At 40.9% G+C, this 125,350-nt stretch overlaps 8 protein-coding genes across 9 annotated transcripts in view; 3 read left to right on the top strand and 5 right to left on the bottom strand.

Annotated features, from left to right (window-relative positions):
* Positions 1–5,447: 5,447 nt before the first annotated feature.
* On the bottom strand, positions 5,448–24,662 carry LOC117538621 (DNA ligase 1-like). The gene is made up of 6 exons (XM_034204488.1): positions 24,506–24,662; positions 23,369–23,431; positions 21,331–21,508; positions 11,034–11,238; positions 7,802–7,921; positions 5,448–5,736 (listed from the first exon to the last, which is right to left on the bottom strand). Exons 1-6 carry the CDS (start codon positions 24,520–24,522, stop codon positions 5,675–5,677), a joined length of 645 nt encoding a protein of 214 aa, XP_034060379.1. The 5' UTR covers positions 24,523–24,662; the 3' UTR covers positions 5,448–5,674.
* Positions 24,663–25,631: 969 nt separating this feature from the next.
* LOC117538603 (ETS domain-containing transcription factor ERF-like) lies at positions 25,632–38,060 on the bottom strand. Its single transcript, XM_034204459.1, has 5 exons — positions 38,000–38,060; positions 32,705–32,936; positions 31,072–31,207; positions 29,877–29,976; positions 25,632–26,195 (listed from the first exon to the last, which is right to left on the bottom strand). The coding sequence occupies exons 1-5, from the start codon at positions 38,058–38,060 to the stop codon at positions 25,954–25,956; spliced, it is 771 nt and encodes a 256-aa protein (XP_034060350.1). The 3' UTR covers positions 25,632–25,953.
* An 18,043-nt stretch (positions 38,061–56,103) lies between these two features.
* Positions 56,104–78,796, bottom strand: pip4p1a (phosphatidylinositol-4,5-bisphosphate 4-phosphatase 1a). 2 transcript variants are annotated; one of them, XM_034204480.1, is made up of 7 exons: positions 78,573–78,791; positions 77,216–77,409; positions 71,782–71,888; positions 69,821–69,926; positions 67,614–67,666; positions 64,057–64,147; positions 56,104–58,822 (listed from the first exon to the last, which is right to left on the bottom strand). In XM_034204480.1, the coding sequence occupies exons 1-7, from the start codon at positions 78,688–78,690 to the stop codon at positions 58,679–58,681; spliced, it is 813 nt and encodes a 270-aa protein (XP_034060371.1). In that variant the 5' UTR covers positions 78,691–78,791; the 3' UTR covers positions 56,104–58,678. The 2 variants fall into 2 exon arrangements, with proteins under 2 accessions (XP_034060371.1, XP_034060372.1); XM_034204481.1 differs by lacking the exon at positions 56,104–58,822 and adding an exon at positions 63,278–63,582 and having other exon boundaries at positions 78,573–78,796.
* Positions 78,797–79,915: 1,119 nt separating this feature from the next.
* dnaaf6 (dynein axonemal assembly factor 6) lies at positions 79,916–84,308 on the bottom strand. The gene is given in 10 exon segments (XM_034204468.1): positions 79,916–80,160; positions 80,823–80,875; positions 80,877–80,909; positions 81,398–81,451; positions 81,453–81,495; positions 82,583–82,688; positions 82,819–82,843; positions 82,845–82,874; positions 82,876–82,887; positions 83,346–84,308. Coding segments are annotated over 10 exon segments (582 nt in total). The 5' UTR covers positions 83,442–84,308; the 3' UTR covers positions 79,916–80,030.
* On the top strand, positions 84,289–85,296 carry LOC117538610 (MICOS complex subunit MIC26-like). The gene is made up of 2 exons (XM_034204467.1): positions 84,289–84,914; positions 84,964–85,296. Exon 1 carries the CDS (start codon positions 84,312–84,314, stop codon positions 84,909–84,911), a length of 600 nt encoding a protein of 199 aa, XP_034060358.1. The 5' UTR covers positions 84,289–84,311; the 3' UTR covers positions 84,912–84,914; positions 84,964–85,296.
* Positions 85,297–86,079: 783 nt separating this feature from the next.
* eif3f (eukaryotic translation initiation factor 3, subunit F) lies at positions 86,080–90,692 on the bottom strand. The gene is made up of 8 exons (XM_034204466.1): positions 90,525–90,692; positions 90,050–90,120; positions 89,413–89,492; positions 89,193–89,330; positions 88,966–89,057; positions 88,596–88,732; positions 86,943–87,056; positions 86,080–86,469 (listed from the first exon to the last, which is right to left on the bottom strand). Exons 1-8 carry the CDS (start codon positions 90,676–90,678, stop codon positions 86,392–86,394), a joined length of 864 nt encoding a protein of 287 aa, XP_034060357.1. The 5' UTR covers positions 90,679–90,692; the 3' UTR covers positions 86,080–86,391.
* An 845-nt stretch (positions 90,693–91,537) lies between these two features.
* kcnj9 (potassium inwardly rectifying channel subfamily J member 9) lies at positions 91,538–108,569 on the top strand. The gene is made up of 8 exons (XM_034204465.1): positions 91,538–92,000; positions 93,034–93,474; positions 95,074–95,287; positions 96,639–96,840; positions 97,959–98,151; positions 99,243–99,440; positions 104,408–104,538; positions 106,648–108,569. The coding sequence occupies exons 2-8, from the start codon at positions 93,189–93,191 to the stop codon at positions 106,912–106,914; spliced, it is 1,491 nt and encodes a 496-aa protein (XP_034060356.1). The 5' UTR covers positions 91,538–92,000; positions 93,034–93,188; the 3' UTR covers positions 106,915–108,569.
* Positions 108,570–120,731: 12,162 nt separating this feature from the next.
* LOC117538604 (junctional protein associated with coronary artery disease) overlaps positions 120,732–125,350 on the top strand; it is an 18,291-nt gene continuing 13,672 nt past the window's right edge. Inside the window, exon 1 of the mRNA XM_034204460.1 lies at positions 120,732–120,856. The gene's annotated coding sequence lies outside the window, so the exon portion shown is untranslated. The remainder of the gene's footprint in view (positions 120,857–125,350) is intronic.

Below are 125,350 nucleotides of genomic sequence, written 5' to 3'. Positions count from 1 at the left end.
TTTCTCTATCCTCTGAGGATGAAGTTACTCTGTTCCTACATTTGGGATCGATTTTACTTGTATATTGACTTTCTTTATTAAATATAACAAAAGCCAAACTTTGTCCATGAATCATTTATCAGTTTCTCTTAAGAATTTCCTCCACAGGCTGTTCACTTGAGAGCTGAGTAGAAGTCTAAGTAATCGTAAAAAGACGTACTTCTGGCCTTGCTTCCAGCAGGCGTGCTCCACAGGATGGTAGTTCGGTCGGGCCGGATTGTAGTCCGTTTGTCCTGAGGTTGACTCCCTGAGGGAAAAAACAACGACAAACAAATAAAGAGTCTGAAAGAACGATCGGGACATCTGTTGAAGTGAGATCAAATCAACATTTATCAAAGCCCCAAATCACAAGAAATGCCTCAAAGGGCGGTACAAAGCAAAGACAAAAACTAACGTCATAGCATAACAATTATAACAACATTATACATCAACATAAGTATTGCCATGGGATAAAAGCACAGTGTTCCCCACAGAATTCTTGATTCTTAACCTATTCGGGTGGCCCAAGCATCCACCCCCCCTCAAATATAGAACAGCTGTACAAGAGAGCTATCAAGGGGTTTGACAGAAAGCCTTATTCATACCACCACTGTACCATCCTTGAAGAACACAATTTCTTGAGTTTTGACAATTTAAAGTCTTCTAAAAGTATGTGTTTTTTTTATAAATGTCTTCATGGACGCCCCCCCCCCCCCCTAGGGGAATTCATCCACAGAAAACACACTGGTCGCTGCACTGGGTCAGAAACCAGAGGAGACTGTGAAGTCCACCACAGATGGACCACTTTAGGACAAAATGTCCTCTCCGTTAAAGGCAGCTCGTTGTGGAACAGCCTCCCAACTGAGATACGGGATTGTCCCTCTCTCAATAGTTTTGAAGGTCAACTCAAAGAATGGTTGAGAAACAAACAGAAGTGCAATCACCGCTCAATGCACTTAAACACAGGGGTATCTCCTCTTGTATCTTCTCCTGCACTTAATATGTCGTAGCTGCTACATTGTACTGCCATGTGGTAAATACTTGTATATGCTGCTCATGCTCTTTCTGCATATCATGTATTTATTTTTGCTATTTATATACATGTCATGTTCTTAAATGTTGTATGTGAGGGACTACGGATGGAAATTAGCGCAAAGCTAAAATCCGGCATGTTTTCGTTTTAAAGCATTATTTGTTTTAAATGTTTATTGTCTCTTCAAATAAACGATTAAATGAAAATAAATGAAAATAAGAAAATACATGCGAGTTCATGGCTACTGAAGACAACGTTCTTGTTGCTCTGCGTTGTTAATGAGTGAGACACCGGAGCTGAGGATCTGTGGGGTTTATTCTCCCAAAAATATAATTTACAATTCAGGCATTTAGCAGACGCCTTATTCCAGAGCGACTTACAACGACCAATCACAGGGACGTTCTCCCTGGAGTAACTGAGGGCTAAGTGCCTTACTCAAGGGCACACTAGTGGTGGTGTTCCAGGCGGGATTTGAACTCGCAACCTTCTGATCATCAGCCCACCTCACTATCCATTAGACCACCAAAATAAAAAAATAAAAATGTTTAAAAAGGAATACAAACGCGAAGAGATGGGTTTTGAGTTTGCTTTTTAAAGTTACTTTGAAATGTGATGCATGTTCAGGGAAAAAGTCACTGTCGCACATCACTCACTACTGTTGCACATAAGGCAGTGAAACAAAATGCATTTCCTCTCTTTAAGAGCTAAAAATAGTCAGTGACTGGAATGATAACATGACCTCAAAATGACAGGCAGTTATTCACTGCTTCTGCTTAAATACACGAATGATTAAAAGCACTGCTTTTTAAAAACGCAGATACTGTGAAGGTGTTAGTTATAATAAGGATAGATTGGCTTAAAGCACTAGAGAGCACTCCTTAACTGCGGCGGCAAAACTTTTTAATAACTTTATCAATTGATAGAGAAGCATTTGATACGAGAAAAAGTCTCTGTCTTAAAGGAAAAGCAGACAACGGACATCCTGACCATGGCTCTGATTTTCCATACTGTAAATGTATATTTTGCACATTGCTAATAGGGCCGGGACTCGATTAAAAAAATTAATCTAATTAATTAGAGGCTTTGTAATTAATTAATCGAAATTAATCGCATTTTTAATCGCATATACATATTTGACCTAAGAACAGTGAGAAGCAATTTTTTTTCACATGGATTTTAGTATACCATTAGGCGCATTCACACCGCAGTACTTTTCCCACAAAGGTTCATGAGAATTTAGTTCATGAGAACTCTTTGAACCTGGGGGAGGATTAGGCAAATGAAGCCACTGACGTCACTTCTTCTTCTTCTGCTTTGGGTATACTGGCAGGCCGCAAACCACTTCACGCCGTATACTGCCGCCCAAAGTCCCCGGCCGGAAGTCCCCGGAGTTGGGGACTGGCTTCAGTAGAAGCTGCTGGGAGTCCCAGCAGCTTCTACTGAAGCCTTCCGAGTAAATCGCCAGAACGCCGACACCTCCTCATCTCCACCGCTCCCATGTTTTATTTTGTGTTGCCATAAGTTAGTCTCTCTGCGTTTCTGCGCTGGGCTAATGCTAATAATGCTAATGCTTATAATGCTAATGCGAGGATAATAAAATGGCGGCTTCACAAAACTTTTTGCGAGTTTTACGGGGCGTGGTTTGCAATCCTTCCAGCCAATCTGAAATATAGCTCTTTTCTCACAAGAGAGTCGTACGAAAGTCCCTGCTCTCTAGCAGCTCTCTGCTCTCTAGCAGGGACTTTCGTGGGGGTAAAAAGGTTCTCATTAACTAATTTTAGTACCGGCTCTTTTTGGTGTGAACGCGATAAAAGAGGCTAATGTCCACGCTAGCTTCCACGCTAGCTGCTATATGTTTTGCATTGAGGTGATACTTGAGGCTTGATGTGCTGCGGTGATATGCGAATTCCTTTTTGCATAATTTGCACACAACCGTGCTCTTATCGACGCTTCCATCCGTCCGTTTTTTTAAAACAACATTTCCCACTGTTGTTCACTGTGGTTTGTTGTTGTCTGAAGTCATGAACGTTAGTTGGTGCTCCAGTATAATCGGTACGCCTGAAACTCATCCAGTGAGAAACGTTCCGCGGTGCAAAAATAAGTGCGATTAAAATGCGTTAATTTTTTTAACGCGTTAATTTTTGTGTAATTAATTAATCTTAATTAACGCGTTAAAGTCCCGGCCCTACTAATAATACATTTCTACCTCATGTATAACTCCACAGCACTGCCACTTTAAATTCTGACACACTGCACATGTTCAAGTTAATGGTCATTCTCTTTATACTTACTTTTCTGTACATTAACATTTCCTGCAAACGTGTATTTTCTTATTTGTTAAAATAGCTTTTTATTACCATTATACATTTGTTCTTTTTTCCTTTATTTAATTCCTCTTACCGTGTACTAAATACGCACAAAAACAAATTCCTTGAATGCGTGTAACCACCTTGGCAACCAACCTGATTCTGAAATAAATAAATACAAATAACTTCACTTTGGTTTCATGTTCTAACTCATTTAGCTTCACGCTGAATATCCGCACGATTAGCTGTTGAGCCGTTTAACATTCATCAAGAGAAGGGGGGCACACCGCCTAATTGACAAGTTCAGTGTGTCTGACAGGTAACAACAGACGTGAATACAAACAGGCAGGCGAGGCATCTAAATACTGAGCTGTGTGTAACTTCCTGATGATTTAAAAATACTTGTATTGGTTTCGTACGCTCTTAATGGTCTCAGTATTTATTAGTTTTGCTTTAATTAATGAACCCTCAGGTCTTGTGGTACCTGCCTTTTAATTCTCATTTAATGATATAATAATGTTTTAATCAGATGCAAAGTGAAAACAAAGTGGTGAGGGGTCTTTAAGGAATTACAGAACACCTTGGGGCGGCACAGGGCATTCACTATTTTAAGAGCAAAATCAAGACCCACCTTTTTATAATGGATTTAATTGATAGGTATTTTTAAATAACTGTATTCATTTTTATTCTTCCTCATTTATTTGGATTTCTGTTCTTATTTTATTTAGATGTATTTTTATTTCATCCTTGTTTTATTGAGTCCTGTGCTTATTGACTTCTTTTGGTTCCAACTGTCTTATCATTACCAGATGCACTCTTTACAACATCAGGAAGATACGTCCCCAGCTGACTCAGAAAGCGACTCAGGTTCTGGTCCAGGCTCTCGTCATCTCACGCCTAGACTACTGCAACTCCCTCCTGGCTGGTCTACCTGCATGTGCCATCCGACCTCTGCAGCTCACCCAGAATGCAGCGGCTCGTCTGGTCTTCAACCTTCCTAAATGTTCCCACACCCACGCCGCTCCTCCGCTCCCCTTCACTGGCTTCCGGTAACTGCTAGAATCCACTTAAGACACCTGGTACTTGCGTACCATGCTGCGAATGGATATAGGCCCTTCCTACATCCAGGACATGGTTTAAATCCGTACACCCCCAGCACGTGCACTCCCGCTCTGCATCAACCACAACGGCTCGCTGCACCCGCACTGCGAGGGGGGACCCAAGTTCCCATCGGCAAAAACCACGTGGGTTTGCTATCCTGGCTCCAAGATGGTGGAATGAGCTCACCCATTGACATCAGGACAGCAGATAGCTTGCAACCTCTTCCGGGAGGAGACTGAAAACTCATCTCTTTCGACTCACTTCGAGCGATAGAACTATTAACAAAGCACTTATATACTAATAAAGGACTGGCTTATCTAAAGCCAGTTGAGTAGCACTTGAAATGTTTTAGGCTCCTATCAAAACTGATGTACTTTATGATTCTGTTTTCTTCTATGTGTATCTTCTTGGTCGAATGCACTTTGGAATAAAAGCGTCAGCTAAATGCAATGTAATGAATACCAAGTCATGTGTTACTTGGTATTCATTACCTTGTTTATTCATCTATTTCTTTGTGAACCACTTTATATTACCTTTTGTGTATGGAAAAGCGCCATATAAATAAAGTTTGATTTGATTCACCCCTTTGACGTCTTTGCTCTCCTCCGCCTGAAACCTTCCTCTCTGGACTCGTCTGTTTCTCTCCCTTCGCCCTTCTCCTCTTTCCGATTTCTCCGTCCTTTACTGCGAGCTTTTCTATGGGAGCTATAGGAACAAAACAGAATACACAAAAAGGAAGGTGAGAGGTGGAGCAGGAGGGTCGGAGCAGGGAAATATTGTTAAGCTCCTCTCATCCTGATAGAAGCGCATTCACGGACACCTTTTTGTTTGCAAGCAAGGAGCTATGCAAATGTCTCCTCACCAAAGAAACTGCTGATGGGGATTTTTTGGGCGGCTCCTTATCTTTCATGCTCCTTTTGTTTCTCTTCGGCTTTCTCTGTGTTTGACTTTTCCGGGCTCCTTTCTGCCTCTTGCTGTGTCCTTTTTCAAACCCACCTTCTCCTTCTTCTTCTTCTTCTTCTTCTTGGAAACTTTCTTCATCATCCCTTCTTCTCCTTTGCTTCAGTTTTTCGTTTCCGCCCGCCTCAGCTTTCCCTTCTTTCTCCTCCTCCTCCTCCACGGCCTTTTCTACTTCCTCTTTTCTTCTCCTCCACGGCCTTTTTCTACTTCCTCTTTCTTCTCCACCTTCCTCCCTCATCTGGGCTCGTAGCCTCGGTCAGCGCCCCTTTTCAACTCGTTCTTCCTTTGCTTCCTCCCTCCATGGTTCATCGGTGTTCCCTGGGTGAGACAGAAAGGCAGAGGAGTCATTGAAGAGAGAAATGCCAGCAGGGGTGACCCAGTTTATTTTATTTTGTATTTGTGCGACCATGCTTTGAAGATGGTTTTCAACAAAGCTAGCCTTCTTCAGTAAATGCCGCAGGTTATGTTTTTTAAGATTTGCTTTCCACCTGAGAGTCGGTAAGCCAGAGACTATTGACAGAGCATAGAGCCGGGGTCATGATACCAGCAGGGTGAGGAGGAGAGACTTCAAACTTTATTTTCTCTTGTGAATCTAACTTTTAGTAAAGACAATTTGGGAAAAACAGAGGGTCCATTTCCCCCTCTGCTGTGCATCTGAAACACACATGCTGCGAACAAAAAACTACATTTAAAAAAGGGGAAACCACCACAAAACACTTTGTTATTATGTCCCAGATAAGACCTCATGTAGACTCACAAATTGGACAAGTATGTTTGATAGATGGATGGATAATATTTCCAATTTTGCTTATACATGATGTTAGGGATGTAACGATACCAAAAACTCACAGTACGATATTTATCGCGATATTGAAAAATAAAAAAAATGTTTACTTGACTTTTTTTTCTTGATTAAATAATAAATCTGATTTGTACAGCATTTTAGTAGATAGTAGTATTTTAAAGCGTCAACAATATAATAATCAGACCCTGCAATAGAATAAATCAAGTTTCACTTTAGTTGTTCAAGTAACTCAACTCTAACTCACTCACTCAGCATCATCAAGGTTATCTTTGAGGAATATGAGCATGTCCACATTTCCAGGTAGAAGCTGGGATGTTTGGGCGTTTACAAAATCCCCTGCTGTGGAGAAAACTCTCTTGCTTGGTACAGATGTTGCTGGGACAGAGATATGCTTTGGCCATGGGTAACAGCAGTGGGTCAAACTGTGCATTGTCTCTCCACCACTTCAAAAACAATACAGCTGTTGCCAAGAAGGTGAGGCTTATTGACAGAGATATAAATATACTGTTGGTACTTGTCAATGTCTCTAGGTGTGTACATGTAGCCCTGTACATACGATGTCCTTTTGTGTTATCTGTTGTTTTATGTTCATGTTGTAACCTACTTGCTGCCATGTTGGACAGGTCTCCCTTGAAAAAGAGATTGATGATCTCAATGGGACCGTCTGGTTGAATAAAGGTTTAAAAAAAATTAAAATAATAATAATTATATATAAAAGAAAATCGCGGTATATTTTGTCAGTCTCACGACGATATTGAGACATTTATTTACCGCGATATTCGATATATCGTTACATCCCTAACTGATGTTGAAACGCTACTCTGAGTTGTTAAGGACACAAATCTGAAGCAAATGGCAGAGAGAGAATATGAAAATGTATTTTTGTGAGTTTTATAGTTTGCTTAGAAATTCAACGTTGTTCCTTCACAGCTCCATCTTTAAAACAAAAAAAGGTGAAGTTTTTGGCACTTTAAGTTGCATCTTGTCGAGAAATTCTACTATAACCATTCCACAGCAAACATTATAATTGAATAACAGATGAGAAACTGACTGTCTTTCATTCACCGTTTAACCTTCTTTGGTCTCCGTTTATCCGTCACATGTCTTAGGCTGACGCACAGGCTTGTTATGTTAGGGCTGCAAATCACTTGATAGATGACATCATTAAACATGATTACTTTTCCATATATTGAATCAGGAGAATCCAGAGCCAAAACTGATGTCTTAATATCGCTTTTTTTTGTCCGACCAAAAGGTCAAATTCTTGCTCATTAAGAATCCAACAACCTTGCAAATCCTCACATTGTCGACGCTGGAACTAACGACTGTTTGCCGTTTGGTAATCCACTCTAACGATATTATCAAATGAGTTGCAGAGACAGATTCTGTTGAGTAACTAAGCGATTAGTTGACTGGTATTCCAGCTCTGTTCAAGCAACTACTGATGGACCATAGGGACATTTGGGATGTTACAGACGTACTTTCTTTAAGATCTTTGAAAGTATCTGATGATGTGTCCATTCTCCCCAGGACTCTCCTGTGCTTTGTTAGCAGGCTCCTATCAGAGGTGAAGTGTACCTGGGCTCTCCACACGGGGTCGCTTGTGTTTCTGACCCGGCTCCTCCTTGGCCTCCGACTCGTCTTTCGGGCTCTCACTGCCGCTCTCATCCAGCTTCCTCTTGGGGAACATCTTCCTCGCTGAACACACCAGGACAGGCGTTACATTAAAACAAAGGAGAGGGGAAGACAAAGAAAATCTCTTGAAATGTTTAAAGTAAGGGATACTGTGCAGCGCGGCGGTCATTATGGGGAAAGAACATTATCCCGCTTATCACACGGCCACATTCTCAACAAAGTAACGACACGACTCCCAATATTCATTTAAATGCTGTTATGGATTTAGAAAATGTTTTTATTGATTTAAAAAATAGTTGTATGTATTGATTTAAATGGACATGCATCCGCTAAGAGAAATAGTCCGTTGTTACCGTTTGAACTAACGTAGCAACGGAGGAACTGCTTCGAGAGTGTTTTTGAGGAGCTTTTTTATTACAGATTTGAAAGCATCGTTGCTTGCTTTAAAAGTAGCACAATTCATGATGTCAAACCTTGGGAAGTATCTAGATATCCCTGCCCTAATGCCAGAGTAACTGACAACTGAATATGTGTCGCCGTTTGATGTCTAACAATCAATCAATGTTTATTTATATCGCCCAATATCACACATGTTACATTTGTCTCAGTGGACTTCAGTGTGTACAGAATATCAGTGTGACAATACGACACCCTCTGTCCTTAGACCCTCACATCGTACAAGGAAACACTTCCGGAGAAAACCCACAGTTTAAAGGGAGAAATCTATCTAAAAAGTCTATGTCTGGACCGCTGCGTAAAAAGGAGGGTTTCTGCCCCGTTACTTCTCCGCTGTTTCCTTGTTCCAGTTTGAAACTGTAAACTGTAGACAGTTCAATCGACCGGACTTCTTTCTGCAGATGTGAGCGTCCTTAACAACGGTCAATAAGTCCTTGACAGCGGTCTGTCTGTTCTGGATTAACAACGTGTCACGTGTTCTGAATTGACCAATCAGAATCGAGTATTCAACTAAGCCATGTAATAAAGCAAATTAAAGACCTATCTTTTTAATATAGCTTTTAATTTGGGTTAACTTTCAGTTCTCACTCGTATCATTGTCCATTTTTCTGTATTTTATTTCTGTTTTGCTTTTATTTTACATTTGTCAATTGTTTTATTTGAACATATTATCACTAGATGTTTTATCTTGTTCTGTAATCATTTGAATATTGTTGTTGTGTTTTCTGAAAGGCACTTTGGGTTGCTTTGTGCATGAAAGCTGCTCTCCAAATCAAGTTTATTATTATTATACACCGTCTACTCTGTTCCTGCAGATGTAGGGCACCATAAAACAAAAGCACAGATACTTTGCTAATGAAAACATTTGCTCCTGAAAGATATGATGCAGCGAAGCAGCTTCTCTGTCCTTTCCTGTAATGTGATGCAGCAGCGTTGCTCGAGGGTCATTTTAGTTTCGGTGCCACATACGCCTTGCTTTCAGTCCTTGTTAGTCCTAGTGCTGCTGATGTGTTCCTTCTAGATATCATCATGAAATCATTAACCCAGGACATTAAGAACGCAATTCCTGGTGAAATGAAGGAGTTGCATTAATGTGGTGTTTTCCCCAGTGGAGATGGTGGCTCTAGCGCTGCGGAGAGTAAACACTGCAGTCATCAGAACACAAAGAGAATGGCAAGATGAGAAGAGAGTGAGCCGCTCTCCTGCTGCAAAAGGAGGACGAAGGAAACGGTGAGAAAAGGAGGAGCTTCCCAAACGGAAACAAAGCTGCAATGCTAGACATCTGTGTCGCTTATATTCCACATTTAAATGCCTACATTCCTGATGTGACATGAAAACGGTACAGTGAGTACAAAGCATAACTTAAAATGACTATTTTATGTTTAAAGGGGAATATTCTGCTCATTTTCAGGTTCATATGTTGCGTCTACTGTCTCCACGCTTTGATGTCTCGTACTGCCTGTATGAGACATATGAAACGTCTCTTTTCCCCCTCTGTCTGTTGGTGGGAGAGAAACTTTGAGATGTAAGCCTTTGCACACAAACCTTTATAACAAACTACATGAAAGGGACAACTCAGAAAAAGCATATTAAGGCTCCACTCATTCATAATTCACAGATAATGAGCATGCACTGCAGGAAGCGTGTGAGATGTTCAAGCTGCATCATGATAATTACTTTATACGGTATGTTCGTGCTTTTTTCCCCTTCATGAAATCACCAAAGCAGAAAGGAAGCGACTACAGATCAACAATCAGCTACAATCACTGAGAGTTGCTCTGCTGCTTCCATTAGAGCCCAGTCAGCAGGATGAAACATCACAAGACAACGCAGCAAGAATAATAATAATACCATCACGATGCAAACACACGCAGAAAACTAATGGTCTGGGCTTTCTAGAGTGTGTTTTCGTGGTTCAGCAGATGAGATAAATGGCACATAGTGCAACACAATCTACATGTTGTCAGTGTAGAGGTGGAGACCCTGCCAAACGGATCGGGAGATAAATGAAACAGGGGGGGGGGGGGGGGGGGACTTAGTCGTTTCTCATGCGTTCAGTTTGTGATAAATGTCTTGTTTTGCCTCGTTTTGATATAATGAGTTTCGGGAGCCATTAGGCCCCTGCTAATAAGTAATCAAGTAAAAATAGCTCGAGGCGGGAAAGCGATCAATCCTCAGCTGGTGTCAAAGTTCAGAATTGCTGCAATTTTTAAGGAAAAAGTTGAGAACTGCAGATTTAGAGTAAGCCTGGAACTCTTGGACTTAATCTTTAATAAAATATGGAGCCCTTTCATAGACACTCTGGATCTTATGCCCCACAGATCAGATGAGTCCTTTGGGTTCATATTATTCTTATTGTAAGAATATCTTTGCTCACAGCTTTCCCTCATTATTATTTAAACTTTTTTTGTGTGCATAATTGTGTTTCTTACCTGGGGTCAAGGCGGGGTGGGGGGTGGGGGGTGGGGTGTATACAATAGAAAACCAAAAGTGAACATTATGTTTCTGTCCCTCTATTATTCTGTAATTGTATATTTTGTACTTTTAATGCTCAATAAAATATATATAAAAGGAAATAAGAGATCATATAATAATAATAATAGATTACATTTGTATAGCGCCTTCAAGGGACCCAAACAAAAGGGGCAAATAATAAAGTAAAAAAATAAACACAAATGTAATAAATGGCAGTAGGGGTGGAAGCAGGGGGAATACTGACCAGTTGTGCGTTTAACGAGCCCAGAAGGGGAGATGGAGTTCGGGGTGCTGGGGGTCCCAGGTGAAGTAGAAGTAGCCGGGGTCATTGGGGTCATGGCCGGGGTCACAGGGGTCACAGGGGTCGTGGGGGTGGCTGGTGTCTTAGAGGTGGCCGGGGCAGGTGGAGGAGACATGGGGGTGGGAACGGCCTTGAAGACGTCGTCCTTCTGAAAAAGAAAAGCAGCGTTGGACTGGTAAGCTTTGTGATTATTCTATAACTCATTGCATTCCATTTAGCTGTAAATTACTGCTTTATTTTATTGCTATTTAACTAGATTCGATTACAGAGTCCTTAAAGATTCTTTGTTTTATATTTTATGCATGCACCATGACATCAAGTCAAGTTCCTGGTATGTGTGAACCTACCTGGCAATAAACCCGTTTCTGATTCTGATTGTGAGAAGAGGCCGCTCTGAGGCTAAACTTCGCTCATTGTTGTGACGCGTATAAATAATAAAGTCTGCACTGAACTCGACGTTTTAAGGATATTTAATATTGTAAATCAAAACAATAAACAAACAGAATCATACGGTCAACAAAACATATCAGAGCTAAGCTCACCCTCATGCTACCAAACCTCCGCATACACCCAGTGCCCTAAATACCATTAACCACACCATGTGACCATCCCGGAAACAACCCATTACAAGTGTGTGTGGTGTTGACAAATAATGAAGATAATATAGCTACAAACACAGGCTCCTACAGCAGTGTTTCCGCTGAGAGGGCATCCACCACGAGAGCGGGGGTGATGTCGTGTCACGTGACTTGAATTTTGAATTGAGCCGTCCCTTATGGCGCATTTCCACTGCAGCGGGTAGCCCCGTTTAAGCGTCCTTAAATCGTCCTCAAGCGGCCAGGCCAGTTTTTGGTGGCTTTTCCATATAGCGTAGCACCGGCTAGCGGGTACTTTTTCTCTCTCCGGCCCCATAAAATCGTGGTTCTATCAGACCAGGCCAGGGCTGAACTAGTGACGTCAACACTCGACTGCTGATTGGTCAGAGAGAATCGTCACAAGATCATCCCTTGCGTCGCATATATATCTAGAAGCAAGCTTGAAGCATTTTTATACACAGCATTTTTGTAAACGGAGGAGCTACAAAAATGGCAACGTCAAAGAAAAGCACACCGTGGTCGACCGAGGAGGTGACGACGTTCCTACATCTTATTGGGGATGATAAAATCCAGCGGGAGCTCGACGGGAGCCCCGCCTACATTGCGTTGCTACCCCAGGTCCTAAACTGTAATGGAAATGCGCCACGGCCTCGGACGGCCAGCGAGGCAGCCCGAGGCCTGAGCGAGGACGCTTAAGGACGCTTAAACGGGGCTACCCCGCTGCAGTGGAAATGTGCCATTAGATAGGCATGCTATCTCTTTACGTATTTTTTTTTGTACGTAATTGCGCCGTCCCTAATGCCATCTCTTTACGTCTCTAGGGACACCCATCCTGGCATGGTCCTTGGAAGATGCGGCGGCGTTTGTTTTTTCCGTCACAGTAACGCGCTTTGCTGGTGGCGAAAAGAATCCCACCAGATTCCTTTGCCCCTCCAACAGAGGGATGTCCTTTTTCCTTTTCGTAATTTCAAGCGATAAAAACTCTCGATCTTCTCTCAAATTATAATTATTTTTGGACGCCCTCGTCAAATGACGGCAAGACGCCTCCTTGGCGGAAACGCTGTCTTACAGGTAGTCAAATCAAAGTGTATTTATATATGGAGCGTCAGCTTCAGCGTCAGACAGCCGAAGACTGACAAAGACATTGGAGTCCTACGGGAGTCACGAGGGAGGCAAAGAGGAGGCAAATCCTACTCTGATTGAGCTGGTGTCTTATTTCTCTTTTCTTTAGTTTTCTAGCCCCTCATGCTATAATCATGTGTATTTTCTCCATTCCTGTTCATGTGTCTTCTCGCAATTATCACTGGCCCCGTGTATCTCCTAATCGATATAACCGGCCTGCTCTCGTCTATCCCACATGCTCCACTGAGATCCAACATCTAGTTTCTGGTGGCCTGTGGAATTGCCAGTCAGCTGTTCCTAAGGCTGACTTCATCTCTGGCTACGCCTCCCTGCAGTCTCTGGATTTCCTTGCTCTCACTGAGACCTGGATTACTCCATCCAACACATCCACCCCAGCAGCTCTCTCCACTGCATATTCCTTCTCCCATACACCCAGACCCACTGGCAGAGGAGGTGGCACTGGTCTCCTGCTCTCTCCCAAATTGAGCTTTTCCCTCTTCAAGCTACCTAACTTCACTCCTTCCACCTTTGAGTTCCATGCCGTCACAGTAACCCATCCTATACAGTTAACCATTGTTGTTCTCTACCGTCCACCAGGCGCCTTGGGGGACTTCTTGGAGGAATTAGATCATCTCCTCTCACACATCCCTGAAACTGGCCCTCCCGCTGTACTTCTCGGAGACTTCAACCTCCAGATGGGGAAGATAGACGAACTAACATCTCTGTTAACCGCCTTTGCTTTCTCACTGTCTCCGTCCCCACCGACTCATAAAGCTGGCAATGTCCTTGATCTCATATTCTCAAGGAACTGCGCTACTTCTAACCTCTCTGTAAACCCGCTCCACACAACCGATCACTTCTTCATTTCATTCTCTCTACCCCTTTCCAAACATATCAAACTAATCTCTTCTCATCCTGCACTTGTCCGCCGTAACCTTCGCTCCCTCTCCCCCTCTACCTTTGCCTCGTCGGTGCTCTCAGCCCTCCCTTCCTCTGACTCGTTCCAACTCCTGCCTCCAAACTCTGCTGCAGAAACTCTCTCCTCTACTCTCTCATCCACTCTGGACTCTCTCTGTCCTCTCACATCTCGGCAGGCTCGTCAGTCCCCTCCTGCTCCCTGGCTAAATGATGCACTGCGTGCTAATAGAACCGTCCTTCGGGCAGCAGAGCGGAAACGGTGGAAATCCAAACACCGTGATGACCTCCTAACCTATCAGGCTCTCCTCTCCTCTTTCTCTGCTTCGATCTCTCAGGCAAAAAGCACTTTCTTTCAAGATAAGATCCAATCTTCCTATTCCAATCCTAAAAAACTATTTTCCATCTTCTCCACCCTCTTGGACCCTCCAAAAGCTCCTCCCCCCTCCTCACTTCTGTCAAGCGACTTTGTTACCCACTTTGAAAAAAAGTTGATGATATTCGCTCTTCTTTTTCTGACTCACCTCTACTCACCGCTGGGTCACCAGACCCTCCTTCCACCAACACACTAACCTCCTTTTCCCCTCTCTCTCCAAGTGAGGTTCTTACCCTCATTACCTCTGCCCGCCCTACCACCTGTCCTCTGGACCCTATCCCCTCAAACCTCCTTCAGACTATCGCTCCTGATATTCTACCGTTTCTCACTCATTTCATCAACACTTCTCTAACTTCTGGTCACTTTCCAAACAGTCTCAAGGAGGCAAGAGTAAACCCTCTCCTAAAGAAACCCACTCTCAACCCGTCTGATGTTATAAACTACAGGCCTGTCTCTCTCCTCCCGTTCCTGTCTAAATCACTTGAACGCGCTGTCTTTAAACAACTCTCCTGTTATCTCCATCAGAACAACCTTCTGGATCCGCACCAGTCTGGTTTCAAGGCAGGTCACTCCACAGAAACTGCTCTCATTGCTGTCACGGAGGAACTGCACACTGCCAAAACTGCATCCCTCTCCTCTGTCATCATCCTGTTGGACCTGTCTGCTGCATTCGACACGGTGAACCATCAGATCCTCCTTCGCACTCTCCAAGAACTTGGAGTTTCAGGCTCTGCTCTTTCCCTCCTCACCTCATACCTGAAAGACCGTACCTACAGGGTGACTTGGAGAGGGTCTGAGTCCGACCCTTGTCAATTAACTACAGGGGTCCCTCAGGGCTCTGTTCTTGGTCCCCTCCTCTTCTCCCTGTACACAAACTCACTCGGATCAGTCATTAGCCCGCATGGTTTTTCTTACCACTGCTACGCCTACGACACCCAATTAATTCTGTCCTTTCCCCGCTCAGAGACCCAGGTCGTCGCACGCATCTCTGCTTGTCTAGCTGACATCTCTCAGTGGATGTCTGCTCACCACCTCAAGCTCAACCTTGACAAAACTGAGCTGCTCTTCCTCCCGGGAAAAGATTGTCCCACTCTTGACCTAACAATCAACATCGGCACCTCAGTTGTTTCCCCGACTCAGACTGCAAGTAATCTGGGTGTGACCCTAGATAACAACCTGTCCTTCACTGCAAACATCGCTGCTACAACCCGTTGCTGCAGATACACGCTTTACAACATCAGGAAGATACGTCCCCAGCTGACACAGAAAGCGACTCAGGTTCTGGTCCAGGCTCTCGTCATCTCACGCCTAGACTACTGCAACTCCCTCCTGGCTGGTCTACCTGCATGTGCCATCCGACCTCTGCAGCTCATCCAGAATGCAGCGGCTCGTCTGGTCTTCAACCTTCCTAAATTTTCCCACACCACTCCGCTCCTCCGCTCCCTTCACTGGCTTCCGGTAACTGCTAGAATCCACTTCAAGACACTGGTACTTGCTTACCATGCTGCGAATGGATCTGGCCCTTCCTACATCCAGGACATGGTTAAACCGTACACCCCAGCGCGTGCACTCCGCTCTGCATCAGCCAAACGACTCGCTGCACCCTCGCTGCGAGGGGGACCCAAGTTCCCATCGGCGAAAACACGTGGGTTTGCTGTCCTGGCTCCAAGATGGTGGAATGAGCTCCCCATTGACATCAGGACGGCAGATAGCTTGCACATCTTCCGGCGCAAACTGAAAACTCATCTCTTTCGACTCCACTTCGAGCGTTAGAACTATTAACGAAGCACTTTTATACTAATAAAGGACTGGCTTACCTAAAGCCAGTTGAGTAGCACTTGAAATGTTTGGCTCTATGAAACCTGATATACTTATATGATTCAGTTTTCTTCAAGGTTGTGTCTTCCTGGTCGAATGTACTTATTGTAAGTCGCTTTGGATAAAAGCGTCAGCTAAATGTAATGTAATGTAATAGCCCAATATCAGAAAACACGATGGTCTCAGTGGGCTTCACAGATTTACAAACATAGATGTCACACGTCAACGTTTCTTCTGTGCAGTGTTAACAGATAAATAAGGTAACAATACAATTATAAAAACACAAGACAGACTGTGAAATATAAAAAAATCAATATGAATAAAACAAGATCAAATACAACAAAATACTATACAAAGAATAGAAGAAATACCATAAAATGTAGGACTTGGAAGACAAACGTAGGTTAATCTTAAACAAGCTCTAACTTTTTTTTTTTAAAGGAAGGTCTTCAACACGCTCCTAAAATGTCTGTCACTGTCTGCCTCCCTAATAAAAACAGGAAGTTAGTTCCAGAGAAAGGGAGCTTGGGTATCTGAACGCTTTGACTCCTAATCTAGTTTTGCTGACGCTACTAACTACTAAAAGTAGCACTTTTAGTCTTGACAAAAGCTTTAAAGGCAAACCTACTTTGATTGTATATGAGAGGGTTTTTCCTTTAACATCTTGACTATTTCCATTTACAGCTGACATTGAAATCTCAGAGAACACAGCTTTCAAACTGTCCAAACCAATATGATCTGGATCGCTGCAGACAGAAACAAAGGAGAACTCAATTGTTTATCACTTTAAAAAGTCAAACAATGGCCTGCCAACACGGATCAGCTTTACATCCAAATGCAGGAAAGCAGAACCCTCAACAGAGTCTATGAAGCAAAGTATCTCAGCAAGTGTCGGGAAACAATACTGCAAAGCTCCATCAGTGAGGAAACAAGTGTGTTCAGTGAAGCGCGTCGCTGACAAAGAGCTGCTGGAAGAAACTAAAGTCAGAGGAGGGAGGGAGCGGAGTCTGGCTGGAAACCACCGCTAAAAGTCAGTGTGGAGGCGTGCACAATAAAGGACTGCATTGTCCCAATTAATCATCGTTGGGGGGGGTTGTTCTCGCATGAACTAAAATCTCCACAATCCTGTATGAACCATTAATAACTGTACAGTGCCGACTGTGACGAAAAGGGGCCTGATGAAGATGACCCTGATGAAGGTCACAGGCAGAAGTAAGGTCAGTACATGACATTAAGGATTTTGGGAGATGGCCCTGTGCCCTGTGGGCCATCTAAGATAATTTGCAGATGGCCCTGAGCCCAGTAGAGATTGCCCTGAAAAATGCGCGCGGAGGAAATGACGCACGAAGGGTTTGGGGGGCCTCCCCTAGAACATTTAGATGTTTGCAGGTCTTAGATGCTGTCTGGTGCATTCTCTAGACTGAATTATAAGATGAACCACCACAATATTATATTGTACAATTTCAATTTTATTCTTCATTTCACTTGTTTGTTTGTTCTTGTTTGTGTTTGCTCGCTTGCACGCCCTGCATAGCTATAAGAAATACTTAAGTTGTTGGTCAAGACGGAAGACGGAAGACGGAAAAAAGTAGAAAACATTCAAATTTGAAAGCTGGAGAAATCATCTGTGGGTGTTTTCCCCTGCTATATCTGACTGTATATGGATTTTAATGACTACTTTTTTACGATGTTATATTTTAGTGTTGCCTCTGTGTTTAGTGTCCTGTCTGTCTGTAACTTTGTGTGGTAGTGTTACCACTGACAGGTCTCTCTTGAAAATGAGACCTTGTGTCTCAATGAGATCTACACCTGTATAAATAAAGGCTAAAATAAACATTCAGTTGTAACTGCCAAAACAAACATTATTTACACTAGTATGAACCCTGTTAAAAATGTGTGTAATGTTATCGACTGTAAGTTGGTCGAACGAATGCCTCCTCATCCGGAAGCTGACCGAGCAGCAGTCGAGAGGAGCCGAGCGCATCCGCGAAGCACACAAAATGAGTTCCCTTTAGCCGGCAAATCTAAATCTCTTCGGTCAAAATGTCCGGTCAAAATAATTTCCCTTTAGCGCAATACCGCTTCAGTTGCGCCACTTATGTGACAGACAAGAAGAGTGTGTGACAGACAAGAAGAGTGTGTGACAGACAAGAAGAGTGTGTGACAGACAAGAAGAGTGTGTGACAGACAAGAAGAGTGTGTGACAGACAAGAAGAGTGTGTGAGAGACAAGAAGAGTATGTGACAGACAAGAAGAGTGTGTGACAGACAAGAAGAGTGTGTGACAGACAAGAAGAGTGTGTGACAGACAAGAAGAGTGTGTGAGAGACAAGAAGAGTATGTGACAGACAAGAAGAGTGTGTGACAGACAAGAAGAGTGTGTGACAGACAAGAAGAGTGTGTGACAGACAAGAAGAGTGTGTGACAGACAAGAAGAGTGTGTGACAGACAAGAAGAGTGTGTGACAGACAAGAAGAGTGTGTGACAGACAAGAAGAGTGTGTGACAGACAAGAATAGTCAATTCTAATGTCTAACACGTAATGTTGAGAAAGAGATGTCCTGTATGGGTTGATTGTGCGTTGATCTGTTGGTAATGCCTCGGGGTTCCGGTGGGCATGTAAACAAATGCATAATGCTGCGCTATACTTTGTGGCCTCACCCGGTTGCATAGCGACGCTTATTGTTTAGGTGTCTTTTAATAAGCAGGTAGTTATCATTAGCTAGAACTAGCTGGATCTGATCGATATGGACATAAACGCGAGTGAAGTCTAATCTGACGGGAGAGAGAGAGATCAGCTGCTGCTGACGAGTCGACACACAGCTCTGCATGATCAGCGGTGAGCGGACAAAACACACTTCAGGTTAGAATATCACACGTAGCTATTTTAATGACCTCTCAAACTACTACCGTAACTAGTTATAGATATGTTTAGTTTTACTGTCGGGTCACTCATTACTGATCCGCGAGCTGCATGATACTGGCAGAATAGATTGCCCGATCGGGAAACCAGCAGGTGAGGCTTCATTGCCCGAGCTAAATACTAGATGGCCCCGGGCCATCGGGCAGTCCTTAATGTCGAGCCCTGAAGGTGTCTTCAACCAACTAAGCTGTTACACCTGAACGCCACGTGCTCGATTGAGATCACAAAAACTAGTAAGAAAGAACGAAAAATCCATCTTCACACACGTGGAAGACGACATCTGGTGTTTGATGAGTTGGAACAGATTCTCTTCTCTGAAATGAGCACCATGATCACTTTAAATATATATAGTTCCATGATGATTCACTTCATGCAGCCCCAACGGTCCAAACATTGCTGTCAATTCTCAAATATACGTTATAACGTAATCACATATTGGTGTGCGTGAAAAAACTGTTATAACTTATTATGATATGGCTAAGTTGAATACTCCATTCTGATTGGTCAATTTGGATATTTCACAGGTTGTTAATACTCGATAACACACCGCTGCTTAGCAAAATAATGACCGTTGCTAAGGAGGATCAAGGGAAAGAAGGAAAGAGGTTAAAAGACAGAGTTTCGGACGGCAGACAGGAAGTAAACAACGAGAACACGGTATGGGCTCTGGTATAGTTTCTGGAACTTTCTTTAGTAAGTAAAGGTTGCTAAAGCTGGCAACTCATTGTGAAGTAATAGAAAAATATAGCTTTAACCAGAAGTGCCAAGACATGTTATGGCAATATGGAAGTGCTCTATAGCCGGCGAAGCATAAACTGAATATGATAGTTTATATAGAATATAGTCCAAACCCCCCAGAACAATCAGAAAGGTGTATTATTTTTCTCCACAACCATCTGGTGACCCCCGGAAATTATTCTGTGACCCCCAACAGGGTTACTGATCCCCATGTTGAGAACCACTGCATTACTACCTTGACACAAAGCATGTTCAATCATTGTAAGCACATGAAAGAGATGCTGGGTGGTCATGCAGACACCATGCATCCATCAGAATCTCTCCCCATCAAAAGAATAAAGAATCACTGACATATTAACAACCGAATGAGCCGGGCAACGAAGAGAAGTGTGTGTCCACCTACAGGTGTCTGAGCGACAGCCAGAGCCGATAATCAGCTCTTTTCATTAGGTGGCTTATTGACAAATGCATCCAACGTGGAGATTCACCGTACAATTACTGAGCCTTTGTGCCACTGTTTTTCCTCCACCGAATGAAAAACACGCCACCGATACGCCTACAGGAGCTCTAACAGTCAGAGTAGATTTTGTACGGGTAAAATGTGGATTTAAAGCATGTGATGTAAGCACAGTGTTTTAATGGCAGCACCGGGACAAAGAAAGCCTGTGGTGATTCATGTTTCCCAATTATAACATCAGACATTCATTATATAAATATGGCTCTCTGACTAACACAATGAAATTCGGTTAAAGCCATTTTGTCTCGTGAAAAAAGGGTTGAATAATATTCGTACTGCCGCTGTAGTTGAGGTAACATCAAAGACTACAATTCCCATGATGGCTGACTTTTAAGAGACACAGATAACGGCCACCTGTGTGGGAAAAGATTGAAAGAAACTCACATTCTTTAACAATATAATATAACCTAGAGTTAACTAATAACTTGAACTCGTTGGAAATGTCTTTTTTTAAGGCAGTTAAAGAGGCTTATAGAAACAAAGCAAATAAAGCAGCGACAGGTCCAATCACACTGTCAACTTGCCCCTGCACAAATGTCACAGTTAACTTGTTGCATTAAGATAAGACTTTATTTATCCCGAAGGAAATGGTTGTGCCAGAGTTACAAAAATACAATAAACACAGCAGCACAATGGTAAACTAACAGTGCAGTAAAAAGAGCAATTCAATATCTACAAGAAACATAGACGGTCACATAATTAATGCAAATACTAACAGTATTTAGTAGTGCAAAAAAACGTAGTGGCAGATACGTAATTGCACGTTATCATAGCACATTATTAACATAAAAAATATAAATATTGCACATGTTATATAACAGCGAGTGTTTTGTAATGATGGTAAAGATATTTATGTTAAAGGTGGGGGAGGTAAGAATGGAGAAAGCAGCTCGAGATAGAATTTGAAAATACACAGCCGGAAGAAATCTGCCTCTTCCTCACAGAGCCCCTCCTCCAACACACGAACGCGCACATGACCAATGAGGGCACGAGATGAGTTTGTGCCCAGATGGAAGGCTGACAGGCAGGTAGGCCATCCAGTTAGCCGGGCCGGCTCAGATGATTGGTCGAGCTTTTTACAGCGCTACGGCTTCCACAGATGACATGTTTTAAGATATTCATTGCTATCGGGATGTGAAGAGCATTCCATGGAATATAACAAAGTGTTTCTGAAGTGAATGACCTACCCCACCTTTAAGGGATTAAAATCTATTTATATGTGGAAGTGCCTTTTTACCTTTTGTGGTTTAGCCGGAGCTTCTTTGTCTCCGATGGGAGCAGCTTGCTCTTTAACAACCGGAGCTTCTTCATCGTCGTCGCTGTCCAGGATCTGACGGCTGCGTTTCACAACCTTCTTCACGGGCGAATCCGCTTCCTGGACGCCGTTCTGCGCCTTCAGAGGACTTTTGGAAGGTCTGTGGAAGAGCAGAGACACAACTTAGACACTAGTTTAAACAAATAAATAAAAGCAGCAAGTCTCATTCATTTGGAAACTGTCGTGGCTTCCTTCCTTGTTTTATCTATCAAGCCACTAGACGCCGAAAACAGACATGTTTTACTCGTTGTCTTCCTTTATATTACTAACAGTTGAAGAGTTGCTTGGCCTCCGATGGTTTGGATGGTATTAAGAGATGTGTTTGCTCAGAAGAAAATAACAAAGAAAAGAGGCCTTTACAATATTCAAAACTCGAATAAACTAACGATCAACTCAGGCCTTCTTTCTTTCGTGATAAGGCTTAATAACTTCAAGGGTAATTGTCCTCGACGGCGTCTTTCTAGCCGGTTGCCCATCACTGTCTCCGTGGGAATTGTAGTCTTTTATAGTGAGTTGACTACAGACGTCACAATGAAGTGGCCTTTCTTATCAAATCTAAATACTGGCTCTAACAGAAACGTTAAAAAGCGCAGCCACACGATGCTGTATTAAGAATTTTAGATCAATAGCAAAAGCAGAATACATTGATCTGAGATGTATAAAATAAAGAGGCAAGAGTCGTGAAAGAGGTCAAAGCCATCGTGAAAAGATCATTACATAAAGCGCATTAAAGAGGGGTTTAACTTCTGGTCTAGAGATAATGAACACGATCGTTAAAGCCGCTCAGAGATGAGAAACAGACGATATTATCTCCTTTCATTATTACTCCAACAAGAAGTTTTACTCAATGATTCAAAGAGAATTGCCCAAGCTGTCAAACGGAGTTTTAGCACAAAAATAAGCTTGAAGATTATCTGATGGTGTGATTTAGTTTACTGATGTCCAAGATAGCATTACTCACACCTTCATGAGACATTCTCTGTTTTGGCGTAAGTATTTATATCGACTAGAGATCTTAATGTTGCTAGTCTGACGCTTTTTTAAGTGGGATATCATTTCAAAAAATAATAACCAGTTCATAACAACAGTAACATAATGGATGGTTATAGTCATAGGGACGGGTGGCGCAGTGGTCTGTGCATCTGATCATCAGATCAAGGGGGGGTGCTGGGGAACTCCAGTTAGAAACCCGCTCCTGCCGCCACTGCGTCAGGCCGTTGTGTCCTTGGGCAAGACACTTCACCCGGATTTGCTCCTGTGGGTATTATCCACAGTACATGTATGATATCAATGTATATCACTGTTATCCCCACGTTGTCGTACCCAAAACTGTCTTGTGAGCTCGTGGCAGAACCGTGAAACAAAAACAAAAAAATATACAACTTGTAAAAGCGCCTCGATGACTTTGAGGCGTGAAGATGGACGGTGTGGCGCAGTGCGCTGTGCAATGATCAAGGGGTGAAACCCGCCGCTGCTGCGTCTGTAAAGCCGGTGTGTCCTTGGGCAAGACACTTCACCTGAACTTGCTCCTGTGGGTATTGTCCACAGTGACCATTGCATGTATACAAAATATGGGTAATGTGTATTTGTAAAGCGCTTTGAGCATCTGGAAAAGCGCTATAATAAATGTAAGGAGGGACATGTGGATCAAGAGTGCTCTGAATTCATGTCAATGAATATCTTCTTCTACTTGTTTGTAGTTATTTATATAATTAAACAGAACGCATATGACTTAATTCGGTTAAGTATACAGTGGATAGTATACAGATAGAACCATAACAAAAGAGCCAGGGGTATGTCACACTGGACATGATAGCCTTGTTGTTTGTCAAATTGTATAGTAGTTATTTCTGAACGTCCTTAAGGAAAACAGCTAAATCGTGAAATTCACATTATATTGATCATACCAATGTAAACATCATGGATGTACTAAATAAACACTTGCATGGCAAAATCTTACTTTTTCACCGCTTCATTTGAGGTTTTCTTCTGAACATCTTTGCCCTTGGGCTGAAAGAAGGATCTGATGGAGGAGGAAGAGGAACAGTTCATGTCCTGATGGGCGTTATCAGTGAAACATTAAACATTGATAAAGATAGCCATTCAATACAGTACATGTTGCCAATGACAGCTGGTGTGTGTGCAGTGGTGTAACAAAACTAATACTTTTACTCAAGTAACATTTTGAGAGACTTGTACTTCACTTGAGTATTTACATGTGTTGCTACTTTGTACTTTTACCCCACTAAAATATCATTTACTTTAACTTCACTACATACATTTCTTTACAGATGTGGATGAATGATGTGAAATATAATCAGGTGTTAAATCAGACTTTAGTTCCACCTGCAGTAAATTCACAAGCTACCCTGCAGAATACAAGTCATTCAAACTAGCTGCTCCTTTACCAGCTTTGAGAACACTTTCATGATCAATCATTATAAAACATATCATATATATTATTCTGAAATGGACCAATTTACAGAATAACTACTTTTAGTACTTTTATTTTGATGCTAATACTTTTCTACTTTTACTCGGTAACATTTAACAGAGTATTTATATACTCTGGTACTTTTACTCAAGTACACGATCCGAGTACTTCTCCCACCTCCTACGTTTCATGCGTAACGTCATCTTGATAACGGACGTAACGTTACGCAGACGTAAGTTAGCAAGCCTCACTTAACCAAAGTTAACTTAGCTAAAGTTACGCTATTTCAAGTTCTTCTTAAACCGTTTCTCGTATCAACACAAATTAGCTAGCGTTAACTGTCAAGGTTTAGCTTACATGTTACATATAACTTGCACGATATATGACAAGAGGTCTTATATTTGTTTTGGGCAAAAAGTGAAGCATTTATTGCCCAACGGATGGATTTAAAACAGACTCATTTATGCTAAAGCTAGCTTACAAGCAGTGCAGTTAAGCTAACGTCACAGTCATGTAGGCACTAACTACCCATAAAAACAACATACAATACACTTAATAAGCTAGTAGGAAAGCAAATACAGATTCAACCAGTCCCAAACCTAACTCTAGTAACAACAGTTAACTAAATATGAATCATTTCCGGGCTTTTAACTTTGTACTTACGCGATGCTCCTCTGCATGTTGTCTTCAAAAATATTCCTTCACCAGATAAAAAAACTAAATGTAGATTTATGGCTTAATTAAAGCACAGTCAGGGTCCAACATCAACACACAAAACACAGACTCCCGCGCTGCAGAGTGACGAAATACAGAGAAATATTCGGCGCCAAAATGACATCTCAGCCAAAGATCGTCAATAAGAAAAGAGGAGTCACTCGATACATTTTTTATTTCCGGTCTGCATTACTTGTTTTTTGTTCTAGTTTTGTTACATTGACTTGGTTTTGAAAAAGTAAATATGTTGTAGCCTTGAAATGTACTTATGTAAATAGAAAGGAATATCATTGTTTTCAGTTTTCTCTCAACAGATTTCCATTTAAAAAGATAACACACTGGTATTGGGATTGTGATGTCCTTAAAAAAACATCTGTACATTACTATTTAATACGATTTAAATAACCAAAACATTTAAACAAGAAAAACCCCTTCAATTCTAAATAGTCTATGGGTAAACCCTCACATTAAACAAATATAACATATAAGGACGTTATTTAGAAATGTAACTGGCTATGTTATTTGTTTACACTTTTTGCGCTGCTATGAACAGTCTTGCACTAATGCACATTTCTCAAAGTTATTGAAGTTATGTTGTATATATTGATTGTTGTGCTTTTATTTAGGTCTTAATATGTGCATATGTACAAATGTGTCTGTTGATTGCGTATATAGGCCTATATATACATATTTGTATATATATTTGTATTTTCTTATTCGGGATTGTGGGAAAAGGTATTTCGATCTCGCTGTCTTTACACACAAACTGAAAGATTGACAATAAAGTTGACTTGACTTCCCATAGGCTAATCTGAATTGGAGTTAGGGTTCCCGAAAATAACCACAGAGTGACACCTCTTTTTCTCTTAGACATCTTTACTCCAACTCTCTCCCGGGAAAATCTGAGCTGTAAAAAAAAGTGTGTTGAGATGCGACTGCCCCCTGTGGTGTCGGAGTGGAAACTTCAGCCACCAGCAGCTGTTCCTGATGCTGCAAAGAAGACGTGAAACTTTCCTAACATGAACATTTCATCTTTTTGAATGCATCAATCCTTCATTCATTCATACAGCTCTTATTGTTATTTCGTAGGGAGGGAGAATGCAAAACAAACATCTGAATAATGCAAGTTGAGTGCAGTGTTTTATTAACTCTAATGCAATGTTGTTTACAAGTGCAATTCCCCAACTGTGGAGTAAGTGCTTTCAGAGGAGAAGTGACTTCCTCAGTAGTTTATATCAAAAACACACACACACATCATGGTCCAACTTAATAAATAATCTGAATAATAAACTTTACAGTTACACAAAATGACAAGAGATTTGAAGAGGTAAAGCAGTCCATCTGTTGCTCCTCTTCCTCACTCTCTCTCCCCCACATTCCTCTCCTCTTCCTCTTCTTCAGTTTGCTTCACTTCTCCAAACAGGCTTCGGCTGATGTCCTGCCAGGCTCTTTTGCTGCCAGCCGTTAGCGCCGATGTGAAGGTCCGATGGGAGAGAAGGCAGGCCCGACTCCCTGAAGTTGACCCCCGGATGTGAAGGGGGGGAGGAGAAAGGGAAGTGACCGTGGACAGCCCGGGCCATCGAGATGGGCTTAGGGAGGCAGCATGGGAGCAGGAAGGGGTGAGGTATGGGATGAACTGCTGTCAGGAAAAGAGAGAGAGAGTCAGAGAGCAAAATAATGAGTTTCATGTTTGTTAAGACAACAGGAAGTCAGATACATGTACATTTATCAAGTTCATGTCACATTTGTATAAAAAACGATTTGTTATATTCACCTTTCGGGAGTAAATGGGGCTTAAAGGGGTACATTTGGATGTTTTAAAGTAGGGTTGCATGGGAAATGTATACATAGTCAGTAAAACAGACATGAGTGAAGAAAAGCAATGCACTGCTGTGGACAGGATTTTTTGATATACTTTATTAATCCCTCGTGGGGAAATTGTTTCTCTGCATTTGACCCATCCTAGTGTTAGGAGCAGTGTGCTGCCATTTTGAACGGCGCCCGGGGAGCAGTGTAGGGAACGGTGCCTTGCTCAGGGACACCTCGGTAGCACTTGGTCTTGCCGGGACTTGAACTGGTGACCTTCCAGTTGCCAAGCCAAGTCCCTATGGACTTCCCCACCACCGCCCCAAGAAACAGCAAACCATATTTTAGAAACCTTAAAAAATGAAAATCAGCTTCAGTTTACACTATATTTACAATATGTTAACGATAGACTTTCCCGATGAAGTTCGTGATCTGGTGGGCTGTTTGTCAGGAAGGTAAAGGAGGTTTTTATACATGTTTAGTTGGAAACGATGTATGCTTAATATAACTTTGTAGGAAAGCCAGGAAGATAAAAAAAAGTTAAATATTACAGTTTATGCTACATTTTTCTCACAGAATAATGGCTTTGTTCCCTTGCTGATACTCGTGTGTGTGTGTGTGTGTGTGTGTGTGTGTGTGTGTGTGTGTGTGTGTGTGTGTGTGTGTGGTGTGTGTGTGTGTGTGTGTGTGTGTGTGTGTGTGGTGTGTGTGTGTGTGTGTGCGTGTGTGTGTGTGTGTGTGTGTGTGTGTGTGTGTGTGGTCTATAGCATTACTATACTTGTGGGGACCTAAATCTGTTTACATAGTCACGTGTGGGGACTCGCCTCCCTTATGGGGACAAATTGGAGGGAATCTTTAATTTTAGGGTGAAGACTTGGTTAGGTTTAGGATTAGGGTAAGGGTTAGGGTTAGGGTTAGGGTTAGGCATGTGTTGGTTATGGTTAAGGTTAGGATAAGTCTCCAGGAAATGCATGTAAGTCAATGTAATGTCCCCTGAAGTGATGTATACATGGTGTGTGTGTGTGTGTGTGTGTGTGTGTGTGTGTGTGTTGTGTGTGTGTGTGTGTGTGTGTGTGTGTGTGTGTGTGTGTGTGTGTGTGTGTGTGTGTGTGTGTGTGTTGTGTGTGTGTGTGTGTGCGTGTGTTTTCATCTACTGTAAGAAATATGCTGAATCCTGACCTCACACAACCCCACTTTAAAAAAACTCTGATATATCCATTTAAATCAAGTTTAAGTCCTTCGCAGCAAAATGTCTCTTTCACTTTGGCTATGCTGAACATTACAGTCTGTTTAACACAGATTTGACCTTTTACGGCGAAAGCGATATTCACCCTCAAAAGACTCCACAGTTACACCCCAGATACTTTATTCATGATTTCTTTCTTTTTTTAAATGTTGTCTTCAAGGTCAAGATTGAACTTCATCCTAGCATTACTTCACACATCTCATGTCACCTTGGAGAAGAAAGAAAAACCAGTGAGGCAAACCAGGAGAGCAATTTCTTGTGACTTGAACTCACTGAGATTTCAACACACTGTGATTTTGCAGCGAACGAGCATTTGAGAGTGAGTGATGTGAAGTGTACTAAATATGAGGTGAAAGCATTCTGATATCCAGCTAAAACTGCAATTACTGAACACACTACAAAAACTCGAAATCTTGCCCAGTCTAATATCTAGTCAGAATATGTCTCAACACTTGATATAAGACATAGTAACTTCAGAAGTAACACTGCAATGAGATATAGGCTCTTGTTTTTAGACAATGCATCATCTTGTTAAGTCAAAACATCTTATTTTGAGTTGTATCTCAGATGAAACACATATTTGTTTACATATTTATTAGAAAATCACCAACTGACATCGGAAAACAACACTTTTGAGCATTTGCGGCTTATTTTGTAACACAACATTTCTTGATTCTGGTCAAATATAGTTCAAAATGAGTTCTCCAGCTAATTAGAAGATCTGATTGATCTAAATATCCCTTCTTATTTCAAGAAATCCTACCAAACACATTTCCACTTGTTCTATTGGCTGACTTTTGCACTTATTTCAAGTGAAAACAGCTTGTTTTCATTATTGTTTAACTTGTTTTTGGAACAGCATTTTCTCCAGGAGGATCCAACGAGGGACTGTACCAAACTAAGCATTGTTTAAATATCTCTGTTCTTCTTGCAGTTGATCCCATTGTTGTCCGGAAATATAAAAACTCATCAATTAATGTCACATGTTTCTTGTTGAACAGGGACCAAAAACATGTTAAAACCCCAAATGTGTATCAATCCATGGCTGAAAATAGTCCCCAACAAATAAACAATTTACTTTTTTTTCAGTACCATTTGAGATTTCTGCGCCATCCTTCACAAAAGAATGAAGCTTGCATGTGTACATTGGTGTAAGTGTGTGGTTAGTATGTCTATGTAATGCATTTGTATGTATGCATAAACAAACGGTTTATGCTTTCAGTTTTATCACATTGTATTTGTATTTCTTCCGTTCACTCACAGCAGTAGGTGTCACGATCTGTCTTTATGGTGTTTTGTCTTGTCTTGTTTTATTTTGAAAGGTCTTCACTTCCTGTCTTGCCTGTTTCTGTCTGCGTTGTGTCTTGTTTGGATTTGTCTGTGGTTCCCTGTCGTTAGTTTCCCTGGTGTGTCTGATTACCCGATTGTGTTCACCTGGTGTCCCTGTGTTTTCTCCTCCCTCCTCACCTGTGTCTTGTTTCTGTGATTAGTCTTGTGTGTATTTAAGTTCTGGTTTTTCTGTCTTTGTCGGTTCGTCTTTTGTCATGACTAGTTCGTCGGTGAGTGTTCTGTTCTGTCTGTGTTATCCCCTAGCCTTGAAATAAAGGAACTTTCACTTTAATCTGCATTTGGGTCCTACCTGCTTCACACACCGTGACAGTAGGAGCAGAGATAGTAAATAAAACTTAATATTTACGATCTATTTATGATTTATTTTCCTTGTAAATATAATTGAGTGTTCTTTTCCTTTAGTAACACCATTATATACTTTGCTCTATTTGATTGTTAGTTTTCCTCTTGGAATATTTGTTTCCACAGTTATCCTGCTTACTTGAAGTAAACGGTTATTTTGTGTTTTTTGTAATTATTGAGTGTTCTTGCATTTTAATGTGTGTGTTTTTGTATACCTCGGGACTGTGGGAAGCAGTATTTCGATCTTTCTGTGTACAAACATATTTTGAGATTGACAATAAAGTTGACTTTGATTGACAGTGCTGCAACTACCTCTCATTTTAACCCTTTGAACCGTGTGATCATTTGTTATGTTAACAATGGGCTTTGGGCTATTTACACTTTGTAGGCTTTGACATTGCCAAAGGATTTGTAGACACCAAGACAAATAAATTACGTGTTTCCTTCTTGGATCCAATATTTGTGTTTCATTATGCATTCACTCTCAGACAGACTAAATACACAACCACAATAAAACAGAATAAATACATGATGTTAGCTCTGCAGATGTTCCTGATGTGCAGGTGTGTGTGTTACCTGTGTCTGTCCGCGACCTGGATCCTGAACACAGAGGAAGACCACCCTCAGGAGGGAGGAGAGGATGAAGATGAGGAGGAAGAGGAGCGCTCTGCAGCAGCTGGACGCGTGGAGGGTGAAATGAAGGGATGATTGAAATGTGAACATGCATCCTTTAATAACATGATCTGAAGCTGTGTGCACAAAATATCAAGAACACCAGGAATATTTGAGTGACTTATTTAATATGTAGATCATTAGAGAGGAAAGCAGCACTTCAGATGATTAAGACATTACAAAGCGAAGGTGTTCCTGATGTTTGGTACACTGGTGGCCTCATTTAAAACGGAAACATAATCAAAACTTAATTACAAAACATGACACCAAGAGTTTTATTCCAAAACTGGATTTCAATAAAAAAGGGTACACTTTTAAATAGCTTTCTAACGGATAACCTCAGCTGTTGGTTTGCTTGAACATGATATTACTTTAAAACGCTCACTCCCCCTCACATTACAGCGTCAGCCAGACACTCATTTTTATAATAAATGATAACATTTCCATAATTATTTCTATTCAAATCTGCAGTTTTGTATTAAATAATAAAGTTGAGGTAATTATTCTATTAAAGTCGGCCCATTTTTATTGAATAATGTTGTTAAAGTTATTTTTTAGAATAAAACTCTTCTCAGAGGGACTCGTGTTAAATTGCCGCTCATGTGGTGAGAAAATGAGTTTTTAAATGACTTAATGTTTAACGGAATATGGCATTTTTCCAAACAGTGAAGTCTTTTAAAGGGGCCCGATTCTGCTCAATTTCATATCAGTATGTAGTGTCTCTACTGTGACATGTCTCCATGCTTTAATGCTCAGAAAGCTCTTTATTTCTCTCATGCTGCCTGTGCTGCAGCACCTCTTTCCACCCTCTGTCTGAAACCAGAGCCCAGTCTGCTCTGATTGGTTAGCTGGCCGGCTCTGTTGGGATTGGTCAACCGCTTAGAGATGTCCCGCCCCTTAGCCTATCGCGAGTTAGTTGGAGCGCTAGTTAATAGAAGCTCCAGTGTTACGTAGTGAGCAAACTTTGGGATTGTAGCCTTTGCAGACCATTCACATGCACACAAACCTATATAACAGAATAACAGGAAAGGGTTAACCCCAAAAAGCATAATAGGGCCTCTTTAATCTGTGATATGAGATGTAGAGGTGTGGAGATGACCTGATGGCCGGGTGGAGGTGGTGGAGGTGGAGGAGGATATCCCGGATAGTTGACCAGGATGAGTTTGCTGAAGTTGAACTTGTAGGTGAATCTCTTCCCTTTGGTTTTGTGCAGGATGTGTTTGTTGTAGTAGTATCTGGAAGTAAACATGTTCTCTGTGTCAGACTGAATGTGTGTGTGTGTGTGTGTGTGTGTGTGTGTGTGTGTGTATGTGTGTGTGTGTGTGTGTGTGTGTGTGTGTGTGTGTGTGTGTGTGTGTGTGTGTGTGTGTGTGTGTGTGTGTGTGTGTGTGTATGTGTGTGTGTGTGGTGTGTGTGTGTGTGTGTGTTGTGTAGGTGTTGTGTCTGTGTGTGTGTGTGTCTGGTGTGTGTGTGTGTGTGTGTTTGTCTGTGTGTGTGTGTGTGTGTGTGTGTGTGTGTGTGTGTGTGTCGGTGTCTGTGTCTGTGTCTGTGTGTGGTGTGTGTGTGTGTGTGGTTGTCTGTAGTGTGGTGTGTGTGTGTATGTGTGTGTGTGTGTGTGTGTGTCTGTGTGTGTGTGTGTGTGTGTGGTGGTGTGTCTGTCTGTGTGTGTGTGTGTGTGTAGGTGTGTGTGTGTGTGTTTGTCTGTGTATGTGTATGTGTCTGTGTGTGTGTGTGTGCGTGTGTGTGTGTGTGTGTGTGTGTGTGTGTGTGTGTGTGTTTGTATGTGCCATGTGTTACAAGATTACATCTGTGGGCATTTTACTTTTTAATTTGACAACATATGTTAGCGAGGAGAACATTTTATTTACATCTTCAGCCTGAGGGAGAAGCTGCACAGAGAGGAAGGATTACACGTTATGGTTAGAGAACAGTGTGTGTGTGTGTGTGTGTGTGTGTGTGTGTGTGTGTGTGTGTGTGTGTGTGTGTGTGTGTGTGTGTGTGTGTGTGTGTGTGTGTGTGTGTGTGTGTGTGTCATCAGAGGTGAAAAAAGTATTTTCCTTAAAGTTAAATAAGTAATACCACAGACGTAGAAATGCTCTGTTACAAGTCAGAGACCCACATTTGTTTTTTCTTGGTTTTTACTGTAAGTAGAAAAGTATTAAAAACAAAAAATACTTAAATGTACCAAAAGTACTCATTATGCAGAATGGCCATTTTTGAAATAATATATTTGTATTTGACGTCCTAATTCATAATTCCTAAGTTGTTTATTATATATAATAAATGTATAAGCTGAAAAGTAACTAATCATGTCGTCTCATCAACTGAGTGCACGGCTGAGTTTGTCGTAAAAAAGTATTAAAAACAAAATATACTTCCACATACAAACCATCATTCCCAAGTTAGTAAGTTTTGTATTTATAATATAAAGCTGAAAAGTACTAACTAATGTTGGCAAATAAATGTAGAGAAGTAAAAAGAACAATATAGTGCAGTAGAAGAATAAGTTAAGTAAGCATACCATTTAAAATAAGTAGTAACAAGTAGTTACACATTATACTGAAGTACAAAACAAGAGTAAATAAAATACATATTTTTATATTTGTATGATTTGTATTCGTGATTGTGGGAAAACGGTATTTCGATCTCTCTGTCTGTACACACAAACTGAAAGATTGACAATATAGTTGACTTTGACTTTGACTAAATGTGTGTCAGTGTCGTCTCATCACCTGAGTGCACGGCTGAGTTTGTCGTAGTTCATGTGAGGTTTCCCCTTCCTCTCCCCCCACAGCCTGGCCAGCCTCTCGGGGTCCCGGATCACGAACTCCCCCCACTCCCCTCCCCAGCCGATGGCCCCGGCCTCCCCCCCCCCCAGCAGCTCCAGCAGGAAGTGCCACAGCTGGACCTGCCTGGACCCCGGGGACCAGGAGGGTCTGTAGGCCCAGTCGGGGAACAGCACTGCTGGGAGACAGGAGGAAGAAGAAGCGTTAACGACTGGAGGGCACAGACAAGTCACTTAAAGGCACAATGTATAGATTCATACAAAAAGAGTTTAGTTTATTTGTTTATAGTGTCGTGGACAGTCCTCATTGATCAACTGTCACATAAACAGTAAATGGGGCCCACACTCTTAGGAACATTTTAGCAACTATATTTTCCTGAGGTTAAACGTTATTAAAGCGAGACATTACATTACCGATCGTTTTCCGGCAATGTTAGCTAAACATCTCTGCAGCCAACTGCGTGGAAGAAGAAGCGTTAACGACTGGGGGTCACGGTCAGGACATGCCACGTATTGCTTAAAGTTTAAGGCACAATGTATAGATTCATACAAAAATAGGAGAAAACAGTTTTGGTAAACAAACATTTCAACACGTAGCATTGGTGGAAAAAAGCGACAATCTAATCACGCAGCAACAGCAAAGCATCGTCATGGGGAGCTAAATGCCCCATAGACCCATTAAAAAAGAATCAACTAAAGGGTGATCAGACTTTACTCATGTAATTAAAGCGAGACATTACATGTACTCAGGCCCGGTTCCAGAACAAAATGACTAAGGGTGCATCTGAGATTAGAGAGGGTGCAGTGGTAAAGTGCTATTTTTATAAATGGGGAGTGGACATAACACCCTCTAGGGCAGTGGTTCTCAAATGGGGGTACGCGGACCCCTAGGGGTACGTTGGAGTACTGCAGGGGGTACGTGAGATTTATTTTATGTTAAGAAAAAAGTTTGAGCAGTGTGAGTTTTATATTAACAGAGTTACACATATTTCAAAACGCGAAGTGTAATAACTGCAGTGGCCTTCCTGTCACTGAGAATAACAAAGGTTCCTCAGTGAAGCACAAGCCCATGTTTCACTATATTGTAAGTACAACTTATTAAAAAGATCAGTTCAATGCAACTAATGTTGTCTTAGTGTTATTGCATGATGTTAAAATTGGTTTGCCATGAATTTAGTGATGGATTGTAAACAATTGAAATGTAGCATTTAAGTGCTTCTCAGTTACAATGTTGTTGTTTTAATATTGCTCTATCACTCCTCACCTCCTCTAGGGGGGTCCGGGGACATTACATTTTTTAAATATTGAAGTTAAAAGCATCAATCTGGTGCACTTTGAGAGCAAAATGAAGAGATCTATGGATACATCTCAACACCCATATGAAACAGAACTGTAAGCAGGTTTACTATTTCTTTATTTTACAAATCACTCCCCTTTCAAGACCGAAATGTCTACAGGCATAGCAGAAGATGGCATCTTGTTTAGAGGAATATTCCAGCCAATCTCTGTTGTGAAACCATGAGCTGCAAAATGAGCGCCTTACCCCACTGTACAGGCGAGTTGGGTACTTTTTTAAATATACCTGGGCAGGCTCTGTTTTCCCGAGGTCCTCTGGCACTTGCGGGCCGCCGAGGGGTGGCGGTGTTTGGGGCAACGAAGACCGCTGCGGCTGCTCCGCCTCCGTGGGCGAGGCGGGCAAAGCCGGCGAGGCGAGCGGGAGGACGTTAGTGTCCACGACAGTGGCCGCGGGTAACGTAATGTCCCCATGATCTGAACTGTTATTACCTGCAGTAGATGCAGTGTTACTGCTGGCAATAAGGGCTGGTTGTTTTAACAATTTTCTGATGTCCATCATTGACTGCTGTGTAAGCACTTTGCAGATGATGAACGCGCAGCGGCACAGGTCACGCGCACCTGACATAATAATGTTACTTACCGTTTAAATTGACCAAATAAATGCAGCAGACAAAGTTATTTAACCACAATTACAATTTATTTTATTTCAACTATATTCTTATAATTATTATTACTACTATTATTATTATTGTTATTATATAGGCCTATGTAATTTTTTTCACTTTTATTTATTTATTTTTCACTTTTAATTTTTCAAATGAGGGTGCATAACAACTCAACTGAGGGTGCAATGCACCCTTATGCACCCCCGTAGAACCGGGCCTGCATATACTGGACAGTTTTCTGGCAATATTAGCTACTCCAATCAGATTCAAAATCAGAATCAGAAATACTTTGGTAATCCAGGGGGAAATTGGTTTTCGTATCCCTCTCTCAATCTTTGCGAATGACCCAGAAGTGTGTGACGTATCTGGGCATTAACCTACGGTGGCCCACAGGTGTAAACACGCTACAACGGCCCAAGACAACACCTTTAAAATGTAAGTGTTTGGGCCGTTTTAAAGCATTTGCACCTTTCGACTATAACTCTATAAAAAATGTAGCAAGCAAGGCGCCAGATCGTAAGCATGTATGCAAGATGAAGCTACGGCATTTTGGGATATAAGCTATATTCTTGCTTGCGGCACCATTGTCTAATATAACCATCTGCTTCAAATCTTATCATTCCAAATCTGCTGAGTCGCTGGTTTAAACTCCAATTAGGCTTATGTGCAGAGATTCCTGCATCTGTATTATTTGTTCGTTTGTATAACAACAATGTCCCAAATGACTATAAATTGGTTGTTGACAACACATTGAAATATGAAACATTTCACCAGTTAAAGATGACACTTTATCTAGAGCCAGAGCCGACACAGAGCAAGTTTAATTATTTACGCTATTATCTTTTGTGGTGATCATTAAGCTTTGTTTTTCTTTTGAGCAAAACGAATCGCTCCTCCATTAAGAGAAAAACTATTTCAAGCTCATTCTGTTCACAACATGATTATGTGTTACAAAGTTTCTCAGAGGAAAACAGATATCTGTATATCTTTCATTTAGATATGAAGAAAGTGTATTCAGTATAATGCACCTCACATCCTGCTTGTTTGATGCTCATGAAACAAAGCTGCAATTTAACGTAAGAAAATGCGTGATTCGTATCTTACACGTGACACGTGTTTGGGAGATCGAGTGTTTGTCAAGACGTGATGTTTGACAATAGTGAAATAAGCTAACATCAGGGGTGAAATGTTACTAAGTATGTATACTTAAGTACTGTCCTTAATGCAAGGTGTATTCATGACATGAAACTTCATACTTCCACTGCATCAAAGAGGAGCTATTGTACTTTTGACATGCATTTATCTCAAAGCTTAAGTTACTTTATGGTTACAGTTGTTCATCTCCGAACTATCCATTGAAAACTATGTGTCTTCAGATGTGTTTGTTCAGTATGTAATTTTTTAGGATGAAGTGTTTCTTTGAGAGCTTAAGATAAATAAACTCTTGCATTGACAATAGAGTGATACAGGAATGAGTCCTTAAGCCCAGAAATGAGTTGGCATTTTACCAAAATGTTTACCAATGGTTTTTGTAAATGTTTTTGGTAAGATGCCTGAAATAAGTTTTGTGGTTAACACAATCTGAAGAGTATTTACAGAATGTCGGAAGCTTTTTAAGTGTCAATAAATACGTTGGTTGCAAACGAGTGTGTAAATGAGACGATTAAACGTCATCATGCAAAACGTTAGCCGCCTTTAGCTTAGCGGTGTTGACGTGAAGTCATGTGACCGTGCTGCTCTTTAGCCTTACGTTAGCTATTTACTTCTGGCGATTGCATTTACGCTTCAGAAATCGAGTAGTGTTGATATGTGGAGATTATCCTGCTGAACAAAACGTGTGAGTGTCATGAACGTGTGCTTGCCAAAAATCTTATTTTCTGCAATAACGGAAAAATGAACTATCCAATTGGCTTTTTGTCGAGGGACTCTTGCAATGCTACATTCCTGGTCGCCCTAATATATTTTATATATATGATCTTATAGATGCACTGATTAAACGACCTGACAGTGAATAAAGGAGTTTAAACAGGGCCGGCCCTCGGCATAGGCAGTATAGGCGAATGCTAAGGGCGCATCAACCCATAGGGGGCGCCGAAAATTGTTCGGCTATCTTATAGTAACAGAACTACGCCTATATTGAGTACAGCGCCCATAAACTATGGCACCCCCCCCCCAAATCAAGTTGAACTGCCCCAGCCCCAATAAAAACCAGAGGTTTATGTGAAATTGTTATTTTTTTTAAATAATAAGTTTTTGTGTGCAATTATAGGTTTTAATTTTGTATTTCTGTTAATTTAAAATAAATCAAACTCCTAAAAAACGTACACAGCTTCTGTGTGCTTTTATTAACATTGGAATTTACATTGTAAGCGGCCGCGGGGGTGAGAGCTTTAGAGAGCTCTCTCCTGAAAGACTGAGCGGCTCTGAACCTCAGCTCAGTGAGGTAAAGGCACACCTTTATATGATCATTATAGTTATAAAAAAATAAGATAATAGGTGAAAAACAGGTATAAAATACTGACAGTACAAAAAAGTTGTTATTAATAAACAAGAATACAGTTTGAAAGGGGAGTGATTTGTAAAATATCCATAAAGAAAAAGAAAATCTGCTTACAGTTCTGTTTCATCTGGGTGTTGAGAGATGTATCCATAGAGCTCCTAATGTTGCTCTCAAAGTGCACCAGATTGATGCTTTTAACTTCAATATAAAAAAAGTCTTCCCAGGGGTGCATCCCCCCGGACCCCCCTAGAGGAGGTGAGGTCCCCCCCACTTAAATCATGTTCAAATGGATAGGAAACTAAATACAGTTACAGTCCTTCTGTTTTGGTGGTCATGCCACAACCGTGCACGCGCGAGTCATAGTAAGTGTCTGCATTGGGGGGGGGGGGCGCCAGCTAAAATCTTGCCTAGGGCAGCAAATTGGTCAGGGCCGGCCCTGAGTTTAAACATACAGCAGTAAAATGCAACACATGCCACAGTGGACACAATCCCTCCTTAATAAGTTGCAATAATTAAAGTAAAGAATAGTGGGGCGCAAAAAATTACAGGTCAAAATAGGGCAACTTAAAAACGTGTTATTGTTTTCAAAAATGTGTTCCGCATTATTTGTCAGGGATGATTTGACTGTTGCTTTGTGTTTATGTTTATCGTGCCTCTGTACAGGCTGCAACACACTGCAATATATAATAATTCTTACAAAAAATGAACAATCACCCCCTCAAACGACATCCCACACAAACCCACATTATGTAAATAAATAACAGAGAATAAACACACTTACTTCGACTCCAGTAAGGCGATGAAAGGTGTCCCGCTGACGAGGAGCTGCAGCTGCACTGCATCTGAAACGTTACGGAAGCAATAAAAGGTTTAAAATAGCTTAAAACAATTATGAATGAGCTGTCACGTGGTGTTAAATTAGCCATTAGAACTCAGCACAGATGGGATCGATCACTGCAACTTCTGCACTTCTGCACTGATCAAATGTAAATTATCTTCACACATATTAATGATAAATCTAAACCCAGAGCAAAGTCTCCTATCAATACCAAACATAATTGTAAATAAATATAACGTTTATAGATCTTTGTCAGCTCATAATGTGCTTGAAATTAAATGTAATAGTGGATTTTGGATTAGAGCTACGTGAATGTTTGAAAGCATCACTTTCTCTGCACATTTTCTTTTGTTTTCTACATTTTTCTACATTTTTTTACAACCATTTCCTCCCATAACCACACACATTGTCCGCCCACAGACACAGTGACCTTCCCAGAAGATTCGGAGCAGCACCATTTTCCCTAGAAGGCTGAAAACTAATCTCTTGAAGAAGTACTTCACATAACCCTTTCCCCCGCTGAATGATGTCTCCTCTTCTATATAAGCCCTCTTCCACGAGCTGTAATATCCTCTTATCTTGAAGCAACAAAAAAACGATGTCTCCTCTACCTCTTATTTTATTTCTCTTTTCCCCCTGTGCAGCAGAGCACTCACACATGATCATTGCATGGTCATTATCAGGACACTATAGGCGAGACATTTTACTTTTATGAGCGGCATTTATACAAATACACTTCTGCTTTCAAAAGGCCTTGACACAACATGAATTAAAACATGACACAGCAATAAAAGTGTAATCATGCTGAGAGGAGATTTAAAAGGAATAAGAGTCAAATGTAAAAAGGATGTTTTCCTCCTCACTTTTTATTGGCTGTTTTGTTCGTTAACTACAGATTGAAACCTTGATGAGAACAGCTCAGTGTGTGTGTTTAGTCTAATGATAACAACAATTACTTTTAATGCTACAATAAAAATAAATCATCATCAAGCACAAAACGTCCACGGAGAGAGGATTTCTTTAGAAACATTTCAGATCTATTTCCACTAATCACTTATAAGAATTCTCCCCTTACAATCATCTCGTTTGCAGAGAGCGAGTTAATTAAAGCGTCCTGTGAGATAATAATTAAATTGGTCGTGTTACCTTGATTGGAGCGAGAGTGGAAGACGCTCCGTCAGATGAATAAAGATCAGTCTGCCCACTTCAAGTCTGAAGGGACTGAAGGATGGATGGACCGGATCTTAAACCCTCTATCTCATCTCACCCCCAACCACACACACACACACACACACACACACACACACACACACACACACACACACACACCACACACACACACACACACACACACACACACACACACACACACACACACACACACACACACCACACACACACACACACACACACACACACACACACACACACACACACACACACACACACTTCAACCTCCCCCTCCCTTTCCTACAACCTCCCTGCCTCTCTCCCCCCTACACCCTACAGGGAGCACAGGTTGGGTAAAACAATGCCTTTCAAAAGTGGTTCAAATCTCCAAGAAACAAAATATCAAGAACAATCTTCATAAATCTAGTTTCCCATAAGTATATGAATCAATCTGTTAAACACAAATTGAAAGTAACACTTTTGACAATCAATATTGATCTGTTGGGCTGCAATTCATGTTTTTTTCCAATATCAATTATTTGTTGATTTATCAGTTTGTGTCACTATATTTTTGTAATGTCTTTTTGTCCGATGTTTCTGTAAATTGAGTTTTTCATAGGTTTTTATTTGTATTTTTGTTAAAGGGGTCCTATTATGCTTTTGGGGGTTTACCCTTTCCTGTAGTTTGTTATATAGATTTTGAAGTTACTCTCCCACACACTCGCGCTTCTATTGGCTAGCGCTCGAACACATTGTACATGATAGGCTAAGGGGCTCTTAACGGTTGACCAATCACAACAGAGCCGGACAGCTAACCAATCAGAGCAGACTGGGCTCTGGTTTCAGACAGAGAGTGAAAAGAGGTGCTGCAGTACAGGCAGTATGAGAAAAATAAAGAGCTTTTTGAACATTAAAGCAAGGAGACATGTCACAGTAGAGACACTACACTGATATGAACCTGAGATGAGCAGAATAGGGCCCCTTTAAGTGATATTAAAACGGACCTCGAAATGATGTGGGGCATTTTCCAGTTTTCAATTCCAACAACTGATTGATTCATCCTCCAAAAACCTTTGGGAGATAATCTTAAATTCTTATTTGCAGCACTACACTGTGAGTTGTTTGTGAGCAGAGATGAGTCCAGGTCAATGGATGCTATTAGAGTGACAAAGGGTAGCAGAAAAAAAAGGCTTGTATTACGAGTGAGGGTGTGAAGGGTCAGAGCTGATAGGAAGCACAAGGAAAAAGGAAAAAGCCAGAAAGAAATAGGAACTCTATTACGCTCAGGCGTGTGTTTAGAGTGCTCAGAGGGCAGGGATATGAGAGGAGGAGTGAAGGAGACACGAGGTGTTCTCCTCTCTGAAGCAAAAAGGTGATGAACTCAATAGAGGAGCAACACTTTACTCCTCTACGGCTGCTTTTCACTCAACGGGAGTCACCTTGGAGGAGGACGACAGGCTGCTCAATACTCTCTCTCACACACACACACACACACACACCACACACACACACACACACACACACACACACACACACACACACACACACACACTCAGGAGGCTCTTAGAGTGACACGTTTGACATGATGGTGATTACACAGTGATGAAGATAGCTGTTTTCACTCCACAAGTCTTGTCTCATTCCGTGGAAACCGAGGCTGAATTCCTTATAAAATGTGCAAATAAATCATATTAGTAAGGTAATTTCTTCACCTATAACTTCTGTGGATTTATAAATCTCAAAAAGCTGTTAAAAAAATGTTTTTTAACTCAACAATATTGTTGTTGTTTTCTTTCAAATGCAGTTGCTTTTTTAGGGAAAGCTAATCTTATAGGCCCTTATTAACAATTAGAGATACAGAAAGAAAAGTAAAAGTTTAAATAGATTTCATGGCACTAATAATACTGTTAATATTAATAATAGTTGATTTACCAAATAAGAATTGATTATTACATGTATTGAGAGAAAATGTGAGATAATGTGAGACACTCTTTTTTTGCAATGTTTATTGTTTCTGATTCGACAGTCGCTAATTTAAAAAAAGATTCTGCCAATTTTTGGCTTTTTTATTCAGGCATGATTTTACACAGCTGCTTGCATTTATACAACATTTATTAAGTAACTGAATAAATCATAGTGGAAAGTAAAGAGTTCGATAAAAAGATTGATAACTACTGTATGTCCTTGCAGTAAATAACATTTGAAGCTATACCAGCAACTAGTTAGCCTAGCTTAGCTTAAAGAATGGAAACAGCTACCAAGACCTCTAAAATTTACTAAATAACACTTAAATCCATAAAGAAAAATAGCCTATTTTGTAAGGTAATATGCTAGATTATACCTCTGGATTATCTGAGGGTTAAATGCCATTAAATATATGATTTTCTTTGGGTAAAATCATGTTTATATATCGTATATTGAGCTTTTGTTTTGGTAATGGTGCCAAAAGCCCAGGAGAAAACAATAATACTCAAATAAATTGAATCTGAAAGTGTTATTTTTCAAAGTGATTTCAGTGAGAAGCAGGTAACAAGATAATGCTGGGACTACTTAACCCCAACTCAGTGTGTCGCTGTGTTTGAAGGTGGATTAGCTGTGATTTAGTTTGCACTGCAGCTGAGAAGGAGACAGGAAGTGAAACTCACAGCGGCAGCAATTCATTTAAGCTTAGGATACACAGGCATCGCTATACATTCACCTCCTTTAACCACACACACACCACACCACCACACACAAACACACAAACACATTCAAACCACTTACACACACACTTATCGCCCCTCAGATGTGACAGCTGACACCGGAGGCTTTTAATTCCAGTGTAAATACAAATACTCTCCCAGACAGCTATCAATTATGCATGCCGCTAATTGAGTTGAATGTTGTGCTTTTAGCAGCTCGGGGACCCTGGGTCACATGCAAAGAGCCTGAAACCAAACACACACACACACACACACACGCACACACACAATAGAGGACCGTCATGCATTCACCAGCCTCTAACTTTAATTTTTTGGTACCACTTTACAATAAGATTACCCTTATAAAGAATTCATAAAGGGTTTATTATTAGATTATGAATTAGGTTGTAAACACTTTATTAATCATTAAGAACCATTTATAAACCAGTTCTAACATAGTTCTAACATAGTTTTCATACATCCACACAGGCTCACAGGCTCACAGGCACTAGCTTACAGTACTTCGTCTTCTTAATCAGCCAGCATCCTTGGTATCTGTTGTTCACTGAGTTGATTCCCCCCCCCCCCCCCCCCCCCTCCCCCACCCATCTTGATGTTTCTTGGTATCTCTTTATAACCATTTATTTATGAGTTACTAACATGTATAACTGCCAAAAGGTAGCCTTGTAAAGTGTAAAACAAATCACCATTTATTAATGAGTTACTACCATTTATAATTTGTTTAAATTATATTAAGCCTTAAAATTATGCATAAATTAGGGCGTGGTCACATTAGCTGCTTTCACACCAAGTAGTTTGCCGTACTTAGTGCCGGCATTAGTGCCCCGGCCCCCGCACTTATTATCCCAGGGCACTAAGTACCAATCGCGTTCACACCGGAGTACTTTTCCCTGAGGGAAGATTCTTCTTCTGCTTTGGGTTTACTGGCAGGCCGCAAACAACTTCACGGCGTATACTACCACCCGAAGTGACTTCGGGTGGTAGTATACGCCGTGAAGTTGTTTGCGGGGACTTTGGCGAAGTCCCCGGCCGGAAGTTCCCGGAGTTGGGGACTGGCTTCAGTAGAAGCTGCAAGCCTTCCGAGTAAATCGCCAGAACGCCGGCACCTCCTCATCACTCCACCGCTCCCATGTTTTTTTTTGAGTTGCCATAAGTTACTCTCTCTCCGTTGGTGCGCGGGTCTAATGCTAATAATGCTAATGCCAGCAAATACAATGGCGGCTTCAAACAAACTTTTCAGAGTTTTACGGGGCGTGGTTTGCAATTCGCCCAGCCAATAGAAATTGGTACTTTTTTGGTACTTTTTTGGTACCACCTCTCTAGCAGGCACTGAAAATGGGGGTAAAAGTTCCCGGCACTAAGTACTCTTTTTGGTGTGAACGCGACATCAGGGGTAGCCTACTAACGGAACTAAACGGGAAAAGTACGGGGAAAAGTACGGGGTAAAAGTACTCCGGTGTGAACGCGCCTATTGAGTGACAGGTAATTCCAGTGACTGCTGCTGTTAGCATCCTGTCTCTCTGCTAGCAGCTCCGTGATGCTACAGGGACTCTGCCTGCTCAACTCATCCGGGGAACATAACTTGAACTTGGCCGTGTTTGTTGTGCTGGTGCCTTGTTGACTATTCTTCATGCTTATATCGGACTATTGTGACTCGCTCTGCGGTTAAAACAGATGGTGCATGAATGCGGTTTTGCGGTATGTGAAATTTGAGTACTTCATTTATGTTGTACTCGACATACATTTTGAGTCAGCTAACGTTAATGAATGTTAAGGCTTGGGTTAGCATCAGTGGCGGCGCTAGGGGGTGGCTACTTGGGCTCAAGACCCCGGATGTTTTCTGAAAAGCCCCGGATGTTTCACTTAAAAACGTCTCGGGAGTAATGTGCAGTACCGGAGTCCACCAGAGAGGCAGCCACTGTGGGACATTAGCCTGCGTACTGCGTAGCCTGCCCTGAAGAAGAAGTGATCCTTCCTAGTGCCTGACGAGTTTTAAGCTAATAGCCTATAAAGTTATGGATATTAGAAAGCTCTTTTCATCGAAGCAGGCCACAAGCTGCAGCAGTAGCAGTATCAGCAGCTGACAACAATGTCATCACCAGCAGTGAAGAAATGGATGATGTTTCAGGTTTGTTAATCTAATGGTGATATCTGCACTCTGGCTGACTGAGTAAGAAGTGAAAAAGAGTGATGTAACGTTAATGTTATAGCTAGTAAACATGGAGTAACCACACTAAGTATACCCTTATATGTTAGTATGTATACAGAACATGACTAAAAATTATCCTAAGATGTAACGTTAACCCTTCATACCTCAGTCTACTGTTAAGACACTAAAATAACGTATTCCAATTTTTATTTTGTTTCACACGTGGAATTATACCGGCTCTCGTTTCAGTACATAACAACAGAACTGACAGGCAACCCTCTGAATCAGACTCCGATTGGCTGTGACTGCATCCACTCAGAGTGTCCGATTCAGAAACGTGACTCTTACACTCTTTACGTCACAAACAAAGATGGTGGATGAGAATAGATCTATAAAACGATAAGCAATGCGCCAGAATCAAGGTGAGACTATCCTCCTATCCTTTAAAACTCTACACACATTCGTTACACCTTAATAAGTAAACGACTATTTGAGTGAGTTAAGGCATTAGTTTGCTTCATTAAAGGGTGTTAATGAGTGTTCTCCAGTGCCTTTTGTCCGCTTTAAGGTGTTATTAAGGTAGGGTTAATGTTGCTCTCAAAGTGCACCAGATTGATGCTTTCAACTTCAATATTTAAAAAAAAATCTTCCCGGGGGAGCATGCCCCCAGGACCCCCCGAGAGGAGGCGACGACCCCCTAAAGGATGTTCGGTCCACCCCCCCACTTATAAAAAATAGCACTGTACCCCTGCACACTTGGCTGAAAAGCAAACGCTCAAAGACCAACAGCCCCAGATGATCTTGGGGTTAATAAACCCAACCAGGTGAAACTGGATCGTTATCCAGGGAGATTGCTTTGCTTTGGTACACAACAGACCATGGCTTGAATATCCGTTAAAAGCAGACGCAGCCTTTTGTTTCCCCTGTAGACACTTTAAAGTAAATACGTCTTCATCTGATGCGGCTTTTACTGTCAAAGGTTTTTGCGACTGGAAACACGCATTACAGACTGATAAAGGACTGCTAAGGCATGCCGCATCAAAAGAACACATTTCATGAGAGAGTTTGTGGAAAGAGAGAGACAGATACGCGAGGAAACAAATAAGGAAATTAGAACTTTGGTGCAGATCAGCTGGCACGGAGCCGTTATTACGTGTCAGCTGTCGTTGATATTATAGCTTTTTAGCCGTCAACCAACTCCCTCTCAGAGGTGACCACGATTCACTCCACAGCATGTCCGAGTCAGGCAGTGGGCTCTTCCTATCGCTGTTTGAGTATTCGCTGCAGTACAAAGATGCAGAGTTGGCCAAAATAATGTTCTAAGTTAGCTCGGCTGAGCGAAAGGATGCACCTGCAGTGCATAGGAACATAAACCATGCCCAAGGCGGGCTAAACAGCTCATCGTCTCCGTCTCTATTTCTCTCCGAGTGCAGCGATGAGGAAGCTGCCATCCGTAACCAGTGTGCCTTGCTCGTGATTTACCAGTGTTTGTGCTGCCACGCACACAATGTTTCAAAAGTGGTTTCTATGTTGCCCTTTATTTGTGTATGTATTTGCGATAAGTGTGCGTCTTTACGCAATGCTGTTGGCCTTGCTGTTTGATATTGTGCCGCAGGCCCGCAGCACGTGACGGTTTTGTGTGCCCTCCCATGAAAATCATATGCCCTCCCTTCAGATTTGTTCTGGCGCCGGGTCTGGGTCTACCCCTTGGTCTCTTCCCAGCTGGACGTGCCTGGAACATCTCCCTAGGGAGGCGCCCAGGTGGCATCCTTACAAGGTGCCCGAACCACCTCAACTGTCTCCTTTCGATGCGAATCTCATATGTATCGGACTTAAGCGGTTTAACTCCGAGTCCCTCCTGGATGACTGAACTTCTCACCTTATCCCTAAGGGAGACGCCAGCCACCCTGCGGAGAAAACCCATCTCGGCTGCTTGTATCCGCGATCTCGTTCTTTCGGTCATGACAAGTTAGGATAATACCGTAGGATAATACCGTAGAATAAACGGCTTCTGTTTGATGTTGGTAAAATAAGGTCATCCTTGTAAGTTAGAGAGATATTTTAGTAGGTAGGTAACATTATGCATAGCTAAGGTTAATTTACATTTGCTATGATCGATTATGTAGACAAGCTAACGTCAAAGTAGTGTTGAAGAGCGGCGTAGTGTAAATGAAATTAACCTCGCAATAAGATGTGTGTATATTACAAATATTAATGTCATATTTCAAGATGATTACAACATGGTTGGTTGAGCTGGAGTTCATTATTGAGCTTACACGTTAACGTCACAGTCATATCTGAAGAATGAACCCAAACCTTGTTCTTTTTATTAATTGTATTACCACATTGGTATCAAATAAATAGTAAGCATTGGTAATACCAAGGCTGATAAAGTAAACTATTTTATTTGAGTATTTTTGTCTGGGAGAAGGTACTGTACCCAGTTCCTATGTTCGGCAGTTATAGACTGGGCTTTCTTGTAAAAGAGAATACAATTTTTTTTTTTAAATCAATATGGACCATTACTGTATAATGATCCTTACATTATGTTATACAATGCACCTAATAAACAAGTATGGCACTTTGAAACATGATGTGCAACAATTTTTACTGTCATTTGTGTGCATTTTGTTGTTGACTAAGATGATGTTATGATTTATTTTTGTGTTACTATGCACGTGGACGCTTCGGACATACCTGGAGAAGGAAGAAATGGGTCTTCGGAATGATGGGAGTTAAAGACAAACGGTGGAGACTAGTGTTGAAACTAGTGGAGAAACGATCAAGATGCCACCTTGTCCCTTTGATTAGACGGTATTTTAAGTCAGGAAGTAACATTATTATGATTGTGATGACCATGTGATACTGTAAAAAGCTCCAGAATATGGATCTTGTATGGGCTTGATATGTCATTTTATTACATACTCAAGCCCTCAAAGAAATCCCTTGAAGCTAAAAAGAATAAGCACCTGCAAAAATGTCATAACTATCCAAACAATGTTTCCACCGACACTGGAGTTGGTCCTCTAAGACAGCGGTTTTCAAAGTGTGAGGCGCGCCTCCCCGGGGGGGCGCCAGAGAGCTTCAGGGGAGGCGCAGCGAGAAAAAGTGAAATCTAGCTAGGCTAGTTAACTTCAGCTTACGTTATGCGAGCGGCAACATGGATCGATTTTTAGTGAAGTTACCTAAAGTGAGAGAGGAGACAGCGTCTGGCAGAAAACAGAGGAAGTATGACCACGATCATTTGAAGCTAGGATTTTCATGGACCGGTCCTGGCAGGGGCGGACTGGCCATCTGTGTGTTCTGGAGAATCACAGAACGGCCGGTCGTCAGCGGGCCATTGACGGCGGCTCGGTTGGCTGGCGGCCGGCACCGCCATTTATTTTAATAATAGGCCTACTTGCTTTGATCCAAAGCAAGTACCGGTCAAGGCATCCCCGCATCATCATAAAAATGTTTTAAAAAGTTGTTGTTTAATGTTTTAAGGAGGTGACGCTACTCAGCCAATCAAATCGGTGCAGTCAGTGAGTCAGCACGATAGATTCAAACACAGAGACGAGACAAGAAGAGAGAAACAGCAGTGAGTCATTTCAAATGGCGTGCTCAAAAAAGAGAAAGGTAGACAGAACAGAGCATTTAATGACATTTTCTCTTCCTGGACCTCTTTGAAATGCAATTGAATACCCCTGCATTATAGCAACAATAACAATAATAATAATAATAGCAATAATAATTGGGAGGGGGGGGGGGCGCGGCTGTTCTTATGTTCTCTGAGGGGAGGCTCGCCTTTCCACACTTTGAAAACCCCTGCTCTAAGAGATGGAAGTATGAGGACACTCATAAAATAAAACACTGCTGCAGCTCATGGGTTTATTCAGACATATCTTTGTGCACACACTCAACACAAACACTCAACCACACACACACACACACTAATACACACGCAACAAAGGAAGAGGACTCACACAGAGTATAAAAGCTGACAGTTTGGAAATTGAGCCTTCGGACTGATGGAGCCGCCCAGGCAGCATCCAGAGCCCGATGACAGAAGAAGAGATTTAAACAAACCGGGTGAATATCGAGGCGAGCGGCGTATAGGCAGGGGAATGATTTCATATAAACACATAGTTGTAAGAAGAAAACCTTATGTGTACTCTGCAGTGTTCCAGATATTAGTCTAGTCTATCACAAACAAAAGGGGGGGGAAAAAAACAAATGTAATGAAGGACTTCTGCCTGGGCATAATCAGACTGCACAATCCCTGAGGGGCAATTTAGGGAGATGGGAATTTGCTTTCCACCAAGATTGTCATCCTCTTTCGTCTCCTCTCGTTGCATTATCTGTGTGTGTGTGTGTGTGTGTGTGTGTGTGTGTACGTGTGCGTGTGTGCGTGTGCGTGTGTGCGTGTGGATGAGGAAAGTGGGGGGGGGGGGGGTTGGGTCTAGATTTGATCCCCGCTAAAAGGACTGTTTGTTTTACAGCTGACGAGCCCGGAGTTTAATCTGGTGCTTAGCCCTCTGCTCCATCTCTCCTCTCCTTCATCTCCTTGCATCCTCTCTTTCCCCCTTCATCTCTCTTTCTCACTCACTCAATCGTATCATCCTCTCGCAGCAAGGCTCCCCCCCCCTCCTCCTCCCCGTTAAGTCAGGTTTATTTTTTTCATGATTTACATTTAGCTGGATCCATCAGGTTGTGTTATGCGTAAAATTAGGCGGTGTTACATCATGCAGTACAGTGCATGTGGGAGGATGGGAAGGTGTTCTAGGAATGGTTTCGGGGCCTGAAATCAGTCCATGTGTGTGTGTATCGGGGTCTGTAAATGTGTGTGTGTCTAGAGGACAATAGTGAGAGTGTATGTTAAACAGGATGATGGTGTTGCAGCAGATGAGGGTCATGCTCCGGGACTTACAGGTCAAATCCTGTTAGAAGTAAGAGGGATCGAGGCTTTAGCGAGGCGCTGGCTTTTTTTTTTTTACTGCTGCAATATTCAATGACGCTGTGCAAGAGGAGCTCTGAGTGTGTGTGAGAGAGACATTCACAAAGTGTGTGTGTGTCTCTGTGGAAAAGCTTGAAACAGATTTGATTGAGATGTGGAAGAAGTCATTAGATGTTTTATTTAAATAAAAAATATAACTGAGTGTAGTGCTAGTGTTAAGCATCAGAATAAACTTAAGTGAAAATACTGATATTCACATTTTATAATATTATTATTTGATAATAATGGATTCATAATGCGGGTTGGAAAATATATGGCTAATTTGTGGCTAAAAGTGGCTAAATGTAGTTTATGACAACAAAACCTCATAATTTAAAAGTTGATTTTGAATTGTTGAATTATCTGAACCCTAACAAACTTCTAGCTGTCGAAAAGTACAATATGCACCTCTTAAATCTAACTTTGAACTTAATGGCGGACAGATATATGCACCTACTTTTATAAATATGTTATAGTAAAAAGTTATTACACTTCATTAAAATATATTCCTCCCAAGCAGGTTACTTTGTCTTGCTCAAGGATACAATTAAGGCTCATGCTAATTGACACAAATACTAATTTACTTTATTAATTATCAAATGAAATAAGAAGGGAAAAGAAAGGGAGATTATGAGAGGCATTTCTGTACACCTTCATTTGAAGACTGTGTTTGTTTTGTGAGCAAATGTGTGGATTTAAATAGAAAGGAAAATAGCTGAGATAAGTAGGCAGTATATAAAATGAGGGGGAGGTAATAAAGGGAAAAACCATCAACACATTTATAAAAATACATGACATTATTGCAGCCATTTAGCCCTGCAGATATTAGTCTTCATATTTTTGACACATTCTTTAATGTGTTAATATCAAATTATCCCAGAATGTTGGCAGTAAAAAAACACACAGTATCCAAAATGTTAAGAGCTTTATCAAATGTGGATAATGCAAAATAATTGCATTTTAAACCCTGGCTTTGTTGTATTGCTGCATTTTCAAAGACTCAGGTCATGCTTTTAGAGAAGTAATTATCACTTAAAAGAGAATTGTTCTCCTAATGATTGAGTTAGCTTGCAGCAAGAGGTGATGTGCAGAAATCCTAAATATGGTGTGATGGAGACATTGGGTTTATACTGTTCACGGTAGACTGAATGTAAGGTGTCTGTCATGTTGTATAACACACTCAAATAAGGAGATTTACAGCAAATAAGAGTTCCTTTCTCCTTGCTGACTTCTGAGTCCCTCTTCAGTTGAGGTGTCAGTGAAGTGTCTCACAAGGGAATGCTGTCAAGATGGAAGAGAGAGGTTAAAGTAGAGGGGGAACAGAAGAAGATGTCCCCTAAGGAGGTAAAGCGGTATAATATCAAACATTAAGTCAATAAAAGAGACCTGAGGCACTTTGAGTAGCAGTGTGTCCGTGTGAGAAGGAGGCTGACTGTGTGTTTGCTGTGTTGCTGAATGAAAGCACACTGCAAAGATGTACAATCTTGCTAAGTATATTTGTCGAATTTCTAGTCAGAATATGTCTTTACACTTGATATAAGACTTAATAACTTAAGTCTTGCTTTTAGACAAGGCATCTTAAGCATCTTTTTAAGTCAAAGTCTCTTAAAAACATCTTATTTTACATCAAAAAACAGAAAATGTCTAAGCATTTCTGTCTTTTTTTGTTACAAATTCCCCAATTCTGGTCAAATATAGTTCAAAATAAGTTTTCCCAGCTAAATACAAGATCTCATTTATCTAATTATCCCATCTTTACTTCAAGAAATCTTACCAAGCCATTTTGTACTTGTTCTATTAGCAGATTTGTTCACTTATTAAAAGTGAAACACCGTGTTTTTATTATGTGTTTACTTGTTTTTGGAGCAGCATTTATTCCAGTGCAGGCTTATGCCCTCTCACTTGAAACCAGAAGGTTATGGGACCAATTGTCTTCCTCACTTACCTAGGTTTTTTTTGTAATGCTTTTTTCCCATCCACTTTCTGGTCTCTCAGCCTCCCTCCTCTCCAGGGAGCTGTGGTTTCTGAAAGGTTTCTCAATGTCCTTAATCCCTCCATCTCTTTGTGTCCAGGCAAAAAATATATCCGCATGAAACTCAAGAGGCCAAGTGGGGGCCATTTTATAGGAGTAGGGGGACAACAAAGCTCCTTTAAAAAACTAATTTGGTTTTCTTTTGAAGCTTTAAATGTGTAAACTGGATCACTTAAGGTTCAGCAAAAAAAAAGACTGGTTTGATTTTCATTTTAAATGAGCATGTGACAGCTTAATCATAGGTTTCAGTAACAAACATTATTCTCAAAACTACTACTGCTGTAAGTGGAAAAATGCAGGACAGCTTGACTAATTTGAAAATATGATTTGATTATAAGTTAAATCCACACATTTATGTTAAGTAATTGCTGGGCTGACCTGCAAGCTGCAATAAGCCGACAATACACACCACCAATTTGAGTCAGTTGATGATAAAATACACCTAGAGGCAAATCCCTTCCACTGTGATTGACTGGTTGACGTTTATAAGTACATTCATTAGTCTAAAAGCCTTAAATGAGTGGTACTGTTGTAGCTTGGTTGAAGCAATGGATATAATGTGGAAACAGTTAGATAAAAGTACGATGAAGGGTAAAAATAAGTAGCTAGACATAACCGATAGCTAATATGGTTGAATTACTTGGCTAAAGGTTATGGAACAATGTAAACACATATGGATAAATCAACACAAAAAACAGTATTGGCTAAAAGTAATGGATAAACAGATTAAACTGTTAGCTTGAATAACTGGGTAAATTATGAAATGGTTGGTTAGAAGTAAGATAAATTGTTGAAACATGAACAAGATTACTTATATAAACAGTTGACATTTTAAGCTAAGGGTAATGGATAAATGGTTGAAAATGCTAGCTGAAAGTAACAGCTTAATGTAACTGATAAAGGGGTGAAACCTAACAGTAACCAGAGCTAAAAGCAATGAAAACATATACATGAAATAGTTAGCTAACTGCAAGAGATACACATGGGAAACAGTTAGCTGAAAGCAACGAATAGGTGTTGGGAACACTGGGCTAAAGGTAATGGCTAAATGGCTAAAAGTGTTAGCATAGCAATGAATAAACAGTTGAAACAACAACCTTAAAAGTAGGCTACTTGATAAATGGGTCAAAATATTTCCTTAAAAGTAATCATTAGCTAGAGGTAACATAAATTATTTCACTGCTAGCTAAAAGTAACGGAAACACCGTTTTAACAGTTAGCTTAAGGTGATGGAGAAATGGTTGGAATTGTAACAGGGTGAACATTTAGAACGAAAAACTGTAAAAGTTCTAAAATTCCAAGTGGTCGTAAAACGCTATACTATGCCAACCCAGTCTCATTGCATTTCGTGTTCACCAACACGATTTTTAATCTATTGATTCGTGTTCACCAACACGATTTCCCCCTTTTTTTCGTGTTGCACAGCACGATTTTAAAAGCAATGTATTTCTACTGGTAATGTGTTTCGTGCCTGCAGCACGTCTTTTTCTCCGGTCGGGTCGTGGAAGACTGGAAGCTGTGTGGTTCATAAAAACATGTTCTTACTCAATATCAAGCCACAATTATTGCTTTTATTTTAAATCGTATAATTTCGGACTTTTGTTGCCGTCTGTGAGGAAAATAAATGGGGCTCAGAGCCTCAGAATACTGAAATCTGTATTTTTTAAATCTTTTTTCCTTCTAATTTGTTATTCTTTTGAAAATAACACACTGTTATATACTCACCAATAACACACAATTATCCTTGCTTTTATTTATTGGTTTAATTCCATAATCTCGGGCTTTTTTGGCGTCCATCAGGAACTGAATTTCAAAATAAAAATAACCGGAAACAGACGTAGGCCTCTCGGAGTTTAGGATGGCCGAAGACACTACACTACCCATAATCCCCAGCTATCGTTTAGGACTACAGTCCCCGTGATTAATCTTCAAGCACTGGGATTGGATGTTGGAGTGGCAGTGCGCCAAGGTTACGCCAACCGTCAAACAGCTGTTTGAAATGGAACGAAACCACGCCAGACTATCCAAAACTGAAATCCAACGCCCCCCCAGAACTACACACGCTGGCTATTGTGTTCCACAAAATGTTCTATGGGACGTCTCTACTGAACGTTTTCGTTTTTCCCACAATTAGAAGTTGCCAGTATTAAACACATTGGTGTTATCAAATGTAAAACATATCATTAATAAATGGGTGAAAATCGCTTGTGTCCATATGCGCAGCATTAATACCCACATGACAGCTCATTGATACTTTGTAATTCTACTCCACTACAATTCAGAGGTTAACCTGTTTTTTTTACTACACTACACTTATTTGAGTTACTTTGCAAATTCTGATTAATGATGTGAAATATAAACAACCCTTAAATCAGACTTTAGTTACACCTGAGTAAAATTCAGGGAAGGTGATTGTCAAGTGCCAACAATCAGGAGAGATATTTGATAGTTGGTGCTTGAGAAGACTAAACATGTATCTGCAATTGACATGAATGGAAACGAGTAATAAAGTATATTTATTACTCGTTATTCTCTACTAATAGTTAATTAAAGACTGTATATTATGGCTATTTTGCACATCCCTTTCAAGATTTCAAGATTTTCAAAGGTTTATTGACATATCATATATCATATACACGGTGTATGCAATGAATGAAAATATTGGGTCACAGGTTCCTCAACAGCGCATTACAAGACATCTATCAATATGTGTGTATACCTCCACCATTAAACTGTCATATTCTGCACATTTCTTATACTATCTGCATACATAAGAATATAATTCATATGTATAATATCAGTTAAAATAAGTGCTTCAACATAGTTAACATTGCAGGAAAGCAATATGTTAGACGTTAAGTACTTTGTTAGGCTTAATATTTATCTGTAGATAGATACCCCCAAAGTTTTTTTCTTATTTAAAAGAAGACCTTAATCTAAAGTATTATTTAATGTTTAAATAAAGGTTAATTAGTTTGTCTGTTTTGCACCTCCTCCTATTAATATCTTTGTACATCCTGCACTAAACTGTTTTATTGTAGAGATCACTTATAGTATCTTCTTGATTTTTTATATTCTATATTTCTATCAGACCTTCTACTTTCCCCCTATGAAAGTATGTACTCTTAATATTTTTTAATCAAATATAACACATAAAAACAATAATTCAATAACGTGCTTTAACCACTAGGCGGTGCACACAAGGTACACACAGCCATAATAACTTTGTATTATTAGTGTAGGACACTTATGTATGTATAACATCTGAAGATGTGTAGTTTTATTCATGCTTTCACATAATTTTACAGCATATTGCTATACTATTTCAGACTCAGTATTTACATTCTTATATTCAAAGAAAATCAGTAATATCTTTAAAAACTACAAGTCCTTTTATATCAGCTGTGCACCGTTATGGTGTAAATATAACCTATCTATGAATTAGATCAAATGTAAAAGTCAGCCGAATTAGTGTTGATACTGCAAGGAGACGTATTGTGTGAAGAGAAATTGAAGATGTCATTTAATTGTCGATATATTTATGATCCACGTCAAGTATTCAGTTTCGGCGGCATTTCTTCCAATTTCTCCAAAGGTCTTCTCATCAGGGCTCTATAAATAAAGAACTACGGCAGATCTGTAATATGTAATGCAGCCGAACCGTGTATTACAATGCCGTTATGTGATGACTTTCAAAGAGAAAAGCAAGAACACTCGGAATTAAGTATTCTTTTAAAATGTTTTCCGGATTTCATATCATATAAACACCAAATCCCAGCATGCATTGCGGCTAAAACGTCCAATCAGCGAGCTTAAACCATTGCTGAGGATCTTGGGTAATCGCCCGAAATGCCTACGTCTGTTTCCGGTTATTTTTATTTTGAAATTCAGTTCCTGACGGACGCCAAAAAAGCCCGAGATTATGGAATTAAACCAATAAATAAAAGCAAGGATAATTGTGTGTTATTGGTGAGTAAATAACATTGTTATTTTGAAAAGAATAACAAATTAGAAGGAAAAAAAGATTTAAAAATACAGATTTCAGTATCCTGAGGCTCCGAGCCCCATTTATTTTCCTCACAGACGACAAACAAAAGTCCGAAATTATACGATTTAAAATAAAAGCATTAATTGTGGCTTGATATTGAGTAAGAACATGTTTTTATGAACCACACAGCTTCCGGTCTCATCATGATGAATTGGAAATGGGGGACCCTGATGTAAAGAAGACGAAAGTCTTTCTCTGGTCTGCATCCCCTTAACAATTGTATGTTTTGAGCTGTACTGTACTGTACCCAATATACAAGCTGTTAATAAACTTTTCAATCAATCACGACCCGACCGGAGAAAAAGACGTGCTGCAGTCACGAAACACATTACCAGTAGAAATCAGTAGAAATCAGTAGAAATACATTGCTTTTAAAATCGTGCTGTGCAACACGAGGGGGGGGGGGGGGGGGCAATGATTATATGCAGGCAAACTGTAGAATACAACCTCTTTGGACAATTGATATACTTATTGAGAACAAGCTACAAAATGTAATACCTTGTAAAATGCCGTTTAATTATTTTTTAAGACCCCGCGGACACCCTGACTTGCCAAAAGGATCCAAATATTGACATTTTTGAATTAATCAATAACTTAGTGTTGGTCAACGTTCAGTCTAAAATACACAGAAAACAACATTCGGTAGTTTGGGTCAAGAGCTGCTTGATCGGTTTGGCTGCGAGTAAATAATCTAAAAAGGTTGGAAAATATTTGAAATCACAAACCCAAGAATGGATGCAAAACCGAAGCAGCATACAAAGTAAGGGTGCTCATTATACTGAATGCTGAAAGATGATCATATTTATGATGCAACAGTTTGACTTTCAAAATATTCCCCGGGCAGTTTTACCTAAAAAAGGGTTGCATCATAAATTACACGTTTTTAAATATAAACACATGAAGCCTTAAGAACAGAGATATGCAGCATTATCAGGTCATGGGTGTTGAAATAAAAAACAACTCAGGTTAGCTGTTTTGTACATCATCATGTCTTTATTTATGTGTAAACAAAGTCTGAAAAGAGCATCAGCCAGGTTGATTTTTGGCATTAACATGATGGATATCTTTAGCAGTCATGGATAAAACACGATCACTCCACTGCAAAAAGAAGGTCGTCTTAAACAAGTCATGACAAGTCTGTCCTTCAATCTTATTTTTGACCTCCAATCAAGATCTTAAAATGTAAAGCACTGACCATAACTTGAAACCTGCTCACTGTAGTGATTTCAAAAAGGGAAAAACAAGTGTCCTTGGTCTAGTCTTGAATAGAAACTCACACTGTTTCTACAATAAATACGATTTTAGGACTTGACTAACGACTTATTTGTGGCCTTTTTTTGCAGCGTGTATAATAAATAACATGACACTTCCATATGAACTGTTTGCGACCTCAGTTCAGTCTAGCACGGTAACTTTTCTCATCTTACTTGGTGGATGCAGTGTTTCTCACTACTGTATAAGGTGCTGAGTGGGTGTGTGTGTTTGTGTGTGAGAGAGAGAGATAGAAATGTCATAGCTTTGGGGATGTGATTCAGTCATAATGTCTTTCGTTGGTGCGAGTATGTTGATGCGTTTTGGACACTGTCCAGAGGCTTATTAGGTTAGTAGTTCATTAAAATCATTAAATATGTAACAGGTGAAGAGTTGCAAAAATAACCTTCTTAAAAACAACAGATAAACGTCTGAAGCAATCACAGCATTAGTGTTAAATTCAGAGTGCAACATAATTCGCTTAGTCACTTCCATTGTACATAAACAACAAATATATTTACAATCAAAAAACATAATTCATAGCAAAGGAAATGTTACCACATTCAGAACCACAGACACATAAGTCATTGTGAGAATGTAAAGTGTTGTGTGTGTTTATGTTACTATTGTGACTGGCATTAGGCGGTCGGTAGAGCTCGCTTTACAGATTTATTCCACTGGCCTTAAAGTGGAAGCTGAAACCAACCAAGCCCGGAACAGCCTCCATCTTCAATGACAGAAACTGGACACATTTTCACCATAAATGGTCCAGAACGTAACAAAAATGGTGCATACATGCCGATTGGTTAATTGAGCTCTGATGCAGTTAGCTCTCAACCAAAAAAAAAAAGGGTTTCAATCAGGCGCTATTAAAGCCTGAGGTTCAGTATCTATCTCCGTTTTTTGCTTTTGCTTTTCAGCTGGCAAAACATAGACAGGTCATTACAATTCAGCTTTTTCCTTTTCAAAGACAAGTGGTGTGTTTGAAAGCATAACAGCTCAGAACAAGGAGTCTGAAAACACACGTTATACTGCACAGGGTTTTGCAGGTATAAGGAGACTGATATCAATGCTGTGAAGGATTTGCTCTTCAGGATTCTTTCGTATCATATTTTGGTCTGTTTCAGAAAGAAGATCAAATCATCCCAGGACAAAACATGGAGATGGAGATAAAAGAAACTGTCTTTAAAAATGTGAGGGATGATGGAGCCACATTTTGGATGATAATAATAATAATAATAATAATAATAATAATAGGAGATTGAAGTTGGTATTATGGTAACAAAAATAGATTTTTAAAAAGAGCTGTAGTTACACTCCTACAGAACCCAAAGAAAAGCTGCATGTATGTCACCGTTTCCTTGACTGAGATAAGGACGAACAAACCGTTAGCAGGTCTGTCTTTGAAGAGAGCGGCTGGGACACCTTTTAAAATCTGATTTGTCGTAACTCTAGAACAGCATCCTCCTTTTGTTGTGTGCCAGAATGCATTTATGTGGCCGTGTATGTATGCATGTATGAGTGTGTGTGTTTAGGTGTGTGTTGAATCCTTCTACCACACCTCCTTTTAAGGCTTTTCAAGCTGCTTTGGATCAAAGTCAGTCCCAGCGGGGTAATTCAGCAGAAACACTGAGTTCAAAAACATCACAGCCTACCTGCACGTTTTCAGACACATTTCAACACCGACTCGATCCTATTGCTTCACAAAAGGGGGGGCTGATGCCCCTCCAGCCACACTGCTTCTACTGGCATTGAAATGTTAGCTTCAACTGACTTCATCGCCGCGTTCACAAATCATTTGTTTCTGCTTAGAAAATGTTAAATGCTCTGATACTAAACCTAATGTCAAATTAGGATTGGAGAGGGAGCGCCCCCCTTTAAACACAAAGGGGAAATGTTCACGTCTAAGAGTTGGCTTTAAGCCCTCGTCTTAGAGAGAGAGCAACTGATGTGCCACAGATTGAAGCTAAAATGTATAAACAGCGCAGAGGGGGGCGGAGAGAGAGGAAGAGAGATTGTTATAGTTTGTTATAAGGTTAAAATGAAACCCACACTGGCCACGAGATTAGAACAGATAAACAGCACATTAGGCTACACGCATCATCATAATTACCGATAGATAAGCCACCGCCGTCCAGTTTTAGAAACGCATCGGATTGAAAGGGAAGGGACAGGAGGAGGAGAACTTTCTGGATTTAAATAAATATTTGCGTGTTTTTGGATTCTTTAAAGCCGTCTTTTTCCTCCTGCCTGGCGGGGTTTGATGGGAGAGGAGAGGAAGGGTCGGAGGGGGCTCTATGTGAAGTTCTGGAGGGGCTGGCTGACCCTCATGCAGGACCAATAGAAAGCCCGAACCAGGGTGACGAGGACCAGCAGCAGCATCACGGCCCAGGAGGCGTAGATCCCCTGGTAGCTCTGAGCCTGAGCCCACGTCCCCGCCTGAGGAGAGCAAAGAGAAGGATGAAAGGAATAGCAACAGGTTAGAAAAGTGTCAGAGTAACTATAATTGTACGGGAAGACTAGGGGTCGAGGAATGTGACAATTTGGGATATTGCCAAATATTACATGTCACTTGTTGGACGCTTTTATCCAAAGCGACTTACATACGGGTGGGCAATCCCCACAGGAGCACTTTGGGGTGAAGTGTCTCAGGGACACAACGACATGCTGACTGCTGAGGGGTTTGAACCTGTGCTCCTGATCCCAACACCAACGCACTATGCCACTGCGCCACACGCCTCCAAATATCTGCAACAAACTCCCAGAAACCTGCAGGTCCGCTGCAACTCTGACTACTTTTAAATCCAGACTAAAGACTTTCTTTTTGTCGCTGCTTTTAAATGAACTATTCACATCTTAGACTGCACCGTAACTGTTATTCATGTTTTATTATCTTTGCCTTTTAAAGTTTCTAATGTGTTTTATGCTCTTAATGTCTGTCTTTCTTGTAAAGCACTTTGAATTGCCTTATGTTGAAAAGTGCTATATAAATAAACTTGCAACACACAGAGGAAGTTAGAGAACATCTGTTATAATAATAATAATAATGACATTGGGGTTTTCTATTTTGTTGTGTTTTAAATAGGGCTGTCAAGTTAACGCGTTAATAACGCCACTAATGATTTGAACGTGCGATTAACGCAGGTGCATTTGTACTCGGCCCGCCCCGTAGTTTCAGAGCCCAAAGGCTTGACGTTGTTGTTGTTGTTGTTAGTTGGATGGTGGAAGATTCTAGCGAGAGATATGGATACAAAAAAAGGTGTTTTAAACAGCAAGCCAAGCACCCAGCTGATGCTGACAGCCCCGCTCGCTTGCTGCAGACCACGCTTGAAAGTTTGCCGGGGAGACGCCTGGACAACAACAGCGATAGCTAAATGGGGGGCTACAGCTCAACATTGTGGGGGACGAGGGGCTGCGTGAGATCATTCGGATCGCATCCAACGTGTCGACTGCACATCACAGCGCATTATTTTTGACCCACAGTGGGAACTTCAGTCGCTTTGACTGTTATGAAGACAGAGGAGCGGCATTTCGCCGTCAACTGTAAACAGGCTTGTCTGTTTGAGCAACTGGCTCAGTGCAGAGAAGTAGACAGGGGTTGGGGGGGGGGGGGGGGGGGGGGAGAGGGGGAGAGAGGAGGAGAGATGGAGAGAGGAGAGAGATGGAGGAGAGATGGAGAGAGATGGAGGGGAGAGAGAAGAGAGCGAGAGAGAGCGATAGAGAGAGATGTAGAGAGAGATGTAGAGAGAGATATAGAGAGAGATAGAGAGAATAGAGAGAGAATAGAGAGAGAGAGAGAGAATAGAGATAATAGAGAGAGAGAGAGAGAGAGCGAGAGAGAGAGCGAGAGAGAGAGCGATAGAGAGAGAAAGAGAGAGAGAGAGAGAGAGAGAGAGAGAGAGAGAGAGAGAGATGAGAGAGAGAGCGAGAGAGATAGAGTGAGCGATAGAGAGAGCGAGAGAGAGAGAGAGAGAGACGAAGAGAGAGAGAGAGAAGAGAGCGAGAGAGCGATAGAGAGAGAGAGCGAGAGAGGAGGAGAGAGAGAGAGAGAGACGAGACAGAGATAGAGAGAGAGAGAGAGAGAGAGAGAGAGAGAAGAGAGAGAGAGAGAGAGAGAGAGTAGAGAGAGAGGTTCCCAGGTTGTTGAAATATTCAGGAGAATATTTGTCATTGTTCCAATGATAATAAACAAACATTTACATAAAGCATATTTGTCCACTCATATGTTGATAAGAGTATTAAAAACTTGAAAAATATTCCTCTAAGGTACATTTAGAACAGATCAAAAATGTGCCATTAATCGCGATTAACTATGGATTAAATATTTTAATCGACTGACAGCCCTAGTTTTAAAATGTCTTGTATCATGTATGAGGGTTTTCAGTCTGTTGCTATAAGGATGGTTTATTGTCTCGTGCTTTTACATTAGTTTCCTTTTGTCCTATCGGTTTTGTCTAAATGTATTTATGCTGCTTTTTTATATACTTATTGATGTACAGCACTTTGGTCAACTCTGTTGTTTTTAAAATGTGCTATATAAACACAATTGGATTGGATTTATCCAAAGCGCCTTACAATCAGTGCAACACCCATGAAGATGATAACTCCGAACAACAAGGAAACCGCAGATATATTGACTCCAAGCAAGTCCTACTGCTGGGGAATTAGTAACAAGCCCTCAATTCACTTTTTTAACTGCTTTTCTTTTCAGTTAATTACCGAGGTACAATCAATGTTTTCAGCTTGCGACAGAAGATACAGAATGTTGCAGTCCTGATATCAATGGGGAGCTCATTCCATAATAATAACATTACTTATCCAGCACTTTTCAAAACATAGTTACAAAGTGCTTTACATGGATTTAAAAACGAGCCGTTCAGAAGGCGACAGAACACGAGGTCAACAATCCACCCCAGCCCGAGAACTATACAATACGAATGTAAAAAGTGATCAATTAAAACAGGGATGTGGAGCAGTGGCATCGTTAAGGACAGGCTTTAATAGAGAGATGAGTTTCTGCTAGCCTCAGATTCTTATAGTGATTATAACGAGGCGTCCAATCAGACTGCATCCAGGACCCAGACGTTTAAAGCTACAATCACACTTAAAAAATGCCCTTGCATTTATTATGCGACCCATTTATGCTGCAGCGCATCGTGCATAATTCATAAAAGTATCCAGTGATTTTACACCTAAAAAACTGAACCCAGTGTGCTTCTTACGTTTCTTATTAAACACAAATGAACACATGATGTTTCCAGAGTCTGTGATGAATCCACCTGCAACAGACTGAAGCACTGACTTGTTTTCCAAATAATGTTCATGGAAGCATTCAAGACTCAAGAGTGTCTGAGGGCTACGAGAGAAAATAGCTTCCCCATCAACTATTAAGTGTGCAGCTGCTCAGAAGAAAAGTATTTAATGTAGATGGCAAAAGTGACTTTGAGAGAACCCACAGGGATTCTCTGAGAAAATATGGAAATATGAACGCCTGTTTCAAAGTCACAACACTAGAGCCAAGCTAACATGGGTAGGAAAGGTCAAAATACAGTTATGAAGCTAGATTTAGAAGGCATTGTTTTAATATATATTGTTTTACGACTCAGAAATAGCATATCATTCCTATAACAAATAATATTCATTCTTGTTTTGACAGCCTGAGTGGACGATACACCCCCCTGGCTCAGACGATTAATGCTATCTAGAATAAACCAGCAGGCATGTTAAAGCACCAGATAAGGTTAGTGTCTGACACACTGTCAAGACAGGCGCTTTTTATAATTATTTTATAAAAGGAGTCTCTTCCGACGATGAGGTAATCAAAACAGCTCATGCAGGCAGAGAAACAAAGCTTAAAACACGCTCAAAAGCCATGGTTAGAACAGCTTTAAATGAATGACTTCCCGCTTCTTCTGTAAATGATGTGTAAAGTTTTAATGATCGGGTTGCTCACAGGAGCCTTAACATTTTACACAGCGTCTTTTAGCTCGTGCTGCTGACTTAGGGACACAACGGCTCCAGAAACGGCTTTTAAGGCGATAAATCTGCTTAAACTACCTTCATGTACCGTTAAACCACCGCTTCCCTATTCCTAATTAAATGCAGTCTGGAAATGAAGTTTGATCCGCTACTTGTCTTGGGCCGCTGCCGATAAAGTTTCACTGACGCAGCGTAGAGATGAAACTGTCAAAACATCATGCGCCATTCTGATCATTAAAGCAACACTTTTTTATTAAACACAACCTGGTTTCAAGTTGTGACATTTATTGCCGCTACACTGGCATCATGCAATACTGTCAATACAGCATATTGTGTGCGCATTATTGTTCTCCATGCTCGCAGGCACGTATACATCCTGTCTGTTTCATGCTCTTCTTGCGCCCTCTGCTGTTCATAAAGCAGAATGCATGCTACGGCTCCCCAAGTATCCATGAGTGGACACACACACCACACACACACACACATCACACACACACACACACCACACACACATCACACACACCCCACACACACACAACACAAACACACACACACACACACACACACACACACACACACACACACTCACACACACACACACACACACACACAACACACACACCATCACACACACATCACACACACACACACACACACACAACACACACACCACACACACACCACAACACACACACACCACACATTCACACACACACACAAATCACACACAATCCACACCACACATAATCACACACCACACCACCACAAACCGGATAAACGTTGGTGTTTTTTTGTTGTTAAATGATCGAGTGTTCTTGCATTTTAATGTGTGAGTTTTTGTATACCTCGGATTGTGGGAAAACAGTATTTCGATCCGTTTCTGTTGAGTACAAAATCATTTTGAGATGAGATTGACAACTAAAGTTGATCTTTGACTAAAACAGTCAAATAAGAAATGGAAACCAGGGAGGAATAATATCATCTCCTCTGCCTTTCAGTGGGCGCTTTGCAGCCGGTGTTGTTCCTGAACACGGATTACAGTCGGACTCGGCTGCGCCTCGGCTGGATCGATCTCACTGACAAATAGAGACCTGTCGCAAAACCATTGCAGAGCAGCTGTGAGGGGCAGAGCGGCTGTGAGGGGCACAGCCTCGTGTTTAACAAACGACTACAGAGAGAGATTGGTATCGTATTCCTTCGTCCTGCTGCCTCTGTTTTATCTGCAATTGTAAGGTTTCCACATTATGAAATGAAAAAGCATCTTAAGCCTGCTAAAAGGTGGCCACACGTAACATGCTACATACAATGACAATTATGCTTTTATCCATTATATATAAGTGCAAGTTAAATAGCAAGTTTTGGATTGTTGACGACTAAAAATAAAGACATCATCTTGAACTCAGGGATTTTTTTTATTGTGCTGGTATTTAACAAACTTAATATTAACTGTATGTTCATTATTATTAATAATCCAATTGGCATAGAATGCTGTTTAAATTCTCTTAAATATAGGAAATACCTGCTTTTCTGCTTTTAAATCATGTTAAACTGAATGTGTTGAGTTTCGGACTGAGAAAACTCGACATTAAAAGATATCACCTTTGGACATTTTACACTATTTTCTGATTAATGGATCATGAAAAACATTTTTAGTAGCTGCCCTACTGGGGGGGGGGGGGGGGGGGTCGACTCACCATCAGCCCGGCAGTGGCGATGCTGAATAGCAAGCAGAGTAGAAAACACCACAAGCTCCGCCTCCGGGGATACCTCTGACCAATGGAGGAGCTGCAGGACCGACAGAGGAGAGAAAGGAGAAATGACTTTCATGAGGAAATGACATTTATTACAGCTTAATGATATGACCCTTTGTTTTAAAGTATCATCCTCTTTTCCCAGCATGCACTATTGACTTGTCACAGCAGGGAAAAGCTCAGGCGTTACTAATAACATGACGGTGGCTATGTTCTCTCCCTGGTTACCAATACAACATGACCGACTACATGAATAATACCAGGACCCTGGAACTGCTAAATGGACTTCAGCCATCATTAATTGTATCATTTATTACATCTGTGCTTTTCCTGCCGTGACATGTCCAAATATATTGGATCTGTATCTTTCATATTTTGAAGCACAAAAAGCTCCAGGATCAATCATTTTAGTTTGTGTATTTGGGGAATTTATAACTGTTGTATTACTGCCACCAGAGACGAAGTGCAGGACGGATACAACACATGACAGATGAAGGTGAGACACCTGCAGAATAACCCTCCTGCAGCACCTGGCCAGGCTTTCTCCAGCTGCTGGAGTTATCTTTTTTATTTGAAGCTTACTTTTAGATGCTTTTCATAAAGACAGTCACGACGCACCTGTGAGTGGCAGTCATACAACACTCGCTGGTGACACTCTTTTCAGTGTAGTGAAGATAAAAAGACACAAGGCCACCAGTTGCTGGTGTGACAGACAGAAACGTTCAAACCAGAAATCACAAAATAGTCATATCACTGTAACATCAAGGATTTGCCATTCTTGAACTACTTCATTTTTAATTGATATAACATCACAGGAAGCTAATTACTCCCATGATCACGGTTTCAGAGGCTTATGCAGATAGAGGTATAGGAATTTGGTTTACTGCAAAATAAAAGGGAATTCCTGAGGTTCAAAACATCCATGGAGCTAAATCCTACAGATTAGAAACCTCATGATGTTATAAGCCACACACACACACACATATATTAACCACACACACATTAATGCACTTGCAAATATAACGACACACAAACAGAAATGTACACACACATGTACATACACACACACGCAAATATAACGACACACAAACAGAAACACACACATATTTTGCCCAGTCAGTCAAAAATGTGTTTGAAGAAATCCTCATCATACAAATTCACAACTACTAACGAAATATTCTGCTTCAAACCACATTTGTTGGTGTCTGGCCTTAAAAAGAAACCAATTTCACTGAGGTCAGAAAACAATTTGCTCCCCCGCAGCAGGTAGCCAAACACAAAGAGAGGCACGCACCTGTAGGCCTACTAACAGATATTCAGAGCTTCATTCCAAAACCTCAAAAGAAGCTTTGAATGTGAACAGAAATGAAATTCTCTTCAGCCCTCTCATATCTACAGAGCCAGGGCATTTCCCTTTCAGTGCCAGAACACACAGGTAGCAGAGGAATGTATTCGATTAGAAATCCACTTTTTCAAAGTGTGGGGGGGGGGGGTTTACCTTGGTTGGCTGATTGGCTAATGGTTTACACAAGACAAAAAATCGTTTTATGACATCATAAAGTGTCCAAAATCTGATTCAGCTCATTTTCAGACAGGTTTTTATAGAAATGGATCAAAAAGAGGAGAGAATCTTTGTTCCTGAAACTTTCAGAGTCTCTTTCCACAGAGGGGACACATGGTGATGTAGAAGAAGACATGAAGAAGAGGGGACACATGCTGATGTAGAAGAGACATGAAGAAGAGGGGACACATGTTGATGTAGAAGAGACATGAAGAAGAGGGGACACATGTGATGTAGAAGAGACATGAAGAAGAGGGGACACATGTTGATGTAGAAGAGACATGAAGAAGAGGGGACACATGTTGATGTAGAAGAGACATGAAGAAGAGGGGACACATGTTGATGTAGAAGAGACATGAAGAAGAGGGGACACATGTTGATGTAGAAGAAGACATGAAGAAGAGGGGACACATGTTGATGTAGAAGACATGAAGAAGAGGGGACACATGTTGATGTAGAAGAGACATGAAGAAGAGGGGACACATGTTGATGTAGAAGAGACATGAAGAAGAGGGGACACATGTTGATGTAGAAGAGACATGAAGAAGAGGGGACACATGTTGATGAAGAAGACATGAAGAAGAGGGGACACATGTTGATGTAGAAGAGACATGAAGAAGAGGGGACACATGTTGATGTAGAAGAGACATGAAGAAGAGGGGACACATGTTGATGAGAAGAGATGAGAAGAAGAGGGGACACATGTTGATGTAGAAGAGACATGAAGAAGAGGGGACACATGTTGATGTAGAAGAGACATGAAGAAGAGGGGACACATGTTGATGAAGAAGAGACATGAAGAAGAGGGGACACATGTTGATGTAGAAGAGACATGAAGAAGAGGGGACACATGTGATGTAGAAGAGACATGAAGAAGAGGGGACACATGTTGATGAAGAAGACATGAAGAAGAGGGGACACATGTTGATGTAGAAGAGACATGAGAAGAGGGGACACATGTTGATGTAGAAGACATGAAGAAGAGGGGACACATGTTGATGTAGAGACATGAAGAAGAGGGGACACATGTTGATGTAGAAGAGACATGAAGAAGAGGGGACACATGTTGATGTAGAAGAGACATGAAGAAGAGGGGACACATGTTGATGTAGAAGAGACATGAAGAAGAGGGGACACATGTTGATGTAGAAGAGACATGAAGAAGAGGGGACACATGTTGATGTAGAAGAGACATGAAGAAGAGGGGACACATGTTGATGTAGAAGAGACATGAAGAAGAGGGGACACATGTTGATGTAGAAGAGACATGAAGAAGAGGGGACACATGTTGATGTAGAAGAGACATGAAGAAGAGGGGACACATGTTGATGAGAGAGACATGAAGAAGAGGGACACATGTTGATGTAAGAGACATGAAGAAGAGGGGACACATGTTGATGTAGAAGAGACATGAAGAGAGGGGACACATGTTGATGTAGAAGAGACATGAAGAAGAGGGGACACATGTTGATGTAGAAGAGACATGAAGAAGAGGGGACACATGTTGATGTAGAAGAGACATGAAGAAGAGGGGACACATGTTGATGTAGAAGAGACATGAAGAAGAGGGGACACATGTTGATGTAGAAGAGACATGAAGAAGAGGGGACACATGTTGATGTAGAAGAGACATGAAGAAGAGGGGACACATGTTGATGTAGAAAAGACATGAAGAAGAGGGGACACATGTTGATGTAGAAGAAGTCACATATAGAGTATGACAGATTTTCACAACCATGTTCGTCTAATTTAGGAAAAGTCCAACACAACGTCTGAGGCTGGTGAGAAAAATGTGTCTCAGATCTTTATCCATCGCCTTCTGGCTCACTGTGTGTAGGATCACTGAGTGAAAGCTTTAGCAGAATGCCTGAGGATGTAAATCTACCATGTGAAAGTACGGTGGGGTGAAGGCATGTGATGGATGCTTACAGCTACTTACACTTTCCTGCAGTGTGGGCACCTGGCCAGCGTCCGGTCTGTGAACTCTGTCCACTGAAATTACAAAGAGAAACATTTGTCAAATGATCTACTTTATTGATGACAACAAGTTCAAGTATTGTGATTAGAATTCATATAATCTCATTCTCGATATCGCAGCCTTAGAATTAGCTGTTTCTTACACCATGCTTATGAATACAAATTGAGACATTTATTTTATCTTTAGACCTATATAACAAACTACAGAAGATTAAAACCCCAAAAAGCATAATAGGGCCTCTTTAACTCACACTATAAACATACACAGTCAGAGTTTAAAATATATTTGGTTTATACACCATGAAGGCAAGTGCAAATGTGTTCAGGGTTGTTTGTAATACTTTGGTAGGGATTTCATGTGTCTATGCGTTTGTCCTGGTCCGACCTGGTGGTGTAAAGGTCAATTGTCTATGAAGTCAAATGCCAAGACAAAAGTAAAAAAGAATTCTCTGAGAGCCAGATAAAGTTGTTCTTTCCCTGGTAAACAATCCAACAGTGGAGAAAAGCAACACTCCTTACATTTCAGAAGCATAATATAATACATGTCTGCCTGAAAAATAACTTCATTGTCTATAGTTGGTACACCGTCAGTTGACTGCTCGGCTGATTAAATGCACTGATGGGGGCGGTCCTCTTTAAATGTGCCTGCTGATGCATTGTTTTGATGACATTTAACATAATCATTCCAGCTCTTGCTAACATCCAAAAGAAAAATAATCTTCCCTCGGGTAGACATTTGTAAACCCTGCAAACCGTGTGCATGCTGTGCATTCGTCTTGTTTTGAATAAACACTCTGTATTGGAGGCACAGAGAACATTATCGCTCCATCTTTGATAAAGGGATCACCGCCAGCCAGGGCACAGATTTGTGTTTTCATTCTGCCTCCCTGTCTTTACGCAGGTAGGAAAGGTCAGACTGAATGCTAAACACCCTGAAGCATCACCAACTAAATCCTTTCTTTCCTCTCACTCTGCAGCCATCCTCACTTCCCCCGTATATTTAAACCACCGTTACCTATAGGCATTGTTAAAAAGCACCGAGTTCAAACTCCCCTTTAGCACACAATGGACTGAATATATCAGCGCAGGGTGGACAGGGTTATCGATCCAAACCAATAACTCAACATTCACTTGGCCTGGTGCAAATGGGGTTTTCAATAATTCACCGTTCTGGCTGCGCTTCAGTTCATTTCACAACAAAGACCTTTCAGCTCGACTGAAACTGTCACGAGATATTTCAACTACGACTGACGGCAAATGCCAAAGCGGTTTTATTATTCGGCTAGTGTGCATTATAATGCAGCAGCTCCTCATACTGTGGCTGTTTTTATTGGATCGTGGCTCCCTGTGGAGTTTATTGGTGGTGCCTGTTTGGATGTGTCATTTAAAGAGATGGGAGGAAGGGGCCTGTGCCAGAGAGTTCATCAATTGAACTGATTTGGAAAAGTCCTTGTCATAGAGGATGATAAGAGCAATCAATCATTACTTTGTAAATACAACCTGTGCTTCTGACGGCATTCATACATTCAGAGTGTTATTATTTGAAACCTCAGAGAATGCAGCAAGAGCCATGTATCTTATAAAACCTACGACAGAAATCCAATGACATTATTTATATATAAATTCATTAGAATCTGTAGACAATAAAAAGAAAAGGAGAAAGCTAGATAGTTAACTATTTGTGGAATTTGACAGTTTTCGTATGAATTACAGAAATTAGATAAAATGACGCTGGAGGAGTTTAGTCGGTTTCCCGTTTCCACTATTTATGCTACGCTAAGCTAGCCCTCTGGTGGCTGTATATTTGACAGACAGACAAAAGATCTTCTTATTCAACTCAGCAAGAAAGCCAATCTACCAAAATGCTAAACAAATCCTTTAACTGTGACTGTAACGCGATTCTCAAAGAACATCCATCTGTTTGCAACTTATCAATACTCCAATTACTTGTATATAAACTATTCTGCACTATTTCTATTAGATAATAGTGCAAGTAATACAATAAAATAGAATCTGTTTTATTGTGTTGCCCAGTTGGAGGAGCCTGTGACCTAAGAATGTCATTGTCATAACTACACTGTAGCTATGCACACATGCCAATGAAAGCCTTGAACCTTGAATGAATCTTGTTCTGATGACATGCTTTAAACGGTGAGGGAGGATTGGTACCAGGAAGGTGTTGTTGCAGTGTCCGCAGGAGACCCGGGCCCCGGCAGGCTGGGGGTCGGGACTGGCCGGACCAGGATGAACCGGACCCAGATTAATTATCCTCTTACTGTAAAAGAGAGAGACATTCAGCGTTAAGGGCAATCTAATAATCACTGCCTGATGTTGTGAGCAGTCGTGACGGAGAGGAAAAGAGCTGACGACGGTTTCACTTTTTGGGATCCATCGGCAGCCGACCCTCTCATTAGCACTAACACTGCTTTCCTACAATCAGCTTCCTCAGACACCTGCAGCCGCTCAGAATCAGACGGCAGCACAGAGGTGTGTCAGCAAGTCTGGTCTGAATGCAAAACAGAGAGAGTGGAGGTGAACTTCTCACAGTAATTTAATGCAGCAGGGAAAGAGGCCTCTGTGGATTATATACATCGTTTAGCATCAGTTTAATTAAATAGGTTACTTTAGGTCAACTCAAATAAAACCAGCAACATTAAAGGGGCCCTATTCTGCTCCTATCAGTATGTAGTGTCTCCATGCTTTCATGTCCAAAAGGCTCTTTATTTTTCACATGCTGCAGCACCTCTTTTCACCCTCTGTCTGAAACCAGAGAGCAGTCTGCTGATTGGTTAGCTGGCCGGCTCTGATGGGATTGGTCAACCGCTTAGAAATGTCCCGCCCCTTAGCCTATCACCTACAATATGTTGGAGCGCTAGCCAATAGAAGCGCTAGTGTTACATAGTGATGTCACTATGTTCAGGAAGTAAACATCCAATGGATGCGTTTCAGTGTGTGGGAGAGAAACTCCCTCTGTAGGAACACAGGGATGTTATCCTTTGCAGACCATTTACATGCACTAAAACCTATAGAACACACTACAGGAAAGGGAAACCCCCACAAAGCAGAATAGGGCACATATATTTGTGATAAGGTATTCACGATGTAGAGACAATATTTTCAAATAAAGTTCAACACAGTCAATTCTAAGCTTCAATGGCAAAGCAAATCACTTGAAGGTTCTTCCTGACATATAAGGACGTGTCATTTGGTTTGAAAAACTAAATAAGTGCCTTCTAATATTCAAACATGAAATCCCTAATCAGCCTTAACCTCTGATCTGCACTGACGGATGCATTATGAGCTTCAGATCTTTATGCCGACAGATTCTGTGGAAGTGCCGTTTCACATCCTACATGTTTAGCAGCAGAAAATTAACCAAAGAAAATATGGCTATAAAAATGTTGCTTTTGAAAATAGTTTACCTCAGGCATCAAGAAAGGCCTCTCATCTGTGTTACCATGACACCATGAGCAGCACGATGTTCAGATGAGCTGCCAGAGCCGTTACCTTCCACTGACTGTTATCTGCCTTCTGTTTTTTACAATTAAATAATACAACACCGTGGCATCTGTCTGGAACGTAAATATGTTTAACAGCTTCCCTGACATAAGGCATTTTAAACTTTATTTCCTAAACTGTTCTGAACTTTCAGCAACCTTGTAATGTTGTCTATATGCGCTGAAGAAAAGTGATTTACTATAGCTCCTTGTCCAGCTGTTCCAAAGAGACTCATATTATATGGAATTGAAATGGCTAAGTGTGCATCTGGTTAGCAGGAATGTAGCGCATAATTAAAGCAGATAGATGAACTGTGATTTCAGCTGCAAGGTGCAGATTGAAAATGTAACATAATCCATATCCCTAAGGCCCAAAATAAGACACACGGTTAATGGCGTCTATTATCCAGGTATAAAGAAGTGGAACACATGATGTGGCTTGTTCTAATAATGCTGTTTCATCCTCATCCGGCTCGCTGAGCACTGGGAGCACAGCCGCAATTTAGGGACTGCTGCTCCCTCGGCGCCTTGTTACTACCTCTGCTTCACTTCACTCTCACACACACACACCTTGTTCTCGCAGTATCACGGTGATGCAAACACACACACACACAGTTGGAAAGAGCTGCTCACCAATATGGCCGGGGACAGGCGATCCTCTGGGAAGTGACTTTGCAGATGAGCAGGCAGTTGCAGGGGCAGCGGACGTACTTCTTCCCTGCCGGGGCGTTTTTAATAGGCTGCAGAGGGAGACGGAGACACACAGGGGGACGAGATAAGAAGACAGCAGAACATCCACTTAGAACGGGAGTAGGTAACAAGCCAATTATTCTTGATGGATGAGAATTAACCAATACTACGCCACAGAGAGAGGTATTCTGGGAGATATTGGAAGTGGCAGTACTGCAGTGCCAGGTTTTGTTTTACTTTAGTTATTAAGGCAATGATAAAGGAAGTTGCAAACTTGATCTTGTTGAACTTTTACAACGGAAAATGTGGCGATTCTATTCTAGGGATAGAAGGGATTGTGAGGTTTATGTTATTCATTATTACATTTCATTACACATTGGTGGACTTTAAGTACATTAAGCTGATATTACTTCTGTACTTCTCCTGAACATTGTGCATTCAAGATTTGTACTTGCAATGGAGTATTTTAGGTATTTCAAATTGTACTTAAGTTAAGGATCCGAGTACTTCTTCCACCTCTGTTACAAGTTATTTATCAAAGCGACTTACATACACCCCGTAGACATGTGTTCAGTATCGTGCCAAAGGACACTTCGACATGTTGACTGCAGGGGGTTGGATCAAAATGCTGACCCTGTGATTTGCATAACAGCGCACAGTTGTCCAAAAGTTCAGGAGCCGCTAGTTTGAATATGAATAGGTCATTTAAGACCCGAGCGAACGCATCAAGCACCCATTTAATTGGCTTTCTGCAAAGAGAGGTTTATTTAGCGCTGAATTTTACCTTCATTTCAATATAGAAGGAAATACAGACAACATTTTCAAGAAATGCTTAAAAAAAATGTAACTTGCATGTGCTAAGATTTGGTAATATTCTGCAGGCTCCTATAGATGTGTGTTGCTGTATGCTGTATTCACATTAGTTACAGCATGGCTTGATGTATACCAATCTAAATATATTCTTATGAATGATATACTCAATGAGTGAGTAACCAGATAAACGTCTATCTCACAAGATACTGAGGGCCAAAATCAGCTGTGAAGGACGGGGAACTGTGTGTTTTTACAAAACTCCAACTTTATTAATACCCTGCCTGCCTTGCTCTGGACTTAATAGAATATCCGGCTGACGGCTCTCTGCGCTGCGTCATTAAACCCCGACTAACCAGATCTGATTGAGTCCTGCGAGTTTCCTTCCTCATCATCAATTTCCCTTTCAACAGATGTGGGAGTCAGGCTTATGTCTGCAGGGAGGTAATGACAGCGAGTGAAGACTAATGTCACAAGTAATCATTACAGGGTGGATTGTACAATTGCAGTCGTCTTTAGTGTTAAAGATCCTATTATTAGAATGCAGTCTAACACCTGCAATGAATTCTACCTTCATTAATATACTAGTGTAGGTGATTTTGAAGCTTGCGGTCAAACTGTATTGCGCTATAATGACTGGCGATTCTATTATTCAGCCCATTTTATATAACAAATTATATTAATTTAAATGATATAATGTGCAGCTGCAGGAAATGAACCTTTTCCAAATCATGTATGTATGATCAGAATACCTTTATTTGTCCCTCAGTGGGGATACAGTGCAGATAAAAAGGCAAAGAGTATACTTGTATATTAATTCAAACGATAAGCACACCGTATTAAAAAATAATCAAAAACATGAGCACACCATGGTAAGACGGGAGGCGTGTGGCGCAGTGGGCTAGTGCGTTGGAGTTCGGATCAGGGGAGCAGGTTCAAACCCCACTGCAGTCAGCATGTCGTTGTTCACCCCAAATTGCTCCTGTGGGGATTGCCCACAGTATTGAGTATGTAAGTCTAATAAGTAACATGTAATGTAAAAGATAAGTAGCAGTATTTTAAAATGTTAAGGAGATATCAAAAAGTGTTCAAGGAGTTGGTAACGTTAGGAAATTGTAAATACATGGTGTCATAATAATGAATGAATTGTAAATAACTGTATGTTGCACATGAGCAGTGGTAGTGCACAACATTTGTTATAATATTAACATTTTGATGTCTGTTATAATGCTATATATTCCTATACAGTCATTGCTATGCCTCATCTGTGGCTATAGTGTTTTACTTCAGTTGAGACTACTATATTGATCGTGATCCCAGCCCAACTTAGACAATAAAAGAGAAAAGAGAAAGTAATATAAATAACAATATGTCTAATTTGTAAAGCTTATTAGCAATGGTAGAGCAAAGAAGAGCTCCTGATTGACAAAGATGAATCTGTTTGGATTGAGGCGACTCCAGCATGTTTCACACTCATTTCAGTCGAAATTAAACCTCATCTGTACGTCTTATAAGGTTGTTTTCAACAATCTATATTTGCACACCGTGACATATTTCTTTAAGAGTACATATATTCCCTCCATCTGTGAATCGCTCATATTGCCAGTCGGTACATCTGGACACATTTCTTATTTCCTCTTCCATCTGCACGCCGATATGCACAGCTAGTGACGCACGCTGTTGAAGCCCCTTTACACTCTGACAGCGCTGAAATTACATGCTGTGTTATCTTCAGCACACATGTCCAATTCCTCAATCGTTTACAGTCCTTTCTCTGTGGGAGCTCAAAGAGATGACTCGAACTCAATTTCCTTTTACAAGTATTTAAAGAGGAAATATTATGCAAATGTTTAGGTCCATATTTGTATTGTGTGCCTCTACTGTGACATGCTTTAATGTTCAAAAACACTGACCAAAACACACCTCTTCAGACTGGCTTTTAATATGTGAATTATGTTGTGTTGCTGTTTTAATATTTGTATTCTATTATATCTCGTTTGAGCACCTGAAAAGGGTATTATTATTATAAAAAAGCCCTTTATTTTCCTCATATTACCTCTTTTCACCCTTGTCTGCTCTGATTGGTCAGCTGGCCGGCTCTGTTGTGATTGGTCGACCGCTCAGAGATGTCCCGCCTCTTAGCATATCACGATTAATGTTATTTAATGTCAAAATAATTATCTCGAATTAGAAAATAAATGTAATAATGGGACCATTGTCAAGATAACAACTAATGTCTATGGAGTTGCTGTTTTGTTCTTAAGCTTCTCAACATTTAAACATATCTTTACATTTATTTTCACTATCTCTATAAAGCGTCTTTGAGCACCTGTAAAAGCACTAACAAAATAAATATGAAGCTTAGCGCAAGTTCAATGAGGAAGACCAATACCCCCTGGTGCTACACGTCACTTCAATCTCCTCTTCCATTAAGTAATCAGGGGCGTTACTCCGCAGCTAGCCAATCATCGCACCTGCTAACCCCTTTAAATCTGCTCTTCCCTCTCCGTCAGCTGTCATTTCAGGTGTCAACGCACAACCCTCCTCCACCCCTTCGCCTCCTGTCTCCTAATTCAGGGCCAAGCTAATCCTTCTTCCTTCAGACCAGACCGAACCACTTATCACCACCACCAGTGTCTAGACCCCGGGGGGTTCATCGGAGCGGTGTTCCCCTCCCGAATGATCATCCTACAAACCGGGGCCTAATCTCCAAACATCAGTTAATTCATTGTTGTAATCTGTCAATCATTTTATTATACCAGGGTTTCCCACACATAGACTATACTTGGGCGGGCCGCCCAGGTATATTAACGGCCGCCCAGGTATATTAACGGCCGCCCAGGTATATTAACGGCCGCCCAGGTATATTTCGCGACCCATTCTTTTTTTTCTTATAATTTTTTTTGGTATTTTTTTTTAATTTATTCGTCCGTGACCACGACGCCATCTGCGATCGATTAACTTGTGGACAATGATCCCTCGCTCCCTTGCTCTGATCTCGCCTCGTTAAGTGGCCTGCCTCACACAGGGTGACTGGCTGTCCACATGATGTGGCTTGCCGACATGGCCACTGTCATACAGATCATAAATCAAAGCCCTTGATTGGTCTCTGTGTGTCATTCAAGCTCGGGATAACCTCAGCTCAGGTGAGGTAAAGGACTCTCTGAGTGTTTAGATAGTTAACTTAGTCTAAGTTCTCAGTGGGTCTCAAACGGTGTGGTCACCATTTATGTAAACACATATTTCCATTTGAGAGGGTAGTGATTGGTCTAATGGATAGTGAGGTGGCTGAAGATCGGAAGGCTGTGAGTTCAAATCCCGCCAGGAACACCTCCACTAGTGTGCCCTTGAGTGCCATCTTTACGCAAAATGATTATACAAAATGAAAACCGCCCGCCCAAGTATATTTCAGATCTGTGGGAAACACTGTATACCATGCGTCCCGGTAATAAACATGTATTTCATACATCACGTCTCTCCTGATTGAACTATATTATTATATATTTACCTCCTGATTTTCCCATGAGCATTTCACTCAGACTGGGTAAACACACTTTTACACTTCAGACTGCCTCTTTAGGAAAATGGTGGACATGACCTGTCATACCGAATTATTATGAAATGTTACGGTATGGGTAGATCAAGATCCAGTTCATTCTCCCCACTGGTTATTAATAAATCAAACACCTACATGTGCTTCATCTTGTCAAGTGAATTGACTAGTAAAGAGCTAAATGTTTGTAGCATCACACAGGACTGATAACATCAGAGAAGAAACATCAAACGGTCCTCAGAGATCAAAAGATTAACATTTAGCTTTTAAATTCATGCAAGTGTTAAATATTCATATCATATTTCCTGTGATTTGCCTACATGTCATTCACATCATAAATCAACAGCTGACAGCATATCACCTTTTTCAATGTGACTCAATGTGAATCTGTTACTGCACCAGTTCAAATACTTTGCACTCACCAAACACATTAAAAGTAATGTCATATTTTGGGTAGGATGAGCCATATAACCCAGTAAGGAGTCTTGGAAAATAATCTATTTGTTATTGCAGGAAATATACAGACTGTACACTTTTATAAATCGTATTTATTTATTTATTTATAAGGGCTTTTCACCCAAATAGCAACAAAATAAATGCTTTCGAAACAACTTAATATCAGGGAACATTTACAAGAGGATTATAGGGGCTCACTGTGAGGTATGTGGATCAACCGGAGTCATAGGGATACTGATTATGGAAGCTGAGCTGTATTGAAAGTTTTTCCTAAATTAGCAGCTTCTTTTGAGATGTCTGTTTTTATTATTTATAGTTAGTTATAGTGTGGTTATATACATTTAACTTATAGTGCTGATGCGCCTACCTATGCAGCAAGAAGGAAAGCAACCCGTTTTTAAAGCAATAAAAAGATTGGGATTTAGAGACACATATCTCAAAAGCTTGGTTAATGTATTTGGTGATTTGTATGAAACAACCCATTGACAGAGCATACTGGTCAAGTATGTGTGAGTTGCAACTGTACACACTGAACGGATTCAGTGTATCGAAACTTACCGTGGCTTCATTGCAAACGCCACACTTCACCACGTGCTGGTGGATCTTTCCCTCCACAGAGATCAGGCTCTGACACACCCTGCAGCTGATCACAGGAGCACTGCCACTCTCTGGGGAGGTGAGAGGGGAGTAGGGCGGAGGGTCCTCCCCCAGGAGCACCGAGGGCTGAGTGGGGCTGGGGAACGGAGGGAAGCCTGCACAGGGACGGGTAAAAAGTAACAAATAGAAACGGTGAATACAAAAGTAGTACAGCCACTGACATATGACCGGATTGTTGAGGTGAACAAATTAACAAGAGTTGCACAATGGACTGAAATGCACATGACAAGTAACAGCTTACATTAGGATTAATAAGATAATAAGATTTGGTCTCGAGGTGTACTGAAAGGAGCTTTAGAAGAAAAACACTCCTGGAATGCTGAGCGGGTTCATTTCAACAAGTAAGAGTAAGTACTAGTGAGAGACCCGAAAAAAAATACAACAATGACGAGAGAAAGGGACAGTTTCAGTAAGATGCAACTTAGCAAGCAGACTGAATAAAGCACTTTATAGCAGCTAAACACAATTAAGGAGCTCTTGCTTTTTCCAGAATGTTACACACAGGCCCTCCCTTCATGAGCTGCCATTGGTTGAAGCTCTCTCTTGCAGCATCCCTTTTCAGCCTCCTTACTGGCTTTCTCACATGTCAATCAAATCAGGTGTTTCTCAAGATGCTAGCTAGCTAGGTGGTACTGTTATCTAGTTTGCGAGCACCGTGGGCATCATTCAACTATTGGAAAACACGCAACAATAAGTGTCAAGAAACGTTAATAAAATATATGTGTGCTGTTCTTTTTCTGAGCTGCAAACTTGATATTATGCGCATGCCGGTGCTAATTGAGCTAGCTAACAAGCTAATATATAACGGTTGCTAGGTTAGCTAGTTAGCACAAGGCTGATTCCCTTCTGCTTCACGTCCTAATAACACAAAGTAAATCACATTGTATCCCCCAGGAGATGCTCATTAAGATATCAAGCTTACATTATAGCTGGCATTAACACAGTGAGAATAGGCTGGTTCAAACAGCTGAGCTAGCAGGCTTATACATGTTCATTTAACTGATCAACGTTTTACCTTGTTGTTGTGATATCTTCTTTTAACAGTTACCTATATAAAAGCATTTTTAATGTAACTCTTATCTGTACTGTCCTGTGTTTCACTCTTACTCTCTTGCTGCTTTAACACCTGAATGTCCCATCAATTAAGGTTCCATCTTAACCAGAATGCCCTGTCAGTGGATGCTAAGCTAGGCTAGCTGGATATCCCTCTGCTTCTCATCCTGATAACAACACAAGGGAAAGCTCCATGGAGACTCACTCTGAGGTTTGTTCGGTGCACCGTAAGGAGCGGCACCGGGAGACACCCCGCCGTTACCGCTGCCAAGAGCACCATCTCCCAGATCCGATAGTAACGGGGACCTCTCGCCGTCCGCCATACCGAGAGCCGGGCGTGGGGAGGGGGAGTGGAGCGTGAATGCAGACCAATACGGTGTGTATTGTTGTGTCGGAAACGCAGGCGTCACATGATCAGACCACCGGTGCTGCTGCTGCGGTAACGGGACCAGGGGCGGAGCTTTGATCACCCGGGAATGGGATGCTGTTATACACTAAATGGGTTGTAATCAGAGGTGGGAGAAGTACTCAGATCTTGTACTTAAAGGTCACCTATTATGCAAAATCCACTAATATGTGTCCCCTCTGTAAGAGATTCTGAATGTTTCGGGAAAAAGATTCTCCCACTTTTGATCCTGATCCATTTCTATAAAAACCTGTCTGAAAATGAGCTGATCAGATTTTGACCACTCTATGATGTCATAACGATGTTTTGGCTTGTGTAACCATTAGCCCGAAAAACAGTACAATAGGGGACCTTTAGAGTAGATGGTCAGAGTGTTGGAATACTCTGTTATAAGCAGTGGTGTAAAGAAACTAAGTACTGAAGTACTGTAGCCTACCTAAGTACACATTTGAGGGACTTAACTTACTTGATTATTTCATTTGTTGCTATTCGTACTTCTTCTCCACATATAATTCAGAGGTAAATCATGTACTTTTACTCCACTACATTAATGTTGTACCTTTAGTTACTTTACAGATCTGGATGAATGATGTGAAATATAATCAACTCTTAAATCAGACTTTAGTTCCACCTGGAGTAAATTCACAAGCTACCCTGCAGTGTACAAACTCATTCAAACTAGCTGCACTTTTACCAGCTTTGAGAACACTTTAATGATCAATAATTATAATCAAAGCATATAATAATAATATTATATAGATACTGCATAATGATTTATTTTACGTTTGGTACTTTAAATATATTTTGATGCGAATACTTTTCTACTTTTACTTGAGTAACCTTTGAATGCAGGACTGCAGAGTTAGTAAGGTCTCAGTAGCCTAATTCAGAGGGCATCTTCCTAATGAAAACGACTAAATAATTTCTAAATAAACACGCATGCATGCATGTAAATATTGTATTAAATGGCTGATTTTAAAACTATTCTTTAATGTACGGCTTTCCCTCATAGGCCCGATTTTCTAAAAATCATTTTTGCAATAGCAGCTACATATGATTACCATTCACAATAAATAAGGTATCAGCCAAAAAAATTATGGATGAACCTTTGCATTGCCAATAAAAAAAACATCACATTATATAAAACATATTTTATTACTCATGGAATAAAAGGAGACATGTGTAGAAAACAGCATTAAAATATACATCAATCTCCTCTACGTCTCTCAAATACGTGTTGGCTGTAGTCACTCTTTCTTAAGGCATGTTGATAAAATCCATGGGTCGTTTGATCAGTAGAGTCACCTCCAGTTCCTCCCTCTCACTGAAGAACTGAGCCTTTCCCTCGTGGCTGTGGATCGGATGTGGGAGATGAAGACCGAGTTTACTGAAGAGAAAAAAGACAGGTTAAAGCAGGGGTGTCAAACTCAATTTCATCTCGGGCCACATCAGCATTATTGTTGCACTCAAAGGGCCGGTTGTAACTTTAAGACTATATAAAAATACATATATAAATATTTAATATATATAAAATAATGTATTATATTACATGATTGCCTCTGCATTGGATTATTATCAGATAGGGTAATAACTTCCTAATTAACTATGTCTGAAAGCAGAAGTCTAGGGCAAATAATTGCAAGTCTCTTCAGTGAGAATGTCACAAAATGATTTAAAAAGAAAAGCCAAATTCTGAATAAAAAAGTCAAATGAGAGATGCATTGTGGGACATGTAGTTTATGGGCAACGTGCTTCTGTAAATCGGCATGTAATCGTAATCGTAATTGAGCTCTTGCGGGACCACAGAAAATGAAGTCGCGGGCCGGATTTGGCCCCCGAGCCTTGAGTTTGACACCCCTGGGTTAAAGGGAGAATCTGAGTGGAGGAGGATGTTAAGAGCGGGGTGAAAGAGCAGTCAAAGCTCAGATCATGACGTGAACCTCTGATTTAAAGGAAATGTCTGCTAATGGGAGCATTTGGTCTGAACTGCTGCTGCTCCGTTTTGAGGGGATTCAAAATGAAAGAGAACATTTTCAAAGCATCCCTTACTATTTAAGTGTCCGCAGATCAAGGAACTTCTCTTTTACATCCAGGACCACACTTTGTTGCTTTAGTGTCTGGTAGTTTGATTTTCACCTAAGAGTGGGAACAAGTCAGCATCATTAATATTGTACACAGTTTGATCTTCATGGGGAAAGAAAACAAAATTCTACCTATGTAACGTTGCCTAAATCATATTCTCACTCTTGTGTATCATTACTTAAACTATAAGGTGTTACATTACTGTCACTTATTTTCTTGATCTGTTTTGTGGAGAATTGTCAGATTTTCCAAAACAGTTACACTCACTCTGTCTTGTTGTGCAGCTTAACAGTTTAATTGTAGGCCCCTTAACACTTTGTATACCCTGCATTAAGTTTAAAATATGTTATTAGTTTTTCAGTCTGAAATGATGTATTTCTTATAATGAATTATCCAAAACGACCCCACCCTTGGCAATGGGAGAGCCTGTTATACAGCCTGATAATGGGTCTCCTGCTGCTGACCCCTGAATACATCCTTGAAAGCTTTTTTATGTTTCGGTGTCAAAATAAGGACATTGAGTATAAAAATAGATCAATTACCAGCATTGATTCACAGCACATGGAGGATGGGTCTTTTCCATTCAAGCCAAGGAAAGATATCCTCTGTTCCGACACTCTGCTTCAGGATTATATCATACCTGAACACAAGGCAATACACACATAAATGTAACAACTCTGCAGCTCATCCAGAATGCAGCGGGCTCGTCTGGTCTTCAATCTTCCTAGATTCTCCCACACCACGCCGCTCCTCCGCTCCCTTCACTGGCTTCCTGCTAGAATCCACTTCAAGACACTGGTACTTGCGTACCATGCTGCGAATGATCTGGCCCTTCCTACATCCAGGACATGGTTAAACCGTACACCCCAGCGCGTGCACTCCGCTCTGCATCAGCCAAACAGCTCGCTGCACCCTCACTGCGAGGGGGACCCAAGTTCCCATACTTATATGATTCTGTTTTCTTCAAGTTTGTATCTTCTTGGTCGGAATGCACTTATTGTAAGTCGCTTGGATAAAAGCGTCAGCTAAATGCAATGTAATGTAATGTAACATCACATTAGACTAAATCAACAGGGCATTAACCAGAAACGGAAAACAAACAGGAAGGAGTGGGCACTGAGGGTCAGCTGAGGTCAATGGAGAGGGAACATTCATATATTCAACCTTTATCACTTTAGTCATCATTGATTGTATTTATTTTTTATAAAAAATCTAAGAAAGACCACATACTAACAGAAGCGAGGCAATGCCATTACAATATTCAAAATCCATTAAAATATTTTGATTATTAATTTGATAATAGGTTTGGAAATAAGGATGCAAAATAAAATATAGTTATGAAGACCTAGAACTTAATAATTAGGGTAAATAATTTGTAGGATAAAAATACAATTATTTAAATGAAATACATTTATCGAAACAATTACGAGTACAGTTCCAGAGGTTTAAAACATGTCTGGGGTTGATTTTAAGCTGGTGCTGTCTACATTTGTTTCTTGTTCACTTAAATCAAAAGCAGTACAAGGGTAATGACCAAGGCAAGTATAAAGTAATACTACAATAAAGTTTAGAATAAAGAAGGGAGGTAATTTCAATGCATGGATGGTTTTGACCTTTTGGTTTAAAGGTTGAATTAAACTAAAGAAGAATGAGGAAAGGTGTAATCCTTGTGAGGGTGTAGCCAGTGTGTGTCCCCTTTAAAGCAAGGGTGTGCCTTGCAGTCTTACTCAGGCTGTGGGCGCGGGTCATTATCGTCTTCATACTGGCAGCCCTCAGCCACCTCTTCCTCGCTCCAGATATCTTTGCTCGTTCTCTTCACATAGGCAGTAGACACTAAATACACAGTGAATAAATACACATGAGCAAATGTAGTTTGTACAGTTCATCAAGACACCTGAGTAAGTATAATGAGGTTGGTGCTCATTTTTAGAAGTTAAGTGTAAGAAGAACTATTAAGCATTACCTTCTTTATCTGTTTTGGGTGGGGGGACCAACTTGTCCAGGACCAAGCCGGGCACAAAGCGTTGATATTCTGTTGAAAAATAATTGATATTATCGTAAGGCAAACAGGGAGTTTGAGACTCAGCTTGATTAGATTACACATTTTTGTAATTCACTCTAATGGACATAAGTCTTTGGTTTCAGATATATTAACATTTTCCTCTGCCATGAGTAACAATTTATGAGATAAAAAAAATAAAATTAGTTGGGCGGGACAGTTTGGATGAAAGACAGAGGATAGAATATATGATCTCTCAAAGATAAGCAGACAGAAAGAGGAAAACAATTGCATGCATTAGGCTAAATCAGTCATTATAAGGCAGTTATTAGACAAAAAACTACAAATACACACCTTTCACTCACTAGCAAAGTTTTCTGAAAAACATTACTTTGTGTGTATTGTATTAAATATTCTTCATATGAAGGCTGAGTGAACTAAATTAACTTTTAAACCTGGGCAGACTAAATCAAGAGTGGACAATATCTTACTTTACAGTCTTCATCATCTTCATCCTCCTGCTGGGTTGATAACAAGTTGGACAGAGCCTGTAGGTGCTGCAGCGATGATGCTCCAGCAAACTCCATTCAGAAGAAAAACAAGTTACTTTTGGCTTATTGTTTCTTAGAAAAAAGGCACGACCACCCCCTCGAAACAGAAACAGGTCAAATAGTTTAAGAAATATCCTTAAAAAAAAGTTGAATATGTAAATGTAGCTTTTCCATTAGTGATCGTATGGACTGTTGCTTTTGTTGACGCTTGTTCCGTTTCCATGGAGACGACCGGGCTGCCATCAGGCTGCCATGGGAACAGTGACGTCAGATTAACGGAAGGGGAAATTCAATTTGTAGTTTTTTAGGGTGTTTTAAAATAAAACTCTTTATTGCGACAACAACAAAAATACTTGAAAAAATACCATCTCAAAGTGTTATTCATTACCAGAATATAATTACTGCTTTATTAACGTGTAGAACTTTATTATTACCTTTAAAGTATGCTGAGTAGGAGCTAATATTCATATTTGTATAGGATATGCTCTCCATAACAGGTAGCCTAGTTACACCTATAACAATGCAGAATACAAGATCATGTTTGATATTTAAAAAGTTAATCTGCACAATAACTGATAATTAAATGAAATTCAGCAAAAATATAAATATAGTACAGTACAACCAATAAATTGGACTCAAGAATAATCTCAGAATAACATTAGTCCCTATATTCGACCACTAAATACTTCTTAAAACAGTAAAATAATAACAACATGTATTGCAATGTGTATGCATATAAATAAAACCTGTCCAGCATACTTTGAAATAGCTTTACATTGATGTTGTGCTTTCAAGCATAATAAACGCGTTTGTCACCAAACTACTGAAAGGTGGCGTTATTATCGCTCCGAGTATGAACCAGGTCCCTCCTGAGACACCGTAGAGATTGCATAGCACGCGGGGATCATGTTGAAGGTGACAGGCAGTGCAATGCCGGGACCTATGAGTTTATTATTCCCGAACCCCGTCTTTGCTGCCTCCCGTGACGGGGATCCACAGCCGTCCGCCCCCTCACTCCTCCTGGACGAGCTGTCTCTGTACACCGCTCCTCCTCCTCTACAGAAGCCACTACATGTGCAGCCTGAAGCGGGTCACCTGGAGCAGAGTGTCGCCACCCTGCGGGAGTTCACGGAGCCATACACGGGGTGGTGCAAGGACACCTACAGCACAATTCAACCCAAAGTTCATAGCGTGGTCCAGTGTGGGAGCGACACCTATGCCTATTTGAAGGACCCACCAAAGGACTTCTATCCCCGGGCAGGAGTAGTCGGCTTCACCGGTGTCCTGGGGCTGTTCCTCGCCAGGGGCTCCAGGATTAAAAGGTTTATGTTACCGGCGGGCCTGATGACGGTGAGCGCCTCCATGTATTACCCGGAGAAAGCTGCGACCATCGTAAAGTCAGCCGGAGACTCCGTGTATGACCGGGCTGTGCAGAGCTACGCTGCCCTGGAGAAGATGGTGAATCCTCAAAGTAAATCTGGAAAAGACTCAGAAACTAAACCCTGAAGGGTCAAAGTGTGATTCTGCAACAACTCAGCAATACCAAATCATCCTGAGGGTCAAAGTGTGATTCTGCAACAACTCAGCAATACCAAATCATCCTGAGGGTCAAAGTGTGATTCTGCAACAACTCAGCAATCACCCTGAGGATTGTAGTGTGATTATGCAATAAAAAAATCAGCCTTTTCCTGATATTGTAGATTGACATTTGCTGCACAGACAGGCACTAATCTGTGTGACTTCCTCATGCCCACTATTTGCACTAAGATTCACATGTAACTCAGGCCGGGCATGGCCTGTCACAAGAGCTTTGCAACTTGAATAATCAACGTATGCTTCTGATTTGAATGTATATTTATGTAGTGAAATATTAAAAATCTACTCTCTTATGTTTGACGTCTTCAGACATTTGTTAGTTGCAGACCTTCATGCGTTACATACAATCATTACAAAATAAAATTAACTTTTTTGAGAATGAGTTGCTTATTTTTTCAGGCGAACTGTCAAACATTTCTTATAATATCCTCCTGGGACCCAGCCCATTGAAAATGTCCACTGTAGTGGACATTTTATTAACATGTGTATCCTTTTACTCTTTTGAGCTAGTCTATCAATATCTGATGTGCTGTACAGAGGACATCCTGGTCTTTCCAGTGATATGTCATTGGTTACAATTGCATGCTGGGAAGTCCCTCTTTCTTTTCATCCAAAATGGCTGGCATACCAAAAACAAAATTGTATAGAAGCAGAAGTAAAATATTGTTGAATAATTATTATTTTTAACATGAAAATCCTATATGTTCTTGTTTATTAACATGTGAGGAACTATATATATAATTAGTTCTGAAAGCAATTAAATCATTCAAGTTTTGAAATAACAGCTCTTTTATAAATGTCCATTCTAGTGGACTCAGGACTATCTTCATGGACTTTATGATTCAATATTGTCGCAGGAGACGGAACTGAAGCAGATATTTTCTGTACCAGATAGTTCAGGGAGATTAAGATGTTGAGCTCTCAGAGGATGAGAGAGATGAGGATTTCACACCTGGGATAGAAGAGGGTCAAGAAGAAGGAGGCTCCATGAGCGCACAGATAGACAGAGAGACAGATAGGGATAAGCTGGAAAGACATGGCTCTCTGTGGGCCAAGAGTCATCAAGTATGCATAAAAACACGATTGCAACTTTAATTTCAAACATCATATATAACACTACAGGAGTTAGTCAGTAAATGTGAGCTACCTTATATATAGTTTCAAATATTACTTCAAAAATCCAGATTACATTAGCAATTTAACCATTTCCATAAAAATCCGTAGCCATGTGTGAGAAATCTAAATGTCTTATTTGTAATTACAGTATTACCAAAAACAATGCCTGGAAAAACCCAAAGGTGAACACTGTATGACTTAAACATCTTTATTCATGTCTGCCCCAAAAAAAAAAAAAAAGTACAAAATTAAATATCACTTCAATGAAATCCCCTCAGAGCAGCACCAGCTTCTCATTCAGAGCGATCTGTGCTTGGGTGAGGTTAGACAGGTAGGTCACCATCAACAGGTCCTGCAACACATTAAACACATTCATTTTGTTATTACAAGTGTGTTCATGATGACATACCATTAGTAAACTACCTAAATATGCTTATACTCCTTTAACAGTGTTACAAGAAGGTCACAGAGACAGACACTGGCCGTTTCTCAATGTCGAGTATACCTGCTGCAGAGCCACTATTTCAAGTATACTACGTCATCGAGTGGCGCCGAAGGACTGTTTAAATGCATGATAAATGCCCAGCATTCGGCGCCACTCGATGACGTAGTATACTTGAAATAGTGGCTCTGCAGCAAGTGTACTCGACATTGAGAAACGGCCACTGTGTGCAGGAAAAGAGTTATGACACTAGAGGAGTTAGGAGAGAACCAACAATGGGAGGCAAAGCCTTATTAAGTGCTTCCTGTAATCAATGTGAAAACAATGCTGTATAAAACCGCTTACACCAAATCAATTGAGAATAAAAAAGGCAGAGAACTTACGTTGATGTTGGAGTTGAGCATGTTCTCAAAGTCCTCGGCTGAGATGGTGGGCACCTTGTTGACGAGGTCCATCAGGAAGCGACCCACGCTGTTATCGGCCGCCACTTTGCCAGACTGAGACAGATCGAACAGCATTAGCTTTACACACACCACAAACTCCATTACTTTACAAATGATCTCTAGAGACATATATAGTGATACGAGTGTTATAAAGTAGAATATCTGGAATATGACAAGGAAAACTAACAGCAGAAGGTATTGCTTTGTCATTTTGCACATTCTCTAATCATTCGAGATGCACTGATTGGAGTTTTCGTGCCTGATTCTGTGTTTTTAAAGTCTAACCTGGAAAGTTACAGCATACAAAATAATTGTTCTTCTACAACTCTATTGTAGGTATATATATTAAGACTAGGGATGGGTATTAAAGGGGCCCCGGGGCTGAATTATTAAAGACCGTGGTACCGTTAAGCTCCGACGTTATCTGTCTTTTTATCGGTACTGGAGACAAAACATATATGTCATATGTATTTTTGCTACACAAACATTATATTGCAGTTTTAGTGTCGCCAACTCCGTTTCTAATACGCAAAAAGACTGCAAAATGCATCTATGATTATTTTGTATCGATCTTTCCAATCCAGACGAGATCTCTCTCTCCCGCCTGCTTGTGAGGGGGCGGGGCAGTTTACACACACGCAGCTGCTACATGCAGCAACACACACACACTGAGGAGATGGCTGAGAGAACGCGCTCCGAGGTGTGGTTCAACTTTACCCGTCTCAATGCTCGTTGCCAAAAGTGCAATAAGTGTTTAGCATGTGAGGGCGGTAACACGAGCAATTTGTCTAAACATTTATCAAAAGTGCTCCACATCCAGACGGAGGAATGCACCGGGTTCGACCGTCTTTCTAGCAGCTCTGTAGCCCCATCCACGAGTAACGTTTCCACGTCAGGTGTTATGTATGCTAGCAGCAACACACGGAGTTAACTCATTATACAAACATGGGTTAATGATTAGAGGAAACAGAGTTATTTATTTTGTTAAAGTTTCAGCTATTCTGTTTACAGTTCTGTCATCAGATTATTTAATACCATTTGTTAAAACATTGTTGTTTCTTTTGATGTGAAATATTATGTATTTAATTTAAATAAAAAGCAATGTTAGATTTGTTTAGTTAACCTTACCTTATTTTCCTCTCCAAAAGAACCGATAAGAGTACCGTTAAAGGACCGGATCGATAAGCGGTATCGATAAAAGTAGTAGTACCGTTAAAACCTTAACGGTACCCATCCCTAATTAAGACTTACTTTAATACATAAATTATATATTTTTTCCAAAACAGCACCAAGTCTCAGGAACTTCTATCACTCTCTCTAAAATTCATCCAGGGGACCACAGGTGCAGAATATCTATATGCCACATACATTTAAAAGGAAATGTTGAAAACTATGTATAGGTCAATGGTTTCTTTTTTAATACCCACACCCACAGACCCGCTATGAGAGCCAATCCACAACAGTATGTGTTAATCAACTATCGGATAGACATGACAGTTATTCAGTTTTGACCTGTTGCTAATCATTTGGGGCATGTCTACTAATCTTATCGTATTTGAGTCACATTATCGTTTCAATTGCTCTATTACTCACCAGCACATCATCAATGTATGCCAGCATGGTGGTCAGCATGTCCTGAACCCTGGCTGCAGAGCCCCCCACCTGGGACAGATCAGAGGTCAGCCCCTTGGTGCGACTCGGAAGGACACGAGTCCTCTGCAGAAGGTCCACTGGAAAACACACACGGGATTATTAGAGTGCAGTACTGCAATTAAGAGCCAAACAACCGGGACAAAGTTATACATGTATTGGCAGGGGAAATAATTAACAGGCGCTATCCAAGTTGACAAACAAGTTGTTTTAGAGACAGCAATTCAAATATCACTGAGAATTTGACGATGGCAGATATTTAGTCAGACAGATTTCTCAAAAAGTTATCTTCATTTATTGTTTGTGATCTTACCGCCTATCCTCTCAGTGTCAAAGTAGACATACTTGACAGTGAGCGGGGTGAACATCACACCAACTGTCTTTCCTGGCACGCCCATCTGCGCACTGTGTAAGAAATAGAGAAGCACAATTAAGCAGGCACTTCATTTGTAGTTGATCACTCAAAAAAGGACCATGTACAGGGCTCAGACTAGAGTTAAACCTTGAGGTCAGTGTTTTCAAACAGGATAATCAGCATACCTGACGTAGGCGCGGATGCTCATCTTGCTGCTCTGCAGGGCCGTATCCATGGTCAGGTGGATGGGGTTGGTGGCTTCACGGCTGTAGTACTCATGAATGAGCACCGAGTGTTCTGTGATGTCAAATCCTGTGGCATACCTGGGAGGACAGATTTAACACTGGTTGGAAAACGTCTTTTATATTCCATCTTTGACATTTCTAATTTGGTCAACTGACGCACCATCCGATGATAACCTCAGTGGGTGACACCCTCTTGTGGAGCTCGTACATGTTCTTAGCGAACTCCATGTCCACAGCAACCTGTTGGCAAAGAGAATTACATTTGACATATTGCCCTTCTATAACAAAACAATGCAATATGAGGCAGCCAGGTAGTTTCTTCACTCTTACATACAAGCCCACACAAGAAAAAGAGCATGCGTTTTTAAAGAAAGCTTATCTTAATTCATGTATGGTTCAGGAGTAACATGACCTCCAGGAAAGACAATGGTCCTTCTGGACAAAGCCATTTAGAATTTTCCATCCAACTCCAAATACTTAAATGTACTACAGATACTTGTACACAACATGTTCAGAGTGTTACCAGGGGAAAACATTATAAAAAGCCAGGGCTAAAAGTAGGGTACATGTTAAATATGCTACCTTAAAGTGTTGGACAGCACAATAATGATAATAATGTAGTAGAACATTCAAATGTATCTTTAATATTTTAAACGTTGTATTCTTTGTCTATACTTTATTCCACCTTTTAAATATGTTAATGCCTGAACACATTGCTGCTGTAACAAAATAACTTCCCAATTTGGGATCAATAAAGTATCCATGTATACTGTGAGTAAATGAGTATCACAACATACCTCATCTTCAGATTCATTGTGAGGGACAGAGAAGCAGTTGGTCACTTCAATTGAGTGCTTGTCAACAGTACCTGAAAGAGAAATGTTGCATATGAGGCATTATTATTTAGCTAGCCGCCTTAGCCATGATAGCTACCAAACAAGAGGCTAAAATCATAACGAACCATCATCAACAACTACAATCAACTATTTTCAATATTTGTTACTACATACCATGGTAGTATATATTAATCAGAGAAGGTTAAATGACTTGGCAGATAGTTAATGTTCCCATCTGTGTATTGATAACAGCCAGCTGTTACAAGAGATGCTGCTAGTTAGCTGTGTTGGCTAACCAGATGTAGCTAGCTACTACTGGATTGAAACATGCGCTAGCAGGGATGCTAATCGCAGGGAAGCTAACATTAGCATGCTAGCCATCGCGTCTTTTATCAGACAGCATCCCGCCCAACAAATAATTAAAGTCTCTACGTACCCAACAGGGTGCCGATACAACGACTCGCTCCCTCATTTCTCCGCTCGTAAGAGTCGCAGATAGAAGCGAGAACGACGGGGTGAATCTTCACCACTGGCCCGTACACCGACATGTTGGAAAAGGAGGACTGAAGCACCGCCTGCTGGCAACACATATACCGCCATCTGGAGGCCGGAGGACGGGGAGCTGGTGTTGAAAATGACCCTAATTATAATGACGATTCAATGTTTCTGATATCATTAGAGATGGAAGAACTAAGTACTCAGAGGATTTACTTAGGTAAAATAAGCAATACTGTTAAAAAGTGTGAAAATACTAAGTTAGAAGCACCATATATTTTAAACTATTACAATTATTGCCTCATGCATGTGTTCATTAGTTCAGTGTTGTACTTGATAAAAGTGGGTTTTATTTTAACTACTTAACCTATAGGCCTAATTAGCTAGTGTATGTGATGATTTATATTTTGTATTAATAATCTAAATCTGCAAACTAACTTAATGTCTAAAACAAATGTAATGGAGTAAAAAGTATAAAGCAGCATAAACTAAAAACACTCAAGGAAAGTACAAGTACTTAAATGTATACTTAATGACAATGCTTGAGTAAACATACTTAGTTAAATGACACCACTGGATATCAGCATCATTATTAAATCAGTTAAAAATAGCTGTATGAATCATTTTATTAGGTTTTAAGGGCTTGGCATAATACTGTCCATAAGAACCACACAAATATGCATTGAACCACTTATTGGTAGAAAATAACAAAACATTAAGTACCTCAAATTGTTTACTTAGGTATACTTAGTTAAATATTACACCAATGGATATCAGCATCATTATTAAATCAGTTAAAATAACTGTATGTAGGTTTTTGGGCTTGGCCTAACACTTTCCATAGAAGATCCTCACAAATATGTATTGAACCACGTATTGGTAGAAAATAACAAATCATTATTACATAAAGAGCCTCTGGGACTTCTCCTCTCTGAGCTGCGTGCAGAGGTCTGTTTGCGGACCGTCTGCAGGCTGCGGCTCGGTAGGGGCTGGGCTGATGACAGCATCCTCCGCCGCTCGGCAGTCCACACCTGACCGCCTCCATCAGATGCACCGAGGATGGAGCTCTCTACGCTGCTGGGTTATCCTGTTGCCACCATTTCACACATCCACTGTCCGACACATGTCCTCCAGATGCCGTGAGAGATTCACCTGGGTTCATTTAGCCGGTGGTTTTTCATTTTTATGATTCATTTTGCGCTCCCTTTCGTCTACTCGTCTCAGTGGTCGGATCGAGGTGCTCTCTTTGTTTTCCTGGAAAAAAACGAACAGCAGTGGACTGAAGCTGCGTCGCTGGTAAACACCAGAAATGGGTGTCATTGAACCACTCTCGGTTCGCTTTTGGACCGGATTTTTGCTTTTCTTATGACAAATCATCTGCCCAATCCTGGTTCCTACGAGTTGCTACACTGAGCAGGTAAGGGGTTATTCATTATTAGCTGCTATTAATCCACGCTATTGGTTTCTGTATCTTATTGGCTGGCTAACAGACACCCGTCAAGGCTATTTCTGATCCATCTGTCAGGCATAGTGCGTCATCTTAATTGTCACCCTCCGTCTTCTCTTGCGTGCATCTCCACCTTTCCCAAATAGACTCACATCATGTCAGGCTAAAGCGGTGTAGTCGGGTTTACTGTGCTAAATGTCAGAGACACATCATGTACACATACATATTTCAGATATTCATATGGGACTTATGTAAGGTAGCCTATCTCAGCAGGCCTTAACCATCCACATTAAAACAGAGCAGGAGGTGTGCACACACACACACACACACACACACACACACACACACACACACACACCCACACCCACACCCACACACACACACACACACACACACACACACACACACACACACACACACACACACACACACACACACACACACACACACACACCACACACACACCACACACACACACACCACACACACACACACCACACACACACACACACACACACACACACACACACACACACTAACCCCAAGGCGCTTTGTGCTAAATAGGAACTGCATATGTCACATGCTCCAGGATTAGGCTATCTTTCATAACAAAATATATATACAAATTGCACTTTTATGTGTTACTGAAAAAACTATGCAATATCAACCTCAAACATTGTGATTTACTTCTTTATTTATATATCTATATTTATTTGTGTGCTTATTTAGCATTTAAAAAGGGGGACATGATTAAACAGGCAGAGACAGGAAGTCAGTTCTGTATGGAGAGCAACACAGAAGCTCAAGGCCTTGTTATTTACAGTATGTAGACAAGATAATAGTATCCTAAGAGGAGATAAAGGACCCATGGATCTGAAAAGCTCCTGCAGTAATAGAGTATATGTCTCTTTAAAAATCATTGAAAGTGAATCAGAGCGACAGCACAACAGTTACTTCGTTAGAGGATTTAATTTGATCGCTGTGTTCTTCTCTTATGTTCCAGGCTTCAGTCAAGCAAACAAATGATCCAATCAATAGCCTCTGGACAGAGTCTGCCATAGGGAGGATATCAATAACACGCTAATACACTTGACACACAGACAGACACACACACACACACACACAAACACCAAACACACACAAACACATACATAGGCCATGGCGCTGGAGACCTCGGTGTTCCCCTCCCTCCCGGATTCTCTTTCGCTCCCTGTGGAGGAGAAGGGGGAAGGGGACGATGTGGAGGTGGCCGCCGACGCCACCGGAGTCTTCAACCTATCGGAGGAGCTGGGCCAAATCGTCACCACGGAGACGCCATCAACCCCTCCGCTGTTAGCCAAGGTCAACAGGTCTTTCCAGGCCAAGTTGGCGGAGCGAAATGCCCAAGCCAATGAGCCCAGGAAGAAGGTCGTGCAGGAGAAGGAGAGGGGACGCTTCGGCTGGGGTGAGTGACTCTGCCTGGAAAAGAAAAGATACATTTACAGGTCTTCCAAGTATTATTTGTCACTGAAAATATGTTAAGTTAAGAAAAGACAAATCCACATTACAGTTTTCAGTGAATCAAGGTTCAAGTGCTACAGCAAACACAATGCAAATAGTACATTGGAGTAAAGGATAATGACAAAAGATTATAGAAAAACACCATTACAGATTAAGACAGAACAGAAACCACACTTGTTATGGATACGATTCATGATGAGGTAAATGTTTCCAGAAAGTTATGTCTTCAGTTGAGTCTTTCGAAAACTTAAGAACGTTTGCTAGTATGTCATTATCGACCCCCTTTGGTTTCTAATTCACTTCTTCAGAGATTGGTAGCTGTTGACGGACTCAAGCGTCTGGATCAACGTCAATCAATGCCCTCTTATTGGACCGTGCTGCAGTGGTGCTTTTCATTAGTTTTCTCCAATAGTACTGCCCTTTGTTTGTTTCAGTTTCTCTCCACTTTGCAATAGTCACTGCTAATTAAGGCATTGGACGCTCATTCTTTTTGTGGGAGGATACCTTCCCCGGATCACAAAACTAAGATGAGCTTCTGATGAGATAAAGCTATAAAGCAGACCTTTGTAGAACATCAAGGGCAGATTTTCAGTTTGGTGTAACTTTCTAAAAGAGCAGTCAAAGGGAAAGGACTTTTCTTTTTTATACAAAAATATCTACATGCAGGAAGTGTTTTTCATAGCAAGGGCAAGGCAAAGAAGGGCAAAACTATCCCTTTAAATCTTAATATGACAACAAATATAGATTAGTTTTGCATCGTTTATGTGTTGTAATATCAGTTGTGATGGGTGACAGTAAAAAGGCCTCCTCCAAATAAAGAACACCATCAGTTCCCTTTGAATAGTAAGGAGAGTCCAAAGTTGTAGCTTTTCGTCTCTGAGTGTTTGATGGTGTTCTCCTGCGTCGTATTTCCTCTCCTTTATTTTCCTCACCTGTCTGTTTTGATTTCTGTTACTCAGCAGGCTGGCTTTCCTCTGAGTAATTCTGTCCCCTGGCACCTTCCTCTGTTTATCTTCAAATCTCTCTTATCTTTTCACTGCAGACAGAGTTGTATCTTCAAACAGTGAAACTGTTTCAGTAATGTAGAAAGGGAACCCTGTGTCCATTTTGAAGTATTGTGAAGGGCTTGAACGGGTTTCTTGGAACATAGGGTTATGAAAGTGAGCACCAAAGCTCACATACATCCAGTACGGCATTGGCTCAGTCAGTAGGGGCTTGGACTGTGAGCCGTAGGGTCGCCGGTTCAAGTCCCCGACCAGACCTAAATATGGAGTGTGGACTGCTACTTGGAGAGGTCCCAGTTCACCTCCTGCCCTGCCGTGGTGCCCTTGAGCAAGGCACCAGACCCCCCTTCCCCCTCACTCCCGGGCGCTGTACAATAGCTGCCCACTGCTCCTAGCACTAGACTCCTGGTACTAGGATGGGTTAAAAGCAGAGAACACATTTCACTGTGTGCTCTGCATGTGTGACCATTAAAGAGGGTTTCATCCCTCCAATTCTATCTATCTATTGCTAACTGCTAACCACATTGTTTCTCCACCAGCCCGGGCTCGGCGTAAGAGACAGCGCTACGTGGAGAAGAACGGTCGCTGTAACGTGTCGCACGGTAACATGCGGGAGACTTACCGCTACCTGACCGACATCTTCACCACGCTGGTGGACCTCAACTGGCGCTCCTCGCTCTTCGTCTTCGTCATGGCCTACGCCGTCACGTGGCTCTTCTTCGGGGCCATCTGGTACCTCATAGCCTATTTAAGGTAAGATATTGGAGACACAGGTTGGAAGAAGCACATTTCAATTGTTATTTTTTTATCCTGAGCCATCGAGGAGTATTTAGAATGTCTTTCTAGTTAATCAAAAGTCATATAGCTCAAAATTACAAAAGTATTTGCTTGACTTTAACATTTGAATTAAAAAAAATGTATGACCAAAAACAGGGCTTTCCTTATCTCAGTTCTTTCTGCTTTTCTCCTCTTCCTCCTGCTTGTTACCTCAATGAATAGTTTGACATTTTATTTGCCTTTTTGCTTCCTATCCAAGAGTTAGAAAATACCACTCTAAGTAGGAAAGATACATATGTAGCTACAGCCAGGTAATTATCAGTCTAGCTTTATTTCATTCAAAAAACTAATTGTTAAATGAATGATTGATGAGTTTTCATTTTTGAATTTCAGTCGTGCTTGTAGTAAGACTATTTTGCAGACACAGGCTTGCCGTTTCTAGTCTTCATGCTAAGCTAAGCTAACGTCTCCTAGATGTAGCTTGATACCTAATGAATGGATATAATCTTTTCATCAAACTCTCGTCAAGAAAGCAAATATTTAATGACATTCCACAAAATGTCCTTTAATGCAATTATCATGAGGCAACACTCCCTTTTTAATTGTTGAAAGATGGAGGGTGATGCTGAGAGAGTGATCAGTATAGCAAGATATTCTGCAACGCAGGCAAAAAACCCCCCATTTTTCAGCCAAAACTCAGATGACAAAGCAGTATTAATATTACAGTGTATTTCATCATGTGTTACCTCCTCCCTAGATGTGTCTGCTGGATCCTCGCTCTAATTAGCTAACGTATCCGTCTCGTAAAATCACGACCTCCTCATATCAATTACAGGCCACCTTAAGCCGTGCCAGAGAGCTGTCGCTGTTACTGCTATTCCTCGGTCACCAACACAGGTCAATACAAGTCGTATTTTATATAAATTCCCTAACACCACTTTCATTAATGAGCCCTCCCTCTCTGGCTGGAGCTGTGTTAATAAAACACATTAGCGAGTAGTTTGAGAGCAAATCTGCAGACTCTCGATGGCTCAGGAGTGATAAACCAGCAGAGGGAAGATGCTGCGTGTCATGAAATATGATATGATATATGATGGAAGAATTAGGCTTTTGCAGCATCAACAAAAAGTGACAGCGTAAAAGTCTAGTTAATATGAGGATGAGTCCTTATTCATTACAGGAAGGAGCTGAAAGGTGATGAGAGACAAGTCGTCATATTTCTGCAATTCTGTTCTAAAAATATAAATCTTCTCGCTCTCTATTTGTTACCTCTTGACACCCACTTTGTCACCCTCCCCACTTCCCTTCTCTCACTATCCTCTCAAAGGGGGGATCTGGACCATCTGGAGGATGATACGTGGACGCCGTGCGTCCACAACGTCAACAGCTTCATCTCCGCCTTCCTCTTCTCCATCGAGACGGAGACCACCATCGGATACGGCCACCGTGTCATCACAGACAAGTGTCCAGTCGGCACCATGCTGCTGCTGCTGCAGGCCATCCTGGGGTCCATGGTCAACGCCTTCATGGTGAGCCAGAGAGGGACAGCATGGACAGAAAGGATTATCAATGAGTAGCAAATATTATCAGATTGTTTCAAGTTTCAAGGCTTTTATTGTCATAGCTACAGTGTAGTTATGACAAGGAACATCTTGGGTCACAGGCTCCTCCAACAGTGCAACACAATAAAACAGATAAAATAGTACAAGTAAATAAATTGGGATTATTTTGAAGGTTTTATGCATTGTGATAAATATTAAAGATGATTATTGTGTTCATTTAAGGAAAATACGATGTTATCTCCCTTGTACATTTTACTCAGGTATTAGGTATTAGACTTTACGTATATCTAGAATTTCACTTAGAGAGGAACTTCTTAATCAAATGTTTAATATTTTGTTATAAACCTAAAATGACAGGGCATGATCTTTAAAAACATGTCTTTGCCATACTGATACTGAGCTTTTCGCTGACCCTAGTGAGGACTGATCTAATACTTATGTATGTCTAACACATCGCCTGCTTTAACACAGATTAAAGGAAACTAAAAAGCGTTCAAATCACATTTTAGATTCTTAGTTCAATGTTCAAATGATAAAATGTCATTTGGGAAAAACCCACCTTTCTGAAATGCCTGGTAATAAGATAAAACAAATTATAAAACGGTTTGATCAGAGTCTGTTTGATTCGAGGGAGGCCTCCTGTTAGTTCATGCAGACAAAATGACATCAATTGGGTGCAGATGGTGGGCCTCCTGATAACGAATATTTACTTGGAAAGTGCTGACAGAGCTCCATGTTTTCCAAGTAGTAAGCACTCTTTTGATGAGGATGAATCCACACACAGAATCATGTTTATGCAGGCTTGCAATCTGGAAAGATGCCATATTAGCACTGAGCTTACTTACTATTCATATTAAAAAATATTGATTCTGAGGTTAATTCAAGAGTCACTACTCTCTTTGAACGCTGAGAACTGGAAATAGTCAGCTCTTTTTTAAAATATGGACGAGCGTTTGTAATCAGCACTCATTTTGTCTGTTATTTTTGGAAAAACAAGGGATGCCTTTGTTTCTACAGTACAATAATCCTCAGTCGTTCTTCCAGTTGTTTGAGTGTATTGCCTCCCCCTCCTCCTCTCTGTGCAGGTGGGCTGTATGTTTGTGAAGATCTCGCAGCCCAACAAGCGAGCGGAGACTCTGGTGTTCTCCAAACACGCCGTCATCTCTCTGAGAGACGACAAGCTCTGCCTGATGTTCAGGGTGGGCGACCTGCGCAGCTCTCACATCGTAGGGGCCAACATGAGGGCCAAACTCATCAAGTCCAAACAGACCCAGGAGGGTGAGGCTGCAAGAGAATTAACTTTAATAAAGTCACATTTACTCGCTACTAATAAGGGCTGTAATGACAGTTTAACGCTATATTTATATTCAAATCAAAGTCAACTTTATTGTCATCTTTCAGTTTGTGTGTACAGACAGAGAGATCGAAATACCGTTTCCCACAATCCCAAATACAAAAATACAAATATATGTAAAAATATGTATATCCATATAAACACAATCAATACATATGCACACATTAAGACATAAATAAAAGCACAACAATCAATATATACAAAATAACAGTCACTTCAATATCTTTGGGATATATATATTGTTGAAATTCTCATTCCTAATCTATATGTTTTCACTTGGTTCTTCTGTAAAGTTGTAGATACAGTTTAGCCTACTCCTATATTATCATTGTCCTGTTTTACAATATTTCTTTAATTAGTGTTGGCTATGAGGATTGTTTCTGACTTAGTGATGTACACATTTCTAAACTAACTCCATAGTGTTTAAATGTATTGAAAAGAAAAAAGGTGTAGTTCTCACCCAAACTTAAAACATGTGACACTATATTTTACATTTTGACCTCAAGAATTGATCTGCTTTATTCCATATTTACAGGCTTCTCAGAAACAACATTTTCACTGTGGTAAAAAAAAACTGAGTCAACCGAGTATCAACCTGCGACATCAATTACATTTATATTCCAAAAGTGACTTTTTTACAAGGATGATAATGTCACCAAAGTAGATGAAAGGCCATCAAAGCTTCATTTAAAAACCTTAATAAAAGCTTTGAGTGCAAAATGATATAGATTACTATGACTACTACAAAAGCTAATGCTACTTCTGACAATGCAACGTGTGAAACTACTATCTAATTATACAACTCTTAAAAAGATATGTGTACTTCCTTTTGAGTGCATTTCAAAATCATAATTATTCCCCTTTCACCTAAGCAGATTTGATATTAACCGGCTTTTTGATGATCCAGATTTAGAGAGCTGCCTGTGGTTATGCTGATCTTAACTTATTTATAAAGAGAGAAACTCTAATATCTTCCTTTCCTTCTCCTCACCTCCGGTTGTCTCGTCTCCTCCAGGTGAGTTCATCCCTCTGGACCAGACGGACATCAGCGTGGGCTTTGAGACGGGCGATGATCGTCTCTTCCTGGTCTCTCCGCTGGTCATCTCCCATGAGATCGACTCAAATTCCCCGTTCTGGGACATGTCTCAGTCCCAGCTGCAGAAGGAGGACTTCGAGATCGTGGTCATCCTGGAGGGAATGGTGGAGGCTACCGGTGAGGAATGGGATACAAATAGTTATGAAGTAATAGGAACGCAAACAGCATAATCCATCTGTCCTTGGGTCAACCATTTTCCCTTAAAGGGGACCTGTCATGCAAAATGCACTTTTGTATGTCTTTTATACATGAACATGTGTCCCCGGTGTGTCAGGGAACTCACTAAGTGTCAGAAAACACAACCCTCTCTCTTTTCCTCCATACCCAAATCTCTAAAAACGGGGCTGCAACAGATCTGATACAGACTGATCCAGATTTGAAATAGTTCTGACGTCAGAAACAAGGAGCTCCGCCTATATGGGCAACTCTCCACCTATCAGGGGAATGAGAGGTTGCGTGGCATGGTAACAGCATGGTAACAGCATGGTAACATGACGCTCGTGCCTCGCCCCCCTCCTTTGCAGGGGGGCGTGGTCAGCTGCAGCTCATTTGCCACAGAATCAGCCCTTGCAAAAACAGGGCTGGAATACAGCAAATAGAGCGAAATGAGGCATGGCTGAAATGCATGATCTGTTTGGTATTTTGAAAAAAAAACTTCACAGACATGTTTTATATAGGTATGGCCCTACAATATATGTTTCAAATATAGCATGATAGGTCCACTTTAAAGGGGCCATATTCTGCTCATTTTCAGGTTCATATTTGTACTTTGTGTCTCTGCTGGGACATGTCTCCTTGCTCTAATGTTCACAAAGCTCTTTATTGTTCTCATACTGCCTGTGCTGCAGCACCTCTTTTCACCCTCTGTCTGAAACCAGAGCCCAGTCTGCTCTGATTGGTTAGCTGGCCGGCTCTGTTGTGATTGGTCAACCGCTTACAAATGTCCCGCCTCTTAGCCTATCACTTACAATTAGTTGGAGTGCAAGCCAAAAGAAGCGAGAGTGTTACATAGTGATGTCACTGTGTTACTGAAGTAAACAAAGGAAAATGAAAATGAGGTAAACAGAAAAATTTCGTTGTAAAAATGACGATGTAAATGAACACTAAAAATAGTAGAACAAATAATACATTGAGCTGATAATGATATAGGGACAATCCATATAACTATTACCATGAACCCTTTTTTGTATCACTCATGGGTTTAATATGAGTGTTAGATAATTAAAATATAATATCATATTCTAAATTACAAATAGCATTGTTATGTAGGGGAAATAATGTTAAATGCAATTTAATATAACTGTTCAATTGTAACAGCCTCTTTGTTCTAAATGCATGTTCGGCTGCGACAACAAGTATAGAGCATTAGGGAATTCATCTTGTAGATGCAGCTGTCTGATGTGACTGTACCACCATCACTGTTTTACAGAAAGCAAACCCCGTCCAAAGCTGTCCATTAGAACAATGAAATGACCCCTTCCAGGATGTCTGAGTTTAGATCAAAAGAAACGTCTTTTTAAAACCTCTATATGTCTCTTCAGGCTTTCGGGAAGCTTGAGAGCCTGATGTTGTTGGGGAATATACTTATACATATGTTTAGATAATGGTATATGTGATTACGTTATATTAAAGGAAATAAAACTGGATAGTAATCACTCGAGCAAGCGTTCTCCTGTGGTGTATTGTTCTGTTCTCATACTGTATTTTCCCATCACTCATCCCATTTAAAATCTCTGTGTAAGGAGGAGATTAAAAAGTGTTACAGCCAGAGGAACTATCCACATCCCAACACCAGCGAGTGTGCGAGTGTGTGTGTGTGTGTGTCACAGTAAATACTCATCTGCCCCTGAGCAAGACACTGACCCCCTTTTGAACCATCTCACTGTTAGTCACACTTTGTTTTGGATTCAAACACATCTCAGTTTTCATTACTAAAGCTCCAAACACCCCACAGGCTATAGAGTTGTTTTAAAAGACAATTTATTAAAACTTTAAGGAGGTCTGGATTCAAAGAATATTGATTGGGAAAATCATTTACCGCAGCTGGGCTACGAGTTATCTCTGCTCATAGATCTCGTCAACGATTACACATTCAAAAGCAGAGATACAGAGGGCTGAAACTATCAATTTATTATGGCGATTATCTTCTATCAATTTTACAAATTACTGAACACAGTAAACATTGTCCATCCCGTTAATCAAAGACCCTCGCTTTTGAGGGCTGAAACTTAATTTATACAAGATTAGTCTCACTTTTAATCACACATTATTACATGGTAAGACTTACAACTTAAATGTTGACTGCTGTCCCCTGCATATTTTCCTAAAACCTGAGGTCATTTCATACAGTATATCATTTGGTAATGGAAAATGATACAGTAAAGTACACTGAACAAAAATATAAATGCAACATTTTTGTTTTTGCTCACATTTTTCATGAGATGAACTCAAAGATCTAAAACATTTTCTATATACACAAAATAACCATTTCTCTCAAATATTGTTCACAAATTTGAAAACATCTGTGATAGTGAGCACTTCTCCTTTGCCGAGATAATCCATCCCACCTCACAGGTGTGGCATATCAAGATGCTAATTAGACAGCATGATTATTGCACAGGTGTGCCTTAGGCTGGCCACAATAAAAGGCCACTCTGAAACGTGCAGTTTTGCTTTATTGGGGGGGTCTGGGGGGGTCCGAAAACCAGTCAGTATCTGGTGTGACCGCCATTTGCCTCACGCAGTGCAACACATCTCCTTCGCATAGAGTTGATCAGGTTGTTGATTGTGGCCTGTGGAATGTTGGTCCACTCCTCTTCAATGGCTGCGCCAAGTTGCTGGATATTGGCAGGAACTGGAACACGCTGTCGTATACGCCGATCCAGAGCATCCCAAACATGCTCAATGGGTGACATGTCCGGTGAGTATGCTGGCCATGCAAGAACTGGGATGTTTTCAGCCTCCAGGAATTGTGTACAGATCCTTGCAACATGGGGCCGTGCATTATCATGCTGCAACATGAGGTGATGGTCGTGGATGAATGGCACAACAATGGGCCTCAGGATCTCGTCACGGTATCTCTGTGCATTCACAATGCCATCAATAAAATGCACCTGTGTTCGTCGTCCATGACATACGCCTGCCCATACCATAACCCCACCACCACCATGGGCCACTCGATTCACAACATTGACATCAGAAAACCGCTCACCCACACGACGCCACACACGCTGTCTGCCATCTGCCCTGAACAGTGAAAACCGGGATTCATCCGTGAAGAGAACACCTCTCCAACGTGCCAGACGCCATCGAATGTGAGCGTTTGCCCACTCAAGTCGGTTACGACGACGAACCGGAGTCAGGTCGAGACCCCGATGCGGACGACGAGCATGCAGATGAGCTTCCCTGAGACGGTTTCTGACAGCAGAAATTCTTTGGTTATGCAAACCGATTGTTGCAGCAGCTGTCCGAGTGGCTGGTCTCAGGCGATCTTGGAGGTGAACATGCTGCGGATGTGGAGGTCCTGGGCTGGTGTGGTTACACATGGTCTGCGGTTGTGAGGCCGGTTGGATGTACTGCCAAATTCTCTGAAACGCCTTTGGAGACGGCTTATGGTAGAGAAATGAACATTCAATTCACGGGCAACAGCTCTGGTGGACATTCCTGCTGTCAGCATGCCAATTGCACGCTCCCTCAAAACTTGCGACATCTGTGGCATTGTGCTGTGTGATAAAACTGAACATTTCAGAGTGGCTTTTTATTGTGGCCAGCCTAAGGCACACCTGTGCAATAATCATGCTGTCTAATCAGCATCTTGATATGCCACACCTGTGAGGTGGGATGGATTATCTCGGCAAAGGAGAAGTGCTCACTATCACAGATTTTTTCAGATTTGTGAACAATATTTGAGAGAAATGGTTATTTTGTGTATATAGAAACAATTTTAGATCTTTGAGTTCATCTCATGAAAAATGGGAGCAAAAACAAAAGTGTTGCATTTATATTTTTGTTCAGTGTATTTTATATGATGTGGAAAAAACTGTACAATTGAACGACTTTGGTATACAAGAGCTACAACAGTGTATAACCGAGAAAAGAGCACATCTCCTCTTTTATCATTCAGAAAAGCCCCCACTTCTCCCATCACAAAGAGACCTTAACAAACAGTAGGAAAAACAAAACTGGAGCTTCAGGAGTCCCTTAAAGTAGCCTAAAATACATATTGACTAATGAATGACAAATGTCGAAATTGAAAACAGAAAGAAGAAATAGGTTAAGAGTAGTTGGCATAGTTACGTACCAAAGTCTTCTATTCAAAAAGTGACTGAACTATTTATTATGACGATTATCTTCTACCAATTTTACAAATGACTGAACACAGTAAACAATGTCCATCCCGTTAATCAAAGATCCTCGCTTTGACAGTCCAACACTTTAAGATAAAAATACAGGGACAGCAAGAAAAGTCAATATTTAAGAGCAGCATTTTCTGGCGTTTTTGCACGAAAATGTTCTTTCTTTTATTAATCAATAATAAAAAAGATGTTACTTTTCTCTATCAGCTAACCAAGTTGTTGGCTAATCATTGCAGCTCTAGAGTTTAACGCCTCTGTTATATTTATGATTGTATTTCATGTTGTTGGATAGTGACAAACGACAACTATAAACAGAGTCTGTCAGAAACAAATCAGGAAGTTACAATGGAAGATTTAGATGGCCTGTGTTTATCTCTTTTTATAGTTTCCCGTTCTCATATTGTCTTATGTCCAATTCATTCTGAGACCTAACTGTTCCTCACTTTTTGGCAGGAACAGCCAAAGCTATTCATAATGCTTCTTCCACGAGGTAGAGTCTCTGCCTACTCCAAATATTGATTATCTGAGTCAGAGTGCGGCGCAGAGTAACAAAGCCGACACTATAGAATATTCATATTGAGATTAAATGAATGATCTCTTGGTGTGTTTGACTTTGACTTTCTGCTCTGAGTGTTGCCCTGTTCCTTCATCGTATGCAACACAAGGGTCTGAATGAGTCATAAGCATTAGTGAATGTATGTACTCATCAGTATGCTGGTCTCTGTGCAGGCATGACGTGCCAGGCGAGGAGCTCCTACCTAGCGGACGAGGTGATGTGGGGTCACAGGTTCAGCCCCATGATGCTGCTGGCAGAGGGCTTCTTCGACATCGACTACGGAGCCTTTCATCACACCTTTGAGGTAAAGTCTTTCAAAACTGGGGACAAACTACGGGAGGGTTTATCAAAACTTTAAGAGGTCTAGTTCATTGATTGTAAAAATCAATAACAGCAGCTGGGCTACGAGTTCTTTCATACATACCGTTAGAGTTTACATTTTGAGAAGCATGTGAATTAAGTCTGCAATTAACCATTATTTTCATTATTTATTTACCTGCTGGATATCTTCTACATTAACCGATTTAAGTTATCAAAATGACAGAAAACAGTCAAAAATGTCCATCTCAAGTCCAAGGTGATGTCTTTAAATGTCTTGCTTTGTTATTCCAAAACCCAAATATATAATCTCACATAGAAAGCAAGACAAGTACATTTTTAAGAGCAGCATTTTCTGGCCGTTTTGCACGAAAATGTACTTTTCTATCAACTAACCAAGTTGTTGACTAATCATTACAGCTCTAGAGTGTAACGCCTCTAGATGATTGTATTTAATGTCGTTGGATAGTGAAGTGCCCTACTGTCTAAGAACGACAACTATGAACAGAGTCTGTCAAGGAGATTTTTCAACATCCTTTTTAAGAATTAAAGTTGTTTTTTTTATATGCACAAAAGCTACAATGAATGATTGGCTCTTCTAAAGTCCAGGAAGTAGGAAGTAAAGTAGCGCAAGTGATACAATGGTGCTAGTAAAATGCAGGAATGAGTAAGCTACGTACATATAAGATTGTATAAGATCAAATACTTAGTAAGTCAAGTCAAAATCCTCCTTCAACACTTGTTTGCTGTTAAAAAAAGCAATGCCTGATATTTTCATGTAGGATAGTGTCGTCACATTGGATTTTGTAGCTAAAATGGCTTCCAATTTTTTTTCAAACAAATGTTCCATACTTTTAAAACATTTTCTCAGAAAACGCAATCGTTATTCTACAACCACAAGTTTTTCAGTAAGAAAACCTGGAACAAGTGGAGCTGTTATCCCTATTCCTGTCTCCACCTACATGTAGTGTATAACCGACAGCTAAATTCTCACTCTTGTTCACTTGAGGTTGATGAAATGCATGCTGGGAAATGCAGGAAGTCGAACTGAAGCATTTATTTTGGTAGGGACAAGCACAGCATGGACCAACGCCACACAGCAGAGCTTTTATAACCTATGCCTATCCAGTTATACAATAAGAAGACACTTAAGCTCCTGATCACACACAACTAAATATTTGATGTCTTACACGCAAACTGAAAACCTCTTTCTACTGCACCTTGTTGTTGGCGTATTGATAGCTAATATACCTGCACGATTCTTGCTATTTGGAGTTTGTCTGTTCATGATTCAATGCACATACAAGTCACTTTGAGTAATAATGTCAGCTAAATAAAAACGAGTGAGTTTATCATTTTACCACTTCCGGTTCCCTCGTCTCAGAGTCAACGGGTTTTTGGAACATGTTTTTGGAAAATAGCTAGAAATAAGGTCTGTGGTTGACACACATTTAAGAGACGGATCATGTTTTGTTCTACGACATTAAATACATCAGCAGTGACCCCACTGGTGATTCTTGAAGAGTTTACGTGTCTGAAAAACGATGGTTGTTAACAAGTGGCTGAATAGGACTACAGGAGTTGTCGAGGACGTTGTACGTCATTACACCGAACACGTAAACACTCCCGCTAAGTTAGTTTGCCCTGTTCTGCTTGAAAGCAAGTACCTGCCTCCTGCACACTGTTAAAACAAACGCTTCAACTTGTACACTTTTGAATCTGTATTTTTGAATATCGATCTTAAGTTGGCGTGACGTTGAATTCTTGCAACCCTGCTGTATTCGGCTGTAGTTAGTTTATAGCATAACGTTAGCATTTTGCTTCTGGCGATTCGATTTATGATTCAAAAACTATAAAAGTTGGGGAGACATGTGGAGATTATCCGGCTGAACAAAAAGTGCATTTATCATACAGGTTCGTTTTCCACAGATCTAATTTTTTACCATATTCCAAAACCCTTTTTTTGTCGAGGGAACCCATGCGCAGCTTACTTCCGGGTCGGCCTACAAAAATACTTCATCACTGAAATCTAACTGGGGATGAGGCTTTCTCTTGCCATAGTTGCAATACTAATATCTTCATCCCCTCTCCTAAGGTGACCACGCCCTCCTGCTCGGCACGAGATATCTCATTGGCTGCAGCCAGACTGGACGCTCACCTGTACTGGTCCATCTCCAGCAGGCTGGACGAGGAGCCAACGCTGACCAATGAGGCGTCCAGGCAGCCGGACAGCGTCTCGGCCAATAGCAAAGCAGGAGAGCCCATCTTCATCGTGGGGGAGATGACGGACATCCAGGAGCAAACGGGACAGGGCGAGCTGAACGGCAGCGTCGCCACCGTCCAATCAGAATCAGAGGCCTAGAATAGACAATGTTTACAAAGACCTGAAGTATATCACCACCTCACCACTTTTAGTGTTTGCAAATCTTTTCTCTCCAGGCGAATGAGTAGTTTCATTAGGCCTAGTTCTATGGTATATGCCATATCTTATGTTACCATATGAAGGAGTTTCTTTCTTGATATTCTTTTGTCTTTTATTTCTATGTTGATCTTTGTTACAAGTGTACTATATGTGTGCTATCTTTTTTTTTCTCCGATTTGTTGTGTTAGATCACCCTTGCCTATATCTACATTTAAATGACAATACTATGCTTTAGGTAGGGTCAACAACAGTATAACGTGTGGACCATGGCAGAATGTGGAACAAGATAAGAAGGGGGTTGTTTGTGCAGAGTCACGAAAGTGGATTGTTCACATTTAAAATAGGTACGGTGCATAGACGCTTTAATTTCACCTGTGCATGAATATCACTAGAAGGATAGACTGAAATTGTTGTAACCTCAAATCTCTTTAGAAATGCAAAGATGGTTAGAAAATGTATTGTACATCAATCAGGTGTTACAGGGTGGGAAAGTAACACCAGCCCACCACTTACATTTGGCCCCAAACCCTCTTGTGGTGCTAGAAAAAGTTTAAAATATCTATTTGGCTGACAAAAGATTATAAAAGTGGCCAGACAACAAAGCTGGTTTCCTTCCCTGGGTGTAAACAAGTTATTGTCTTATATAGGCCCAGAGTATTATGTTATTTGTTCTTAAAGAAATACTTCACCCCAAAAAATATAATTTTTACATCAATTATTCACCCAAAAGGAAACCGTTTTCTCACATGCCTATATGGTGAACGAAGGATCCAAAATGTATGATAAATTGAGGTCTCTCAAACAACATATGCAGTTTAATCTAAGTTTAATTGATTCAGTCGTATGCTCACTTCTTCCTAAACACATGCATTTCACTAAAACCGTAAACAAATTTAGCGCAGACATGCAACTTCTAAAGTGTTTCAAATATAACGATTTTAGTGAAAATGCTGGGAATGTTTGGGAAAAAGTGTAGTGTACGACTGAACAAATCAACTCTACAGGTTGTGTGAGTTTATTAACAAATGTTCAGATAATGTTATTTAACGCAGAACAAATTCGATTCAATTCATTGAGATTTTTCTCTCCGTTTTTGGATTCTTTATATTGGTAGTTAATTGATACACAAATGATCTCTTTTGGGATGAAGCGTTCAATTATCACCAGGCTGATTAACCACTAAAAATGCCCAACAGCGATGTCACTGAGTCCTGGAGTACACCTGTACTTCACAGCAGTACGGTGAGAAATTAAAATACTGGGAAAAACAGATTTAAGTTACTATTTAATGACATTTGCTGACTTTCCTATCTGCACTCTCCCATCATGGTGACTAGGGGTATCTATCTAAAACCAGGTGAACACTCAGAGTGTCTGTGGCTTCGTTTCATATACGGCGTGTGTAGCACAAGGATTATCTGTGTTCTGTTCCCAGCCAAGTAGAAATTAAAAAGCACAACAGTGTCCTGCTCAGTCCGGCCCAAACTCCTGCTTCTGCTGCTGTGTATATATGTGGCCATTTTTACTTCGTGTTTTTAATATGTAATATAACATATGAATTATAATTAATAAACTGCAGTATATTCCAGAAACAACTGTCCCACGTGTGTCATTTTCTGAGATTGCATGTTCAGAAAAGAAAACGGAAGTGTTCCTGAAAATAGGCCTGCACGTAAATTATATCACAAGTGAATGGAGTAGTGGTACTGCAGTGTAACAACATAAAATCAGTGTTGGCATGGAGCCAGGTACATTTAATCATGCACTCTAATAACACTTCACTTGGGTATTTCCTATTTATGCTTCTATAGTTCTACCTCATCACATTTCAGAGGGAAATACACATTTTACTCCACTTCATTTAACTAAAAGCTATATTTACTAGTACCTTAAAACAACTTTGATTAAGATTGAACACACATTATACCAACATCCTATTAGGTGTTGGGTTGCATCTTGTTAAACTACTACTTTAACAGTAGATAGTAGTTAAAATTAGCTTACCATCCATTAAAATTAAGCTGTAATGAAAACATGATATATGATACAAATCGATCTGGCCATTTTCCTGATGGTAATGAATTATATTTACATGCTAGTGCTACTATTGTAAAACACCTGAACACTTCTTATATCTCAGTATGAGTTATATTAAATCAATTATTAGACACTGAGAGGAAACAAACTGATAATTGCAAATATTACTTTTCAATTCTCAAGGAACCTAAAAAAGGTGCATCTCCTATTGAACCTTCAAATAATCTGATGTCATGTTGTACAGTACATATGATAAGTGAAGTGGTGCTGAATTAAGTATTTCGATCATTTAAACAAAACATACAGCAGTTTTGGCCACAAAATGTACTTTTAGTATCAAAACTAGAAGTATTTTTTTCACAAGGGTCAGTGTTGGATATTGTTGGGGAATTATTTCCCCTGCATGTCATCTTTCGCCCTCTGACGCAGATGCCCAGCCTTGAGCAGCCGTTATCTCCCTTAAAGGTGGGGTAGGTAATTTTGGAAAAACCAGCTCGAGTGCGCTAGAATTTGAAAATACAAAACCGGAAAAAATCTGCCACTTCCTTCAGACTTCCTTACAGAGCCCCTCCTCCAACACACACGAACGCGCACATGACCAATGAGGGCACGATATACACTGAACAAAAATATAAACGCTTTTTGCTCCCATTTTTCATGAGATGAACTCAAAGATCTAAAACATTTTGTAAATACACAAAATAACCATTTCTCTCAAATATTGTTCACAAATCTGAAAAAATCTGTGATAGTGAGCACTTCTCCTTTGCCGAGATAATTACATTACATTACATTACATTGCATTTAGCTGACGCTTTTATCCAAAGCGACTTACAATAAGTGCGTTCGTCCAACAAAATACAACTTGAAGAAAACAGAATCATAAAAGTACATCAGGTTTCATAGAGCAAAAACATTTCAAGTGCTACTCAACTGGCTTTAGAAAAGCCAGTCCTTTATTAGTATAAAAGTGCTTCGTTAATAGTTCTATCGCTCGAAGTGGAGTCGAAAGAGATGAGTTTTCAGTTTGCGCCGGAAGATGTGCAAGCTATCTGCCGTCCTGATGTCAATGGGGAGCTCATTCCACCATCTTGGAGCCAGGACAGCAAACCCACGTGTTTTCGCCGTTGGGAACTTGGGTCCCCCTCGCAGCGAGGGCGCAGCGAGTCGTTTGGCTGATGCAGAGCGTAGTGCACGCGCTGGGGTGTACGGTTTAACCATGTCCTGGATGTACGAAGGGCCAGATCCATTCGCAGCATGGTACGCAAGTACCAGTGTCTTGAAGTGGATTCTAGCAGTTACCGGAAGCCAGTGAAGCGAGCGTAGGAGCGGAGTAGTGTGGGAAAATTTAGGAAGGTTGAAGACCAGACGAGCTGCTGCATTCTGGATGAGCTGCAGAGGTCGGATGGCACATGCAGGTAGACCAGCCAGGAGGGAGTTGCAGTAGTCTAGGCGTGAGATGACGAGAGCCTGGACCAGAACCTGCGTCGCTTTCTGTGTCAGCTGGGGACGTATCTTCCTGATGTTGTAAAGCGTGTATCTGCAGCAACGGGTTGTAGCAGCGATGTTTGCAGTGAAGGACAGGTTGTTATCTAGGGTCACACCCAGATTCCTTGCAGTCTGAGTCGGGGAAACAACTGAGGTGCCGATGTTGATTGTTAGGTCAAGAGTGGGACAATCTTTTCCCGGAAGGAAGAGCAGCTCAGTCTTGTCAAGGTTGAGTTTGAGGTGATGAGCAGACATCCACTGAGAGATGTCAGCTAGACAAGCAGAGATGCGTGCAACGACCTGGGTCTCTGAGCGGGGAAAGGACAGAATTAATTGGGTGTCGTCAGCGTAGCAGTGGTAAGAAAAACCATGCGGGCTAATGACTGATCCGAGCGAGTTTGTGTACAGGGAGAAGAGGAGGGGACCAAGAACAGAGCCCAGAGGGACCCCTGTAGTTAATTGACAAGGGTCGGACTCAGACCCTCTCCAAGTAACCCTGTAGGTACGGTCTTTGAGGTATGAGGTGAGGAGGGAAAGTGCAGAGCCTGAAACTCCATGTTTTTGGAGAGTGCGAAGGAGGATCTGATGATTCACCCTGTCGAATGCAGCAGACAGGTCCAACAAGATGATGACAGAGGAGAGGGATGCCGTTTTGGCAGTGTGCAGTTCCTCCGTGACAGCAATGAGAGCAGTTTCTGTGGAGTGACCTGCCTTGAAACCAGACTGGTGCGGATCCAGAAGGTTGTTCTGATGGAGATAACAGGAGAGTTGTTTAAAGACAGCGCGTTCAAGTGATTTAGACAGGAACGGGAGGAGAGAGACAGGCCTGTAGTTTATAACATCAGACGGGTTGAGAGTGGGTTTCTTTAGGAGAGGGTTTACTCTTGCTTCCTTGAGACTGTTTGGAAAGTGACCAGAAGTTAGAGAAGTGTTGATGAAATGGGTGAGAAACGGTAGAATATCAGGAGCGATAGTCTGAAGGAGGTTTGAAGGGATAGGGTCCAGAGGACAGGTGGTAGGGCGGGCAGAGGTAATGAGGGTAAGAACCTCACTTGGAGAGAGAGGGGAAAAGGAGGTTAGGGTGTTGGTGGAAGGAGGGTCTGGTGACCCAGCGGTGAGTAAAGGTGAGTCAGAAAAAGAAGAGCGAATATCATCAACCTTTTTTTCAAAGTGGGTAACAAAGTCGCTTGACAGAAGTGAGGAGGGGGGAGGAGCTTTTGGAGGGTCCAAGAGGGTGGAGAAGATGGAAAATAGTTAATCCATCCCACCTCACAGGTGTGGCATATCAAGATGCTGATTAGACAGCATGATTATTGCACAGGTGTGCTTTAGGCTGGCCACAATAAAAGGCCACTCTGAAACGTGCATTTTTGCTTTATTGGGGGGGGTCTGGGGGGGTCCGAAAACCAGTCAGTATCTGGTGTGACCACCATTTGCCTCACGCAGTGCAACACATCTCCTTCGCATAGAGTTGATCAGGTTGTTGATTGTGGCCTGTGGAATGTTGGTCCGCCGATCCAGAGCATCCCAAAGATGCTCAATGGGTGACATGTCCGGTGAGTATGCTGGCCATGCAAGAACTGGGATGTTTTCAGCCTCCAGGAATTGTGTACAGATCCTTGCAACATGGGGCCGTGCATTTTCATGCTGCAACATGAGGTGATGGTCGTGGATGAATGGCACAACAATGGGCCTCAGGATCTCGTCACGGTATCTCTGTGCATTCACAATGCCATCAATAAAATGCACCTGTGTTCGTCGTCCATAACATACGCCTGCCACACACGCTGTCTGCCATCTGCCCTGAACAGTGAAAACCGGGATTCATCCGTGAAGAGAACACCTCTCCAACGTGCCAGACGCCATCGAATGTAGCATTTGCCCACTCAAGTCGGTTACGACGACGAACCGGAGTCAGGTCGAGACCCCGATGCGGACGACGAGCATGCAGATGAGCTTCCCTGAGACGGTTTCTGACAGTTTGTGCAGAAATTCTTTGGTTATGCAAACCGATTGTTGCAGCAGCTGTCCGAGTGGCTGGTCTCAGACGATCTTGGAGGTGAACATGCTGGATGTGGAGGTCCTGGGCTGGTGTGGTTACACATGGTCTGCGGTTGTGAGGCCGGTTGGATGTACTGCCAAATTCTCTGAAACGCCTTTGGAGACGGCTTATGGTAGAGAAATGAACATTCAATTCACGGGCAACAGCTCTGGTGGGCATTCCTGCTGTCAGCATGCCAATTGCACGCTCCCTCAAAACTTGCGACATCTGTGGCATTGTGCTGTGTGATAAAACTGAACATTTTAGAGTGGCCTTTTATTGTGGCCAGCCTAAGGCACACCTGTGCAATAATCATGCTGTCTAATCAGCATCTTGATATGCCACACCTGTGAGGTGGGATGGATTATCTCGGCAAAGGAGAAGTGCTCACTATCACAGATTTTTTCAGATTTGTGAACAATATTTGAGAGAAATGGTTATTTTGTGTATATAGAAAATATTTTAGATCTTTGAGTTCATCTCATGAAAAATGGGAGCAAAAACAAAAGTGTTGCATTTATATTTTTGTTCAGTGTAAGTTTGTGCACAGATGGAAGGCAGGTAGGCCATCCAGTTATTTTAGCCGGGCCGGCTCAGATGATTGGTCGTGCTTTTTACGGCTTCCACAGATGAATTTTTTTAATGTATTTATTGTCAAAGCATTTAATATATTCATTGCTATCGGGATGTTAAGAGCATTCCATGGAATATAACAAAAAGTGTTTTTGAAATAAATTACATACTCCACCTTTAAGGAGGGGCTGCCCAAGCATTTTGTTGTTGTGACCAGCTTGTGACCGGGCAACTCTCGGTCAGAGATAGTTATTGTTGTGGGACACCTGGAACACATCCTTGTCGGGGTGTAGATGACCCCGAGCCATAAGCGACAACAAATGTGATTCAGTGTCCTCAGCTGTTTAGTCTATCTATTGAAGAATGTTGATTATTACACTCTGAACTAGTTAAAACCTGGAGCTACAGGAGGGGTCTTCAGAATTGATTGTGGCATCTCTACCCTGTGGTTTGACCGTGGCCCGTGACATGTCTTGTGAATTCTCCGGCCGAAGCTCCAAATAAACCGTCAGTGTTTGCCATCAAAGCTCCAGCTCTCACGTGTCTCTTTGAGTCCTGACTCCCATTGCTTCAGAAGTTTCCCCCACAGATACTTATATTATTAGACCATGATTATTAAAGCAGGTAAGCATAAGCATAATAGCAATGTTGTAGTTATTGGAGATAATTGTACTAATTTGCACAGGTAGTTGCATCTATTACAATGTTACACTTTTAAAAACAGAAAATTACAAGTAACTAATAGTTGTTGCTGTTGGTGAAAAGTACAATATCTATGCAGTGTAGAAGTACAAAGAAGCATAACATGTAAAATACTCAGGTATAATAAAAGTACCTCAGAATTGTACACAAGTAAAGTACGTGAGTAATATGTACTTAGTTACTTTCCACCATTGTAGTGACCTCCATGTGTCCCTTGATCTGTCAGTAGATTCAAATGTGTGATCATTTGCTCAGATGCAAGCTCAAGCTGCCTTACTGTGATCACTTACTGATATAGTTATATACTTAATTTATTTATCCCATGTTGGGAAATATTTTTCTCATAGCAGCATTTTTGCAAGAATTAAATGACTTATTAAAAATATAATTAAAAAAAACATTAAACCAAGTTTTTTTTTTTCCACAGTAGAAAAGATTCAAAAGAGTATCTAAGAATACACACTAAAATATACAGAATAAATTAGAGTACTCTATATACCAATCTGCTAAAGGGATAGAAAAATATAACCACAGTGTATTATATACATTATATAGTTGTGCACATACTGTACATATGTGCAGTATGTTGTTCATGATTATAGAAACTATGAAGCAGTGAGTTCTCAGTGATTGTCTTCTATTCAACTAAAGACCCATATTGAACATATTGAAGCCCTGCAGTACGATGTGTCTCCTCTGAAGCTCCGGGCTGGATGTCAGCACCAGGAGCAGTCAGCATATTGGGTTACTAGGCAGAAAGGTTGCTTCAAAAAAGGAAAGTATTTCTCTGTCTTGGCTGCTAGGTGGCGATAAAGATCCCGTGCTTCTTCCCTGCAGCCAGCCACACAGCCCTATTGGTGTGAAATGAGATGGGGTCCCCATCTCAGCTGTCTCCTAGGCAACCGGGGCTGGGGACAGGGAGAGGGCAGAGTGTGTGTGTGTGTGTGTGTGTGTGTGTTAATTTGAATGTGTGTTTGAAGTGGACCCTCACAACTGATAGGGGAGTTTTTGAGAGTTGATGTGACGTTAGATTTTTTTGTTGTAAGAATGGACGATGATGATGTTGCAAAGCTGTGACCTTCAGCTGGCAAATGCACTTGACATTGAAAAATAAATCATGAAGGATATTGGCAATGTTTACTGTTTTTTTACACATCATAACAAATCTAATATAGGTAATTTTTGGACCTTCAAAATATTGAAAGAGAACCAGCTTGAGTATGAAAGTGTTTTCAAGAGAAAAACCTAAATATCTTCAGAAAAGAACGCCTTTGTTTTTTTCTCATCACGTTGTTTGGATGTCATATATCCAGAATCAGATGTGTTTTAGAACTGAAAGGCTAAGTACATGTTTAATAGTTTGCAGTGGTTTTCAGCTCGCCCCACCGTTGAACCCCATGTGCCATTCTCCAAGTTCTAATTATGATTTTAATGAGAGGCTGTTTTGCATGATCCCCGTTGAGTCGAAATCAATGTTTCTCTTCATGGAGGAAGTCATGACAGTGCAGTCGTGGCAGACAACGAAAAAAGGGGAGATTTTAAAAATAGAAGAAATCAAAGTTATTCTGATAAAAAACGTATGGGAAAATTAGGATTTAAAACACGTTTCTGGAGCACACAGAACTCCCTACACAAAACCCAATTTCAGTAAACATTAAGAGATTTAGCATCTACAGTCAAAATACAAATGCAATTCTTAGGACAATTGTATTGACCGTTTAAATAAGAGTTTATCAATACTGGTTCGCCACTGTGTAGCTTGCCATAGCTCAAGCCTAAATCAAATTGAAAATCGTTATAATATTGTTTATGGCCTTTGGTGGAAAACATTGTTGGTTAAAGCTGCTCTAATCAATACTTTTGTATACCCTATTTATCAAATGACTGTTAGTAATGTGAAATGGATCACTCTTAATGATGAACACGCAGAGTTTAACGCTAAGATAAATTCACTAAAAACTCCCTGTCCGAAAACATGTCACAAACAGATGCTTGATTAAGATCTTTGGACGTTATTTTGTTAAAGCACTGGGAACCGCTTTTAAATAGAAAATGTAGTGGTAAAAGTTGTGTTACGTACTTGAGATAAGTTAAGTACGTTTCTTGGTTATGTGTAGACAACAAAAACTACTTGATAAAGTTTCAGAAAAGATCAAGGTTTGAGTTCAAATAAGTACACTTGTTACGTATCTTAAGTACGTTGCGTAAAGTAAAACAATGTATTTGGCTTAAGTTAAGTAACGACGTAGTTACACTTCTCAAATTGGGTCTTTCTTTGATGACTAATTCATCCCAACCTCCTCCCTACACAGACTTTTGTTGCTCTTTATACAACGTCACCTGACTTCCTTTTTACTCCTGTTATAATAACAATGACCATTAGAGGCAGCACTGTATGACTAAAACTAACGCTACAGGGGTTCTTGGGGTGTCATAGTTCAATGCGTACCACTGATCAAGTTCCATATTGACAAATTGGGAGTAAACACAGGTTGGTCCAGCTCAAAGCAATGCACAAAGTTAGTGACTTGCTTACTGGTGAATATATAAAGGAACAGTTAGCAGCCGAAGAGCCTGACATTTACCTCAGGGGTTGGTGGAGACCAAAAGGGAGCTGAAAAAGGCCAGAAACACAACTATAGAGATAACGGTGCTTTGATTCTCAATGTGGAAACAAGCAACGGCTTTTGAACACAATATTGTAATAAATATATATGGAAGGTTGAATGACAATATGACAATCAAATAAAAACATGTTAGTAATATAATGACCTCCTGATGCATTACACAAAACCCTAGAACTGCAATATCAAAATGGATGTTGAGAATTGTTTTCACATTTAGTTAGAAATAACCTCATGTGCTAGCAACGATCGATTTCAATCCACAGTACTGGACTGATTACTTTTCCTGCTGCTTCTAATTGTCCACATTCATGACTGTTTCCCTACTCCTTAAACCACAGGGCTTCATTATAACGCTATAACATGGCCACCAGCCTTCCTCAAGTTTCACACAAGACATATCTTCCCTGCTTCTGAAGCACTGATGGAAAAAACATGCAGCAACACCTCCTGTATGTGCAATGAGTTCAATCTAAAGTGAGATATTCATCTCTGGGTAACAGATGCTCTAAGAATAAGTACAATTAAAGCAAAAGTGTCAATTTATGGAGCTCTTTAAAAAGTCCTTGGTTGACGAAATCTTAAACCATATTTGTAAAATGGTGCCAACAGACTTTAGTCAAAGTTCACCATCTAATACTACAGTAGGCCTATTAACTCCCACAGATGTCTTGTGGCGTTCTCTTTGACGTGTCTATGAGCCCTTTAGTCGAATACTTTCAGAGCGATAAATTAGACGTCTGCACTCAGTAAAAGTCACTCTGCCATGTGAAGTAGAGCAGAGCGTATAAAGGTGTTAGACCACCCACTGTCGCATGCAGCAGGCTACACTACGGACCATGACAAAGGCAAATCTTTCGTCTGCCAAACGCCACGATTCTACATCCCCTCACCTCGGCAGACAGATATAAACCACAGAGCTTTTCTCAGTTCATCTCAAGACCGAATTCAGTCATGTCTAGGCAGAGAAGGCATCTAGATACATATCAAGAAAGAGGGGAGAAAAAAACGTGTATTTTAGGGTGAGCTGTCCCTTTAAGCACTATGGTACACAAGCTACCACCAAATAGCATATGTTGCCATAGAGATGGCTGGCAGTTACTTGACAGTATGGCAGGATGCAGAAGAAGAGCTGATACAGAGCTCTGTGTTCAGCAGGTATTCCTTAGACAGAGTATTAAACTGTGTTAAATTGTGTGATATGACTTGTGTAGACAGCATATACAGCTCAACTGTGTTTGTTATAACTTCTCAATCACAGGTATTTTCTGTGTAGTTTTGGGCAGCAGTAGTCTAAACACTTTGCTTAGGAACTGGAGGGTTGCTGGTTCAAGTCCCGCATCAGACCAAGTACAGATTGATGACTGGTACTTTGAGAGGGACTAGTTTGCCTCCTGTGGACTATCACTAGGATATCTTTATTTTCTATAGTTTGAGCTTTAATGATTTGGATAAAATGTGAAATGTCTTTTATACATGTGTATTACTTAACAGCTGTAACATATAACTTAACACATGCTCCTTTGGAAAAGATACAGAATCCTGCAGTAAAACACAGTATTTTTTTGAAACAGCATGTAAACATTACACAGGTGTAAAAGAAAGAAAAGTAATAAATGAATGTTTTTTCGGTTACACATTTTGTCTTTGTGACACAAGATTGTAAGTGTATAGAGGGCAACGAGGCAGATAAGGAGTTCTTCTTTTAAAGCTGAAATTCACTCCTGTCCTGCCATGTATGGTTTCCACATTCAGCTGTGTACTGTAGAGAAGATGTGGATGTCGTGGATCCGAAACCTTAGACACTCAAGACATAACAAGATATAACAATAGAAACACAGACACACTGCTGATTGAAGGAATTATTATATTGTTGTACAACAGTATAAGAGCCAGAATACTTGCGTCATGTCCGCCAAGAGTATAAGTGTCTCTCTAAAGAATAACAGAATCTCCCAGGTAATACACTTCTTTTTAGTTTACACTAAGTAAAGTAAGTAGTTAGTGGCCACATCAAGGTGGAACGCTCTTCCCACAACTGTAAAGGAAAGTAAAACTATACTTACCTTCAAAACCTCTCTTAAAGAGCACCTTCGGGGGAGAGCATTGCAAAACTGGCCCCGGTAATGGTACAAATCTCAACCTGTCGTTCAATGGACAGCTTCCCCCCCCCCCCCCCCCCATCTATGTATATACTCGCATTTTAGACTCTGTTACTAACTGTATATCTGTAGACTTGGTATGTCTTAAATGTCCGGTTAGGATGTATTAGAACGAAATCTAAAATGAAAATTGTAAACAAGCCATCTGTATGTAAAAAACCACCTGTATGTAAATTGTAAATAAGCCATCTGTATGTCAAATATGTCTTATATGTCTTAAATGACATGATGAATTGGAAATGGGGGACCCTGATGTAAACAAGAAGAAAGTCTTTCTCTGGTCTGCATCCCCTTAACAATTGTATGTTTTGAGCTGTACTGTACTGTACCCAATATACAAGCTGTTAACAAACTTTTCAATCAATCAATCAATCAATCAACACAGCACCATACCTGGACCTTTCACAATCTCATGTTAAAAGATCCCATGCTCAATCACACGCTGCAAACAGACATGTGCACATTCATGGTACAAAAGTCTCTTTCGATAAAGATGAAACTCATGAGCACGGCTTACAACACATGATCATATCATATAGATTATTTCAATATTGACTAGGACAAATGACAAATGTAAATTAACAGCAGTTTGCAGCGCTCAGGTGAGCTTTGTGCCAGTGTTAGCCAGGAGATATACTATCAGTGTGACAATCCAGTGTCTTATGATCAGGCTGTATACAGTGGTTCAGGAATGAGTCCCAAAACCCACACATGATTTGTCATTAAACCACATCTGGTTCCATCGTCTCAAAGTCAATCGTTTTTTAATGTGTTTTTGGTTAGAAGTCTGAAATAAGGTGTGTGGTTTACACAAGCTTTAGAGACTTTCACGTTTTGTCATACGTCATAAAACACGTCAGTAAATACCCCACAGGTGAATGTCTAACGTTTCTATGTGTCCTAAAAACTGCGGTTGCTAACAAGTTTCTAAATGAGACTGCTACTACTTCTTCATATCAAACACTAGGTAGTAACATGAAAGCATGTGACTGATTTAGTTTGTTCAAAGCCTATAACTTTAGCGTTTTACTTCTGACCCTCCATTTAACAAATCATAAAAGTGGTGTTAATATGTGGAGATAATCCTTTTGAACAAAATGTGTGAGTATCATAAACAAGTGTTTGCCAAAGATCTTATTTTCTGCAATAAACAGAAATCCAATGAATAATCACATAGCTTTTTCAGAGGTAACCCTTGCTTTGGCAACTTCTAGATTGTCCTACAAAACACATCATCACTGCACCACTCTGATAGGTCAAGGCATTTTGGCTGCTTGGGAACACTCAACATATTTAATGTGCTTTGTCAAACAGGACAAAAGCATTATCATTTCCTATTGGCGGAGCGTGGAAGTGTCCTAAATCATTCAATAATCCATGATGGGGACCAACTTGATGAACTGCTCAGTAACCAGGAGTCACTGGACATCCGAAGGGCAGCTCCTACATGTCAATTAAAGCCCTTCCCTAACAACAGTAAAAGTGAAAGGCTAACATGGCGTCTGCAGGACCCCTGAGGTCAGGCTTTAGCACCTCGTCATCAGTGAGTATCTTTGGGACGTGTGCGTTGCCCCGTCACTCCTCAAAATTGAGGGATCCCTCAGAGTGCAGCATGTCACAGTTGGCACAGGAAGGCCTGAGCCCAGCACATTCAATTAGCCAAGCTGTCTTGGCATTGGATGGGAGGGGGGACACACACAGTGACGAGTCATCAACATCACCAAGGGCGCGGTGCTGCTCACATACTGCACATCTCAAACTTAACAGGATGGGGAAGAGACGCATGGGCGTTAATACGGAAATCTGTGACTGGGACATGGAGGGTTTTTGTTGGGAAACATGAGCAGTGATTGCCTCTTCTTGTAGAAACACATAAAGCGTGTTCCTCAGGTTTAAACGTACCCAACATGTGTTCCAGATGTTGAGATACAATACAAATAACTGGTCCATATGTCGCTCGTAATCATTCAAGTCAATATGCAAGATTGAAAAGTGGAAAAAATGACTGTTGCTATGAAAAAAAAGCAAAGTTAGGGGAAACAGTTTGGAAGAGACCATTCTGACATCCCTCTCTCTGCATGTGAGGAGCCCACCCCACCTCAGCTGTAGTGAGGAGAGCCCATCAGGCAGCCAGCAACCAGCGCGTCTCTGCCTACCAATCGGCATGCTCGGCTCAGGCTGTGTGCAGTGCTCAGTCTCAGCAGCTAAAGCTGGGCGCAGGGGAACTGCGACGGCCACGCCAAGCATCTCACCAGGTATGCGTCTCTCCGCCGCTACGCCCTTTTCCGTTTTGCAATGTTATGCCATATTTCTGCATGCTGTTTTCCCCGCTCTGCCTGCACTGTCTTAATTCTAGGGAGGGGTTGCTGTGTGCTTTTTTTTTTTGGAGGCTCACGTAGCCTCCACTGTAGCGCAGGGTCTAGGTAAACAGTGAAGATGCATCTGCAAAAGCCTCCTCGTTAACCGCGCGTCAACTTGCACACACCTCAAAATGTTCGCCCTTCGACAGATCCGCGCCGCCGCTGCGCTGCGTGCATTTCTTGGGGAACATCTTGCAACGAGGTGATGATTTGGCCAAAGCGGCTTTTCGTCAAAACATGACCGCTGACTATATTTTCAACTTACACTGCGTGCAGGTGCAGGGTTATTTCTAGGCGCTGCTGTACTGGGCGAAGCAGGTATTGGGAGCTGATTTGCACACACAAAAATAAAAAATAATTTAATAGCAGTCAATTTGATGTAGGCTGTGCCATATAACACTGCAGCAGGTTATAGGATGGCTATAGTAGGTCATACTGTCTCTATGCATGGATAGATATTTCCACATGTATTATTGATAGCTATGTGTTATGATACTAACGGATCTATTGCAAATCATTATTCATTCATACAGCAAGTTATCTTCCAGGGGGGAATGATTTTGAGGAGGATGTTTTTGAGGAGAATCAGGAAAGTGTTTTTAATTTGCTGAACTGGAGATTTATATGTGCTTGAATAAGCAGTTTAATGATAAGCCTGGTCTGTGCTGTGTTATCCCTGTCACTAGGTAAGATGTAGGTGCACTCCCTTCGGCAGTTAGGGTGGTGCTGCTGCTGCTGCTGCTAGTGCTGATGTGTTACAGTGGCCACTACCTGTGCATGCAGTCTGCCAGGCCTGGCTGCACACTGGGGAGCCTCCCTCCTCAGTTCAAAATGTAAAGTTCAAAGTTTAAAATAAATCTAAGCTCCAATTGGAAGTTTTAAGGCCAGCACGGGAAAGTTAGCTCCTCACATAAAAATGGATCTAACACACGCTCCAACAGCAGTAAATATCCACTAATGAATTACCTCACAGAAACTTTTTACAACAGCTGACCTTATTGTTACTTCTCCAAACACACACACAACCATCATATCCCTCTATATATAATAATGTGCATATGGAAATCTGGTTGTGTTGCAATTATTAATGCTACTTTAGTTGTTGCTATGCAAAAAAAGGCTCATGTGCTACATTTCCACTGCAATCGTTTGAAGCTGTGACCTTGTCAAAAAGGGCCACTGCGTGTCTGGTTCGCTCTGGTTCCCTCTGATAAGACTGATAAAGGAAGTTACTTTTCCAATACGACTCCTTCTTTAAGGGTTATGACTGCTTTTTGGATTTGCCTAATTCAAGAAGCTCTTGAGTTGATTTTTGCTGCATTTTCCACTCTGAGTATTCACTCCACTTGAAGAGCCAGAAATAGTTGGAGGACTTAAAAATCAGACAACCCTGCTTCCAACATGCTGATTTTTAATGTGATCTTTGCTTAGGCTTATAGTCAATGAATTCATGAGTTGGTCAATCCTTCTTCACATGTGCTGTCCTTGAACATGTGGTTACACACAGTGTGGTGTCAGGATGGAGATTTTCTGCTGAGTCTTTTACATCTGGATAGTATATTAGTTATCCTGAGGCCACATGTGAAGTGTTACAGTGAATCATACAGTATGAGATCAGCTCACAGCCCGGAGGCAACTCTTCACTGCACATTGGATAAAGTTATGGGAGTGAGAAATGTTAAGGTCAACTTGAGGTCAAGAGAAAAGGTGGGGATATTTCCAAATCAGCTGAGTGAATTTGTCCTTTTTATACTGTCCTTTTCATCATTGAAATAAAAAAATAATAACTTTGACATATTTCTTCGATTTTTGGAACATTTTACTGTAACCAGAGAATCCGACTTTCAATTTTAAACACAAGCCAAAAAGTAAAATATGTGTTGGTTTTGTCTGCTTGTCTTTTTCTGATATTATATTAAATGCTTCAGTTTTGCAATGAAGCAACAAAACAGGCAGTGTAAGGATATCATTTTGGTCACTGGGAAGTTATAATGGGCATTTTCACTACTTAAAAAATAAATGCATGTTGTTATACTAAATTATAAATCATTACTTGTGAAAATAATTGGTCAATAAATCAATAATACAATGAATTGATAGATCCAGCGCTAGTCTGGCTACTGTTTAATACTATTAATATTGAATATGTTGTAAAGATTTAGTAGACATTTGGATTTGTTGATTCTAGCAAAAACAAAACTTATGATATTTGAAATTATATTTCAAAAATCAATATAATTTCAATACATTGCATTATCAAAGGATAACGTATTTACAATTACATAAAATAACAGATCATGCTTTTTAATACAGGGTCAAATAAAAACATGAAAAAGGGACAAAAGCAAATCTCATATACGTTTATTAAGCTAACATTACAAAAACCATTCATTTGCACAACAGGTGCTTTCCCCTGGGAATCCTCCAGAGAATTGTGTACTATAAAACGTTTTCGGTGTTTGATATCTTTCGTATTAGTTATGAATGACTTCTCCCTCATGACCTCCAGCCCTGATTTACCCTGTCATCTGTGATTTGAAGATAACAGAGATGTCGTTTCAGGCAGGAACATAAAGCTGTTTGCTGTGAACAGTGTTGGCATCTTATAGCGAGCACATGTTTGTAGTTCTACTTTAACGGCCACGTCTTTGATTCAACAGTGACACCTTCATAATGGAAAACGAACAGAGAGTCACTTTTCAAGTCCAAACACGATTCGCCAGAATGCTAATGTGTGCAAAGCCTTTGATCACCGTGTTACTGTTTTATAAGCCATCCACTGTCATCTCCAGGCAGGGCACACCGTTACAGCCACTAATTCATATATCAGACAGGATGCTCCTGCATTCACATGCTCACACACACTCACACACACACTCACATGCTCACACACACTCACACACACTCACATGCTCACACACACTCACTCACACACTCACACACACATTCACATGCTCACACACACTCACACACACTCACATGCTCACACACACTCACTCACACACCTCACACACACACACTCACCCACTCACATGCTCACACACACTCACACACACACTCACACACTCACTGCTCACACACACCCCCACCCACACACCCCACACACACTCACCACACACTCACATGCTCACACACACTCACACCACTCACACACTCACCCCACACCTCACCCACTCACATGCTACACACATCAACCCACACTCACATGCTCACACACACTCACACACACTCACATGCTCACACACACTCACATGCTCACACACACTCACATGCTCACACACACTCACACACACTCACATGCTCACACACACTCACACACACTCACATGCTCACACACACTCACATGCTCACACACACTCACATGCTCACACACACTCACACACACTCACATGCTCACACACACACTCACACACACTCACACACACTCACTCACATGCTCACACACACACTCACACACACACACACACATGCACACACACACTCACATGCTCACACACACTCACATGCTCACACACACTCACATGCTCACACACACTCACATGCTCACACACACTCACATGCTCACACACACTCACATGCTCACACACACTCACATGCTCACACACACTCACATGCTCACACACACTCACATGCTCACACACACACTCACACACACACTCACATGCTCACACACACTCACATGCTCACACACACTCACATGCTCACACACACACTCACATGCTCACACACACACTCACATGCTCACACACACTCACACACACTCACATGCTCACACACACTCACATGCTCACACACACTCACATGCTCACACACACTCACATGCTCACACACACTCACATGCTCACACACACACTCACATGCTCACACACACACTCACATGCTCACACACACTCACACACACTCACATGCTCACACACACTCACATGCTCACACACACTCACATGCTCACACACTCACATGCTCACACACACTCACACACACACTCACATGCTCACACACACTCACATGCTCACACACACTCACATGCTCACACACTCACATGCTCACACACATTCACACACACACTCACATGCTCACACACACTCACATGCTCACACACTCACATGCTCACACACACTCACATGCTCACACACATTCACATGCTCACACACACTCACATGCTCACACACACTCACATGCTCACACACACTCACATGCTCACACACACACTCACATGCTCACACACATTCACACACACACTCACATGCTCACACACACTCACATGCTCACACACATTCACATGCTCACACACACTCACATGCTCACACACACTCACATGCTCACACACACTCACATGCTCACACACACTCACATGCTCACACACACACACTCACATGCTCACACACACTC

This window comes from Gymnodraco acuticeps, unplaced genomic scaffold, assembly GCF_902827175.1.
Source record: "Gymnodraco acuticeps unplaced genomic scaffold, fGymAcu1.1, whole genome shotgun sequence".
Lineage (NCBI taxonomy): Eukaryota > Metazoa > Chordata > Actinopteri > Perciformes > Bathydraconidae > Gymnodraco > Gymnodraco acuticeps.
This window is presented reverse-complemented; position numbering and strand designations above follow the sequence as displayed.

Bases quoted from the DNA above. Each gene is read 5' to 3' on its own strand.
- LOC117538621 (XM_034204488.1), bottom strand. The intron at 7,922-11,033 runs GTCAGTATTCCC...TGGTGTGTTCAG, and splicing joins GCTCGTTAAACGCACAACTG to CGAGGAAGATGTTCCCCAAG. The intron at 5,737-7,801 runs GTACACTTCACC...TGTCTCACCCAG, and splicing joins ACCCCGTGTGGAGAGCCCAG to GGAACACCGATGAACCATGG.
- LOC117538610 (XM_034204467.1), top strand. From the start codon at position 84,312: ATGTTGAAGGTGACAGGCAGTGCAATGCCGGGACCTATGAGTTTATTA.
- pip4p1a (XM_034204480.1), bottom strand. From the start codon at position 78,690: ATGGCGGACGGCGAGAGGTCCCCGTTACTATCGGATCTGGGAGATGGT. The intron at 71,889-77,215 runs GTAAGTTTCGAT...CTCCCTCTGCAG, and splicing joins GCGTTTGCAATGAAGCCACG to CCTATTAAAAACGCCCCGGC. The intron at 64,148-67,613 runs GTAAGTAGCTGT...TCGGTCCTGCAG, and splicing joins TGCCCACACTGCAGGAAAGT to CTCCTCCATTGGTCAGAGGT.
- eif3f (XM_034204466.1), bottom strand. From the start codon at position 90,678: ATGTGTTGCCAGCAGGCGGTGCTTCAGTCCTCCTTTTCCAACATGTCG. The intron at 89,331-89,412 runs GTGCGTCAGTTG...CTGTCCTCCCAG, and splicing joins ACTGAGGTTATCATCGGATG to GTATGCCACAGGATTTGACA. The intron at 88,733-88,965 runs GTAAGATCACAA...TGTGTTTTCCAG, and splicing joins TGACACTGAGAGGATAGGCG to TGGACCTTCTGCAGAGGACT.
- kcnj9 (XM_034204465.1), top strand. From the start codon at position 93,189: ATGGCGCTGGAGACCTCGGTGTTCCCCTCCCTCCCGGATTCTCTTTCG. The intron at 95,288-96,638 runs GTAAGATATTGG...ATCCTCTCAAAG, and splicing joins TACCTCATAGCCTATTTAAG to GGGGGATCTGGACCATCTGG. The intron at 104,539-106,647 runs GTAAAGTCTTTC...CCCTCTCCTAAG, and splicing joins CCTTTCATCACACCTTTGAG to GTGACCACGCCCTCCTGCTC.
- LOC117538603 (XM_034204459.1), bottom strand. From the start codon at position 38,060: ATGCAGTGCAGCTGCAGCTCCTCGTCAGCGGGACACCTTTCATCGCCT. The intron at 31,208-32,704 runs GTGATGAGACGA...GTTTACTTCCAG, and splicing joins AAACTCAGCCGTGCACTCAG to ATACTACTACAACAAACACA. The intron at 29,977-31,071 runs GTCATCTCCACA...CCACGCGTCCAG, and splicing joins CACCTCCACCCGGCCATCAG to CTGCTGCAGAGCGCTCCTCT.